Raw genomic sequence first — 144,179 nt, 5'->3', positions numbered from 1 at the left:
CTGGAATATGCTATATACAAAATTATCCTATAATAATTATAATACAATTGTAATGTAACATATTATAGTGAGATGAGATGGTTGGATGGCATCACCAGATGATAATATAACTATTATTTTATTTATATAAAATATATATTTTATATAAAATATAAATATAAATGTCCTTTAATGAATGATGCTTGTCTATGTGTTGAATAATGAAATTCTAATGTAATTGACATATTATCAAAGTGTCCCATGTATTCTAGTTTATTCTGTAATGATAATGAAATTCAGATAGCTGTGTTGATATAGAAATACATCACTTTCTAGGTGGAAGTTCACTTTATCCAGGTTTCCACATCTGACTACCTGTAATCAAACATTCCAAAGAAAGAATACAGAATGATTCCTATTGAAAACACAACATTCACAAAGAACAACAAGGAGGAGTAGGTGACCTTAGGCAGGGGCTTGGCAGGCTTGCAGTGGAGGCCTCCAACAAATTCAACATTTGGGAGTAGTGGACGAGGAAATGATAAGTCCCAGTAGGTTCGAATGAGCCACAGTTCAGCTTTCCCCATTGTCTCTGATAAGGTAGTAGGTCTTCCTGAAAGTAAAAAGAAAACCAACAAATGTTTGATCAAATGAGACTATTGTCATGTGTGTACATTAGATAATTTTTGTAAAACAACTTGGGATGTTGTGGCCAAAGATGTTTTAATGTGTCTGTTGTTTGATAAATATATAACAGCATAGTCTAGGATAATAAAGTAAATCCAGAACACATCTGTTTCTACACAAGTAGAAACAATATCTAAAAGCTAACTGGATATTTGTACTACAAATATGTGTATAACTCTCAATGTACATGTCTTCATTTATCAAGACAGTTTACGAGATTCCTAATGATTTTAAGTTAAAAAAAGAAATTTTGTAATTTGGATAGTCACTTGCAGAAGTCCTAGGTACTTCAATTTGTGGTAAATGACTTCCTGCTATCCAATACTAGTAATGGGCTTTACCCTACCCTACAATTGAAGTGTTTGCATAATATTGGTTAGATTGAGGGTCATTTTATATTTTTCTTTCACTGTTTCACTTATTTGAGATAAATTTTGTGAATTTATATTTATACAAACTCAACTTCCAAGGCACTAGGAAAAATAGGACTTAGTGATACCAACTAAAAGCATGACATACCTAGCTGTTTGGTTGCTAAGTTACCACTGACTCTTTTGAACATCATGGTATATAGCCCAACAGGCGTCTCTGTCCGTGGGATTTCCCAAGCAAAAACAGTGGAATTGTATGCCATTTCCTTTTCCAAGGGATCTTTCTGACCAAAGGATCGAACCTGTGTCTCCTGCATTGGCAGGTAGATTCTTTACCACTGAGCTATCAGGAAGCCCAACTTACCTAGTGCTTCACTGTAAAACTGATTCCACTTCTTCTCATAGTGTGTCTGGAAGAAAAAGTCAAAATAAAGTGTATATAACATATTTTTGATCCTCTTCATGAATGTCATGTGATCACTTAATTCTGAAAGCATAACAGGTACATAAGATGGTGGGAATGGAAGTCTTCCGCTATTTTTTTCAATTATATGGCCAGGTGAGGTGTAATGACTGTATATGAATGGTATTTTAAGTAATTCAGCCAGCAGTTCACCACAGGGTCCAACGGCATCTGCAATAAGGATATCAAACCTTGATTCCTCTAGTTTTGTCATTAATTTCTTGTTGGAAACAGCATCTTTACACATAGTTATAGCAGTATCAAAAAATCCCCAAAATAAACTTTTCACTGTTGAAAAATAGGACCAAAAGGAATCTTTCGCCACATTCATCCATTTCTCAAGAAGACGTTCTATAAAATTCTCATAATCACTTTTTGTGAAAGATACAGGGAAAGTCTCAAAGTTCATAGTCGATGGTTTGCTGGAATTAGTAATAGTGGAAGCTGAAGATATCAGAACAGTCACTTCATGACCCCTTGTGACAAGTTCATCCAGAATTGTCTTTATGTTCAGCCAGTGACTAAATTCCACTGGCCACACCAGCACCTTTCCACAACTCCCAACGCTAAAGTAGCAAGTCAGCTGTAGCAGCAGCAGAAGTGAGAGCCTTTTCATAGACATCTTGTTCATATGTAGTACTTTTTAAATAATTACTGTAAACTTTTGCTATTGCTCAGGCTTATATCCAGAAGAAATCAACCAGAAGTTAAATTATAACCCCTATTCCTTAAAAAAGTAGATTACATGAATAGTCAGCAGATGTGGAAATCCAATGAGAAGGCAAAGTGCAGAACATTTCGAGATGATACAGTGTGTTTAGTATTGATTTGTCAGTGCTGTCACCCATCTTGTACACACACATCAATTATATTTTGTGAGAAAGACGACTAGTGTAAAATAGCAAGCGAGAGACTCTTGTGTCACAGCAGTTGCTGTGACACAGAATTAGAGATAAGGTGACATCAACAAGATGGAGGGTTATGAGGTCACAACAATTGTGTCCCTCAGAGAAACAGCAAAAACAGTAAATGACCAACTGCAAACCAATGTAAATTATTTTGGGAAAGTTCTGGACTAAAATGAAAAAGCAGCAGAAATCCTGCAGTCTGCAAAGACTGAGGATGTGTGTTCTGATTTTTTGAGTGTAATGCATCAATACTAAAGATATCAATGAAATTTGACTGGTCAATTGTATAATTTATGATCACTATTGCCATATAGATTTTTTTTGTCTGAACGATCTGCCTACTGATGACAGTGAGGAGTTAAAGCAGAAGGAGACAACAGAGGATGAAATGGTTGGGTAGCATCACTGACTCAATGGACATGAGCTTGAGCAAACGCTGGGAGATGGTGAAGGACAGGGAAGCCTGGTGTGCTGTGGTCCATCAGGTGATGTTATCAGGTTGATCAGCAAATACCGGAAAGCCCACCATAGGAACCTCATGGTAGATGGCCTCATAAGTGCCGTTGGTTCCACCGTGAGTTATAAAGCCTTTGGTTTTTGGATGACCTAGCATTGAGTGACTTTCGGTAAAATTGTTAATTATAATTCAGAATAAAATGAGAAATGGCCATTATAAAGCACTGTAAAAAGCAGTGTATTTTAAAGATAACAGATGGTTACATACAGGAAACTGCATTTAAAGTGCTTTCAGACTCACAGCCAGAAAGTCCTGTCTGAGGAGAGATAAGTGAAGACTTCATGAAAGAAGTGCTTTGTCACTTGAACTTCACAAGTGAATTCAAGATTTGTAGATGAACTTCTTAAAGAACTCTCTGCATAAAGAAACTACATATGCATAAAAGGGGGCATTCAGAAATATACTCTATAAAGATTAAGGAAGTCATTTAATCTGATAAGAATGGTGTCAAGGTCACAGGAAGGGTAATGGTAGTGGCAGTGGAACCAAAGAAAGGAGAATGTTCATTTTATTAAGAAATATGCTACCAGTTCATGAAAATGATTGTGGATTTTTTTTTTTTTTTTGTAGAAAATGGAGAGTCACTGGTAATAAATAAGAAGCTGTTATTTATCAATAGCATTTAAAATACTCCTACACAGGAGAACCAATAGGTGTAAGGAAAGAATTCAGAGGTAGAACAATAACCCATTAAGCTATTCACTGTCAGAAGCAAATACAGGCAAAATGAAGATATTTTAATTCTGGGCATAAGGGACATGACCAGGTAGAATACAGTGCCAACTATGATATATTTTCCTTCTCCCCTCTATTGTTGGGAGTAAAAACACAGAAGTAAAGTTTTCTTTCTGAATATTTTAATAATAAACACTTGATAAGTTTGTTTCTTATTGAAGTACTATCATTCTGCTCAGCTGTTAATCATGTCTTAGGATTTACTCTGCCAATATTTACCAAGAAGTTCATTCTGGGTTATACAGACGAGTGTTGGGTCCTAAAGTGTCTGGTTTTTTGCCATCATATCTCCATAGAACCTGTTAAGGTAAGAAAAATACCTTATACTTGAGTTTAAAGTTATAGCATTAGAACTCAAGAGGTTGAAAGATAACTAATTAAATGTCTTTCGTATGGCTTGTAAGCAAAAAAGGATGCATGATCTTAAGCAAGGATAACTACTAACGCACTGACATCAAGAGGAATACTTACATTTTACATACTTATTACTATATTCAATCATCTATGGAATATAATCATGACTATTCACACATGATCGCATAGACAAATGATGTTTTCATTGTCAAATTCAGATATTTTAAACGTTATTACATGGTCTTTATTCTAAAGCAAAATGACATTGGGAAATTTCTAATAACTGACATACTTTATTTCTTTATTTTATTTTCTCTAATTTTCTTAACTTTTATACCCCTTCAATCCTCAACCCTCAGACGTTTAAAGATGTCATTGACAAAAATTCAGAATTCACAAGTTTTACAAAATTTAAGTTTATTATCTATTTTATAATTTTATTTTTTATACTAGTCCTAAATTTCAAAATTGATATTTACTGGCTTCTGTTATAGAAGAGAGTTATACATCCACTCATTAATATATATTTTGATATACATCTTTTACATCTTTTGATATACAAGATAAATACATGTGTAATCAGCCACTGTTTCCAAATTGGGAAAGGAGTACGTCAAGGCTGTATATTGTCAGCCTGCTTATTTAACATATATGCAGAGTTATTGCCAGGATAAATATCAATTACCTCAGATATGCAGATGACACCTCCCTTATGGCAGAAAGTGAGGAAGAACTCAAGAGCTTCTTGAAGAAAGTGAAAGAGATGAGTGAAAAAACTTGGCTTAAAACTCAACATTCAGAAAACTAAAATCATGGCATCCAGTCCCATCACTTCATGACAATTCGATGGGGAAACAGTGGAAACAGGGAGAGACGTTACATTTTTGGGCTCCAAAATCACTGCAGATGGTGATAACAGCCATGAAATTAAAAGACATTTGCTCCTTGAAAGAAAAACTATGACCAACTTAGACAGCATATCAAAAAGCAGAGACATGGTATATACCGTGTTCATGGATTGGAAGAATCAATGTTGTGAAAATGAGTATATTACCTAAAGCAATCTATAGATTCAATGCAATCCCTATCAAGCTACCAACGTTATTCTTCGCAGAGCTAGAATAAATAATTTCACAATTTGTATGGAAACACAAAAAACCTCGAATAGCCAAAGCAATCTTGAGAAAGCAGAATGGAACTGGAGGAATCAACCTGCCTGACTTCAGGCTCTACTACAAAGCCACAGTCATCAAGAAAGTATGGTACTGGCACAAAGACAGAAATATAAATCAATGGAACAGAATAGAAAGCCCAGAGATAAATCCACGAACCTATGGAAACCTTATCTTCTACAAAGGAGGCAAAGATATATAATGGAAAAAGACAACCTCTTTAACAAGTGGTGCTGGGAAAACTGGTCAACCACTTGTAAAAGAATGAAACTAGAACACTTTCTAACACGATGCACAAAAATAAACTCAAAATGGATTAAAGATCTAAATGTAAGACCAGAAACTATAAAACTCCTAGAGGAGAACATAGGCAAAACACTCTCCAACATAAATCACAACAGGATCCTCTATGACTCACCTCCCAGAATATTGGAAAAAAAGCAAAAATAAACAATTGGGACTTAGCTAAACTTGAAAGCTTTTGCACAGCAAAGGAAACTATAAACAAGGTGAAAAGACAGCCTTCAGAATGGGAAAAAATAATAGCAAATGAAGCAACAGACAAAGAATTAATCTCAAAAATATACAAGCAACTCTTGCAGCGCAATTCCAGAAAAATAAATGATCCAATCAAAAAATAGGCCAAAGAACTAAACAGACATTTCTCCAAAGAAGACATACATATGGCTAACAAACACTTGAATAGATGCTCAACATCACTCATTATTAGAGAAATGCAAATCAAAACCACAATGAGGTACCATCTCACTCTAGTCAGAATAGCTGCTATTCAAAAGTCTACAACAGTAAATGCTGGAGAGGGTGTGGAGAAAAGGGAAGCCTCTTACACTGTTGGTGGGAATGTAAACTAGTACAGCCACTATGGAGAACAGTGTGGAGATTCCTTAAAGAAACTGGAAATAGGACTGCCATATGACCCAGCAATCCCACCCCTGGACATACACACCGAGGAAGCCAGAAACAAAAGAGACACGTGTACCCCCAATGTTCATAACAGCACTGTTTATAATAGCCAGGACATGGAAGCAACCTAGATGCCCATTAATGGACGACTGGATAAGAAAGTTGTGGTATATATACAAAACGGAATATTCCTCAGCCATTAAAAAGGATACATTTGAATCAGTTCTAATGAGCTGGATGAAACTGGAGCCCATTCTACAGAGTGGAGTAAATCAGAAAGGAAAACACCAAAACAGTATACTAACATATACATATGGAATTTAGAAAGATGGTAATGGTAACCCTATATGCAAGACAGAAAAAGAGACACAGATATATAGAACAGACTTTTGGGACTCTGTGGGAGAAGGCGAGGGTTGGATGATCTGAGAGAATAGCATTGAAACATGTATATTATCAATTGTGAAACAGATCACCAGTCCAGGTTTGATGCATGAACAAGTGCTCAGGGCTGGTACACTAGGATGACCCAGAGGGATGGGATGGGGAGGTAGGTGGGAGGGGGATTCAGGATGGGGAACACATGTAAATCCATGGCTGATTCATATCAATGTATGGCAAAAACCTCTACAATATTGTAAAGTAATTAGCTTCCAACTAATATAAATAAATGAAAAAGAAATAAAATAAAAAGCAGGGACATTACTTTGCTGACAGAAGTCCGTTTAGTCAAAGCTATGGTTTTTCCAGTAGTCATGTATAGATGTGAGAGTTGAACTATAAAGAAAGCTGAACACCAAAGAACTGATGCTTTTGAACTGTGGTGTTGGAGAAGACTCTTGAGAGTCCCTTGGACTGCAAGGAGATCAAACCAGTCAATCCTAAAGGAAACCAGTCCTGAATATTCATTGGAAGGACTGATGTTGAAGCTGAAACTCCAATACTTTGGCCACCTGATGTGAAGAACTGGTTCATTGGAAAAGACCCTTATGCTATTGATGAAATGATTGAAGGCAGGAGGAGAAGGGGACAGCAGAAGATGAGATGGCTAGATGGCATCACTGACTTGATGGACATGAGTTTGAGCAAGCTCTGGGAGTTGATGATGGAGAAGGACGCCTGGCCTGCTGCAGTCCATGGAGTCACAAAGAGTGAGATATGACTGAGTTACAGAACTGAAATGAACTGAACTGAATCAGCCACTTAAAAGAAATCAATCTTATTTATAATTTATTAGTAATAAGTTAATTAAGGCTACTTGAAAAGTATAGCTTCTTAGATTAAAAATTGCAAAACATTACTTACAAGAAAAAAACAATTAGTAATTTTTGATATGAATCAATAGTGTTTCAACTTTCTTAGTTTGGAAATAGTTTACATTTAAAAGGAAGACTTTTTTCTTTTTTTGTAATTTATAATTATCAATAATGCTGTTGAGAAAGCTCCACCTTTGTGATAATAAAATTGATTGAGCTGACCATGAACTCATTAACAATGAACCACGAAGGAGTGACAGTGGCAATCATGTAGTTCCTATACCCAGTACAAAAGTAAGGTATGGATTTTGGAATTCCAATCAATTCTCATACATTGGATTATAATTTATAGTGTTTAACCTCTATTTGCTCTGGGAGTGTAAGGTAATTCTATCAGCAAAGAAACAACATAGGTTATTAGGAGAAGATTACAATATCAGATAGCAAATTATAAAAGTGTTTCAAAACATCCAAAGACTCCAGGGGAATTTTATGTATTAGAAAATAAGGTAACAATCTATTTGATGGAGAAAGAGGCTGCTGAATCTTTTCCATGCCAGTTTCCTTATGCTTGATTCCTTCTTACAGTCCCTCTCCCTCCTCAAGCAGGAGGAGCAATGTGACAGGATAGAAGCAGAGTACATTAAAGGCCAGACCTTCCAATGCACAGGGTTTACTTAAGGGCAGGACCCATTCTTCACTTTGATCTTCCTGATTCAGACTTTGGCAGGACCAAGTCACCAGGGAGGCTGATGTTTCTCTTTCTCTAAGTCACTGTGTCTGGATGGGATCTGGAGGTCTCCTGGGGAGCCCTGACCATCCTTTCTCTGAAGAGCACCCTGCAAAGCACACTGATAGGGCTACTTTAAAATTTAGGGGAAATGAAAGGGGCCAGGATTATCTAGCAAGCACAATCTGCATGATGCATTCCAGACTTTTATCACTATTGCATAATGTCCTTGTGCTACTGCACTTGCTGTTAAAATTTAACTCTTGAGATTATTTGTATGTTTACTGTGTCCTCAAGAGTCCTTCAATGAGAAGGAACAAATGACAAAGCAGAATTTGATGGTTTATCTTCCTGCCCACAATCCCATTATAATATCAAAATCATTGTGTTTCTCTTAAATATTTTCCATTTTGATAATGTTAGTCCAAAGTATTGTTAATTAAAGATACTCTAAACTACTGTAACACTTGCCATATATATTTTGGTTTTTATAAATATTTGAGATAAGCTGTATATTGTCACCAGCTTATTTAGCTTATATGCAGAGTACATCAGGAGAAACGCTGGGCTGGAAGAAGCAGAAGCTGGAATCAAGATTCCCTGGAGAAATGTCAGTAACCTCAGATATGCAGATGACACCACCATTATGGAAGAAAGTGAAGAGGAACTAAAAAGCCCTCTGATGAAAGTGAAAGAGGAGAGTGAAAAAGTTGGCTTTAAGCTCAACATTCAGAAGACTAAGATCATGGCATCTGGTCCCATCACTTCATGGCAGATAGATGGGGAAACAGTGGAAACAGTGGCTGACTTTATTTTGGGGGGCTCCAAAATCACTGCAGATGGTGGTTGCAGCCATGAAATTAAAAGCTGCTTTCTCCTTGCAAGGAAATTGATGACCAACCTAGACAGAATATTAAAAAGCAAATACATTACATGGCCAACAAACATCAATCTAGTCAAGGCTATGGTTTTTCCAGTGGTTATGTATGTATGTGAGAGTTGGAATGTGAAGAAAGCTGAGTGCTGAATAATCGAGGCTTTTGAACTGTGGTGTTGGAGAAGACTCTTGAGAGTTCCTTGGACTGCAAGGAGATTCAACCAGTCCATCCTAAAGGAGACCAGTCCTGGGTATTCATTGGTAGGACAGATGCTGAGGCTGAAACTCCAGTACTTTGGGCACCTCATGAGAAGAGTTGACTCATTGGAAAAGACCCTGATGCTGAGAGGGATTCGGGGCAGGAGGAGAAGGGAACAGCAGAGGATGAGATGGCTGAGTGGCATCACCTACTCGATGGACATGAGCTTGGATGAAGTCCGGGAGTTGGTGATTGATAGGGAGGCCTGGAGTGCTGCGATTCATGGGGTTGCAAAGAGTCGGACACGACTGAGCGACTGAACTGAACTGAGATAAGTTGGAGCTATCATAGTAGTTTACCTTTCTTGCAGAAATTGTAATCACACCTTTTATATTACTTAAGTGATTCATTAAATATTTTTCCACTATTAAATTACTTTACTTACCTTTTGTGAAATCTGGGCATGTTTGCTTCCTGTTGAAGTACTATCACTCTGCTCAGCTGTTAATCATGTTTTTAGCATTTGTTTTGTCAATATTTGCCAAGAAGGTAATTCTGGGGGTTCAGTGATACAGACGAGTATTGGCTCCTAAGGTGTCTAGTTTTTTTGCCATCGTATCTCCATAGAGCCTGTTAGGGTACCACAAATACCTTACTCAATGAGTTTAAAGTTATAGCATTAGAATTCAAAAGGGATTAAAAAATAACGAGTTAAATGTCTTCCACATGGCATGTAAGGAAGAAAGGATTAATGATCTTAAGCAATGATAACTACTAATGCATTGACATTAGTAGGAATACCTACATTTTACATACTTATTACTATATTCAATCAGCTATGGAGTATAATCATGACCATTCACACATAATGGCATAGACAAATGATGGTTTATTGCCAAATTCAGATATTTTAAAAAGTTTCTAGATGGTCTTTATTCCAAAGCAAAAAGACAGTGGGAAATTTCTAATAACTGACATACTTTATTTTTTTCTAATTTTTTAAAATTATACATCCCTTAAATCCTCAGCCCTCAGAGTTGTGTACACGTCACTGACAAAAATTCAGAATTCACAAGTTTTACAAAGCTTACGCTGATTATATATTTTACAATTTTATATTTTATACTAGTCCTCATTTTCAAAATTGACATTTACTGGCTTATGTTATAGAAGAGAGCTATATATATCCACTCATTAATATATATATATTTTGATATGCATCTTTTACATCTTTTGATATACAAGGAAAATACATGTGTAATCAGCCACTGTTTCCAAATCAGGAAAGGAGTACGGCAAGGCTGTATATTGTCACCCTGCTTATTTAACTTATATGCAGAGTACATCATGCAAAATGCCAGGCTGAATGAAGCACAAGCTGGAATCAAGATTGCCAGGAGAATATCAACAACCTCAAATATGCAGATGACACCTCCCTTATGACAGAAAGTGAAGAAGAACCAAAAAGCCTCTTGATGAGTGAAAGAGGTCAGTGAAAATTTGGCTTAAAACTCGACACTCAGAAAACTAAGATCATGTCATCCGGTTCCATCACTTCATGGCAAATAGATGGGGAAACAACGGAAACAAGGAGAGACTTTACTTTTTTGGTCTCCAAAATCACTGCAGATGGTGACTGAAGCCATGAAATTAAAAGACACTTGCCCCTTGGGAGAAAAGCTATGACCAACCTAGACAGCATATTAAAAAGCAGAGATGTTACTCTGCCAACAAAGGTCTATCTAGTCAAAGCTATTGTTTTTAGGAGTCATGATTGGATGTGAGAGTTGGACTGTAAGAAAGCTGAACACCAAAGAATTGATGCTTTTGAACTGTGGTGTTGGAGAAGAATCTTGAGAGTCCCTTGGACTGCAAGGAGATTCAACCAGTCCATCCTAAAGGAGATCAGTTCTGGGTGTTCATTGGAAGGACTGAAGTTCAAGCCGAAACTCCAATACTTTGGCCCCCTGATGTGAAGAACTGATTCATTGGAAAAGAACCTCATGCTAGAAACGATTGAAGACAGAAGAAGGGGATGGCAGAGGATGAGATGGTTAGATGGCATCACCGACTTGATGGACATGAATTTGAGCCAGCTCCGGGAGTTGGTGATGGAGAAGGAGCCTGGCATGCTGCAGTCATGGGGTCGCAAAGAGTCAGACATGACTGAGCGACTGAACTGAACTGAACTGAATCAGCCACTTAAGAGAAATAAATTTTATATATAACTTATTAGTAATAAATTAATAAAGGCTACCTGAAAAGTATGAGCTTCCCTGGTGGCTCAGAGGTTAAAGCGTTTGCCTCCAATGTGGGAGACCTGGGCTCGATCCCTGGGTTGGGAAGATCCCCTGGAGAAGGAAATGGTAACCCACTCCAGTATTCTTGCCTGGAGAATCCCATGGACAGAGGAGCCTGGTAGGCTACAGTCCACGGTGTTGCAAAGAGTCAGACATGACTGAGCGGCTTCACTTCACTTCACTTCACCTGAAAAGTATAGCTTCTTAGATTACAAATTGTAAAGCATTACCTACAAGAAAAAAAACAATTAGTAATTTTTGATATGAATCAATAGTGTTTCAACTTTCCTGGTTTGGATATAGTTCACATTTATAAAGGAAGACTTTTTTTTTTTTGTAATTTATAAGTGTCAATAAGGCTGTTGAGAAAGCTCCACCTTTGTGATAATAAAATTGATTGAGCTGACCATGAACTCATTAACAATGAACTACGAAGGAGTGACAGTGGCAATCATGTAGTTCCTATACCCAGTACAAAAGTAAGGTATGGATTTTGGAATTCCCAATCAATTCTCATACATTGGATTATAATTTATAGTGTTTAACCTCTATTTGCTCTGGGAGTGTAAGGTAATTCTATCAGCAAAGAAACAACATAGGTTATTAGGAGAAGATTACAATATCAGATAGCAAATTATAAAAGTGTTCCAAAATATCCAAAGACTCCAGGGGAATTTTATGTATTAGAAAATAAGGTAACAATCTATTTGATGGAGAAAGAGGCTGCTGAATCTTTTCCATGCCAGTTTCCTTATGCTTGATTCCTTCTTACAGTCCCTCTCCCTCCTCAAGCAGGAGGAGCAATGTGACAGGATAGAAGCAGAGTACATTAAAGGCCAGACCTTCCAATGCACAGGGTTTACTTAAGGGCAGGATCCCATCTTCACTTCGATCTTCCTGATTCAGACTTCGGCAGGACCAAGTCACCAGGGAGGCTGATGTTTCTCTTTCTCTAAGTCACTGTGTCTGGATGGGATCTGGAGGTCTCCTGGGGAGCCCTGACCATCCTTTCTCTGAAGAGCACCCTGCAAAGCACACTGATAGGGCAACTTTAAAATTTAGGGGAAATGAAAGGGGCCAGGATTATCTAGCAAGCGCAATCTGCATGATGCATTCCAGACTTTTATCACTATTGCATAATGTCCTTGTGCTACTGCACTTGCTGTTAAAATTTAACTCCTGAGAATATTTGTATGTTTACTGTGTCCTCAAGAGTCCTTCAATGAGAAGGAACAAATGACAAAGCAGAATTTGATGGTTTATCTTCCTGCCCACAATCCCAATATAATATGAAAATTCATACTGTTTCTCTTAAATATTTTCCATTTTGATAATGTTAATCCAAAGTATTGTTGATAAAAGATACTCTAAACTACTGTCAGTCAGTCAGTGTTGCGGTCCAGTTCAGTTCAGTTCGGTTCAGTCTCTCAGTCGTGTCTCTCTCAGTCTCTCAGTCATTGGAACCCCATGAATTGCAGCTCGCCAGTTGGTCCGTCACCAACTCCCAGAGTTTACCCAAAGTCATGTCCATCGAGTCTTTGATGCCATCCAGCCATCTCATCCTCTGTCATCCCCTTCTCTTCCTGCCCCCAATCCCTCCCAGCATCATGGTCTTTTCCGATGAGTCTATTCTTCGCATGAGGTGGCCAAAGTATTGGGGTTTCAGCCTCAGCATCAGTCCTTCCAATGAACACTCAGCACTGATCTCCTTTAAGATGAATTGATTGGATCTCCCTGCACTCCAGGGGACTCTCAAGAGTCTTCATCAACACCCCAGTTCAAAAGGATCAGTTCTTCGGTGCTCAGCTTTCTTCACATTCCAACTCTCACATCCATACATGACCCCTGGAAAAAACATAGCCTCGATTAGATGGACCTTTGTTGGCAAAGTAACATCTCTGCTTTTTAATATGATATCTAGGTTGGTCATAACTTTCCTTCCAAGGAGTAGGTGTCTTTTAATGACCATCTACAGTGATTTTGGAGCCCCCAAAAATAAAGTCAGCCACTGTTTCCACTGTTTCCCCATCTATTTCCCATGAAGTGATGGGACTGGATGCCATGATCTTAGTCTTCTGAATGTTGAGCTCTAAGCCAACTTTTTCACTCTCCTCTTTCACTTTCATCAAGAGACTCTTTAGTTCTTCTTCAGCTTCTGCTATAAGGGTGCTGTCATCTGCATATCTGAGGTTATTGGTAATTCTCCCAGCAATCTTGATTCCAGCTTGTGCTTCATTCAGCCCAGGGTTTCTCATGATGTACTCCTCTTATAAGTTATATAAGCAGGGTGACAATATACAGCCTTGACGTACTCCTTTTCCTATTTGGAACCAGTCTGTTGTTCCATGTCCAGTTCTAACTGTTGCTTTTTGACCCGCATACAAGTTTCTTAAGAGGCAGGTCAGGTGGTCTGGTGTTCCCATTTGTTGAAGAATTTCCCGTAGTTTATTGTGATCCACACAGTCAAAGGCCTTGGCATAGTCAATAAAGCAGAAATAGATGTTTTTCTGGAACTCTCTTGCTTTTTAATGATCCAGCAGGTGTTGGCAATTTGATCTCTGGTTCCTTTGCCTTTTCTAAAACCACCTTGAACATCCGGAAGTTATTGGATATTCAATGCATTCTAAAGATCGTTTCCTCTGTGGTGTACAAATTTACATTTATTTACACAACATATGTTTAATTTTATTTCCAAAGACGTGTCTCATGCTTATTTTTTTTAGAATTTCTCAAACTTTTTATTTGTTTGGTAATGTGACATGGAGAGTATTTAACAATATTGCCCATAATTACCTGTTTTCTTTCATGGCTGTATAACTCATACCTATGTTGTAGATAAATGTGTTCACAAATTGATAGCCATTTAAGTGCTAGTGGGAATATTCAGTATGTAATTATGAACATGTGCAAGTCTTTCTGCATGACAGATAATATAAAACAATGTGCATAAATTTTATTTAAATGGTATTTCCATATTATACTCCCTTAAAATTAGTCCTACCAGTTTACTTGTTCTACAAATTATTTGTAGGAGTATTACTTGTTGACAATTTCAATTTCCCAGAGTTTCCATGTCACCTTTTACATATCATTGGCCACTTCACTTCTGTGAATTTGCTGTTCATACTTTTCATTTATTTTCATATTGGACTGCTAGACTTTTCATTGGCGATTTGTAGTCTTTCTTATTGCACAGTGACTACCAACCCTTTGTCTATTAAAAGTGCCACCACGTAGATTTGAGGAAAACTGCGTAATCCTATACGTTTGATTTAAAAACATTTTCTACTATGGAAACATATGGTTCTACCTTCTTACTTTTCTGTTAGTTCTACTTTTCTTTAAGTATATGCCAATTACCTAGGTGTGTTCTATATGGTAAAATTTCCTATAATTCCCTGAACATCAATGTTTCTTTTTTAAAATAAATTATGCCTAAGGCTGATGAATGTTTTTTATATGTTGTGGATGATGATCCCGTTGACCAACAAGACAAGACTCATTCCATCACCTGGATATTTTGACTATAAACTGCTTTCCTAATGTATAGTTTTCATCAGTACCTTCAGATTGTTTCATTTGATTCACCAATTTTTTACAAAATTTATGTGATTTTTGTATTGTGCTCATTGTTTCTGATTATTTCAGTCATAGTGGACCTAGGTTAAAAGAAAATAGTATCTATAATATTTTCTGTCATGATAAAGGATTGAATGTTCACATGTAAGTGTTATGAGAAGGATGACCAGTAGCTTCCTGAGGAAAGAGACAAAAGAATGATAAATGCTGATCTAAAGTGTGGTTATGGTATAACATAATGTGAAAGTGAAAGTTGCTCAGTCATGTCCAACTCTTTTAGACCCCATGGACTGTAGCCTACCAGGCTCCTCTGTCCATGGAATTCTCCAGGCCAGAGTACTGGCCTGCTGGTGGCTGTTTCCTTCTCCAGGGGATCTTCCCAGTGTGGTATCGAACCCAGGTCTCCCTTGTTGCAGGCGGATTCTTTACCATCTGAGCCACCAGGGGAGCCCAAGAATACTGGAGTGGGTAGCCTATCCCTTCTCCAGGGGAATCTTCTCAATCCAGGAATCAAACTGGGACCTCCTGCATTGCAGGTGGTTTCTTTACCAGCTGAGCTACCAGGGAAGCCCATATTATAATATAATAGCAAATAATTCAGTCTATGTTCAAGAAACCCATTGAATTTTTCATCATATCTGCAAGTAAGTGGTGCTGTGTCTTGAATTGTAAAAATATACATAGATTTAGCTATGTATATCGATATAGATAAAATCATAAATATAATCAGGTAGCTTTGGAGAGAATGAAAATTCAAAAGTCCCTTTAGAGTTCAGGCTATAATTTTCCTAACATACAGTTGAGAACTTATATCCATTAGCAAAGGCTGATTATGGGAGTCAAAATAATAGGTGAATAAATGGTGGATGACAAAAAGAGAATTAGGTCATGAAATTAAAGATTTTTGCAAATATCTCAATTTTATAAAAGGAAGCATGTAGCAGTTGCTATACTTCTAATTCCACAAACACTCCAAAGGCAAATGAGTTTAACTGGATGAAGGCAAGTGTCTTGCCATGCCTTTAGGTAAAAAGTGATGTTGAGGCTAGATGCACAATAAAAATGAAGAACTATTAGTGGTCTCACAAATAAAAGTAAAGGGTGAATCTTGCAAAAGAATTCCAATTATTGAACAATTTCTATAGCAAGGAAAAGCTATAATTTATACAGAAATGAAGACAAAATTCTGAATATCTACAAAGTAATATTGATACTATGAATAGACTTTCATTGTTCTTGTTTCTACACTCAACATGTGAAAAACCGTTAAATTCAATCATATCTTTTTAGTACAACTTTTGCATTAAAATAATAAATTTCAATACATACCCACATAGTTTTATGGAGGAGTTCTATTTATGAGGCAGAACTGTTAGAGCAGCAGAACCAAACCTTTTAGGTCCCTGGTTTTGTGGAAGACAAATTTTCCATGGACTGGGGTAGGAAGCAATGGTTTTGGGACGATTCAAGCACATTACATTTATTGCTCACTTTATTTCTATTATTGCATCAGCTCGACCTCAGATCATCAGGCATTAGATCTCAGAGGTTGGGGACCCCTGCGCTGAGGTCTCAGATACAGTTAGTCTCTTTTCCCCTTCTTTCCTCTCTTAGTGAACTTCCAGCAACAAAACAGAAAACATTTTGTGATGACAAACATGGCAGTTGCCACACAGGCCAGCAGGAACCCGATGACATCCAAAGAGTGGTACTGGAACCAGGTGAGGTCATGGATAGCTGGCCTCAAGTGCTTGGCTCCTTTGTGGCGCATGACAAACTCGATCCAGAAGACTGCTCTGTCCAAGGGCTTCATCGGCTGATCATGTTGAATGGCTGATAATCTCATCACATTCTCTTTGTAGCTGAAGGAAAATCAAACAGTGATCATTTATGGAATGAACTATAATAGGTAAATATGTGAAATTTTCTTGCAGATGGTAACACAGAGTGCAACACAGAGTGGAAGAAAAATAGATAATTTTTTCCAAGGTGATTATTGAGATATTAGCTTAAGGGCTAGGATTTCTTAAATGCATAGCATTTCAAGCTACAAAGAAAAGAAAGAAAATGGGAGAGAACAAGATTGTACATTCTGAAGAATGGAATGAGCCATCCCAAAGGGAAATAAAAGAAAAGAAATTCGTAATATGTTTGTCCAAAATTTGAATTGTCTCATAAAGAATTGTTAATAGACCTGGTAGATGTATTTCAAAACGTTATAATCCAGATATAGCAGGTAAATCAGTGATGAGGTTTGGAGACATGTCCAGACAGGGCTGATCTTACATTAGTGAAGTGGTGGTTGAAAGTGTGGAAGTAGATTGAGTCAGTTTGATTCCTGACTCTTACTTTGTTGGCTGCTTTTTTATTCGTTCTGTTCCTCAGATTTAAAAAAAGAATTTTTTTATTAACGTTTTAAAACTTTTTTTATTTTTTAAACTTTTAATTTTACCTCGGAGTGCTCAATCATGATAGAACCTGTTTCTCAGTTTTTCATTGTTATATAAAATGGCTAGGGATAGTACCTTATCTAATTATTTTGAGAATATTTTACTGATTCTTAGAGGCATGCCTAGCATGCAGTAGACACTCAGTAAATATTTACTAGTATTGTTGTTCTGGTTCTTGTTCTAGAAACTCTGGAGAAGGCTCAACATTTCACTCTCAGGCATTGCAGACACACTTGTTTCTACTGTTGAAATGCTGGCAGACTAATAGACAAGAAAGAAGAATAAAGAGATATAGCTCATGAACTTTAAATCACAAAGTACTGTATCATGGCAATGTAGTAATAACAATGGAAGTAACTTTTCTCCCTTTTCTGTCAAAAACACAGGATGAGAACTGGGTTTTTGAGAAGACTACAGTAATCCTAGAAATATATTTTTAATACAATAGGAATAGACTACAATAAAGAAGTTACTTAATATGTGTAAAGTAACACTGTTTTACTAAATACAACATGTAGCATATCATGAACATTCAGTACATCTTCATTTTTGACACCAACACTACACTATTAAAAATTCAAAAGATATATAAATACTAGAGATATGTACATTTCCATAAAAACAGCAAATGATAGAGTTGTTTCTTTTAAAAAAAGAAAAAAAATTGCTTTTCATGCTGCTCACTTAGGACAATAGCTGTGCCAAAATTAAATTTAAATAACACTGCTTATGAAACACAAAATGCATTTTGCTGTCATTACTGACACACTCTCAAAATGTTTTATTTACAAAGTCATTATGATTAAAAAAAGGGGAATATATACATCATATTTGTGATATTAATATAATTGTGTCATTGAAATTCATGTATATCCTGAAGTGATTTGGAAATCAAATATTTCTGTTTTCAGAAAATGTGGCTTTGAAATAGGGATATCCCAACATAACTATCTATTCCAAATAAGACAAAAACAAGCACAAATAAAAAACTCTGAATAAACTTAAATTTATAAGCTGTATCTACATAGTTGTAGTTGAGTAAATTAGAGAATTCTAGTTGTTTACCATTTATCAATGATGGGATCAAAATATTATTACAGACTAGCAGATAGCGGAGAAGGCAATGGCAACCCAATCCAGGACTCTTGCCTGAAAAATCCCATGGATGGAGGAGCCCGGTAGGCTGCAGTCCATGGGGTCGCCAAGAGTCGGACACGATTGAGCGACCTTACTTTCACTTTTCACTTTCATGCATTGGAGAAGGAAATGGCAACCCACTTCAGTGTTCTTGCCTGGAGAATCCATGGACTGGGAAGCCTGGTGGGCTGCCGTCTGTGGAGTCCCACAGAGTCGGACACGACTGGAGCGACTCAGCAGCAGCAGCAACAGCAGCAGCAGATATAGAGAACAATCTATTGGTTACCAGATTTGGGGGAGTAGAATCACATGGGTGGGGGAGTAGGAGGCAAAACTACTGGGAATAATATAAGCTCAAGGAGGTGCTGCAAAACACCGGGAATTTAACCGCTATTTGCTAATTACTTTAAATGGAAAATAACCTTTAGAAATTGTGTAGCATTTTTTAAAAAAAGGAATATCCCAAATATGGGCTTCCCTGGTGGCTCAGATGTAAAGAATCTGCCTGCAATGCAGAGACCTGGTTTGATACCTGGGTCAGCAAGATCCTCTGGAGAAGGGAATGGCTGCCTACTCCCATGTTCTTGCCTGGAAAATTCCATGGACTGAGGAGTCTGATGGGATACAGTCCATGGGGTCCCAAAGAGTCGAACACAGCTGAGAAACCAACACTTTCACATTTTCACGTCAGCATACTCCTCCAAAGTCAATTACATTTAGATTTTATAATTCTTCCAAACAAGACAAAATGACCACAGTAAAAAAAAAAAAAAAAAACCCAAGAATATACCCACCTTTATAAATAGTATATACATAGTTGAAACTGGGTAATTAGAAAGTTATAGCTGTTTGTCATTTATCAGAGATGGAGTCAAAATATTAGCATAGAAAACTTGGAAAATATTAAATGTAATCAGAATTTGAAATGGATTAATGGATTATTTCATGGTACTTATGAAAATAAATCATATTTTAAGAGTTTAAAACCTTTGAGAAGTTCACATGCTGAAAGAGAGTAAAGTGGGCAGATGAGGATCCACAGCATTCATGGTTCCCTACAGTAACTGTTCTCAGTGCTTCCTAATCCTTCTATTACCATTTCAGTAGTTCTTCGCATTCTAATGATTAAGTTTTTCAAAATTTCTCCACTATCTTTAAACCACTGACAAACCTTTTCCATAAAACCATGAAAAAATCTTAATGTGACACTCACAACCTGTTATTATTGTCTGTTTTCAAAGCATTGAGCAAATCTTACACCTCATTGTGCTTATGTTAAGACTCATGGCTGCCTCCCTGATCTTCAGATGAGAAATTCTCTAGAAAGAGTAGCTAGTAAAAAAAAAAAAAAAAAATATATATATATATATATATGTATATATATATATACTGAACTGAACTGAACTGAACTATGTACTCACGAAGGATTATTAATGACTTCCTTCAATGCGTTGAGCAAATCACTTGTTGACAATGTTTCGAAATCCAACCTGACAGCTGTTCCCTTGACTTTCATTCGAGCGATGTTATCATCTTGATCAGCAAACAAAGGAGTGCCCACCATAGGGATCCCGTGATAGATGGCCTCATAAACGCCATTGTTTCCACCATGAGTTATAAAGGCTTTGGTTTTTGGATGGCCTAGGATTGAGTGGATTTTAGTAAAATTATTAATTATAACTCAGAATAAAATGAGAAGTGGTTATTATAAGGCACTGGAAGAAGCATTGTCTTTAAGATAACAGATTATTATGTATATGAAAGTGTTTTTAACTTGCTTTCAGAACTCAGAGAAGAAACGGCTATGTCTGCTGAAGGGGTAAATGAAGACTTTGTGAAAGAGGCACTGAGTCACTTGAACATCACAAATGAATCCAGGATTGGCAGGTGAACAACTTGAAAAAGCATTCTGGGTAAAAGAAACCACATGTGCAAAAAAAGAGGAGGGCATGCTGGAATTTATTCTCCTAAAGATAGAGTAAAGTCATTTATTTCTATAAGAATGGTGTCAGGGGAAGAGAAGGATAATGTTAGTGGCACTGGAACCAGAGGAAGGGAAAGCTAAATTTTATCTTGAAGTGTGTTATTGACTCACAGAAATGATTGTGAATTTTTTCTTACAGAAAATTGAGAGTCACTGGTAATGGCAGGAGAGTTCTCATTTTTAGTAGCATTTAATATACTTCTACAGAATGGAAAAGATAAGTATAAGGAAAGAATTCAGAGAGAGAACAACAATCCAGGAAGTTACTGAAAAGTTCACTGTGAGAAGCAATTACAGCTAAAGTAAAGATTCTGGCTGTAAGGGATGTGACTACATAGAATAAAATGACAACTTTTATATATTCTCCTTTTTTCCCATAGCAAAGAAAATTATAATAAAGTAGTAAAGTTTTCTTTTTCAGTGTTTTAATAATAGCTTTGTAAGTGTGTTTTCTGTTGAAGCATTCTCACTCTGCTCAGCTGTTTCATGTTTTCATTATTTGTTCTGACAAGTCTCACCAAGATCATTCTGGGGAAGCCATTTATACAACCGGGTGTTGGGTCCTAAGGTATCTGGTTTTTTGCCATCATATCTCCATAGAACCTGTTAAAGGTAAAGGAAATAACTTATTCTATGAGTTGAACATCAAAGTTATACTAATAATTTCTAAATTGACTCAAATACATAGAATTACATGTCCTACAAATGACATGTAAGGATATGAAGACATATTAAGTAATGGTAACTATTAATACCAAGACATACATAGGAATAGCTATGTTTGATGTGTTAATTATGTGCACATGATGGCACAGACAAGTGAGATTTTTCAATGACCAACTCAAATATTTAAAAAACTGTTTTGTTGTTGCTTTTCAGTTACTAAGTTGTGTCCAACTCTTTGCACCGCATGGACTGCAGCATGCTAGTCTTCCCTATCCTTCACTATCTCCCAGAATTTTCTCATATTCATATCCATTGATTTGGTGTTGCTATCTAACCAACTCATCCTCTATCACTTCCTTCTCCTCCTGCCCTTAATCTTCCTCAGCATCAGGATCTTTTTCAATGAGTCATCTCTTTGCATCAGGTGGCCAAGGTATTACAGCTTCAGCTTCAGCATCAGTCCTTCCAATGAATATTCAAGGCTAATTTCCATTGGTTTGACTAGTTTGATCCTGCACCCCATGGACTTTCAAGAGTCTTCTCCAGCACCACAATTCAAAAGCATCAATTCTTTGGCACTCAGCCTTCCTTAAGGTCCGACCCTCACATCCATACATGACTACTGAAAAACCATAGCTTTGACTATATGGACTTTTCTGGGCAAAGTGATGCCTTTGCTCTTTAATATGCTGTCTAAGTTTGTCATAACTTTTCTTCCATGGATAGCTGGTTTTGTTTCTATCACAATAAGTCGGTGGCAGATTACACATAACCTACACATTTATTTGCTTTCTTTATATGGAGTGCTCATTTTCAGATTCAATGGTCACTGATTTATTTATTTTTGACTGTTATAGAAGAGTTTAACTATATCAAGCAGTTAAAATGGGAAGTAATTTTATTAGAATTTTACATGTTTTGATTACAAAGAGAAAAATGTATGCAATCAATCTCTTAAGATTAATATTTTGGCTTATTTACAATTTATTACCCCCTTCATAGATCACATCCTTGTCATGGTAAAGGGGTTTGTGTAACTCAATGAAGCTATGAGCTATGCTATGCAGGGTAACCCAAGGGCAGACGGGTCATGGTGGGGTGTGCTGACAAGTGTGGTCCACTGGAGGAGAGAATGGCCCACCACTCCAGTATTTTTGCCATGAGAGCTGCATGAATAATATGAAAAGGCAAAAATATATGACACTGGAAGATGAGTTCTCCAGGTCAGAAGGTGTCCAATATGCTGCTGAGGAAGAGTGGAGGGCAATTACTAAGAGTTCCAGAAAGAATGAAGTGACTGAGCCAATGAAGAAAAGATGCTCAGTTGTAGATGTGTCTGGTGGTGAAAGTCTGATTCTGTAAAGAACATAGGATCCTGGAAGGTTAGGCCAATGAAATCAAGGTAATTGGACATGGTCAAGCAGGAGATGGCAAGAATGAACATTAATATCTCAGGAAACCAAGAACTAAAATGGACAAATTCAGTGAATTTATTTCAGATGACCATTATATCTACCACTGTGGTTAAGAATCCCTTAGAAGAAATGTAGTAGCCCTCACAGTCAACAAAAAGATCAGAAATGCAGTGCTTCGGTGCAATCTGAAAAACAACAGAATGATCTTATTTCATTTCCAAGGCAAACCATTGAACATCACCGCAATCCAGGTCTATGCCACAGCCAGTAAGGCTGAAGAAGCTGAAGTTGATTGATTCAGCAAGACCTACAAGACCTTCTAGAATTAACACTAAAAAAAAAAAAAAAAGAAGAAGAAGAAGAAGAAAGAAGAAGAGGAGGAGGAGGAGGAGGAGGAGGAGGAGGAGAAGTCTTTTCATCATAGGGATTGGAATTTAAAGAAGTCAAGAGATATCTAGGATAACAGGCAAGTTTGGCCTTGTAGTACTAAAAGGAGCAGGCAAAGGCTAACAGACTTCAGTCAAGAGAACACACTGGTCATAGTAAACATCGTTTTCCAACAACTGATGACTCTATACATGGACATCACCAGATGGTCAATATCAAAATCAGATTGATTATTTTCTTTACAGCTGAAAATGGAGACGCTCTATGCAGTCAGCAAAAGAAGACCTGGAGTTGAGTGTGGTTTAGATCATAAGCACCTTAGTGCATAATTCAGATTTGAATTGCAGAAAATCTTGAATTGAAAGTGGGGAAAACCGTTAGGCCATTGAGGTATAACAGAAATCAAATTCCATAAAATTACACAGTGGAGGTGATGAATAGATTCAAGGGATTATATCTGATATACAGAGTGCCTGAAGAACTGTGGATAGAGGTGTGTAACATTGTACAGGAGGCAGTGATCAAAACAATCCCAAAGAAAAGGAAAAGCCAGAAGGCAAAGTGGTTATCTGAGGAGGTTTATAATAGTTGAGAAAAAAAGGGAAGTCAAATCCAAGGGATAAAGGGAAAGAAAGATATACTCAACTGAATGCATAATTCCAGAGGATAGATAGGAGAGAAAAGAAGGCCTTCTTAAATGAACAATGCAAAGAAATAGAGAAATCAATGGGATATGAAAGACTAGAGATCTCTTCAAGTAAGTTAGAGGTACCAAGGGATCATTTCATGCCAAAATGGGCACAATAAAAGACAGAAATGGTATGGACTTAACAGAAGCAGAAGATGTTAAGAAGAGGTGGCAAGAATACACAGAAGAACTATACAAAAGAGGCCTGAATAACATGGATAACTGTGATGGTTCGTTCACTCAGCTAGAGCCAGACGTCTTGGAGTGTGATGAAAATGGGGCCTTAGGAAGTATTACTATGAAGAAAGCTAGTGGAATTTCAGCTGAGGTATTTCAAATCCTAGAAGATGATACTGTTAAAGTGCTGCACTCACTATGCCAGCCAATTTGAAAAACACAGCAGTAGCCACAGGACTGGAAATGGTCAGTTTTCATGCCAAACCCAAAAAAGGGTAATGCCAAAGAATGTTCAAACTACTGTAAAATTATTTTCCTTTCACAGGCTAGCAAGGTAATACTCAAAAATCATTTAGCTTGGCCTGAGCAGTACATGAACCAAGAACTTCCAGATATGCAATCTGGGTTTCAAAAAGGCAGTGGAACCAGAAATCAAATTGCCATCATTCATTAGATCATAGAAAAAGAAGAGAATTCCAGAAAACCATCTATTTTTGCTTCACTGACTACACTAAACCTTTGACTGTGTGGATCACAATAAAGTGTGGAAAATTCTTAAAGAGTTGGGAATACCAGACCAGCTTAACTGCCTCCTGAGAGACCTGTATGCAGGTCAAGAAGCAACAGTTAGAACCAGACATGAAACAATAAACTCGTTCAAAATAGGGAAAGGAGTACAAAAAAGCTGTATATTATCACTCTGCTTATTTAACTTATATATGCACAGTACATCATGTAAAATACTGGGCTAGGTGACTCATAAGCTGGAATCAGGATTGCTGGAAGAAATATTAACTACCTCAGATATGCAGATGATACCACTCTAATGGCAGAAAGTGAAGAGGAACTAAGAGACTCCTGATGTGGGTGAAAGAGGAGAGTGAAAAAGCTGTCTTAAAACCCAACATTCAAAACAATAAGTTCATGGCATCTGGTCCCATCACTTCATGGCAAATATATGGGGAAAATGTGGAAGCTGTGACATATTTTATCTTCTTGGTCTCCAAAATCATTGTGGATTGTGACTGCAGCCGTGAAATGAAAAGACACTTGCTTCTTGGAAGAAAAGCTAAGACAAATCTAGACAGAATATTAAAAGCAGAGACATCAATCTGCCAAAAAATGTCCATATATAATCAAAGCTATTTTTTTTTCCCAGTAATCATGTATGGATATGAGAGTTGGACATTAAAGAAGGGTAGGTAAGGTAAGATAAGGTGAAGTCACTCAGTCGTGTCCAACTCTTTGGGACTCCACGGACTGTAGCTTACTAGGCTCCTGTATCCATGGGAGTTTCCAGGCAAGAGTACTGGAGTGGGTTGCCATTTCCTTCTCCAGGGGATCTTGCTGATCTAGGGATAGAACCCAGGTCTCCCACATTGTAGGCATATGCTTTACCATCTGAGCCACCAGGGAAGTCCTTAAAGAAGGTTAAGCACCGAAGATTTGATGCCTTTCAATTGTGGTGCTGGAGAAGATTCTTGAGAATCCCATGGACTGCAAGGACATCAAACCAGTCAATCTTTAATGAACCCAATCTTGAATATTCATTGGAAGTGCTGATGCTGAAGCTCCAATACTCTGGCCACCTGATAACTCATTGCAAGAGACCCTGATCTGGGAAAGGTTGAAGGCAAAAGGAGAAGGGCTGGCAGAGGATGACATGGTTAGATAGCATCACTAAATCAATGGACATGAATCTGAGCAAACCCTGGGTAATAGTGAAGGACAGGGGAGCCTAGCATGCTATTGTCCATGGGATTGCAATGATTCAGATAGCTTAATGACCGAACAACAACAGCATAATGTTTTAATAATAAGCTAATCAGTGCTATGGAAGAAGTTTGTTCTTTTAAATTACAAATTATTAAGCCCTACTTCCAAATACAATGAACAGTGTAATTGTTTGACTTGAATCACTATTGCATAACTACATTTATTGTTAAAATTTAACTCCCAAGAGCATCTGTATGTCTGTTGTGTCCTCAGGAGTCCTTCAAGGAAAAGGAACAGGTGACAAAGCAAAATTTACTGGTTAATCTTCCTGCCCATGCTACCATTGTATTAATAACACCAAAAATCACACTGTGTCTCTTAAATATCATTCTTTTTGATTACTATGTTGAATAATTAAAATTATCATGGATCAAAGGCACTCCCTGTACTGCAGTAGCACCTGCCCTGTATATTTTGGTTTATATATACATATCTATGCATATGTATAGATATGAGATAAATTGCTGCTATCATATTATTTACCTTTCTGATAGTAAATGTCTAAAATCAGATCTTTACAGAGTTTAACAGACTCATTAAATAGTTGTCCGTGATTAAGTTATTGTATCTACCTTTTGTGGAATTTGAGCAAGGGCTGATGCAATCACCTTGGCTCTGTCTTCTGACATGTTACTGACCATTGACCCCAAAGAAAACACCACAATACCATTTTCTCCAGAGCTCTGCACAAACTCTTCCATTTCCTGTGAAAAAAGAATTTGCTCCATCACAAAAGAGCAGCAGCATAGCATACATTATTGAAGGAATTGCTACAAGCAACTAAAGAGAGAAAATCAGAAATTGCCTTGAGATATTAGAGTAGTGATTTCTTACAATAATGTTGTGGTAAGATACACATGGCATAAAATTTGCTTTCTTAATTGTTCCTAAGTGTATAATATAGTAGTGTTAAGTATACTCACATTGTGCAACCAATCTCCAGAACTTTTTCATTGGACAAAACTGGAAGTCTATGATGATTAAGAAACTCTACTTTCCTTTTTCTCCACTCTTTGGCAAGTTTCATTCTATTCTGTTTCTGCAAATGAGTTTAGTCTGGATAGTTTGTATAAGTTGAATTGTACAGTATTTGTCTTTTTCTGACTAGTTATTTTCCCTTAATGTAAGGTTCATTCATGTTGTTACACGTGTCAGAATTTCTTACAGTATTTGTCCTTCTGTGTCTTGTCAAAAAGATAAACAAAATTGAAAACCTTTAGTTAGACTAATCAAGAAAAAAAAAGTGACTCAAATAAATAAGATTAGAAATGAAATGGAGACATTACAACTGATACTGAAAAAATGCATAGGATCCTGAGACTACCATGAATAATTACAAGCTAAGAAATTATTAATACATATATGAGAAGAATGGAGCACTTCTTAAAAACAGAACCCACCAAAACTTAATCAGGAAGAAGTAGAAAATCTGTACAGTCCTAATAAGCAAAGAATTTGAATTGGTAATCAATAACCTATCAACACACAAAAGCCCAGGACCTGATGGCTTCACTGACATATTCTATGAAGTATCATAGAAAAATTAATGCCAGTTTTTAAAAAAATATTTAAAAATTTAAGAGAAGGGTAGGTACATTTCCAAAGTCATCCTACAAGATCATCATCATGATCATGGTACTGAATAGATAAGGGCATTACAAGAAGATAAAACTAAAGTCAATATCCAGATCGAGTATTGATGCAAAAATTCTCAACAAAAAATCAACAAGCCAAATTCAAGAACACATTAAAAGAATTATATACTAAGACCAAGTGAGATTTATCTCTGGGATGCAAGGATAAATAGAATGAACTATAAAATAACTTGATTATCTCAATAGATGTCCAAAATACATTTGACAAGGTATGACATTCTTTCATGATGAAACCCTCAACATATAGGGTATAGAAGGAAAATACCTCAATGTAATAAAGAACATATATGAGAAACCCAAAGCTAACGTTATTACTCAATAGTGAACACTTGAAAGCTTTTCCTTTAATCAGAAACAAAATAAGGATGTCTACTCCCACACTGATTCAATATAGTAATAGAAGCTCTAGCTAGAGCAACTAGGTGAGACAAAGAATTAAAAGACATCCTAAATAGAAAGGATGAAGTAAAATTTTTATTTTTTATAGAAGACATGACATTTTTTGTACAGAGAATCTCACAGATTCAACAAAAACAACAACAACAACAACAACAACAAGAAAATCCCTGAACTAGTCAACAAATTCAGTAAAGTTGCAAGGTATAAAATCACTATATAGAATTCAGTTCCATTTCTGTGTACTAATAATGAAACATCTGAAAAAAAAACTATCCTATTCACAATAGCATCAAAAGCAAGAAATTAACTAAAATAAATTTAATCAGTGAAGCAAAATATCTGTATAGTGATAAATATAAGAATTTGTAAGAATTAGAAGAAAACACAAATAGATGGAAAGTCATCATGTAACATGGACCAGAAGACTAATACTATTAAAATATTGACATTACCAAAAGCCAAAAGACTCACACTTTCAAATTTCATATTTACCACAACATTGCAATATTTCAAATAATAGTGTATTGGCCCCCAAATAGGCACAGAGATCATGGAACAGCATACAGGGTTCAACTAATATTCAGTAAAGGAGCAAGGGAGACAAGAATATCCATTGTGGAAATATTAGTCACTTCTTTCTTTTCTGAGGAAACTGGATAAATATATGAAAAAACAAAAAACGAGACCTCTATCTTATACCATCACCAAAACAACTCAAAATGAATCAATTACTTAAACACAAGACCAGATACCATAACATCTGTAAAAGAAAGTTTAATGATGATACTCCTAGGCACTGGTCTTGAAAATGATTTTTTTATATGACATCAAGACCACAACAAAAGAAAAAAAAATCACGAGTGCGACTACACTACATCAAGCTTAAAAGCTTCTGCACAGCAAAAGATCTCCAAGATGAAAATGCGATCTACAGAATGGAAGAAAAGTTTTATAACCACATATTGAGTGAGGGGTTAAGGTCCAGAATATATACACAACTCATACAACAAAATTCAGTTAAAGAATGGGCAGATGAACAAGATAGACACTTGACAAAGAAGATTTCTACATGATCACCGGGTATAGGGAAAGATACTCAACATCAGTAATCATCAGGGAAAAGTATTTCAAAATTACAATCAGATATTACCTCACCTCTATTAAAAGTCTATAACCAAGAAGAGAAAATTGTTGTCAGAATGTGGAGAAAAGTGAATGCTTGTACACTCTCAGTGGGAATGTAAATTGGTTTAGCCCTTAAGGAACATAAATTGAAGGTTTCTAAAACAATTAAAGATACATCTATTGTATGATCTGGCAATTCTACTTCCGGGTATATAGTCAAAGGAAATAAGAACAGGATAGTGAAGAGGTATATGTGCTCCCATGTTGACTGCAGCATTATTCACAATTAGCTAAGGGAAAAACCTTAAGTGCCCACCTATGGATGAATTATTTAAAGATGTTTCATAGATACACACCGACATACACTACAGACAGACATGCTCAGAATGGAATGTTATTCACCCATGAGAAAGAAGGAAATCCTGCCATTTTTGACAACATGGGTGGACCTTGAAGACATTATGCTAAAATTTGTGCTTTCATTTTAATCTCTACTCTATTCTTATAATCAAATATACACTATGATATACATCCTGAAAATTGTAATTCTAGCTTATGCCTTTTTAAACATCAAGAAAATTGTGATCTTATTATATTTCGTATTTTTCAAGTGAATATTTTATTACATCTGATTTAGTATAATTTAGCATTGTTTGGACTTTCCTAATGGCTCAGATGGTAAAGAATCTGCCTGGAGTGCAGGAAACCAGGATTTGATCCCTGGGTCAGGAAGATCTCCTGGAAAAGGGAATGGCTACCCACTCCAATACTCTTGCTGGAGAATCCTGTGGACAGAGGAGCCTGGAGGACTACAGTCTATAGTGTCACAAAAAGTCAGACATGACTGAAGTGACTTAGCAGCAGCAGCATTTAATGTCAACTTTTTTAATGTTAGGAATTTTTAAGGTTTTGGTGATCAGATGAAGAAGATGAAATACTAAAGTATTTTTGAAAGTTTTAAGGCTTTTCACCAGTGCACTAGCTAAAATAAATGCCTTTTCCCAACAATATAAATGACTGTATATATAAATGTATATATATACAGAGATTTATTTAAATTTATTTAAAGTAAATCATCCTGATTCATGACAATATATGACAAAACCCACTACAGTAATGTAAAGTAATTATCCTCCAATTAAAATAAATTAATTAATTTAAAATAAAGAAAAAAATGAGTTAATTTAATATCTCTGTGAACACTGTACTCTAGTTTTCACTCATTATTGTCTATATCTATCAAGAATCTGCTAAATGGTCTCTTCCTACTGTTAACCATTTACAATCCAACCCAGTGACTACGTCTTGCTTTTTATTTTGACATTATATATGACTATCTCTTTCTCAGGGCTTTTCTCATAGCTCACTTGGTAAAGAATCTGCCTGCAATGCAGGAGACCCAGGCTCAATTCCTGGGTTGGGAAGATCCTCTGGAGAAGGAAATGGCAACCTGCTTCAGTATTCACACTTGGAGAATCCCATGGACAGAGGAGCCTGGCAGCCTACAGTCCATGGGATTGCAAGAGTTGGACAAGACTTAGAGATTAAATCACCACCATCATCTCTTTCTTTCTTAATCCCTTCAATATTCTTCCCAATGCCCCTACTAGATGTTTAAAATCTTTATAATTATCTGTTTGCAACTTACCTCATCAGCATCATCTCCTTTTTATTCAGCCTTTTCCTATCTAGACTAAACTTGGACTTTTTGGCAACTGTCATAACTACTCCACTTACCTTTCTTTTATATCTTTTCCAACTGAGCTATGAGGGAAGCCCATATCTTCTTTCAACCCTGCCCTATTCCTTCTGTTTATTCCTGAGCAGCCTTCAGTTCTCATAGTTATCTATGATTCAGAGATAATTTCTATGATGCATGCTGAATATTTCTTTAACACTCTGGTCTTTCCATATTATAACATTTTTTACAACTTGATTGTGTTCTGTCATTCCAGGTGGACCGTCAGGTGGTAGAAACTGTGCCTACACCATTGCCTATTTAGCCCTCACTTCTGGAATATGCTATATACAAAATTATCTTATAATAATTATAGTACAATTATAATGTAACATATTATAGTGAGATGAGATGGTTGAATGGCATCACCAGATGATAATATAACTATTATTTTATTTATATAAAATATATATTTTTATATAAAATGTAATATAACTATAAATGTCCTTTAATGAATGATGCTTGTCTATGTGTTGAATAATGAAATTCTAATGTAATTGACATATTATCAAAGTGTCCCATGTATTCTAGTTTATTCTGTAATGATAATGAAATTCAGATAGTTGTGTTGATATAGAAATACATCACTTTCTAGGTGGAAGGTCACTTTATCCAGGTTCCCACATCTGACTACCTATAATCAAACATTCCAAAGAAAGAATACAGAATGATTCCTATTGAAAACACAACATTCACAAAGAACAACAAGGAGGAGTAGGTGACCTTGGGCAGGGGCTTGGCAGGCTTGCAGTGGAGGCCTCCAACAAATTCAACATTTGGGAGTAGTGGACGAGGAAATGAAAAGTCCCAGTAGGTTCGAATGAGCCACATTTCAGCTTTCCCCATTGTTTCTGATAAGGTAGTAGGTCTTCCTGAAAATAGAAAGAAAACCAACAAATGTTTGATGAAATGAGACTATTGTCATGTGTGTACATTAGATAATTTTTGTAAAACAACTTTGGATGTTGTGGCCAAAGTTGTTTTAATGTGTCTGTTGTTTGATAAATATATAACATAGCATAGTATAGGATAATAAAATAGATCTGGAATACATCTGTTTTTACACAAGAAGAAAGAATTTCTAAAAGCTAACTGGATATTTGTACTACAAATATGTGTATAACTCTCAATGTACATGTCTTCATTTATCAAGACAGTTTACGAGATTCCTAATGATTTTAAGTTAAAAAAAGAAATTTTGTAATTTGGATAGTCACTTGTAGAAGTCCTAGGTACTTCAATTTGTGGTAAATGACTTCCTGCTATCCAATACTAGTAATGGGCTTTACCCTACCCTATAATTGAAGTGTTTGCATAATATTTGTTAGATTGAGGGTCATTTTATATTTTTATTTCACTGTTTCACTTATTTGAGGTAAATTTTTGTGAATTTATGTTTATACATACTCAACTTCCAAGGCACTAGGAAAAATAGGACTTAATGAAACCAACTAAAAACATGACTTACCTCGTTGTTTGTTGCTAAGTGGTAACTGATTCTCTCCAACTCCATGGACGATAGCCCAAAAGGCTTCTCTGTCCATGGGATTTCCCAGGCAAAAACACTGGAATGGAATGCCATTTCCTTTTCCAAGGGATCTTCCTGACCAAATGATTGAACCTGTGTCTCCTGCATTGGCAGGTAGATTCTTTACCACTGAGCTATCAGGAAGCCCAACTTACCTAGTGCTTCACTGTAAAACTGATTCCACTCCTTCTCATAGTGTGTCTGGAAGAAAAAGTCAAAATAAAGTGTATATAACATATTTTTGATCCTCTCCATGAATGTCATGCGATCGCTTAATTCTGAAAGCATAACAGGTACATAAGATGGTGGGAATGGAAGTCTTCCACTATTCTTCTCAATTATATGGCCAGGTGAGGTGTAATGAATGTACACGAATGGTATTTTAAGTAATTCAGCCAGCCGTTCACCACAGGGTCCAACGGCATCTGCAATAAGGATATCAAACCTTGATTCCTCTAGTTTTGTCATTAATTTCTTGTTGGAAACAGCGTCTTTACACATAGTTATAGCAGCATTAACAAATTCCCAAAATAAACTTTTCACTGCTGAAAAATAGGTCCAATAGGAACCTTTCACTGTATATTTCCATTTCTCAAGAAGAAGTTCTATAAAATTCTCATAATCACTTTTCGTTAAAGATACAGGGAAAGTCTCAAATTTCATAGTCGATGGTTTGCTGGAATTAGTAATAGTGGAAGCCGAAGATATCAGAACAGTCACTTCATGACCCCTTGTGACAAGTTCATCCAGAATTGTCTTCATATTCAGCCAGTGACTAAATTCCACTGGCCACACCAGCACCTTTCCACAACTCCCAGCGCTAAAGTAACAAGTCAGCTGTAGCAGCAGCAGAAGCGAGAGCCTTTTCATAGACATCTTGCTCATATGTAGTACTTTTTAAATAATTACTGTAAACTTTTGCTATTGCTCAGGCTTATATCCAGAAGGAATCAACCAGAAGTTAAATTATAACTCCTATTCCTTAAAAAAATAGATTACATGAATAGTCAGCAGATGTGGAAATCCAATGAAAAGACAAAGTACAGAGCACTTCAAGATTATACAGTGTGTTTAGTATTGATTTGTCAGTGCTGTCACCCATCTTGTACACACACATCAATTATATTTTGTGAGAAAGATGACTAGTGTAAAACAATAACCAAGTGAGAGACTCTTGCGTCTGCAGTCGCTGTGACACAGAATTAGAGATAAGGTGACATCAACAAGATGGAGGGTTATGAGGTCACAACAATTGTGTCCCTCAGAGAAACAGCAAAAACAGTAAATGACCAACTGCAAACCAATGTAAATTATTTTGGGAAAGTTCTGGGCTAAAATGAAAAAGCAGCAGAAATCCTGCAGTCTGCAAAGACTGAGGATGTGTGTTCTGATTTTTTGAGTGTAATGCATCAATACTAAAGATATCAATGAAATTTGACTGGTCAGTTGTATAATTTATGATCACTATTGCCATATAGATTTTTTTGTCTGAACGATCTGCCTACTGATGACAGTGAGGAGTTAAAGCAGAAGGAGATGACAAAGGATGAGATGGTTGGGTAGCATCACTGACTCAATGGACATGAGTTTGAGCAAACTCTGGGAGATGGTGAAGGACAGGGAAGCCTGGTGTGCTGTGGTCCATCAGGTGATGTTATCAGGTTGATCAGCAAACACAGGAAAGCCCACCATAGGAACCTCATGGTAGATGGCCTTGTAAGTGCCGTTGGTTCCACTGTGAGTTATAAAGCCTTTGGTTTTTGGATGACCTAGCATTGAGTGACTCTCAGTAAAATTGTTAACTATAATTCAGAATACAATGAGAAATGGGCCCTATAAGGCACTGTAAAAAGGAGTCTGTTTTAGGATAACAGATGGTTACACACAGGAAACTGCATTTAAACTGCTTTCAGACTCACAGCCAGAAAGTCCTGTCTGCTGGAGAGATAAGTGAAGACTTCATGAAAGAAGTGCTTTGTCACTTGAACTTCACAAGTGAGTTCAAGATTGTCAGATGAACAACTTAAAGAACACTCTGGGTAAAATAAACCACATATGCATAAAAAGGGGGCATTCAGAAATATACTCTATAAAGATTAAGGAAGTCATTTAATCTGATGAGAATGGTGTCAAGGTTACAGAAAGGGTAATGGTAGTAGCAGTGGAACCAAAGAAAGGAGAATCTTCATTTTATTAAGAAATATGCTACCACTTCATGAAAATGATTGTGGATTTTTTTTCTGTAGAAAATAGAGAGTCACTGGTAATAAATAAGGCTGTTATTTATCAGTAGTATTTAAAATACTCCTACACAGGAGAAGCAATAGGAGTAAGGAAAGAATTCAGAGGTAGAACAATAACCCATTAAGCTATTCACTGTTAGAAGCAATTACAGGCAAAATGAAGATATTTTAATTCTGGGCATAAGGGACATGACCAGGTAGACTACAGTGCCAACTATGATACGTTTTCCTTCTCCCCGCCAGTGCTGGGAGTAAAAACACAGAAGTAAAGTTTTCTTTCTGAATGTTTTAATAATAAACACTTGATAAGTTTGTTTCTTATTGAAGTACTATCACTCTGTTAATCATGTTTTTAGCATTTGTTCTGCCAATATTTACCAAGAAGGTCATTCTGTTTTATACAGATGAGTATTGGGTCCTAAGGTGTTTGTTTTTTTGCCATCATATCTCCATAGAACCTGTTAGGGTAATGAAAATACCTTATTCAATGAGTTTAAAGTTATAGCATTAGAACTCAAGAGGTTGAAAGATAACTAATTAAATGTCTTCCATATGGCATGTAAGGAAGAAAGGATGTGTGATCTTAATCAAGGATAATTACTAATGACTGACATCAGTAGGAATACTTACATTTTACATACTTATTACTATATTCAATCAGCTATGGAATATAATCATGACCATTCACACATGATCGCATAGACGAGTGTAGTTTCATTGCCAAATTCAGATATTTTAAAATGGTAGTAGATGGTCTTTATTCTAAAGCAAAAAGACGGTGGGGAATTTCTAATAACCAACATACTTTATTTCTTTATTTTATTTTTTTCTAATTTTCTTAACTTTTATACCCCTTCAGCCCTCAACACTCAGAGGTTTAAACACATCATTGACAAAATGTCAGAATTCACAAGTTTTACAAAATTTAAGTTTATTATATATTTTATAATTTTATTTTTTATACTAGTCCTAAATTTCAAAATTGATATTTACTGGCTTCTGTTATAGAAGAGAGTTATACATCCACTCATTAATATATATTTTGATATACATCTTTTACATCTTTTGATATACAAGGAAAATACATGTGTAATCAGCCACTATTTCCAAATCGGGAAAGGAGTACATCAAGGCTGTATATTGTCACCCTGCTTATTTAACATATATGCAGAGTGATTGCCAGGAGAAATATCAACAACCTCACATATGCAGATGACACCTCCCTTATGGCAGAAAGTGGAGATGAACCAAACAGCCTCTTGATGAAAGTGAAAGAGAGGAGTGAAAAACTTGGCTTAAAACTCAACATTCAGAAAACCAAGATCATGGCATCTGGTCCCATCACTTCATGACAAATCAATGGGGAAACAGTGGAAACAGGGAGAGACTTTACTTTTTTGGGCTCCAAAATCACTGCAGATCGTGACTACAGTCATGAAATTAAAGGACATTTGCTCCTTGAAAGAAAAACTATAACCAACTTAGACAGGATATTAAAAAGCAGAGACATTACTTTGCCGACAAGGTCCATCTAGTCAAAGCTATGGTTTTTCCAGCAGACATGTATAGATGTGAGAGTTGGACTATAAGAAAGCTGAACACCAAAGAGTTGATGCTTTTGAACTGTGGTGTTGGAGAAGACTCTTGAGAGTCCCTTGGACTGCAAGGAGATCAAACCAGTCAATCCTAAAGGAAATCAGTCTTGAATATTCATTGGAAGGACTGATGTTGAAGCTGAAACTCCAATACTTTGGCCACTTGATGTGAAGAACTGACTCATTGGAAAAGAACCTGATGCCAGAAACAATTGAAGGTAGGAGGAGAATGGGACGGCAGAGGTGAGATGGCTAGACGGCATCACTGACTTGATGGACATGATTGTGAGCAAGCTCCGGGAGTTGGTGATGGACAGGGAAGCCTGGCATGCTGCAGTCCATGAGGTTGCAAAGAGTTGGACATGACTGAGTGACTGAACTGAACTGACCTGAACTTAAGAGAAATCAATCTTATTTATAATTTATTAGTAATAAGTTAATTGAGGTACCTGAAAAGTAAAAGTATAGCTGCTTAGATTACAAATTGTAAAACATTACCTACAAGAAAAAAATAATTAGTAATTTTTGACATGAATCAAGAGTGTTTCCAACTTTCCTGATTTGGAGATAGTTTACATTTGTAAAGGAAGGCTTATTATTATTATTATTTTTGTGTGATTTATAAGTATCAATAATGCTGTTGAAAAAGTTCCAACTTTGTGATAATAAAATTTATTGAGCTGACCATGAACACATTAACAATGAACCACAAAGGAGTGACAGTAACAATCATGTAGTCTCTATACCCAGTAGAAAAGTAAGGTATGGATTTTGGAATTCCCAATCAATTCTCATACATTGGATTATAATTTATAGTGTTTAACCTCTATTTGCTCTGGGAATGTTAAGTAACTCTATCAGCAAAGAAACAGCATAGGTCCTTAGGAGAAGATTAAATATCAGATAACAAATTATAAAAGTAGTTAAAAATATCCAAAGACCCCAGGGGAATTTTATGTATTAGAAAATAAGGTACCACTCTATTTAATGGAAAAAGAGGCTGCTGAATCTTTTCCACGCTGGTTTCCTTATGCTTGATTCCTTCTTACAGTCCCTCTCCCTCCTCAAGCAGGAGGAACAATGTGACAGGTTAGAAGCAGGGTCCATTAAAGGCCAGACCTTACCATGCACAGGGTTTACTTAAGGGCAGGACCCATTCTTCACTTTGATCTTCCTGATTCAGACTTTGGCAGGACCAAGTCACCAGGGAGGCTGATGTTTCTCTTTCTCTAAGTCACTGTGTCTGGATGGGATCTGGAGGTCTCTTGGGGAACACTGACCATCCTTTCTCTGAATAGTACCTTGCAAAGCCCACTGATAAGGCTACTTTAAAATTTAGGGGAAATGAAAGGGGCCAGGATTATCTGTCAAGCACAATCGTCATGATGCATTCCAGATTTTTATCACTGTTGCATAATGTCTTTGTGCTACTGCATTTACTGTTAAAATTTAACTCTTGAGAATATTTGTATGTTTACTGTGTCCTCAAGAGTCCTTCAATGAAAAGGACAAATGACAAAGCAGAATTTGATGGTTTATCTTCCTGCCCACAATCCCATTATAATATCAAAATTCATACTGGATCTGTTAATACTTTTCATTTTGATAATGTTAAACCAAAGTATTTTTTATAAAAGATACTCTAAACTATCGTCAGTCAGTAGTTCGCTCAGTCATGTCCGACTCTTTGCAACCCCATGAATCGCAGCACGCCAGGCCTCCCTGTCCATCACCAATCCCCGGAGATCACCCAAAATCATGTGCTTCAATTCGGTGATGCCATCCAGCCATCTCATCCTCTGTCATCCCCTTCTCCTCCTGCCCCCAATCCCTCCCAGCATCAGGGTCTTTTCCAATGAGTCAGCTCTTCCCATGAGGTGGCCAAAGTATTGGATTTTCAGCCTCAGCATTAGTCCTTCCAATGAACACCCAGGACTGGTCTGCTTTAGGATGGACTGGTTGGATCTCCTTGCAGTCCAAGGGACTCTCAAGAGTCTTCTCCAACACCCCAGTTCAAAAGCATCAATTCTTAGGTGCTCAACTTTCTTTATAGTCCAACTCTCACATCCATACATGACCACTGGAAAAAGCATAGCCTTGACTAGATGGACCTTTGTTGGCAAAGTTAACATCTCTACTTTGTAATATGCTATCTAGGTTGGTCATAACTTTCCTTCCAAGGAGTAAGTGTCTTTTAATTTCATGGCTGTAATCACCATTTGCAGTGATTTTGGAGCCCCCCAAAATAAAGTCTGAAACTTTTTCCACTGTTTCCCCATCTATTTCCCATGAAGTGATGGGACCAGATGCCATGATCTTAGTTTTTCTGAATGTTGAGCTTTAAGCCACGTGTTTCAGTCTCCTCTTTCACTTTCATCAAGAGGCTTTTTGTTCCTCTTCACTTTCTGCCATAAGGGTGGTGTCATCTGCATATCTGAGGTTATTGATATCTCTCCTGGAATTCTTGATTCCAGCTTGTACTTTCTCCAGCCCATCATTTCTCATGATGTACTCTGCATATAAGTTAAATAAGCTGGGTGACAATATACAGCCTTGACATCCTCCTTTTCCTATTTGGAACCAGTCTGTTGTTCCATGTCCAGTTCTAAGTGTTGCTTCCTGACCTGCATATAGGTTTCTCAAGAGACAGGTCAGGTGGTCTGGTATCCCCATCTCTTTCAGAATTTTCCACAGTTTATTGTGATCCATACAGTCAAAGGCTTTGCCATAGTCAATAAAGCAGAAATAGATATTTTTCTGGAACTCTCTTGCTTTTTTGATGATCCAGGGGATGTGGCAATTTGATCTCTGTTTCCTCTGCCTTTCCTAAAACCAGCTTGAACATCTGGAAGTTCATGGTTCATGTATTGCTGAAGTCTGGCCTGGAGAATTTTGAGTATTACTTTATTACCATGTGAGATGAGTGCAATTGTGCAGTAGTTTGAACATTCTTTGGATTGCCTTTCTTTGTTACTGGAATGAAAACTGACCTTTTCCAGTCCCTTGGCCACTGCTGAGTTTTCCAAATTTGCTGGCATATTGAGTGCAGCACTTTCACAGAATCATCTTTCAGGATTTGAAGTAGGTCAACTGGAATTCCATCACCTCCACTAGCTTTGTTCATAGTGATGCTTTCTAAGGCCCACTTGACTTCACATTCCAGGATCTGGCCCTAGGTGAGTGATTACACCACTGTAGACCTTGTCATATATATTATGGTTTGTATAAATATCTGAGATAAGTTGGAGCTATCATAGTAGTTGACCTTTGTTGCGGAAATTGTCTGTAATCACACCTTTTATATTATATAAGTGACTCATTAAATATTTTTCCACTCTTAAATTACTTTACCTACCTTTTGTGGAACCTGGGCAAGAGCTGATGCAATCATATTGGCCCTTTCTTCTGTTAATAACCATTGGCTCCAAAGAAAACACCACAATATCTTTTTCTCCAGAGCTCTGGGTAAACTCTTTCACTTCCTGTGGAAAAAAAATTTGCTTCCTGTGGGGAAATTAATAAGATGACTCTAGTCAGGCTCTCTCGCCCCATGGTCTCAGGCCCTCTCACCCATGTTCTGTAAACAATGAGTTTGCAAGGTTATGTAACAGATGGGAGCTGTAACAGATGTAGCAGTGCGCATGCACATCCCGAGGTACTTCCGGTCACGGGCTGCTTTGTGCAGAAGACCTGTAGGAGCTTCACCCTGGCTGCTGCTGCACTGGGGCTACAATGGCGTGACCCATGGTTATGTCACATGAGGTTATGTTATGGCTAGGTTATGGTTATGCTATGGCTGCTGGTACAGATGCTGCATCAACCAGGAGAGAAGCTGTTTCATGGCTGCCGTGCCAGTCAGGAGAGAATAACCTTGTCTGCAGTTCCTGTGGCTCCTTGAGCCTCCTACCAGCCTCTTAGCTTGTGCCTTGCCTACCCTGGGTTCAGCAAACACTGTGAACACTGTGAATGGCGAGAAAACTGGCGTCACAAACAAGATCAGCAAGACACCTCATCACAAAGGAGCGACAGCATAGCTAACATATTGAAAAGTTGCTCCAAACACCTAAAGAGAGAACATCGGATATATTCTGGAATTATTAGAATAGTAGCTTTTTAAAAGATGTTGCCATCTTAATCATTCCTAAAGGTATGTTTCAGTAGTGTTAAGTGTATTCATATAGTGCAACCAATCACCAGAACTTTTTCATCTGGCAAAAATGGAAGACTATATCATTAAGAAACTACATTTTCCTCTTTCCTCAGCCTCTGGCAGCCATCACTCTGTTTTATGTTTCTACAAATTTAACTAGACTGGATACTTTGGACTTTTATAGTACTTGTCTTTCTGGACTAGCTTATTTCACTTAGAGTAAAATTCATCACTATTGTGTCATGTGTCAGAATTTTCTTCTGAAAGCTAAGTAATACTTTATTACTTATCTAACTCAATGAAACTATGAGCCATGCTGTGTAGGGCCACCCAAGATGGATGAATCATGGTGGAGAGTTCTGACAAAATATGGTCCACTGGAGAAGGGAATGGAAAACCACTTCAGTATTCCTGCCTTGAGAATCCCATGAACAGTATGAAAAGGCAAAAAGATAGGACACTGAAAGACGAACTCCACAGGTTTGTAGGTGCCCAATATGCTACTGGAGATCAGTGGAGAAATAAATCCAGAAAGGAAGAGATTTGGCAGGTTTGCAGAGGAGGCTTCCAATAAATTTGAAATTTGGTAGCACTGAGACAGGAAATTCTAAATTCCAATAGATGTCATGATGAGTCATGTTTCAGCTTTCCCTATTATCTCAAATGTTGTACTGGGTCTTCCTGAAAGGAAAAACAAAAACAAATCTTTGATGAAGTGACTATCTTGTCACATGCATATATTAGGTAATTTTTGGAAAAAGCCTTGGAATGTTTTGGCCAAAGATGTTTCAAAGTGTCTGTTTTTTGATAAAGCAAATACGTATGTGCATGTATAAAATGCAATATGCATGCATGCATGCTAAATCACTTCTGTCATGTCTGACTCTCCGTGAGCTTGTGGACCTAGTAGTTCTCTAGGCTCCTCTGTCCATGGGATTCTCTAGACAAGAATATTGGAGTATTAGTAAGGTAGATGCTGAAGTTTAGTAAGGCAGATATATAATTGCTTGGAGAAGTCTTAATCCTTCAAATTGTGGTTTATGACTTCCTGGAATGCTCTATACTAGTAATGGAACACAGGGTTCTACTTTTAGTATTCCATAAATTTTTATGTAATATTAATGAGTTTGCTGAACCCTGCCATGCCCTCCTCCAGGGGATCTTCCTGACCTAGGGATTGAATCCATGTCTCTTAAGTCTCCTTCATTAAGGTTCTTTACCACTAGTACCATCTTGGGAGCCCATAATATATAATATAGTGTAATATAATAGGAAAACTGAGCTACACAAGTTGGAACAGTTTCTAAGCTACCTGGATACTATTGCTACAAATATGTGTGTAACTCTTCAATATACATGTCTTCATTAATCAAAAATTTTATGAGGTTTCTAGTGATGCTTTCTAAATTAAAAAAGGAAGTTTAGTAAGGTAGATATATAATCTTTTGGAGAAGTCTTAATCCTTAAAATTGTGGTTTATGAATTCCTGGAGTGTTCTATGCTAGAAATGGAACACAGAATTCTATTTGCAGTATTCCATAAAAGTTTCCATAATATTTATGAGTTTGCTGAATCATTTTATATTTTCATTTCCTCATTTCACTTAGAGGAGACAAATTCATGTGACTTTATGTGAATTCACCTTCAAACGAACTAGAAAAAATAAGATTTCATGCTGCCAACTAAAAACATGACTTACCTAGTATTTCACTGTAAAACTTACTCCATGTGTTCTCATTAGACATTTGGAACCAAAAGTCAAAATAAAGTACCTATATTTTTGACCCTCTCCATGAATGTCATATGATCACTTAATTCAAACAACATAACAGGTACATAGGATGGTAAGAATGGAAGTTTTCCACTAATCTTTTCAGTTGAATCACCAGGCAAGAAGCAGGGATTGTACAAATAAAGGTACTTTAGGTATCTCAGTGAGCAGCTCACCACAGGATCCAACGGCATCTGCAAGAACAACATCAAACCTGATTCCTGTGTTTTGTCATAAGTCACTTGTTAGAAACAACATCTTTACAGAGGTCCTTAAAAACATCAAAAAATTCCCAGTATAAACTTCTTACTAATGAAAAATGTGTCCAAAACAAATCTTTTGCCAGATATGTCCACATGCTGACCAAATGCTTGATAAAATTCTTACAATGTGCTGTGTACTGTGCTGTTACTCAGTCATGTCTGACTCTTTGGGACCCATGGACTGCAACCTGCCAGGCTTCTCTAGCCAAAGGAAAAGTCTCATATTTAATAGGAGATGTTTCATTGAGATCAACAAGAATGGAATTTGGAGGTGTCAGAACAGTCACCTCATGACCCCTCCTGACAAGTTCATCCAGAACTGTTTTCATATTCATTCAATGATTGTATTCCATTGGCCACACCAGCACCTTTCCACAACTTCTAGAGCTAAAGTAGCAAGTCATCTGTAGCAGTACCAGAAATGAGAGCCACTTCATAGGCATTTTGCTCCTGTAAATATTACTGCATCCATTCACCACTGCTCATGCATATATAAAAGGAGAAATCAATCAGGAAGTTAAATTATAACTCCTGATTTATAATATGGGACTTTATATATTTATAATATAATACAACTCAAATAAGGACATTATATTAATTATCAGCAGAAGTGGAAAGCAAGTGAGAGGGCAAAGAGTAAAACACTTCTAGGTTATACAGTGCGTTCAGTATTGTCAGTGCTGTCACTGATCTAAGAGTTGATGAGTTTACACATCAACTATGTTATGTAAGAGACAAGACTAGCCTGAAAACTGTAGCAGGTGAATGTCTGCAGTCTCCTTCAAGCAGAGTTAGAGTTAAGGTGACATCAATAAGATAGATGGGTTATGGTCCGTAGGGTTGCAAAGAGTCAAACGTGACTGAAGCAACTTAGCATGCACACACACAGCAAGATAGACAGTTTGAAGGTTTCAACACTTGTATCTCCCACAGAGAAATAGCAAAAACTATAAATAAACAACTACAAACCAGCGAATCATATGTTGGGAAAGCTCTGGACTATAATGAAGAAGCAACAGAAACCAGACATTATTGAAAACTGAGAATGGTCATATAGAAAGGGTGGGACTGATTTTACTTGCATTACCCCATCCTCCAGTTCAGAGATTCTGGGTCTTTTGGCTAAGATCAAGTGTAGAATTGGGACTTCCTACGTTGTTCAGTAAAGAATCCACCTGCAGTGTGGAAGACCTGGGTTCAATCCCTGAGTTGGGAAGATCCCTGGAGAAGGGAATGGCCAGAATAAGGTATTCTAGCCTGGAGAATTTCAGGGACTGTATAGTACATGAGGTCATAAATAGTTGGACATGACTGAGCTACTTTTATTTTCAAGTGGCTCAGTGGTATAAAGAACCCACCTGCCAACACAGGGGAACCAAGAGATGAGGGTTCGATCCCTGTTTGGGAAGATCCCCTGGAGTAGAAAATGGCAAACCACTCTAGTATTTTTGACTGGAAAAGTTCATGGGCAGAGGAGCCTTGTAGGCTATAGTCTGTGGGGTCGCACCAAGTTGTACATGACTGAGCGATTGAGGACACAGAGTTCAGAACAGCTTGGCACCAGCAGAGATTCTGTCAGAGTAAGTTCCCTCCATGGGGAAGAATAGGGCCAGAAAAGACCAGCAAGCCTCACTATCATAGGTGTTTACAGCCTTTGTTACTGAGGACTTCCACAGTCTTCACCAACTCTGATTCCAGCCACAGAGCTGCCAAGTCTGCTGTTGTGTCTTTCCTGAGACTGGAACGGTCCCTGTGGTGGGACCTGACCCTTGGGGCCCTGTCAATCCTGTGCCTGGCTTTCTCTGATTGGGATGCCACAAGCCTTGTGGTCTATGTGAGAGGAGCTGCTGAACTGCACCCTGCCCCCAGTTCCAAGTCAGTTCTTTTCCTGCTGTAACTGGGGTTGGGCTTCCCTGGCAGCTCAGTTGGTAAAGAATCCATCTGCAAAGTGGGAGACAGGATTGATCTCTGGGTTGGGAAGATCCCCTGGAGAGGGACATGGCAAAGTTCTTCACTATTCTTGCCTGGGAAATCCCATGGACAGAGGAGCCTGGCGGGCTATAATCCATGGAGTCACAAGAGTCGGACACAACAGGGTGACTAAACCACCACCACATAACTGGGGCCATGCTGCTACAGCTGTAGACCTCATCTTGTACTTGTGGTCATGTCTTTGGCCATTACCCAGGCTGTTCTAAACCCCCTTGTTGGGTTCTAAGTCAGGGCTTGACCGACTGTTACCGGGGCCACCCCACTGCTTTTCTGTACCACAGCCCTGGGTCCTGACATTGACTTTAACATGCCTTTAACTTTTAACAACTTTTAACATCACTGGATCATGCTGCTCTGAGACTTCCCCTGGGGTAAGTGTTGGAATTTTGATGCACCGTCCTCAGCCTGGGCTGCTATAACGTTCAGTCCCTTGGGCCTAAGCCACTACTGTGCTCTGTCACCTCAGGCTCTTTACCGCTGCTGCACCCACCCCTTCCCCTTGCAAGTCACTGAAGCAAACCAGCCACAGACCTAAGTTCTGTCACAAATCTGCACGTGCTTGTACCTTAGACTCTGACACCACTGCTCCAGCATGTACTCTGGCACGTCAGGGCCAAGGCAGTGTAGTAGTTACACAGGAACATAATTTCAGGAACTTTGCTTCACTGCCCCTCTCAGTCCCACTGCACTGTGCCTGGTGCCAAGAAGAATCCCCTCAGTTGTGACTACGTGTCATGGACCACGCTGGAGATCCCCAGCAGGAGGATGCCAGCAGACTTCACTGCCAAGGACCCCAATAGCTCTAGTTACTGCTGCAACCATCAAGAACTAGCTCTCTGGCCTTGGTCACTGAAGACCCATGCAGTTCTCACAGATGCTGATCTGTGTGATAGCCACACAGAGATTATGCAGCCATGTACTCCCAGGAACAAAGATATGACAACTTATTCATTCATTTTTCTCACAGCCAACTTCAGCTGAGAGACTTTTGCCAATAAAATGAGCCCCAAAAGGCTAGAAATGTGACAGTTCCCTCTGGGCACTGTGAGACAATTACTGTGTTACCAAAGGAACATAATAATTTTTTAGTAACTGACCCCCCAAAAATGAAAATCTATGAGTTGCCAGGAAGTAATTCAAAATAATTATTTTTAGAAAGTTCAGTGAGATTAAAGGGGACATACATAATTCAACAGTATCAGGAAAAACAACACCTGAACAAAACAAATAGTTGATAAGCAAAAAAGAAATTATAAAAGCAACTAAACAGTAATTCTGTAACTAAAAAATAAATGAATGAAATTAAAAATGCAATTGATATTCAAATTCAACAATAGGCTCAATCAAGCACAAGAAAGAATCTTCAAACTTGAAAACAGATGTCTTGGTATTATCCAGTTGATCGAAAGAAAAGGGCTTCCCTGGTAGCTTAGCTGGTAAAGAAGCTGCCTGCAATGCAGGAGACCTCAGTTCGATTCCTAGCTCAGGAAGATCTCCTGGAGGAGGGCATGGCAATCTACTCCAGTCTTGCCTGGAGAATTCCCATGGACAGAAGAGCCTGGGATGCTACAGTCCATGGGGTTGCAAAGAGTCAGACACAACTGAACAACTAGGCAGACATAAAGAGAAAAGAATGAAAAAAAAACCTCTCTGAACTGTGTCCTAGAAAGTCAAGAAATACTCATGAACCCTATGTTCATTTAACCTATGACAAAGGAGGCAAGAATATACAGTGGAGAAAAGACAGTCTCTTCAATAAGTGGTGCTGGGAAAACTGGACAGCTACACATGAAAAAAAAATGAAATTAGAACACTCTCTCACCATACACAAAAATAAACTCAAAATGAATTAAAGATCTAAATGTAAGACTGGACACTTAGAGGAAAATCTTAAAGGAAAACATAAGCAGAATACTCTTTGGCATAATTTATTCTTTGACATAACATCAACTTCAAAAAACATTCCTGCAAAAGAGTGTGAATTTTTCTGGGTTAGACTGGCAATTTAGGCTCCTAAACACCATCTTGAACTGGAACCTGTCTTTCTCCATACTCTGATTTCTTAAGGTATAAATTTAGGCTATTTGTAAGAGACAGGAAGAATAAAAGAAAAGCAGACCCTGGCAAGGGCCACAAAAGAAATTTATAATTATTGATGAACTGGATGCTCTAAGGTATGAGACTCTTGGAACAAGTCCAGAGGGAATAGTTCATAATCTTGAAAACAAGATATGATCCTGGGGTCGGAAAACCGACCACAGACTGTTTCTCAACTGGCATCTCAGAGTCACATGTTTTACGTATCTGGTGGAAAATCTGTAGATAAGAATATTATTAGTCTTACTTACTGATTTGTTATCGATTACTGTTTCCTAATTACTCAATGGTTAATGATCATTTTATTCTTTGGCCCTGAAGGCCACGTGAGTTATAGTTTAACTCCCTGCATATTCTTTCATTCACGGCTGAAAGTATAATAAAGCTGGCTTGGATTCAGTTTCGGCACCTTCACCTTGGAGTGGGGTTGGTCCCCTGATCCTCGCTTTTCTCTGAATTCTCCTGTCTCGTTTCTCATTCTCTCACAGTATTGCACTTTCAGAAACCCTGCTTGTCAAGCCAGTCTCGACAGTTATTGATTTGAAATATTTATTTTTTAATGTAGATGTTTAGGTTTTAAACAACCCTCTTAACAGTGTATTCTCATAATTTTTGTTTTTCACTTTCTTTCTTAAATTATTTTCTAATTTTTCTTTTGCTTTCATCTGTGATGTTTTTTTGAATAATTCTAAAGGAGATCAGTCCTGGGTGTTCATTGGAAGGACTGATGCTGAGGCTGAAACTCCAATACTTTGGCCACCTCATGCTAAGAGTTGACTCATTGGAAAAGACCTTGATGCTGGGAGGGATTGGGGGCAGGAGGAGAAGGGGACAACAGAGGATGAGATGGCTGGATGGCATCACCGACTTGATGCACATGAATTTGGGTAAACTCTGGGAGTTGGTGATGGACAGGGAGGCCTGGCATGCTGCGATTCATGGGGTCGCAAAGAGTCTGTCATGACTGAGCGACTGAACTGAACTGAACGAATTTCCATGTATTTGTGAATTTCTCAATTTATTTGTAAATTTTTAATTGTTATTGCATTGTGGCCAGAGGCCATTCATCTCATAATCTGAGTTTCTAAAATTTATTGAGACTTAAAAAATTCACTAGTGGTAGTGTATCTTGGGAAATATTTATGCGCACTTGAGTAGGTTGCATATTTTATTCTTTTTACAATGGGGTATTCTATAGATGTCTCTTAAAATCTAATTGGTTTATAGTGTTATGGAATTCTTCTGTTTCCTTTGTTGATCTTCTGCCTAGTTTTCTATCTATTATTAAATGTAAGTGAGTAAAATGTTCCAGTATTAATGTTGAATTGTTTCTCCTTTAATTTTTACCTGCTTTTGCTTCATGTGTTTTGGTCTTGATGTTAGGTAGATGTGTCTTTATAACTGATATATATTCACACTGATAGATTCTCACTTTTATAATAAAATATGTCTCTTCATCTATTGTAACATTTTTAAGTTTATGTGGCTGATATTAATATAGTCATTCCAGATTTTTTTAATGGTTGCTGTTCATATGATATATATCCTACTATATTCTTTTATTTCCACCTATTTGTATCTTTGAATTTATACTGTATCTTTAAGTAACATAGTTGAATATTTACATTACAATCTTTAATACATGTCTTTTGATTGAATTTTTAATTTATTTACATTTTGTGTTAATATTGTTACTGTTGGATTTATATCTGTCATTTTACTTTTATCTGCATGTCATTTTATTTGCTCAGGTTCTTTTTTTTATGTCTTTCTTTTGCATCAAATGAATACTTACTAGCACAACATCTCAATTCATTTAATGATTTTAAATTATTTTTGTATTGTTCTATGGTTTATTATATATACATGATAAACTATCAGAATTTTTATTAGTTTTATACTAACTTAATTCCTTTTCAATACTGAAAAAAATGCTCCTAAAAGCTCTATTCTACTGGAAACTTTTGTGCTGTCATTGTTATACATGCTATATTCATACATGTAATTATATACTAGTGTATGTACTGTATACTAGAATTTACATAATTTTACCCTTTTTTAAGGCAAAATGAGGTAAAATGAGAATAAGTATATGTTATTTCAGTGGTTATGATAGCCTTTTTAGTTACCTATTCTTATTTTCTGTTTGTTTCCATGTATTCATGTTATCATGTAGCATCATTCTTTTCTTTAATGCAGCTTGTTATCACCACCTACTTTATCTTGCTTTTGACAAATATATTAACTATATATCATATGTCTAACAATACAACTATGTACATGATTTACATGCTTGCTTTTTTATATTTGTTAAGAGAAGAAAGAGAAGAAATATGTGCTTGTACTGTCTTACAAAATTTCTTATCTTTACCAGTGCTCTTTGGTTTATCATGTGGATTAGAATTGCAGACTGGTTTTATCGTCTTTTACCAGGGCTTCCCTAGTGGCTCAGAGGGTAAAGCATCTGCCTGCAATGTGGGAGACCCAGGTTTGATCCCTGGGTCGGGAAGATCCTCTGGAGAAAATGGCAACCCACTCCAGTATTCTTGCCTGGAGAATCCCATGGACAGAGCACCCTGCTAGACTACAGTTCACGGGGTCGCAAAGAGTCAGACACGACTGAGCCACTTTACCATCACTTCACTTCACCTTACCATCCTCAGCCTGAAGAACTTCCTCAAGTTTTTCCTGTAAGGCGGATTTACACAGCAATGAAGTCTTTTTTATTTTTATTTTTTGTCGGGGGCAGGGGAAGGCATGAGGGCCAAAGGATTATCTGTATTTTGTCCTCATTTTTGAAAGATAGCTTTGTTGACATAGAATTTTCGACTGACAGTTCTGTCTTTCAGCACTTTGAATATGTCATCCCACTGCCATAGAGCATCCATCCTTTCTGATGAAATGTAAGTAATATCTTATTGCAGTTCACTTGTATGGATGTATTATTTTCTCTTAGCACTTTAAGATTTTCTGTATTTAGCTTTCAATATTTGACTAGTGTCTATGTATGGCTCTCCTATGTTTATCCTACTTTGAACTGATTGAAATACTGGGCTGTATAGATTAATATTTGCTATCATATTTAGGATATTTTCCAGTATTATATTTTTGAATATTTTGCTTTACTCAATTTTCTTTTTTTTTTTTTTTTTTTGAATTTGTTTTTATTTTTATTGGGCTCTAGGGGATGGGATGGGGAATACCTCTGTAAGTTATGTCCCACTAGGAAGATGTCCATTCTAACTTTCCTGGGAGAGCTTTCGGAGCTTTTTCTTTTTCTTGGAGCCACTGCTCTTGCTGGCAGCAGCCTCTTCAGGTCCACTGCTGAGTGGCTCCTCCTTGGACAATTTCCGTTTTTTCTTGGGGACCGTCTTGTTTTCTGACTCATCAGGGTCAGTAACTGTTTCCTCTTTGGGAAAAGATTTCTTCCTCTTGGGAAGACTTCCAGTACCGGCTGTCTCTTCAAGATCACTACTAACTAGCTCTTCCTTGGAAAAAGATTTCTTTTTTTTTGGGTTTGGAAAAAGAGACAGATGGGTCTTCCATTCCATTCTCCTGAAGAGCCTCCTGGGGCTTTTGCTTTTTCTTCTTTTTGGGTCTTTCACTTGTCTCCTCACACTCCTCCAGGGCACTGCTATTTTCTGAAGCCAGGGAAATTGCAGCCAGCCTTTTCTTTTCCTTCTTCAAGCGTTTCTTCTCCTGTTTCTCGAGCTTCCTAGTAATCTCGGCAGCCGCTTCCTCTGCCTGAACCATTGCCTCCTTCATGACATCCAGATTCTTTCGGGGAATCTCTCCAGTCTCATAGAAGGACAGCCGCTCCTCAACTTGTTCTCGAAGCTTCTCCCCAAAAACACTGGTGGGCACCTCAGAGAAGCAATCGATTCGTGAGGCAATACTGCATTTGTTTGCCAGGTATCGGGAGATGCGACCTTTGTTCTTGGCAGCTGCTCGGCCAATGAAGGTAGAGTGGAAAATGAGTCCATATTTTGGGGTGTTACCCCTTGTCTTCAAGGCTCTGGAAACTTGGTCCCTTTGCTGGGCCCAGGGAATCACTCAGACACCAGGACTGGCCATCACCCCCATAGCAGAGGCCTGTATAGGTCAGGGAGCCCTGGTCAACCATCACTGTGTCAATTTTCTTATGGCACCCCTATTTTGCATATGTTAGTGTGTTTAATTGTGTTTAATAGTGTGTTTAATTATATTCCACAACTTGCAATCCCTCTGTTCACTTTTCTATTCATTTTTATCTCTGTCCTTTTGATTATATTATCATACTACTCTATCTTAAGTTGGCTGAATTTTTCATCTGCTGCTACAAATCTACTACTGACTCCCTCTGGTGAATTTTTTCAATTATTTTAATTTTCAACTCAAATTTTCATTTGGTACTTTTGAAAAATATGATTTCTACCTCTTACTTGTAGACTGTGTCAATGGGACATTGTTTTTATAACTTTCTTTACTTCTTTAAGCTTGTTTTACAGAAGACGCATTGTATGTTTTTAGGAATTTACCCATTCCTTCTAAGTTCTACAGTTTTTTAGAATATAATGATTCACAATGTTCTTTTATGATTGTTTATATATGTGTATATATATATTTATACATAGATATATATTTAGCTTCTCATTTTATTTGACTGTTTTGTCTTTTTGATAATTCCCTTTGGGTCATTGAACACAATTTGTGATAGCTTGTATGAAGTTTTTACCTGTTAGAACTATTAGTCCCTCTCAGAGGCAGTTTCTATTGCTTTTCCCCCCATGTAGATCACATTTCCCTGTTTCTATATACTGTGAAATTTTTGTTAAGCTCTGACATTTAGATAATGAGTATAGCAACTCTGGATACTGGTCCTTTCCAGTTCCATTAATTATTACTATTATTTGTGCAATAACTAAATGGACTATTTTAGTGAAGTCTCTTTCTCCTACAGTGTGAAGCCTCTGTTGGGGGCTATTTGGGGGGGTGCAGTCTTGGGCATATTCACATTCCCTGGGCTGACAGTAGTTTTAGTAGGGGATTCCTTTTGACTGTTTCCTTTTTTTTTTTTTTACTGTTAACTTTCATCAACTGTTGACTGATTGTGCTATAGGTTATGTTAATATCTTGGGAGCATAAGTTGCTCCAGAATCTGACTTCCAGAAGTTCATTTTCATTTGCAAGGATGTTTTTGGACGTCAATGTTTGAGGTCTGTTGTGACCTCAGGAAGACTATTCTCAGCTGTGTCTTTCTTTGATTTTCTCTGATAACTAGCATGCCAGTGGTTTAGCTTGTGTCTGTCATGAAACAATTAGCTTCCTCTGAACTGTTTACCAATAAATCTTTCATAACTTGTGGGCAATCATAGGCTTGACCTTCCTGCCCACAATCTGATTCAAATAAAGTAAGTGTCTTGAGAATAGCTTGGAGCTCTGTGTTTTATGTTTTATATCTCCCTCTGGTCAAACTCCCTGAACACTGACTTCAGAACTGGGGATATGGATAGTGGCACACCTCTCTCTCTCTGTGGCATCCTTCTTTTAGGTGTAAACAGTAGTATCTATTTTTAGTCTGCCTCTTTTGTCCTGGAATCTCCATTCTATGAATGAGCTGAGGAAATGACTATTTGGGATTCTGTATTCTCAATATGTTTTGCCTAAAGAGAACCTTTGCCCTGTGAATCTGGCTGGGTGGAAGATGGGAGGACCTTGCTGACCACACTTGTCTGGAACTTTGCCTCTGTAAGATACAGCTGGGATGTGTATGTGTGAGAAATTCAAATGACTTGACTCTTCTAAGAAGATACCATAGCAGTCAAAAGAACTGTAGGGAGTGAGAGCTCTGTGTTCTTTCTGAACCTACTTAGGGTGGAATCTATTTTTCTGATGGACAGTGAGAGAGGGAGCAGTTTGGGGTTTAAATGGCATAGGCTTTCAGTGATTTTGCTGTTAGTATACTTTTCTGGAATAAATGTGTGTTTATTTATTGTGTCTTCGGGAAATCTCTATACCTTTTATTATTATTGGTCCTTTTTTTTTTTCAAACTTTAAACTTTTTATGTTGTATTGGGGGTATAGCCAATTAACAATGTTGTGGTAGTTTCAGATGAACAGCTATAGGACTCAGCCATACATATAGATGTATCCATCCTCCCCTAAATCCCCATCCCATCCAGGTTGCAACATTGAGTAGAGTTCCATGTACTATCCAATAGGTCCTTGTTACTTATTCACTCTGTATATAGCAGTGTGTACATGACCTTCCCAAACTCTCTAACTATCTCCTTCCCTCAGCAACCATAAGTTCATTTTCTGTCAGTCTCTTTCTATTTTGCAAGTTCATTTGTATAATTTCTTTTTATAATCCACGTATAAGAGATGTCATATGATATTTCTTCTTCTTGGTCTCACTTACTTCACTCAGTATGGCATTCTCTAGGTTCATTAATGTTGCTGCAAATGGAATCATATCATTCTTTTTTTTTTTTTTTTTCATATCATTCTTTTTAATGCCTGAATAATATTCCATTGAATATATGTATGTCTTCTTTATCTATTCCTCTGTTGATGGACTTTTAGGTTGCTTCCATGTCTTGGCTATTGTAAACAGTGCTGCAATGAACATTGGGGTGCATGCATTTTTTTTTTGGATCATGTTTTTCTTTGGATATATACCAGGAGTGGGATTGCAGAGTCATATGGCAAGTTTATTTTTAGTTCTTTAAGAAACCTCCATACTGTTTTCCATAGTGGCTGTGCCAATTTACATTCCCACCAACAGTGTAGCAGGGTTCCCTTCTTTCTGCACCCTCACCAGCATTTGTTATTTCTGATTCTTTTTGATGATAGTGATGAGTGTGAGGTGATATGTCATTGTAGTTTTGATTTGCATTTCTCTAATAACTAGCAATGTTGAAAATCTTTTCATATGTCTATTGGCCATCTGTATGTCTTTGGAGAAATTCAGATTTCTATTCTGAATCTATTCAGATCTTCTGACCATTTTTTGAGTGGGCTATTTGTTTTGATGCTGTTAAGTGAATTTCTAGACACTTTAGTTGCTTTAAAGCATAATTTCCACTAGTTATTCTTACTTCATATAAGAGCTTGATGAGTATGTAGTTTCTTTTGGGAGATGAAAATATTCTTCATCTAACTAGAGATGATAGTTGCATATCATGTAAACTTATTAACTGAACTATATAATTTATAATGGCTAAAAGGGCAAAAAAATTTGTGTTGTATACATTTAACTTCACCAGTAGAACCACGGATGGCTGCTGCCAAGATATGGCCCAGAGGCCATGGTTTAGAAGCCTTTGGTTTATAACATAAGTGTATCTATCTATCCTCTATCTATCTATCCATTGATCTGTCAATCTTTAAGTGTAGTTGATTTACAATTATGCATTAGTTTTAGATGTATAATATAACAAATCAGGATTTTTGTAGGTTATATTTCATTATTGTTGTTGTTGTCCAGTCACTAAGTTGTGTCCGAATCTTTGTAACCCTGTGAACTGCAGCACGCTAGGCTTCCCTGTCCTTCAGTGTCTCTTGGAATTTGCTCAAACTCACATCCATCAAGTCGGTGATGCCATCCAACCATCTCATCCTCTGTCGTGCCCTTCTCCTGCCCTCAGTCTTTTCCAGCATCAGTGTGTGTGTGTGTGTGTGTGTGTGTGTGTGTGCTCAGTCACTCAGTTGTGTCCAACTCTTTGCAACCTCTCAGACTATAGCCCACCAGGCTCTTCTGTCCATAGAATTTTCTAAGCAAGAATACTGGAGTGGGTTGCCATTTCCTTCTCCAGGCAATCCTCTGCACCCAGTGATCAAATCGCTGTCTCTTGGGTCTCCTGCCTTGGCAGGCAGATTCTTCACCACTTTGTTACCTGGAAGGTCCCAGTATCAGGTTTTTTTTTTTTTTTTTCCAATGAGTCAGTTCTTGGCATCAAATGGCTAAAGTATTGGAGCTTCAGCTTCAGCATTAGCCCTTCCAGTGAATATTCAGGGTTGATTTCATTTAGAATTGACTGATTTGATCTCCTTGCTGTCCAAAAGACTCAAGAGTCTTCTCCAGTACCACAATTCTAAAGTATCAGCTCTTTGCTGCTCAGCCTTCCTTATGCATGGTCCAACTCTCACATCCATACATGACTATAGGAAAAGTCATAGCTTTGATTATACAAACCTTTGTTGGCAAAGTGATGTCTCAATTTTAATACACAGTCTAGGTTTGTCATAGCTTTTCTTCCAAGAAATAAACATCTTTTAATTTCATGTCTGCAGTCACCGTATTGATTTTGGAGCTGAAGAAAAGAAAATCTGTCACTGTTTCTACTGTCCCTCCTTCTACTTGCCATGAAGTGATGGAGCCAGGTATCATGATCTTAGTTTTTTGAATGCTGAGTTTTAAGCCAGCTTTTTCACTCTCCTCTTTCACTTTCATCAAGATGCTCTTTAGTTTCTCTTTGCTTTCTGCTATTAAAGTGGTATCATTGCATATCTGAGGTTGTTGATATTTCTCCTGGCAATTTTGATTCCAGTTTGTAACTTATCTAGACTGGTAGTTCACATGATGTACTCTGCATATAAGTTAAATATGCAGGCTGACAACATACAGCCTTGTTATACTCCTTTCCTAATTTGAAACCAGTCAGTTGTTCCATATCTGGTTCTAACTCTTGCTTTTTGTCTGCACACAGGTTTCTCAGGAGACAGATAAGGTGGTCTGGTATTCCCATCACTTTAATTATTTTCCATGGTTTGTTGTGATCCACACAATCAAAGGCTTTAGCATAGTCAATAAAGCAGAAGTAGATTTTTTTTTAAGGTAATTATAAGATATTGGGTACTTCCTATGCTATCTAGTAGGTTGTCATTGCTTTTCTATTTTATGTATAGTAGTTTATATTTGTAACACTATACTCCTAATTTGTCCTTCTGCTTCTGCAGTTTGGTAAGCATAAGTTTATTTTTTATGTCTGTCAATCCAATTCTATTTTGTGAGTAGATTCATTTGTATTGCTTTTTATATTTCACATATAAGTGATATAATATTTTTCTCTGTTTGACATATTTCATTAAGAATAATATTCTCCAGATTCACCTATATTGCTACAAATGGCAATATTTTATTCTTTCTAATGGGGACTAATATTCGTTTGTACATCTACCCCACATCTTCTTAAGACAATTGTTGTTTTTGGACACTTAGGTGGATCCCATGTTTTGGCTATTGTAAATAATGCTGCTATGAGTACCTTGATTCATGTAGTAGTTTTTCAGTGACTTAAGGCCACACTGTGTTCAGAGTGCAACCTCTTAATTATTATGGTATGGTGGCTCCCTTTTCTGCGTTACAGTTACTTTCAAAATGGAACATTGATAATTTCCCATTATTAAGATATATCATAACTATAATATGATAAAAGCATAATTATTGTTTTAGTTGTGTATTAGTGCAAAATAAAACTTCTCTTTGATTTTTCTCTCTTATAGTTCTGAATATTGGTTAGGCTCATCCAGGTGATTCTTGTAACAGGTTTTTTAGTAGTTACAGTCTTGTGGTGGCTTTGGGGTTGAAATCATGTGAACGTCTGGTGATATGTTTTAAAAGACTCAAATTGCTGGAGGGCTGGAACTGCTGGGACTTCTTAGGCATATCTATGTGTGTCTTCACAAATGGTCATTTATCATGGAAACTTTGAGTATGTTATAGAACTCCTTGGTGAATAGGGAGAGAGAGAAGAAATGGAGATAGAGATATAGACAGATAGATGGATATATACCTATATGGAGAGAGAGAGACATAGATAGGCAGAAAGAGACAGAGAGGCAGAGACAGAATGTGCTGCATTTTGTAACTGAGACTTGGAGGTTAGGCTGAAACATTTGTGAGACAGCAGCAAGACTTACTAAAATTCAAGAGAGAGGAAATTACTTGATGGGAGAGCTGTCAAAGTATTTGTAGCCATGTCTCAAAAACACTATAAATATAATATAGAAGTAAGCCAGCAGAGGTCCCCAAACTATTGGAAAATTCATTTAATATTGACAATTGTAACCACAATAAAGTCAGCAGACATTTGTGGATTAAGCTTTTTTTTTAAAACTATTGAAATTATAAATATAAGGTGTCCTAAATAAAAGCCCTTGTTTTGACATATTGGATAATATGCCAGATTTCTAGTCAATTTAAGTGTCTTTTTAAAAATTTTAAAGTTTTACTTTTGGCGGTACCACGTAGGATGGGGGACCTTAGTTCTCAGACACAGATTGGACCTGTGCCCTCTTGAACCAGTGGAAGCCAGTGGAAGCATGGAAACTTAACCACTGTACCACCAGTGCAAGTGTGTGCTTAGTCAGTCGTGTCTGACTCTTTGTGACCCCATGGACTGAGCTCACCAGGGATTCTTTCTCTCCCAGGCAAGAATACTCAAGTAGGTTGCCATGCCCTCTTCCAGGGGATCTTTCTGACCCAGGAATGGAAGCTCCATCTACTCCGTCTCTTGCATTGGGAGGCAGATTCTTTACCACTGAGCCTCCTGGGACGCCTCTTGTACCACCAGGAAAGTCCTCAACTCAAGTGTTCTGAAGGAAATTAATACACTGATAACATGATATGAAAATCTTAACATTTGATATCTTCAGATATTAAGAACTTAATATCTTGAATCAATATGGTTATTTCACTAGTTATTTAAAATCATATAACTAACAATTAAAAATGTTATTGTGAAAGGTCAAGTAATGAAGAAGTGTATAGAATTCTCTTCATTGGAAAGTCAGTGTATTCTGAAGATCATTTCCTCTGTGGTACACAAATTTACTTATATTTATATATATTTCATTTTATTTTCAAAGAAGACTGTCATGCTTATTTTATGGAATTTCTGGAACTTGTTCTTTGTTTAGTAATGTGAAATGGAGAGTATTTAACAATATTGCCCATAATCTAACTGCTTATTTTCATGGTTATATAACCCATACCTAAGTTGTATGTAAGTGTGTTCACAAACTGATAGCCATTTAAGTGCTAGTGGGACTATTCACTATAATTATGAACATGCACAAGTCTTTCTGCATGACAGGTAATGAGATGTAGAATTTTAATTTGAAAAAGTGTATATAAATTTTATTTAAATGATATTTCCATATTATACTACCTCAAAATTAGTCCTACCAGATTACTTGTTCTGCAAATCATTTGTAGGAAAATTATTGTTGACAATTTTTATTTCCCAAATTTTCTGTGTCACCTTTTACATATCATTGGCCATTTCACTTTTGCGAATTTGTTGTTCATAATCTTCATTTATTTTCATATTGGACTGCTTAATGTTTCATTGAAGATTTGTAGTCCTTCTTACTATACGATGAGTACCAGCCCTTTGTCTATTACAAGTTTTTCCATATAGATTTGAGGAAAATTATGCTTGATTTAACAATGTTTTCTACTATGGCATAATATTGTTCTCCTTTCTTACTTTTCTGTTAGTTCTATTTTTCTTTAAATATGTGTCAGTTATTTAGAGGGGTTTGATGGAAAATTCTATGATAAATTTTCCTATAATCCCTAAGTAACAACATTTAAATTCATTTTTTTAAATCAATTATGCCTTAGGCTGAAGAATGTCATATGATGTGGATAGTGGTCCCCTTGACCAGAAAGACAAGTACTGTTTTCCTCATCTGGATCACACTGATCATAAACTGCTTTCCTGATTTGCAGTTTTCATGACCAGCCTTCAGACTGCTTCCATTTGATTCACCAGTTTTCCATAAAATTTATGTGATTTTTGTATTGTGTTCATTTTTTCTGATTATCTCAGTCATAGTGGACCTAGGTTTAAAGAAAATAATGTTTGTATTATTTTGTCATGATAAAGGATTATGGGAAGAACAAGGTAATAGCTTCCTTAGGAAAGAGACAAATGAATAATAAATGCTGATCTAAAGTGTAGTTACAATATATTATAATTTAATAGTAATTAATTCAATGTGTTCTACAAGTCAATTGAATTTCACATCGTATCTACAAGTAGCTAAGTGATATTGTGTCCTATTTTGTATGGTGGGCTTCCCTTGCGGCTCAGCTGGTAGAGAATCTGCTTGCAATTTGGGAGACTCTGGAAGACCTGGGTTTGATCCCTGGGTTGGGAAGATCCCCTGGAGAATGGAATGGTTACTCACTCCAGAATTCTGGGAGAATTCCATGGACTGTATATTCCATGGGGTTGCAAAGAATCAGACATGACTGAAAGACTTTCACTTTCACTTTGTAAGGATATATATAGATTTAGATATGTATATAGATATAGATAAGATCTATATATAAAGCTAGATCTATAGAGATGTTTATATGTAATAGATACAGGTATATTTATGGACATTTGGAGAGAGGGAGAATTCTGAAGTCCCTTCAGAGTATGGGTTATATATTTTCTTACTGTACAGTTGAGAACTTACATCCATTATCAAAGGCTGAATATAAGAGTAAAAATAATAGATGACTACAAGGTGGATGAGAAAAAGAGAATTAGATCATGAAATTAAAGATTTTTTGCAAATACCTCAGTTTCATAATAGGAAGCAGGTAGTAGTTGCTCTATTTCTGATTTCACAAACATTCCCCTGGATAATGAGCTACACTGGATGAAGGCAGATGTCTTGCCACGCCTTTAGGTAAGAAGCGATGTTGGAGTTGGATGCACAGTAAAAGTGAAGAACTGATAGTGGTTTCACAAATAAAGTTAAGGGTGGAATCTTTTGACAGAATTTCAATTATTGAGCAATTTCTATAGCAAGAAAACTATAAAATTTTACATCAAAGTGAAGTTAAAAGTTCTGAATATCTACAAATTAATATGGATGCCATAAGTTGACTTATTATTGTTCTTGTTTCTACATGCAAACTGTGAAAAATGATTACATTCAATAATTTCTTTTTAGTATAACTTTTGAATTGAAGTAATAAATTTCAATATATACCCATATACTTTTAGTTTTATTTAATTTTTCAGCAGTGTTTTTCCTTGGCATGCCATATTTCCTAACTCAGGTAGAAAATCCCTTGAAAGTGAAGTTTGTATTTTGTTACAAGAAAATGGAAAGCTTATCATAATTTCTCCTACTGGAATATTATGAAGGTGTGCTATCTATGGAGCAAACCTACTAGAGGTCTCAGAAACAGCTACTTTCTTTTCTCTTTCTTTCCTGCACTGGCAACAAAACAGAAAATATTTTGTGACAAAGACAGCAGTTGCCACACATGCTACCCAATCAAATCCAGACAGTGGTATTGGAACCAGGTGATGTCGTGGATAGCTGGTCTTAAGTGCTTGGCTCCTTTGTGGCGCATGACAAATTCGATCCAGAAAACTGCTCGGTTCAAGGGTTTCATAGGATGATCGTGTTAAATGGTTGATAACCTCATCACATTCTCTTTGTAGCTGAAGGAAAATCAAACAGACGTCAATTTATAGAATGAACTACAATAGAAAATTTGTGAAATTTTATTGCAACGGCAACAAAGAATGCATCACAGAACAGAAGAAAAATTATTTTCTTGTGAAGTGATTCTTGAGATCTTAACTTATGGGCTAAGATGTCTTAAATGCATAGGATTTCCAGCTACCAATAAAAGAAAGAAAATGAGAGGGACAAGATTTTGTAGTCTAAAGAATGAAATGCGTTGTCCCAAAGGGAAAGGAAAGAAATTCATGATCAGTGCATTCAAAGTTTGAATGATCTAGTAAAGAATTAATAGACCTTGTGGACATGCCTTAAAACATGTTATAATCCAGAGATAGCAGGTTTATCTATGAATAGGTTCACAGACACATCTAGGCAGGGCTGATTTTACTTTAATAAAGTAGTGGCTGAAAAAAAAAAAAAAGTAGTGGTTTAAAATGTGGAAGTAGATTGTCTGGGTTTAATTACTGATTCTGACACTTATCCTGTTAGCTGCTTTTTTATTCTTTCTATTCTTCAGGTTTTTTTTTTTTTTTTACATTTATTTTGATTAGTTGAAGGCTAATTCCTTTACAATATTGTAGTGGTTTTTGCTATACATTGACATGAATCAGCCATGGATTTACAAGTGTTCCCCATCCTGAACCCCCCTCCCACCCCCTTCCCCATCCCATCCCTCTGGGTCATCCCAGTACACCAGCCCCGAGCACTTGTCTCATGCATTCAACCTGGACTGGTGATCTGTTTCACATTTGATAGTATACATGTTTCGATGCTGTTTTCTCAGATCATCCCACCCTTGCCATCTCCCATAGAGTTCAAAAGTCTATTCTATACATCTGTGTCTCTTTTTCTGTCTTGCATATAAAATATTTTATTTAAAAAATTTTAATTTTATACTGAAGAGCCTAATCATAGTAGGATCTGTTTATCAGTTTTTCCTTGTTGTATAAAATTGATAAGAATAGTGCTTTATCTGACTATTTTGAGAATATTGCGTTGCTTCTTAGAGGCATTCCTGCTGCCACTGCTGCTGTTAAGTCGCGTCAGTAGTGTCCGACTCTGTGCGACCCCATGGACCGCAGCCTACCAGGCTCCTCCATCCGTGGGATTTTCCAGGCAAGAGTACTGAGGCGGGTTGCCATTGCCTTTTCCAAGAGGCATTCCTAGTGTGTAGTATACTCCCAGGAAATGTTTGCTAGTATTGTTCTTGTTGTTGTTCTAAAAGAAGATGGAGAAGGCTCAACATTTCACTTTGGGACACTGCAGTTGCATTTGCTTCCACTGTTGAAATGATGATGTACTAAAAGAAAAGAAAGAAGGAAGAATAAAGAGATATGGCTCACGAATGTTAAATCACAAAGTGTTATAACATGACGCCATAACAATAACAATGGAGGTAAGATCTCTCCCTTTTCTGTCAAAAAGACAGAGGGTATACTGGTTTTTTGAGAGGACTGTAGTAATTAGGAAACATTTTTGTAACACTGTAGGAATAGACTACAATAAAAAATCTACTTAATACGCATGAAGTAATACTATGAACAAAGCTAGTAGAAGTGATGGAATTCCAGTTGAGCTATTTCAAATCCTGAAAGATGATGCTGTGAAAGTGCTGAACTCAATATGCCAGCAAATTTGGAAAACTCAGCAGTGGCCACAGGGCTGGTAAAGGTCAGTTTTCATTCCAATCCCAAAGAAAGGCAATCCCAAAGAATTCTCAAACTACCACACAATTGCACTCATCTCACATGCTAGTAAAGTAATGTTCCAAATTCTTCAAACTAGGCTTCAGCAATATGTGAACCCTGAAATTCCAGATGTTCAGACTGGTTTTAGGAAAGGCAGAAGAACCAGAGATCAAATTGCCAACATCTGCTGGATCATCGAAAAAGCAAGAGAATTCCAGAAAAACATTTATTTCTGTTTTTTTTTTTTTTTTTTTTTTTTTTTTTTACTATGCCAAAGCCTTTGACTGTGTGGATCACAATAAACTGTGGAAAATTCCAAAAGAGATGGAAATACCAGACCACCTGACCTGCCTCTTGCGAAACCTATATGCAGGTCAGGAAGCAACACTTAGAACTGGACATGGAACAACAGACTGGTTCCAAATAGGAAAAGGAGAATGTCAAGGCTGTATATTGTCACCCAGCTTATTTAACTTATATGCAGAGTACATCATGAGAAACGATGGGCTGGAGGAAGCATAAGCTGGAATCAAGAGTGCCAGGAGAAATATCAATAACCTCAGATATGCAGATGACACCACCCTTATGGCAGAAAGTGAAGAGGAACTAAAGAGCCTCTTGATGAAAGTGAAAGAGGAGACAAAAAACGTGGCTTAAAGCTCAACATTCAGAAAACTAGGATCATGGCATCTGGTCCCATCACTTCATGGGAAATAGATGGGGAAACAGTGAAAACAGTTTCAGACTTTATTTTGGGGGGCTCCAAAATCACTGCAGATGGTGATTACAGCCATGAAATTAAAAGACACTTACTCCTTGGAAGGAAAGTTATGACCAACCTAGATAGCATACTAAAAAGCAGACACATTACTTTGCCAACAAAGGTCCGTCTAGTCAAGGCTATGCTTTTTCCAGTGGTCATGTATGGATGTGAGAGTTGGACTGTGAAGAAAGCTGAGCGCTGAAGAATTGATTCTTTTGAACTGTGGTGTTGGAGACAACTCTTGAGAGTCCCTTGGACTGCAAGGAGATCCAACCAGTCCATCCTAAAGGACATCAGTCCTGGGTGTTCACTGGAAGGACTGATGCTGAAGCTGAAAGTCCAATACTTTGGCCACCTCATGTGAAGAGTTGATTCATTGGAAAAGACCCTGATGCTGGGAGGGATTGGGAGCAAGAGGAGAAGGGGATGACAGAGGATGAGATGGCTGGATGGCATCACCGACTCAATGGGCATGAGTTTGAGTAAACTCCAGGAGTTTGTGATGGACAGGGAGGCCTGGCATGCTGCGGTTCATGGGGTCGCAAAGAGTCGGACATGACTGAGTGACTGAACTGAACTGAACTGAACATTTATTCGCTCTGTGAATGAATGTAAAATTAATGTCTCAACAAAATTTTGCATTGATTATTAGGTGAAGTTTATCATATAGCAAATTAAAAAGTTTGTTCACATATATCTGAAAACCCCAGGGTATTCTATATCAGAAAATAAGTTGCTGCTATATTTTATGGAGAAGGAAGTAGCTGAATCTTTTCCATTCCAGTCTTCCTTATACTTGACTGCTTCTTATAGTCCCTTCTCCCTCCTCAGTCAGGAGGAGTAATGTGATAGTTTAGAAGAAGAGTTCATTTAGGGCCAGACTTCAGAATGCAGAGGATTAACCCTAAAGGAAGGACCCCAGATTACCCTTTTGTTTTTATCTTCCGTTTCACACTTTGGCAGGGCCCAGTCAGCCAGGGAGGCTTATGTTTCTCTTTTCTAAATCACGGTGACTGATTCATGGTTGGATAACTGAAGGCAACTTGGGGAGCACTGCTCATCCTTTCTCTGGAAAACACATTGAACAGGTCTATTCCAAAATTTAGGGAATGTAAAACAAACCACAATTACATGCTAAGTACACACTGCAGGAAGTACAACAGACTTTTATCAATATTGCTTAACATTATTCTGTGATTATGTTTACTGTTAAAATTTAACTCCTGAGAACATTTGTATGTTATCATGCCTCAGAAGTCCTTCAAGGGAGATGGAAGATGGTGGAGGAGTAAGATGGGGAGATCACCAGCCTCCCCCCAAATACATCAAAAACTCATCAAGATATGGAACAACTCCTACAAAGCAACCTCTAGGCAATAGCAGAAGACCCCAGGCCTCCAGGGGGACAAGAGAAGCTCCCTGAATTGAGAACACAGGCGCAATTTACCCTCAACAAGAAATTAACACAAACCACCAAACCAACATTTCCCTCCAAGGGCAAAAATCAAAAGGAAGAAGTAGTAGAACCCTAAAGCCTGGGATAAGAAGACCTCAAGAGGAGCAAGTTAGAAAAAAAGATGAAAAGACAGAGAAATACAGCACAAATGAAAGAGCAAGGTAGAAACTCACAAGACCAAATAAACAGAGAGGAAATAACTAATCTCCCTGAAAGAGAATTCAGAATAATGAAGACTTGAAAATAGAATGGGAAAAATTCAAGAAGCACTTAACACAGTTAATACAATCACCAAGGGCATAGAAGAAGTAAAGAATAAGCAAACAGAGATGAATAACACAATTACTGAAATTAAAAATACTATAGAAGGAACCGAGAGCAGAATAACTGAGGTGAGGAACAGATAAGCGAGCTGGAGGACAGAATGGTGGAAATAATTGCTGAAGAGCAGAACAAAGGGAAGAGAAAGAAAAGAATTGAGGAAAGCCTCAGAGACCATTGGGACAATGTTAAACACACCAACCTTCGAGTTATAGGGGTCCCAGAGGAAGAAGAAAAAAGGAAAGGCACTGAGAAAATTTTTGAAGAACTTATAGTTGCAAACTTCCCCAACATGGGAAAGGAAATAGTCAATCAAGTCCAAGAAGCCAAGAGTGTCCCCTACAGGTTAAACCCAAGGAGAAACACATTGAGACACATATTAATCAAGCTAACAGAGATTAGGCACAAAGAAAGAATATTAAAAGCAGCAAGGGAAAAATAACAAGTAACATACAAGGGAAAAACCCATGTGATTAACAGCAGATCTTTCAGCAGAAACTCTACAGGTCAGAAGGGAATAGCAAGATATACTTAAAGTATTGAAAGAGAAAAACCTACAACCATGATTACTATACCCGGCAAAGATCTCATTCAAAATTGATGGAGAAATCAAAAGCTTTACAGACAAGCAGAAGTTAAGAGAATTCAGCACCATCAAACCCGCCTTGCAACAAATATTAAAGGGACTTACATAGCCAATGAACACAAGAGAAAGGAAATACCTACAAAAACAAACCCAAAACAATCAAGAAAATGCCAATAGGAACATATGTATCAATAATTACCTTAAATGTAAATGGATTAAATGCACCAACCAAAAGATGCAGGCTGACTGAATGGATACAAAAACAAGACCCATATATATGATGCCTACAGGAGACCTACTTCAGACCTAGAGACACATACAGACTGAAAGTAAAAGGATGGAAATAGATATTCCATGTGAATAGAAACCAAAAGAAAGCTGGAGTGGCAATCCTTATTTCAGACAAAATAGACTTTAAAATAAAGAATATCATAAGAGACAAAAAAGGGCACTACATAATGATCGAAGGATCAATCCAAGAAGAAGATATAACAATTGTAATTGTCTATTCATCCAACATAGGAGCACCTCAATACACAAGGCAAACACTAACAGGCATAAGAGGAGATATCTACAGCAACACAATAATAGTAGGGGACTTTAACACCCCAATTTCACCAATGGACAGATCTCAAAACAGAATCAATAAGGAAACACAAAGCTTAAATGAAACATTAGGCCAAATGGACCTAATTGATATCTTCAGGACTTTCCATCCGAATATAGAAAAATACACTTTCTTCTCAAGTGCACATAGAACATTCTCCAGGATAGACCACATCTTGGGCCACAAATCAAGCCTCAGTAAGTTTAAGAAAGCTGAAATTGTATCAAGTATCTTTTCTGACCACAATGCTATGAGACTAGATATCAACTACAGGAGAAAAAAAACAGCAAAAAACACAAACTTGTGGAAATTAAAAAATACATTACTAAATAACAAAGAGGGTACTGAAGAAATAAGAAAAGAAATAAAAAGATTCCTTGAAACAAATGGCAATGAATGATGACCCAAAACCTATGGGACTCAGCAAAAGCAGTTCTAAAATGGAAGTTTATAGCAATACAAGCACACCTCAAGAAGCAAGAAAAGCATTGAATAGACAGCCTAACTTTACTTCTAAAGCAGCTGGAAAAAGAACCAACCCCCCCAAAGTCAGCAGAAGGAAGGAGACTGTGAAAATCAGAGCAAAAATAAATGAAAAAGAAATGAAGGAAACAATAGCAAAGATTAATAAAACTAAAAGCTGGTTCTTTGAGAAGATAAACAAAATTGACAACCACTAGCTAGACTCATCAAGAAAAAAGAGAGAGAAAAATCAAATCAGTAAACTTAGAAATGAAAATGGAGAGGTTACAACAGACAACACAGAAATACAAAGGATCATTAGACAATATTATGAGCAACTATATGCTAATAAAATGGACAGCCTAAAGGAAATGGACAGATACTTAAGCCAAGATCAGCCTCCCAAGACTGAACCAGGAGGAAATAGAAATTATGAACAACCCAATTACAAACACTGAAATTGAAACAGTGATCAAAAATCTCAAAAGCCCAGGGCCAGATGGCTTCACAGGGGAATTCTATCAAACATTTAGAGAAGAGCTAATGCATATTTTTCTGAAACTCTTCCAAAAATTTGCAGAGGAAGGAACACTTCCAAACTCATTCTAAGAGGCCACAAGCACCCTAATACCAAAACCAGGAAAAGACAATATGATAAAAGAAAATTGCAGGCCAATGTCACCAATGAACAGAGGTGTAAAAATCCTCAACAAAATTCTAGCAAACAGAACCCAACAACACATTAAAAAGCTCATATACCATGATCAAATCGGGTTTATTCCAGGCATTCAAGGATTCTTCGATATATGCAAATCAATCAACATGATACACCATATTAACAAATTGAAAGATAAAAACCGTATGATCATCTCAATAGATGCAGAAAAAGCCTTTGACAAATCCAGCATCCATTTATGATAAAAACACTTCAAAAAATGGGCATAGAAGGAACCTACCTCAACATAATAAAGGCCACATATGAAAAACCCACAGCAAATATTATTCTCAATGGTGGAAAACTAAAAGCTTTCCCTGTAAGATCAGGAACAAGACAAGGATGTCCACTCTCACCACCATTATTTAACATAGTTTTGGAAGTCCAAGCTATGGCAATCAGAGAAGAAAATGAAATAAAAGGAATCCAGATTAGAAAAGAAGAAGTAAAGCTCTCACTGTTTGCAAATGACATGATATTATATATAGAAAACCCAAAAGAAACTATCAGAAAATTACTAGAGCTAATCAGCGAATTCAGAAAAGTTGTGGGATACAAGGTCAATACACAGTAATCAATTGCACTCCTATATACTAACAATGAAAACTCAGAAAGAGAAATTAAGGAATCAATCCCATTCACCATTGAAACAAAAAGAATAAAATATCCAGGTATAAACCTACCTATGGAAACAAAAGACCTGTATATGGGAAACTATAAGACACTGATGAAAGAAATCAAAGATGACTTAAACAGATGGAGAGATATTCTATGCTCCTGGGTAGGAAGAATCAATGTTGTGAAAATGACTATTATACCAAATGCAATCTACAGATTCAATGCAATCGCTACCAAATTACCAATGGCTTTTTCCACAGAAATAGAACAGAAAATTTCACAATTCATTGGAAACTTGAAAGACCCTGAGTAGCCAAAGCAGTCTTGAGAAAGAAGAATGGAGTTGGAGGAATCAACCTTCCTGACTTCAGACTATACTACAAAGCTACATTCATCAAGACAGTATGGTACTGGCACAAAAACAGAAATATAAACCAATGGAACAAGATAGAGAACCCAGAGATAAACCTGTGCACCAATGGGTAGCTTATTTTTGATAAAAGAGGCATAAATATACAATGCGGCAAAGAGAGCCTCTTCAATAAGTGATGCTGGGCAAACTGGACAGCTACGTGCAAAAGAATGAAATTAGATCACTACCTAATGACATACACAAAGATAAAATCAAAATGGGAAAAAAAATCAAAATGTATTAAAGACCTAAATGTAAGACCAGAAACTATTAAACTCTTAGAGGAGATCATAGGCAGAACACTTGATGGCATAAATCAAAGCAAGATCCTCTATGACCCACCTCCTAGAGTAATGCAAATAAAAGCAAAAATAAGCAAGTGGGACCTAATTAAACTTAAAAGCTTTTTCCCAGCAAAGGAAACTGCAAACAAGGTAAAAAGACAACCCTCAGAATGGGAGAAAATAATAGCAAGGGAAACAACTGATAAAGAATTAATTTCCAAAATATACAAGCAGCTTATACAACTCAATACCAGAAAAGCAAACAACCCAATCAAAAAGTGGGAAAGGGACCTGAAGAGACATTTCTCCAAAGAAGACATACGGATGGCTAACAAGCACATGAAAAGATGCTCAACATCACTCATTATTAGACAAATGCAAATCAAAACTACAATGAGATACTACCTCACACCAGTCAGAATGGCCATCATCAAAAAGTCTATGAACAATAAATGCTGGAGAGGGTGTGGAGAAAAGGGAACACTCTTGCACTGCTGGTGGGAATGTAAACTGATACAGCCACTATGCAAGGTGGCATGGGGACTCCTTAGAAAGCTAGGAATAAAACCACCAGATGACCCAGCAATCCCACTCCTAGGCATACCCCATGAGGAAATCAAAACTGAAAAAGACTCATGTAACCCAATGTTCACTGCAGCACTATTTACAATAGCTAGAACATGGAAGCAAACTAGATATCCATCAACAGATGAATATTTAAGAAACTGTGGTACCTATATACAATGGAACACTACTCAGCCATAAAAAGGAACACATTTGAATCTGTTCTAATGAGGTGGACGAAACTAGAGTCCATTATACGAGTGAAGTAAGTCAGAAAGAGAAATACAAATATATACTGACACATATGTATGGAATCTGAGAGATGGCACTGATGAATTTATTTTCAGGGAAACAATGGAGAAACAGACAGAGAGAACAGACCTATGGACATGGGGGGACTGGAGGAGGAATAAGAGGAAATGTATGGAGAGAGTAACATAGAAATTTATAATACCGTGTGTAATACATAGCCAATGGGAATTTGCTGCATGACTCAGGGAACTCAAACAGGGTTTCTGCGACAGGCTGAAGGGTGTGGTGGGGAGGGAGATGGGAGGGAGGTCTGGGAGGGAGGGGACATGGGTGTACAAGGCTGATTCTTGTTAATGTATGACAGAAAATCACAAAATTCTGTAAAGCAGTTGTCCTTCAATTAAAAAAAAAAAAAAAAAAAAAAAGAAGTCCTTCAAGGAAAAGGAACAAGTGACAAAGCAGAATATGGTGGTTTCTTTTCCTGTCCATGTTACCATTATAACTCCAAAATTTGCACTATGTTTCTTCAAATATCATTCTTTTTTGTTATAATCTTAATCTAAAATTATTATGGATCAAAGACACTCCTTATAATTCTAACTAGCCTGTCATTTATATTTGGTTTATGTCTGAGATAAGTGGTAACTATCATAATATTTCACCTTTCTGGTAGAAAATGTCTAAATTCAGATCTTTTATAGAGTTTAACAGACATTAAATAGTTGTCCACTATTAAGTTACTGTGTGTATCTTTTGTGGAATCTGGGCAAGGGCTGATGCAATCACATTGGCACTTTCTTCTGATATGTTACTGACCATTGACCCCAAAGAAAGCACCACAATACTATCTTCTCCAGAGCTCTGCACAAACTCTTCCATTTCCTGTGAAAAATTTTATTCCATCACGAAAGAGCAGAAGTGTAGCAAACATTACTGAAGGAATTTCTACAAGCAACTAAAGAGAGAAAATCGGATGGAATTCTTCAGTCAAGAATCCTGGAGTGGGTATCCATTCCCTTCTGGGGATCTTACCAACCCAGGGATTGAACCCAGGTTTCCCTCATTTCAGGAAGATTCTTTACTGTCTGAGCCACCCTGGAAGCCTCTTATTCTACTCTATGTTTCTACAAATGTGACTAGACTGGGTATTTCTTATAAGGTGAATTGTATAGTATTTGTCTTTTTCTGACTGGCTTATTTCACTTAACACAAGATTCATTCATGTTGTGACATGTGTCAGAATTTCTCTTTAGAGGTGAATAATATTTCATTGTTTGTGTATATGATATTTAGTTTATTGCTTTATCTGTTGATGGACACTTTTGTTGCTTCAATCTCTTAGCTCCTGTGAATAGAGCTTTTATGTACATGGTGTGCAAATATCTCACTGGGATCCTAATTTCAATTCTTTTGGATACATACCTAGAAAAGAAATTGCTGAGCCACATATGTAGACAAGTTTTATATTAGAAACTGTGCATTAGTCCTACAATGTGCTATATAGCTAGTTTATAGCTATATATATATATATATATATATATATATATATATATATATATATATATATTAACAAAGAAAAGAAAATAAAGCACTTTTTCAAACTTTAACCTAAAGGCTGTTTTTGATGAGTGTTCTTCAAAAGCATAATTTCATCTGTTGATATCAGTTTTAATATTAATGTCACTGAACTTTGTTAATGCTCAATTGGTATCCAGGTTATATTCTATTTCTAGTGACCTGTAGTAGAACTTAAAGTTACTTGTCTTCAATGCTTTGTCACATTGCCTTGCTACCCAATGCTGCTTCATCTATGCTGTGAAAAATGCATCCATTTGGGATTATTATAGTACATACTGTCTATGCAAATTAATTACTGATGCAGACTGATTCATTTCATACTCTGATATCTTTATGAAAATAATATAAAGATCATGGCAATAAAACATGCAAAGGTATGAAAATTTATATAAAGGGAAATAAGATTTATTAACGTTCTTCATACAAGGATAGTCTTAGTTTCAAATTTATATACTTTTAGAAAAGGGTGAAATATATTTAACATTTAAGATTAAGTTAAGATATATAACATGATGACTGATATGTATATATATTATAATATGATTTCCATTTTAATGATGGTTCATACCTCTATCATGCCATATAATTATAGTTTCTACTTTGTGGCCAGATAAGTTAACAAGTATGTGAGCTGAGAACTTCGAGATGTTCAAGCTGGATTTAGAAAAGGCAGAGGAACCAGAGATCAAGTTGCCAACATTGGTTGAATCAAAGAAAAAGCAAAGAGAATTCCAGAAAAATATCTACTGCTTTATTGATTACACCAAAGCCTTTGGCTGTGTAGATCACAACAAACTGTGGAATATTCTTAAAGAGATGGGAATACCAGACCACCTTACTTGCCTCTTGAGACATCTGTATGCAGGTAAAGAAGCAACACTTAGAACCGGACATGGAACAATAAACTGGTTACAAATTGGGAAAGAAGTACATCAAGTACAATGTATATTATCATGCTGCTTATTTAATTAATATGCAGAGTATATCATGAGAAATGTTAGACTGGATGAAGTACAAGCTAGAATCAAGATTGTGGGAGAAATATCAATAACCTCAGATACACAGATGATGCCACCCTTAAGGAAGAAAGTGAAGAAGAACTAAAGAGCCTCTTGATGGAAGTGAAAAAGAATGAATAAGTTGGCTTAAAACTCAACATTCAAAAAACTAAGATCATGGCATCGGGTCCCATCATGTCATGGCAAATAGATGGGGAAATAATGGAAACAGTGACAGACTTTATTTTCGTGGGCTCCAAAGTAACTACAGATGGTGACTCCAGCCATGAATAAAAGATGTTTGCTTCTTGGAAGGAGAGTTATGACCAACCTAGACAGCATATTGAAAAAAGAGAGACATTATTTTGCCAACAAAGGTCCATGTAATCAAAACTATGGTTTCTCCAGTAGTCATGTATGGATGTGAGAGTTGGATTATAAAGAAAGCTGAGCACTGAAGCATTGATGTTTTTGAACTATGGTGTTGGAGAAGAGTCTTGAGAGTCCCTTGGACTGCAAGGAGATCAAACCAGTCTATCCTGAAGGAAATCAGTCCTGAATATTCTTTGGAAGGGCTGATGTTGAAGCTGAAACTCCAATACTTTGGCCACCTGGTGCAAAGAACTGATTCATTGGAAAAGATCCTGATTTGGGAAAGATTGAAGGCAGGAGGAGAAGGGGACAACAGAGAATGAGATGGTTGGATGGCATCACTGAATCAATGGACATGGGTTTGAGTAAACTCCAGGGGTTGGTGATGGACAGGAGGCTGGCATGCTGCAGTCCATGGGGTCACAAAGAGTCAGATGTGACTGAGCCACTGAACTGAACTAGGTAAGCATGAACTTCTCTGGCATTCAGTGTTGAAGAATCCACCTGGAGATGTGAGTTTGATCCCTAGGTCAGGGGGATCCCCTGGAGAAGGAAATGGTATTCCATTCTAGTATTCTTTCCTGGAAAATCCCATAGAGAGAGAATTCTGGTGGGCTACAGTCCACGGGGCGGCAAAAGCCATAAAAGACTTAGTGACTAAAAAACAAGCAACAGGTAAATCATGTTTTTAGTTGGTAGCATAAAGTCTTATTTTTCCTAGTATCTAGGAGGGTGAGTTTGTATAAATATAAACTCACAGAAATTTGTTTTAAATAAGTGAAAGAGTGAAATAAAAATATAAAAATATTTTCTTGGGCTCCAAAATCAAGACTCTCAAGAGTCTTCTCCAACACCACAGTTCAAAAGCATCAATTCTTCAGAACTCAGCTTTCTTTATAGTCCAAATCTCACATCCATACATAACTACTGGAAAAACCATAGCCTTGACTATCTAGATCTTTGTTGACAAAATAATATCTCTACTTATTTTTTCCCCATTTATTTTTTTATTAGTTGGAGGCTAATTACTTTACAATATTGTAGTGGTTTTTGTCATACATTAACATGAATCAGCCATGGATTTACATGTATTCTCCATCCCGATCCCCCCTCCCACCTCGCTCTCTATCCGATCCCTCTGGGTCTTCCCGGTGATATACACCATGCAATATTACTCAGTCATTAAAAAGAATTCATTTGTCTCTGCTTTTTAATATGCTAAGTTGGTCATAACTTTTCTTTCAAGGAGTAAGCATCTTTTAGTTTCATGGGGGCAGTCACCATCAGTAGTGATTTTGGAGCCCCGCCAAAATAAAGTCTGCCACTGTTTCCACTGTTTCCCCATGTATTTGCCATAAAGTGATGGGACTGGATGCCATGACCTTAGTTTTCTGAATGTTCAGTATTAAGCCAACTTTTCCACTCTCCTCTTTCACTTTCATGAAGAGGCTGTTTATTTCTTTACTTTCTGCCATAAGGGTAGTGTCATCTGCATATCTGAGGTTACTGATATTTCTCCCGGCAATCTTGATTCCAGCTTGTGCTTCATCCAGCTCAGCCTTTCTCACGTTGTACTCTGCTGCTGCTGCTGCTGCTAAGTCACTTCAGTCCTGTCTGACTCTGTGCGACCCCATAGACAGCAGCCCACCAGGCTCCTCTGTCCCTGGGGTTCTCCAGGCAAGAATACTGGAGTGGGTTGCCATTTCCTTCTCCAATGCATGCATGCACGCTAAGTCACGTCAGTCGTGTCCAACTCTGTGCGACCCTATGGACAGCAACCCACCAGGTTCCTCTGTCCACAGGATTCTCTAGGCAAGAGTCTGCATGTAAGTTAAATAAACAGGGTCAAATATGGCCTTGATGTACTCCTTTTCCTATTTGGATCCAGTCTGTTGTTCCATGTCCAGTTCTAACTGTTGCTTCCTGACCTGCATACAGATTTCTCAAGAGGCAGGTCAGGTGGTCTGGTATTCCTATCTCTTGAAGAATTTTCCATAGTTTATTGTTATCCGCACAGTCAAAGGCTTTGGCATAGTCAATAAGGCAGAAATGGATGTTTTTCTGGAACTTTCTTGCTTTTTTGATGATCCAGCGGATGTTGGCAATTTGATCTCTGGTTCCTCTCCATTTTCTAAAATCAGTTTGAACATCTGGAAGTTTGCAGTTCTTATATTGCTGAAGCCTGGCAAATGAGCATTACTTTGCTAGCATGTGAGATGAATGCAACTGTGCGGTAGTTTGATCATTTTTTGACATTGCATTTTTTTGGGATTGGAATGCAAACTGTCCTTTTCCAGTCCTGTGGCCACTGCTGTGTTTTCCAAATTTGCTGGCATATTGAGTGCAACACTTTCATGGCATCATCTTTTAGGATTTGAAATAGCTCAACTGGAATTCCATCACCTCCATTAGCTTTGTTCTTAGTGATGATTCCTAAGGCCCACTTAACTTCATATTCCAGCATGTCTGGCTCTAGGTGAGTGATTACACCATTGTGATTATCTGGGTTGTGAGGATCTTTTTTTTGTACAGTTCTTCTGTGTATTCTTGCCACCTCTTAATATCTTCTGCTTCTGTTAGGTCCATATCATTTCTGTCCTTCACTGTGCCCATCTTTGTATAAAATGTTCCCTTGGTATCTCTAATTTTCTTGAAGAGATCTCTAGTGTTTCCCATTCTATTGTTTTTCTCTATTTCTTTGCACTGATCATTAAGGAAGGCTTTCTTATCTCTCCTTTCTATTCTTTGGAACTCTGCATTCAAATGGGTATACCTTTCCTTTTCTCCTTTGCTTTTCACTTGTCTTCTTTTCACAGGTATTTGTAAGTCCTCCTCAGACAGACATTTTGCTTTTTTGCATTCCTCTTTCTTGGGGATGGTCTTGTTCTCTGTCTCCTGTACAATGTCACAAACCTCCTTCCATAGTTCAGCAGGCACTCTATCTATGTGATCTAGTCCCACAAATCTATTTCTCATTTCCACTGGATAATAGTAAGGGATTAAATTTAGGTCATACCCGAATGGTTTAGTGGTTTTCGCTAGTTTCTTCAATTTAAGTCTGAATTTGGCAATAAGGTGTTCATGATCTGAGCCACAGTCAGCTCCTGATATTGTTTTTGCTGACTGTATAGAGCTTCTCCATCTTTGGCTGCAAAGAATACAATCAATCTGATTTCGGTGTTGGCCATCTGGTGAAGTCCATGTGTAGAGTCTTCTCTTGTGTTGTTGGAAGAGCGTCTGCTATGACCAGTGCATTCTCTTGGCAAAACTCCATTAGCCTTTGCCCTGCTTCATTCTGTACTCCAAGGCAAAATTTGCCTGTTATTTCAGGTGTTTCTTGACTTCCTACTTTTGCATTCCAGTCCCCTATAATGAAACGGACATTTTTTTTTTTTTTTTTTTTGGTCACCACTGTGGACATATTGCTCATCTTCTCTCACTTTCTTTGGGGCCAGAAGTGGAACTTTGAGCCACCATTCTCAGTGGGTGCCTTCCCAGGTACAGCACGCTACTGCAGTACTAAGCCACTGCGGAACACTGTCACCTTGGCCTTGTACCACTGTTCCACTATCTTGCCTGGAGAATTCCATGGACAGAGGAGCCTGGTAGGCTGTTGTCCATGGAGTTGCAAAGAGTTGGACATGATTGAGTGATTAACACTTTCACTTCACTTTTCTCCACTGCTGCATTCCTCCCACCTCTCAAATATATTACTAAATAGCTATATGTCATATGCTTGGAAATGCAATTGTATACATATTTTACATGCTTGCTTTTTATATTTGTTAAGAAAAGAAAGGAAAAGATACATGCACTTCTACTGTCTTATAAATTACTTATCTTTATCACTGCTTTTTGGTCTATCATGGGGATTAGAATTGTAGTCTGGGTTTACTTTCTTCAGCCATAGGACTTCTCTCAGTTTTTCCTGTAGAGCACATTTCCCAGCAATAAATTTTCTTTGGGAGTTAGAGGGCACAAGACTATATTTTTCACTCATATTTCAAAAATAATTTTGCTTGATAATGAATTTTAGGCCGAAAGTTTTGACTTTCAGCACTTTAAAAGGTCATCCCACTGCCATGGAGCATTCCTTATTTCTTATGAGAAATAAGCAATATCTTGGCATTCATTTGTAAGAAGGAATTATTTCTCTTTTAGTTCTTCAAGACTTTCTGCTTTAGCTTTCAACATTTCACTACTGTCTGTGTATGGCTCTCCAATATTTATCCTACTTGGAATTAGTTGGACAATTGGGATGTGTAGTTGGGAATTTGCATCATAATTGGAATGTTTTCAGGCATTTGTTTTTTTTTTTAATATTTTGCTCTGCACCTTTTCTCTTCTGGCTCTCTCCTTTTGTGTATGTTAGTGTGTTTTATTATGTATCACCATTCTCTAAACTTCTGTTCATTATACTTTTTTCCCTCTGTTCATTTGATTATGTTAACTTATTGATGTATAATACCATTAAGTTTCCTGGCTTTTTCATCTGCTTCTTCAAATCTACTCTTGACTCCCTCTAGTGAATTTTTTATTTCAGATGTAGTAGTTCTCAACTCCAAAATTTCCATTTGTTACTTTTGTAAAATATGATTTCTATCTTTTATTTATAGGCTGTAGTAGATGGACTATTATTATAATATGTTGTCATTATATTTTTCTTCTTTACACATAGTTGCCTGAAATAGGTTTCATGCTTACAATAACTTATCCATTTCTTCTAAGTTCTCCAGTTTGTAGGAATATCACAATAGAAGCCTATGATCTATTATATTCTTTATTTTAGTTTCTCATTTTATTTATTTGTGCTCTTTGTCTTTTTTCTAGACCTCAGGAAGGCTCTTCTTAGCTGTTTCTTTCTCTAGTTTTCTCTGATAAACTTGCTTACCAGTGGTTTAGCCTGTATCTGCTATGAATCAATCAGATTTCTCTTAACTGCTTACCAACATATCTTTCATAGTTTGTGAGTAATCTTAGGCTTGACTTTCCCACAGTTTGATTCAAATAAAGTGAGTGCTTTGAGAATGGCATTTATGTTCTAGGGCTTCCTTGATACGTCAATTAGTAAAGAATCCACCTGCAATGCTGGAGACCCCAGTTCGATTCCTGGGTCAGGAAGATCCCCTGGAGAAGGGAACACCTACCCACTCCAGTATTCTTGTGCTTACCTGTGGCTCAGCTGATAAAGAATCCGTCTGCAATGTGGGAGACCTAAGTTCTACCCCTGGGTTGGGAAGATCCTCTGGAGAAGGGAAAGGGTACCCACTCCAGTACTGTGGCCTGGAGAATTACATAGACTATACAGGCCATGGGGTCACAAAGAGTCAGGCAAGATTGAGCAACTTTCACTTTACGTCCTAAGTCTCCCTATCATGAAACTGTGCACCTTGGCTTCCAGAGCTGGGGATAGGGACTGTGGCACACTTCTCTCTCTGTGACATCCCTCTTTTAAGTGTAAACAGTAGGGTTTATTTTTAGCTTGCCTTTTCCATCACACAGCCTCCATTCTATGAATGAATTGAGCAAACAACTGCCCTATGACTGGGGCTGTGTGGAAGAAGGGAGAACTTTGTTGGCCATACCTGTCTGAAGCTTAGCTACTGTAGCACACAGCTAGGGTGTGTGTGTGACAGAGAAATTCAAGTGGCTTGATCCTTTAAGAAGATACCATAACACTCAAATGGGAGGTGCAGGTAGTGAGAGCCAGGTGTTCTTTCTGAACCTACTTAGAGTGGAATCTATTTTTCTGCTAATGGATAGTATGAGAGGGAGAAGTTTGGGTTTAAACATCACAGGCTTTCAGCGATTTTACTGTTAATGTATTTTTGGGGAACAAATGTGTCTTTATTTGCTGTATGTCTTTTTAGGGCATTTTCTAGACACTAAATAGTTGTTTTAATGTATCATTTTCAGTGGTTATTCTTACAAAAGTTTGTCCATGGAATATGTCACATTGCCATTTAAGATGTGGGAGGTTGGGGGTTTCCCTGGTGGCCCAGTGCTAAAGAATCTGCCTGGCAATGTAGGAGACACAAGGTTTGATCCTTGGTCCAGGAGGATCCCATATGTCATGGGATGAATTAAGCTGGTGCACCACAACTATTGAGCCTGTGCTTTAGGGCCTGGGAACCACAAATGCTGAGCCCATACATAGCAATACTGCAGCCCTCATGCCCTAGAACCTGTGCTCCCCAACAAGAAAAGCCACATCAATGGGAAACTTGTGCATTGCAACTAGAGAGCAGCCCCCATTCCCTGCAACTACAAGAAAGGCCACATAGCAACAAAGCCACAGTATAGCCAAAAAAGAGTCAGTTCCAGGAGTAAAATTTTCTATCTACCTATCTGTTTCTCCCTATCTATCTACCTTGAAGTGTAGTTGATTTACAATTTCATTTTAGTTTCAGGAATATAGCTTAATGATTCAGTGTTTTTGTAGATTATATTCCATTCCATCCACGTTGTTGCAAATTGCAATATTTTATACTTTCTAAGGGTGAGTAATATTCTTTGTACATATATCTTACATCTTCTTAAGATAGTTATCTGTTGATGGGCACTATTCTATTTCTTGGATGACTTATTTTTTCTTCTGTGTCATTTAGTTAGCTATTCATTGCTTATAAATTGCTTTTTATCTCAAGTTGAATTCTTATTTTCATTGGTTTATCTTTATAATTTCTAACTACATGTTATAGTGATCAGTGTTTTTCTCTATAACTTTTTATTAATTTAATTAATACTTTTATTACCTCTTTTTAAAGCTCAGTATCTGGTAGACTGGTGATGCCTGTTTGATCACTTCATCATTTCATCACGGGATTTGTCTTGCTCTTTTAATGGGAGTGTTTCCTTTTCTTTTTCATTTCACTTAACTTTGTCTCTCTGAATTTAGGAGAAACAGTTCTGTATTGTGGTCTTGAAGGGGTGTTTTTATGTGTGAGTATCCCTGTGTAGACTGCATGTTTTCAACGTCTTTGATAGGCAGACTGATTTAGAAATGGATGCCCATCATATCTTCCATCAGGGTGTGTGTGCTGGCTGTTATCACCTTGATGGGGGGGGCATTGTTGCTGCTTAAGTGTCTAAAAGCCAGAAGGATGTAAGGTGGGATTCCCTTTCTGCTCCAAGCTGTTGCCACCCTATCACAGGCAGGGTCTAGTCACTGCTTGCTGGAGTAGAAGCCCTGAGAGTTAGGCTTGATCAGGCTATTTTCACAGTAGTTATTTTCCTTTCACCATGGAAAGGAAAGTCAGTGAGGTGTGTGTGCTCACAGAGGTACTGAAGTCAGTGAGGTGTGTGTGCTCACAGAGGTCCTATACACCACCTGTGTAGGCATGCTCATGTGCAGCCTAAGCTTTTATCCCCCCCTTTGTGTGGTTGTCCCAGATATAATGTAAGTTTGTCGTGTGGAGTAGGTGGGGCCAGAGTACTTGGCCAGCTGGGAGAGGAACTATGGCACACTCATCATGCTGACATTTGAGACAATGCCTAAGTGTCAACATTGGTGGTGGTCACCTCTTCCAAACCACACTCACGGTCTCAAGCGTTCTCATCATAGCTATGGAGAAACCATAGCCTTGACTATACAGATCTTTGTTAGCAAAGTGATGGTTCTGCTTTTGAATACACTGTAGGTTTCTCATAGCTTTCTTTCCAATGAGCAAGCATCTTTTAACTTCATGGCTGTAGTCACCATCCAAGAGAAAATAAATTCTGTCACTGCTTCCACTTTTTCCCTTCTATTTGCCATGATCTGATGAGACTGGATGCCAAGATCTTAGGATTTTTAAACTTGAGTTTCAAGCTACTTTTTACTTTCCTCTTTCACCCTCATCAAAAGATTCTTTAATTCCTCTTCACTTCCTGCCATTAGAGCAGTATCATCTGCATCATTGAGGTTATTGATATTTCTCCCAGCAATCTTGATTCCAGCTTGGGATTTATCCAGCCTGGTATGTCACAAGTTGTACTCTGCTTATAAGTTGAATAAGCAGGTTGACACCATACAGCTTTGTTACACTTCTTTACCAAATTTGAATCAATCAGTTGTTCCATGTCTGGTTCTAACTGTTGCTTCTTGACCTGCATGCAGATTTCTCAGGAGGCAGGTAAGGTGGTCTGTTACTCCCATCTTTTTAATAATTTTCCACAGTGTGTTGTGATTCACACAATAAAAGGCTTTTGCATAGTCAATGAAGCAAAAGTTTTTTTTCCTGGAATTCCCTTGCTTTGTCTATTATCCAATGAATATTGGCAGTTTGACCTCTGGTTTCTCTACCTCTTCAAACCCCAGGTGTACATCTGGAAGTTCCTGGTTCATGTACTGCTGAAGCTTAGCTTGAAGGATTTTGAGCATAACCTTACTAGCATGTGAAATGAGTGCAATTGTGCAGTAGTTTAAACATTCTTTGGCATTGTCTTTCTTTGGGATTGGAATGAAAACTGACATCTTTCAGTACTGTGGTCACTGCTGAGTTTTCCAAATTTGCTGATGTATTGAGTGCAACACTTTAACAGCATCATCTTTTCGAATTTTAAATAGCTCAGCTGGAATTCCATCACCTCCACTAGCTTTGTTCACAGTAATGCTTTTTAAGGCCCATTTGACTTCACAGTCTAGAATGTCCAGCTCTAGGTGAGAGACCACACCTTCATGGTTACCCAGATGTCTGTGACCTTTTCTGTATAGTCTTCTGTGTAATCTTGCCACTTCTTCATCTCTTCTGCTTCTGTTAGGTCCTTACCATTTCTGTCTTTTATCATGCCCATCCTGGTGTGAAATGTTCCCTTGATATCTTCAATTTTCCTGAAGAGCTCCCTAGTCTTTCCCATTCTATTGTTTTCCTCTACTTCTTTGCATTGTTCAATTAAGAAGGCCTTCTTTTCTCTCCTTGCTATTCTCTGGCACTCTGCATTCAGTTGGGTTTATCTTTCCCTTTCTCCCTTGCCTTTTGCTTCTCTTGTTTCCTCAACTATTTGTAAAGCCTCCTCAGACAACACCTTGCCTTTTTGAATTTCTTCTTCTTTTTGCTGACTGTATAGAGCTTATTCATCTTTGGCTGCAAAGAACATAATCAACTTGATTTCAGTATTGACCATCCGGCAATGTCCTTGTGTAGAGTCGTCTCTTGGGTTGTTGGAAAGGGGTGTTTACTATGACCAGCTTGTTCTCTTGACAAAACTCTGTTAGCCTTTGCCTGCTTCATTTTGTACTCCAAGTTCAAACTTGTATGTTAGTCCAGAATACTCTTTTGAGTTTCTACTTTTGCATTCTAATCCCCTATGATAAAAAGGACATCTCTTTTTGGTGTTTGTTATAGAATTGGTTGTAGGTCTTCATAGAATCAGCCAACTTCAGCTTCTTTGGCATCAGTGTTTGGGGCATAGACTTGGATTATCTGAAGTTGAGTAGTTTGCCTTGGAAGCAAATTGAGATTATTCTTCATTTTTGAGGTTGCATCCAAGTACTGCACTTTGAACTCTTGTTGATTATGAGGGCTACTTTGTTCCTTCTAGGGAGGGGTTTTTGCCCACATAAGTAGATATAATGGTCATCTGAATTAAATTCACCAAACCCATTAATTTTAGCTCACTAGTTCCTAAGATGGTGATGTTCAGTCTTTCTATCTTTAGCTTGACCATATCCCATTTGTCTTGATTCATGGACCTAACTTTCCGGGTTCCCTTGCAATATTATTCTTTAGAGCATCAGACTTTACTTTCACCACCAGAAACATCCACAACTGAGTGTTGCTTCTGCTTTGGCCCAGCCATCCATTCTTTCTGCAGCTGTTAGTAATAGCTCTCTTCTCTTCCCCAGCAGCATATTGGACACCTTCTGACCTGTGGGGCTCATCTCCTAGTGTCACATCTTTTTGCCTTTTCATACTGTTTATGGAATTCTCTTGGGAAGAATACTGGAGTGGATTGCCATTTCCTCCTCTAGCAGACCTTATTTTGTCAGAACTCTTCACCGTGAGCCATACATCTTGGGTGGTCCTACATGACATGGCTTATAGCTTCATTTAGTTATGCAAGCCCCTTTGTGGCAAAAAGACTGTGATCCAGGAAAGGGATATTAATTCTATTTTTCTTAAACAATGTGTCAACTATCTAAACAGGTTCTGTCAAAAATTCTACAGTAAATTTTCCTATAATTTCCAAAGTCTCAATGTTTCAATTTATTTTTAATATCAATTGTGCCTTAGGCTAAAGAATATCATATAATGTGAATTATGGTCTTCTTGATTAATAAGACAAGAATGTGTTTCCTCACCTGTACCACTTTAATCATAAACTGTTTTCCTGGTGCACATTTTTCATAAGTGCTCTCAGATTGCTTTCATTGGATTCACTGATTTTTCCTAAAATTTGTAATTTTTGTATTGTGCTCATTGTTTCTGATTATGTCAGTCATAGTGGACCTAGGTTTAAATAAAATGGTTTTTTCTTTTCCTATATTATTTCCTGTCATGATAAAGGATTGCTTATGTATAAGTGTTGTGGGAGGGACAACGCAATAGTGCCTTGATGAAAGAGACAAAAGAATGATAAATACTGATCTAAAGTGTAGTTCAAAATATATTATAATGTAGTAGTATTTAACTCACTCTGTGTTCAACAAACCCAAGGAATATCACATCATATCTGCAAGTAGCTAAGTGGTGGTGTGTCCAGTTTCATAAGAATATATATAGATTTAGATATGTATATAGATACAATCTGTAGATATATTCAGGTTCATTAGGAGAGAATGAAAATTCAATAAGTCCCTTTATATAGTCCCTATATATAGTACAGGTTATATATTTTCTTAGTATACACTTGAGAACTTACATTCATTATCAAAGGAGTGAAAATAATAGGTGACTAAAAAGTTAATGAGAAAAGAGAATTAGGTCATGAAATTAAAGATTTTTGCAAATATCTCCATTTTATAATAGGAAGTAGGTAGCAGCTGCTGTATTTCTAATTCCACAAACACTCTTCTGGGAAATGAGTTAAATTGGATGAAGTCAAATGTCTTGCCATAACTTTAAGAAGTGATACTGAGGCTGGATGTGCAGTAAAATGAAGAACTGTTAATGGCCTCTCAAATAAAACTAAAAGATATATCTTTTTACAGAATTCCAATTATTGAGCAATTTCTATAGCAAGGAGAAACTAAAAATTCTACATCAAAATGAAGTTAAGAATTCTGAATATCTACAAAATAATGTGGATGCTATGAGTAGACTTGCTCTTGTCCTTGTTTTTACTCTCGGTATGTTAAACAATTACATTTGTTAACTTCTTTTTAGTACAACTTTAGAATTAAAGTAATAAATTTCAATATATAAGCTTATAGTTTTATTTTCATTTAATTTTTTGCCAGTGTTTTTCCTTGGCAAGCCATATATCTAACTCAAGTAGAAAATCCCTTGAAAGTGCAGTTTGTATTTTGTCACAAGAGGATGGGAAATTTATCATAATTTCTCCTACTAGAATAAACTGGAGGAGTGCTATCTACGGGGCAAACTTGCTTGAGGTCTCAGAAACAGCTAGTCTCTTTTCCCTTTCTTTCCTTTGCCAGCAAACTTCTGGTAACACAACGGGCAACACTTTGTGATGACAAATGCAGCAGTTGCCACACAGGCCAGCAGGAACCCGATCACGTCCAGAGAGTGGTACTGGAACCAGGTGAGGTCATGGATAGCTGGCCTCAGGTGCTTGGCTCCTTTGTGGCGCATGACAAACTCAATCCAGAAGACTGCTCGGTCCAGGGGCTTTACAGGCTGATCATGCTGAATGGCTGATAACCTCATCACATTCTCTTTGTAGCTGAAGGAAAATCAGACATCGATATATAGAATGAGCTATAATTGAAAATTTGTGAAATTTTCTTGCAGATGGAAACAAAGAATGCATCACTGACTTAAAGAAAAATAGGTAATTTTCCTGTGAAGTGATTCTTGAGATCTTAGCTTAAGAGCTAAGACTTCTTAAATGTATAGCATTTCAAGCTACAAAGGAAAGAAAGAAAATGGGAGGGGTTTGTGTAGTCTAAAGAATGGAATGAATTAAGTACTCAAAGGAAAGAAAACAACAACAACAAAAATCAAGATTTGTTGTTCAAAGTTTGAATTATCTAGTAAAGACCTGATAGAAATGTGTTAAAATGCTGTCATAATCCAGAGATAGCAGAAAAGTCTATGATGAGGTTCCAAGACATGTCTAGGCAGGGCTGATCTTACTTTAGTGGAGTAGTATTCCAAAGTGTTGAAGTGGATTGTCTGTGCTTGATTCCTGATTCTGACATTTATCTTGTTGGCTGCTTTTTAAATTCTTTTTGTCCCACAGTTTTATTTGATTTAAGTTTATTAAATTTTAAAAGCTTTGTTATTTTTAAAACTTTTATTTTTATATTGGAGGGGCCATTCATGATATAATCTATTCCTCAGTTTTTCATTTTTCTATGGAATGGATAGGAATAGTACCCTATCTAATTATTTTGAGATAATTTTTTTAAGATATTTTGAGAATATTGTATTGATTCTTGGAGGCATTCCTAGTATACTTGCAGTAAATACTTGCTAGCATTGTTGTTGTGGTTCTTGTTCTAAAAGACTCTGGAGAAGGCTCAACGTTTTACTTCCAGGCACTGCAATTACATTCATTTCTACTGTTGAAATGATAATAGACTAATAGACAAGAAAGAAGGGAGAATAAAGAGATATAGCTCAAGAACTCTAAATCACAAAGTGTTACAAGATGACACTGTAAGCAATAACAACGGAGGCAACGTCTCTCCCTTTTCTGTCAAAACACAGGAGGAGTGCTGTGTTTTTGAGAGGACTGCAGTAATCTGGAGACAGTTTTGTAATATGATAGGAATAGGCTCCAATAAGGAAGTTACTTAATATGTGTTAAGTAACAGTATGTTTGACTTTTCATTCTGTTCATGGAGTTCTTCAGGCAAGAATACTGGAGTGGTTTGCCATTCTCTTCTCCAGCGTACCATTTTTTGTTATAACTCTCTGCCACAACCTGTCTGTCTTGGGTGGCCTTACACAGCATGGCTCAGAGCTTCATTGAGTTCACTAGCCCCTTCACCACAGCAGAATGTGATCATTTTTGTTAGCTTTCTGTGATTGTGGTTCTGTTTCTGGAAGCTGTGGGGTTGTAGATGTCCTTTTCATGATAGGGAATTGAAATGCTAAGTAGGAAGTCAAGAGATACCTGGAGTATCAGGCAAGTTTGGTCTTGGAGTGCAAAATGAAGCAGGGCAAAGGCTAACAGAGTTTTGTCAAGAGAACACACTGGTCATAGCAAAAACGTTTATCCAACAACACAAGAGACAACTCTACATATGGAAATCACCAAATGGTCAGAATAAAAATCAGACTGATTATATTCTTTGCACCGAAAATGGAGAAGTTCTGTACTCTCAAGGGGAAAAAAAAAAAAAAGAGAGAAAAAATACAAGAAGGCAATGCGGTTGTCTGAGAAGTCTTTATAAATAGCTGAGAAAAGAAGAAAAGCAAAAGGCAAGGAAGAAAGGGAAAGATATACCCAACTGAATGCAGTGTTCCAGAGAATGCAAAGTTCCAGGCCGTTTAAGTGAACAAAGCAAAGAATCAGAAGAAAACAATAGAATGGGAAAGACTAGAAATCTCTTTACAAAAAATTTGGAGATATCAAGGGAACATTTCATGCTAGGATGGGTACAATAAAGGATAGAAATGGTAAGGACCTAACAGAAGCAGAAGAGATTAAGAAGGGGTAGTAAGAATACACAGAAGAACTATACAAAAAATATTAATATGACCTGGATAACCACAATGGTATAGTCACTTACCTAGAGCTTAAAAATCAACATTCAGAAAACTAAGATCGTGGCATCCTGTCCCATTACTTCAGGGTAATTAGAAAGGAAAAAAGTTGAAATGGAAACAGATATTATTTTCTTAGGCTCCAAAATCACTGGGGATGGTGACTGCAGCCATGAAATTAAGAGATGCTTGCTCCTTGGAAGGAAAGGTATAGCAAACATAGACAGCATATTAAAAAGCAGAGACATCACTTTGCTGACAAAGGCCCATATAGCCAAAGTATGGTTTTTCCAGTAGTCATGTACAGATGTGAGAGTTGAACCATGAAGAAGGCAGAACGCTGAAAAATTGATACTTTTGAATTGGAGAAGACTCTTGAGAGTCACTTGAGGAGACTCAAGTGAGGAGACTCACTTGAGGAGACCAAACTTGCAAGGAGATAAAACCAGTCGATGAGTTTGGGTAGGCTCTGGGAGTTGGTGACGAACAGGGAGGCCTGGCGTGCTGCAGTTCATGGGGTCGCAAAGAACTGGACATGCCTGAGCGACTGAACTGAACTGAATGTAATATCTTTGCTGTTCATTTAGGACAATAGCTGTGCTAAGATTAAATTTACATAACACTGCTTATAATACACAGATACACACTGTGTTACTATTACTGACAAATTCTCAAAATGTTTTCTTTATAAAGGCATTATGAATAAAGGGGAAACATATATATCACAGTTGTGATATTAATTTAATTGTGTTACTGAAATTCGTGTATATTCTGAAGTGATTTGGAAATCAAATATTTTTGGCTTCATAAATTTTTTAAACAGTAATATCTCAAAATACCTCTTCAAATAAGACAAAAACAAGGACAATGAAAGGCACTCAGAATATACCTACCTTTGTAAATAGTATCTACATAGCTGTAATTGAATAAATTAGTATGTTTTCATTGTTTACCATTTATCAGTGATAGAATCAAAATATTATCACAGACTTGCAGACATAGAGAACAATTCATTGGTTACCATATTTGGGGCAGTAGAAATGTATGGGTGGACTCTCCGACATAAATCACAGCAAGATCCTCTATGACCCACCTCCCAGAATATTGGAAATAAAAGCAAAACTAAACAAATGGGACCTAATGAAACTTAAAAGCTTTTGCACTACAAAGGAAACTATAAGTAAGGTGAAAAGACAGTCCTCAGATTGGGAGAAAATAATAGCAAATGAAGAAACAGACAAAGGATTAATCTCAAAAATATACAAGCAACTCCTGCAGCTCAATTCCAGAAAAATAAATGACCCAATAAAAAAAATGGGCCAAAGAACTAAACAGACATTTCTCCAAAGAAGACATACAGATGGCTAACAAACACATGAAAAGATGCTCCACATCACTCATTATTAGAGAAATGCAAATCAAAACCACAATGAGGTACCATTACATGCCAGTCAGGATGGCTGCTATCCAAAAGTCTACAAGCAATAAATGCTGGAGAGGGTGTGGAGAAAAGGGAACCCTCTTACACTGTTGGTGGGAATGCAAACTAGTACAGCCACTATGGAGAACAGTGTGGAGATTTCTTAAAAAACTGGAAATAGAACTGCCATATGACCCAGCAATCCCACTCCTGGGCATACACACTGAGGAAACCAGATCTGAAAGAGACACATGCACCCCAATGTTCATTGCAGCACTGTTTATAATAGCCAGGACATGGAAGCAACCTAGATGCCCATCAGCAGACGAATGGATAAGGAAGCTGTGGTACATATACACCATGGAATATTACTCAGTCGTTAAAAAGAATACATGTGAATCAGTTCTAATGAGATGGATGAAACTGGAGCCCATTATACAGAGTGAAGTAAGCCAGAAAGATAAAGAACATTACAGCATACTAACACATATATAAGGAATTTAGAAAGATGGTAACGATAACCCTATATGCAAAACGGAAAAAGAGACACAGAAATACAGAACAGACTTTTGAACTCTGTGGGAGAATGTGAGGGTGGGATATTTCAAAAGAACAGCATGTATACTATTTATGGTGAAACAGATCACCAGCCCAGGTGGGATGCATGAGACAAGTGCTTGGGCCTGGTGCACTGGGAAGACCCAGAGGAATCGGGTGGAGAGGGAGGTGGGAGGGGGGATCGGGATGGGGAATACGTGTAAATCTATGGCTGATTCATATCAATGTATGACAAAAAATAAATAAATAAATAAATAAATAAATTTAAAAAAAAGAAAAAAAAAACTGGAAATAGAACTGCCATATGACCCAGCAATCCCACTTCTGGGCATACATACTGAGGAAACCAGATCTGAAAGAGACACGTGCACCCCAATGTTCATCGCAGCACTGTTTATAATAGCCAGGACATGGAAGCAACCTAGATGCCCATCAGCAGATGAATGGATAAGGAAGCTGTGGTACATATACACCATGGAATATTACTCAGCCAATAAAAAGAATTCATTTGAACCAGTCCTAATGAGATGGATGAAGCTGGAGCCCATTATACAGAGTGAAGTAAGCCAGAAAGATAAAGAACATTACAGCATACTAACACATATATATGGAATTTAGAAAGATGGTAATGATAACCCTATATGCAAAACAGAAAAAGAGACACAGAAATACAGAACAGACTTTTGAACTCTGTGGAAGAATGTGAGGGTGGGATATTTCAAAAGAACAGCATGTATACTATCTATGGTGAAACAGATCACCAGCCCAGGTGGGATGCATGAGACAAGTGCTCGGGCCTGGTGCACTGGGAAGACCCAGAGGAATCGGGTGGAGAGGGAGGTGGGAGGGGGGATCGGGATTGGGAATACATGTAAATCCATGGCTGATTCATATCAATGTATGACAAAACCCACTGGAAAAAATAATAATAAAAAAAAAAAAAAAAAAAAAAACCCAACATTCAAAACAATAACTCCATGTCATCTGGTCCCATCACTTCATGGCAAATATATGGGGAAAATGTGGAAGCTGTGACATATTTTATCTTCTTGCTCTCCAAAATCATTGTGGATTGTGACTGCAGCCATGAAATGAAAAGACACTTGCTTCTTGGAAGAAAAGCTAAGACAAATCTAGACAGAGTATTAGAAGCAGAGACATCACTCTGCCAAAAAAGGTCCATATAATCAAAGCCATTTTTTTTTTTTTCCAGTAATCATGTATGGATACGAGAGTTGGGCAGTAAAGAAGGGTAGGTAAGGTAAGATAAGGTGAAGTCACTCAGTCGTGTCTGACTCTTTGGGACTCCACGGACTGCAGCTTACCAGGCTCCTGTATCCATGGGAGTTTCCAGGCAAGAGTACTGGAGTGGGTTGCCATTTCCTTCTCCAGGGGATCTTGCTGATCTAGGGATAGAACCCAGGTCTCCCACATTGTAGGCATACCCTTTACAGCTTTAAGCACTGAAGAACTGATGCCTTTGAATTATGGTGCTGGAGAAGATTCTTGAGAATCCCTTGGACTGCAAGGACATCAAACCAGTCAATCTTTAATGAACCCAATCTTGAATATTCATTGGAAGTGCTGATGCTGAAGCTCCAATACTCTGGCCACCTGATAACTCATTGGAAGAGACCCTGATCTGGGAAAGGTTGAAGGCAAAAGGAGAAGGGCTGGCAGAGGATGACATGGTTAGATAGCATCACTAAATCAATGGACATGAATCTGAGCAAACCCTGGGTAATAGTGAAGGACAGGGGAGCCTAGCATGCTGAGGTCCATGGGATTGCAATGATTCAGATAACTTAATGACTGAACAACAGTAAATATTTTTAATAATAAGTTAATTAGTGCTGTCAAAGAAGTTTGTTCTTTTAAATTACAAATTATTAAGCACTACTTTGAAAAACAATGAACAGTGTAATTGTTTGACTTGAATCAATATCGCATGACTACATTTATTGTTAAAATTTAACTCCTGAGAGCATCTGTGTTTGTTGTGTCCTCAGGAGTCCTTCAAGGAAAAGGAACAAGTGACAAAGCAGAATTTACTGGTTAATCTTCCTGCCCATGCTACCATTGTATTAATAACACCAAAATTCACACTGTGTCTCTTAAATATCATTCTTTTTGATTACTATGTTGAATAATTAAAATTATCATGGATCAAAGGCACTCCCTGTACTGCAGTAGCACCTGCCCTGTATATTTTGGTTTATATATACATATCTATGCATATGTATAGATATGAGATAAATTGCTGCTATCATATTATTTACCTTTCTGATAGTAAATGTCTAAAATCAGATCTTTACAGAGTTTAACAGACTCATTAAATAGTTTTCCATGACTAAGTTATTGTATCTACCTTTTGTGGAATTTGAGCGAGGGCTGATGCAATCACCTTGGCTCTGTCTTCTGACATGTTACTGACCATTGACCCCAAAAAAACACCACAATACCATCTGCACAAACTCTTCCATTTCCTGTGAAAAAAGAATTTGCTTCATCACAAAAGAGCAGCAGCATAGCATACATTATTGAAGGAATTGCTACAAGCAACTAAAGAGAGAAAATCAGAAATTGCTCAAGATACTAGAGTAGTGATTTCCTACAAGTATATTGTGGTAAGATACACATGGCATAAAATTTGCTTTCTTAATTGTTCCTAAGTGTATAGTATATTAGTGTTAAGTATATTCACATGGTGCAACCAATCTCCAGAACTTTTTCATCGGACAAGACTGGAAGTCTATGATCATTAAGAAACTCTACTTTCCTCTTTCTCCAGCCTTTGGCAAATTTCATTCTACCCTATTTCTACAAGTGAGATTAGTCTGGATACTTCTTATAAGTTGCATTATACAGTATTTGTCTTTTTTCTGACTAATTATTTTCCCTTAATGTAAGGTTCATTGATGTTGTGACATGTGTAAGAATTTCCTTTTAAAGGTGAGTAATATTCCATTATTTGTATATATGACATTTTGTTTATTGCTTCCTCTGTTGATGGACATTTGGGTTGCTTCAACCTCTTGGCTCCTTTGAATAGAGCTTTTATGCATATGTTGTACAGATATCTCATTGAGATCCCAATTTCAATTATTTTGGATATAAACCCAGGAAAGGAATTGCTGACCTCTATGCATAGACAGGTTTTATGTTAGAATGTGCACATTATTCTTATGACATACTATACAGTTAGCTAATAGAGTGATTTCCCTCCCTCACCCACCCCACTCTCCCAATTCTCTTGAACATGTTAACTTCACCTCTTGGACTTTGGTCAGTTGTGTTAATAAATATTCAGCAATAAAAAAATCATTAAAAAAATTTTTTGGGGGAACTTCATATTATTTTTTAAAATGTTCCCTTTTTTTTTTTAAAAAAAGTATTTTTCGTCCTTGAGATCCTGGGAAAGGAATGGGTGATATGAGGTCAAATTCTTCCATTATATGTATTTGTGCAAATGTGTTTCTGTATAAGCAGGAAATAAGATAGAGCCAGTACTCAGTAGTGACAAGAAGATACTATTAAGCTATATTATCCTCAGGCTCTTCATTAATCATGATGTTAATTACTAACATAGATTCTTGGAAGGAAGTTACTTGCAGGATTCAACTCCCTTTGGTTCTTTGTTGTTATAATTCTACTAAATCATTTATTTATTCCAGACAGGCTTTTTGAGAATTAGTTTAGGTTATTCATCAATATTTCATTTCCTGACTATGAGCACTATGAAAAAAAAAATATGATCCTAATCACTTTATGTCATTCATTCAGCTCTGTAATCCTATCCTTCACCTTAAACTTTGTCATGATTTCCAAACTCTCCGTCTAAATTACTAACTACTGACTTGAGGAGTCAATTATTATAGCTTGGATGTTCTATGAAATAGTTCTGTGAGTTCTGTTTATAATCCAAAGTTACTCTTGTATAGTTACTTATTTGAGCTACCATACTGCTGTGTGTCTTTACATATCATACCTTTGTCCTGAACTTATATAATGAATGTCACAGATGGATGTGCTATGTCTAACTGCAGTGAAGGACCTTCAGCATGACTTCAATCAGTCCTGCTGGGGGCACCTGCTCCACAGAGGAAGAGGTGTCCAGGGCTTCCTGCAGCACAGGTCTGGTCAGCCTTTGAGTAATTCACTTCTACCTAAATAAAGCTCCTGGTGAATCCATATTTGCCTGGAATTGTTTCTGAATTATTTTGCTTTGTAGTCCTTGAGCCTTTCTGATTAAAGAGAAGTTACTTTCTATACTAGAATAATTCCAAATTTCAAATGGCATCCCACCCCAATATTCCTGCCTGGGAAATCCCATCAACAGACGAGACTGGCTGGCTATAGTTCACAGGGTCGCAAAGAGTCAGACATGACTGGGCATGTATGCATATTCACTACTCTGTACCTTAGATCTCTAGTACTTATTTACTAAGAAATGCAAATTTGTATCCTTAAACAACATTTCTCCTGTTCTCCCCCCTCTCAGTCCTGGCAACCACCATATTACTCTCTGTTTTTACAAGTTCAGCATTTTTAGATTTCATATACAAGTGACATCTTACAGTATTTGTTCTTCTGTGTCTTGTCAAAAAGATAAACAAAATTGAAAACCTTTAGTTGGACTAATCAAGAAAAAAAGTGACTCAAATAAATAAGATTAGAAATGAAATGGAGACATTACAACTGATACTGAAAAAATACATAGGTTTCTGAGACTACCATTAATAATTACAAGCTAAGAAATTATTAATACATATATGAGAAGAGTGGAGAACTTCTTAAAAACAAAACCTACCAAGACTGAATCAGGAAGAAGTAGAAAATCTGAACACTCCTAATAAGTAAAGAAATTGAATTGGTAATCAATAACCTATCAACACACAAAAGCCCAGGACCTGATGGCTTCACTGACATATTCTATGATATATTATAGAAAAATTCATGCCAGTTCTTAAAAAAAAATCTTTAAAAATTAAAGAGGAAGGTAGGAACATTTCCAAACTCATCCTACAAGGCCATCATCATGATCATGATACCAAATAGATACGGACATTACAAGAAGATAAAACTAAAGTCAATATCCAGATTGAGGAGTGATGCAAAAATTCTCAACAAAATATCAACAAGCCAAATTCAAGAACACATTAAAAGAATTATATACTAAGACCAAGTGAGATTTATCTCTGGGTTGCAAGGATAAATAGAATGAACTATAAAATAGCTTGATTATCTCAATAGATGTCCAAAAAACATTTGACAGGGTATGACATTCTTTCATGCTGAAACCCTCAACATATAGGGTATAGAAGGAAAATACCTCAATGTAATAAAGAACATATATGAGAAACCCAAAGCTAACGTTATACTCAACAGTGAACACTTGAAAGCCTTTTCTCTAATCAGAAAGAAAATAAGGATGCCTACTCCCACACTGATTCAATATAGTAGTAGAAGTTCTTGCTAGAGCAACTAGGTGAGACAAAGAAATAAAAGACATCCTAAATGGAAAGGAAGAAGTAAAATTTTTATTTTTCACAGAGAACATGATTTTTTTTTTTTTGTACAGAAAATCTCACAGATTCAACAACAACAAAAAAACCTGAACTAATTAACAAATTCAGTAAATTTGTAAGATATAAAATCACTATATAGAATTCTACTTCATTTCTGTGTACTATTAATGAAACATCTGAAAAAAAACTATCCAATTTACAATAGCATCAAAAGCAAGAAAATAACTAGAAATAAATTTAATCAGTGAAGTGATACTCCTGATACTCAACATCAGTAATCATCCGGGAAATGTATTTCAAAATCACAATCAGAAATCATCAAATATTACCTCACCCCTATTAGAAAGTCTATAACCAAGAAGAAAAAAGTGTTGTGAGAATGTGGAGAAAAGTGAAAGCTTGTACACTCTCAGTGGGAATGTAAATTGGTTTAGCCCTTATGGAACATAAATTGAAGGATCTTAAAACAATTAAAGATACATCTATTGTATGATCTGGCAATTGTACTTCCGGGTATATAGTCAAAGAAATAAGAACAGGATAGTGAAGAGGTATATGTGCTCCCATATTGACTGCAGCATTATTCACAATTAGCTAAGGGAAAAAAAACTTAAGTGCCCACCTATGGATGAATTATTTAAAGATGTTTCATAGATACACACAGACATACACACACACAGACAGACAGGCATGCTCAGAATGGAATGTTATTCACCCATGAGAAAGAAGGAAATCCTTCCATTTTTGACAACATGGGTGGACCTTGAAGACATTATGCTAAAATCTGTGCTTTCATTTTAAACTTTACTCTATTCCTATAATCAAATATACACTATGATATACATCCTGAAAATTGTAATTCTAGCTTATACTTTTTTAACCTTCAAGAAAACTGTGATCTTATTATGTTTGTTTTTTTCCAAGTAAACATTTTAGTATATCTGATTTAGTATAATCTAACATTGTTTGGGCTTTCCTAGTGGCTCAGATGGTAAAGAATCTGCCTGGCGTGCAGGAAACCAGGATTTGATCCCTGGGTCAGGAAGACCTCCTGGAAAAGGGAATAGCTACCCACTCCAGTATTCTTGCCTGGAGAATCCTGTGGACAGAGGAGCCTGGAGGACTACAGTCTATAGTGTCACAAAAAGTCAGAGATGACTGAAGTGACTTAGCAGCAGCAGCATTTAATGTAAGCTTTTTAATGTTAGGAAGTTTTACGGTTTTGATGATCAGATGAAGAAGATGAAATACTAAAGTATTTTTGTAAGTTTTAAGGCTTTTCACCAGTGCACTAGTTAAAATAAATGCCTTTTTCCAACAATATAAATGAGTATATATATATAAATACATGTTTTTATCCCCAACCTAGAGATTTATTTAAATTTATTTAAAGTAAATCATCCGGATTCATGTCAATATATGGCAAAACCCACTACAGTAATGTAAAGTAATTATCCTCCAATTAATATAAATTAATTAATTTAAAATAAAGAAAAAAATGAGTTAATTTAATATCTCTGGGAACACCGTACTCTAGTTTTCACTCATTATTGTCTGTATCTAGCAACAATCTGTTAAATGGTCTCTTCCTACTGTTAACCATTTACAATCCAACCCAGTGACTACGTCTTGCTTTTTATTTTTACATTATATATGACTATCTCTTTCTCAGGACTTTTGTCATAGCTCAGTCAGTAAAGAATCTGCCTGCAATGCAGGAGACCCGGGCTCGATTCTTGGGTTGGGAAGATCCTCTGGAGAAGGAAATGGCAACCTGCTCCAGTATTCACACTTGGAGAATCCCATGGAGAGAGGAGCCTGGCAGTCGATAGTCCATGGGATTGCAAGAGTCTGACACGATTTAGAGACTAAACCACCACCACCATCTCTTTCTTTCTTAATCCTTTCAATATTCTTCCCAATGCCCCTACTAGATGTTTCAAATCTTTATAATTATCTGTTTGCAACTTACCTCATCAGCATCATCTTATTCTTTATTCAGCCTTTTCCTATCTAGACTAAACTTGGACTTCTTGGCAACTGTCATTACTACTCCACCTAATTTCTTTTACATCTTCTTTAAACTGAGCTATGAGGGAAGCCCATTATCTTCTTCCACCCCTGCCCTATTCCTTCTGTTTATTTCTGAGCATCCTTCATATCTCATAATTTTCTATGAATCAGAGATAATTTCTATGATTCATGCTGAATATTTCTTTAACACTCTGGTCTTTGCATATTATAACATTTTTTACAATTTGATTGTGTTCTGTCATTCCAGGTGGACTGTCAGGTGGTAGAAACTGTGCCTACACCATTTGTCTATGTTCATACTCACTTATGGAATATGCTATATACAAAATTATCCTATAATAATTATAATACAATAGTAATGTAACATATTATAGTGAGATGAGATGGTTGGATGGCATCACCAGATTATAATAAAACTATTATTTTAAATATATAAAATATATATTTTTATGTAAAAGTATAATATAAGTGTTCTTTAATGAATGATGCTTCTCTATGTGTTGAATAATGAAGTTGTATTTAATTGATGTATTATTAAAGTGTCCAATGTACTCTAGGGAGTTTATTCTGTAATGATAATGAAATTCAGATAGCTGTGTTGATATAGAAATACATCACTTTCTAGGTGGAAGGTCACTTTATCCAGGTTCCCACATCTGACTACCTGTAATCAAACATTCCAAAGAAAGAATACAGAATGATTCCTATTGAAAACACAACATTCACAAAGAACAACAAGGAGGAGTAGGTGACCTTGGGCAGGGGCTTGGCAGGCTTGCAGTGGAGGCCTCCAACAAATTCAACATTTGGGAGTAGTGGACGAGGAAATGAAAAGTCCCAGTAAGTTCGAATGAGCCACATTTCAGCTTTCCCCATTGTTTCTGATAAGGTAATAGGTCTTCCTGAAAGTAAAATGGAAACCAACAAATATTTGATCAAATGAGACTATTGTCATGTGTGTATATCAGATAATTTTTGTAAAGCAACTTGAGATGCTGTGGCTAAAGATGTTTGAATGTGTCTGTTGTTTGATAAATATATAACATAGCATAGTATAGGATAATAAAATAGATCTGGAAAACATCTTTTTCTACACAAGTAGAAACAATTTCTAAAAGCTAACAGGATATTTGTACCACAAATATGTGTATAACTCTCAATGTACATGTCTTCATTTATCAAGACAGTTTATGAGATTCCTAATGATTTTAAGTTAAAAAAAGAAGAATTTTGTAAGTTGGATAGTCACTTGCAGAAATCCTAGGTACTTCAATTTGTGGTAAATGACTTCCTGGTATCTGATACTAGTAATGGGCTTTACCCTACCCTATAATTTAAGTGTTTTCATAATATTTGTTAGATTGAGGGTCATTTAATATTTTTATTTCACTGTTTCACTTATTTGAGATAAAGTTTTGTGAATTTATATTTATACAAACTCAACTTCCAAGGCACTAGGAAAAATAGGACTTAATGAAACCAACTAAAAACATGACTTACCTAGTTGTTTGGTTGCTAAGTTACCACTGACTCTTTTCAACACCGTGGGATATAGCCCAACAGGCTTCTCTGTCCATGGGATTTCCCAGGCAAAAACACTGGAATGGAATGCCATTTCCTTTTCCAAGGGATCTTCCTGACCAAAGGATCGAACTGGTGTCTCCTGCATTGGCAGTAGATTCTTTACCACTGAGCTATCAGGAAGCCCAACTTACCTAGTGCTTCACTGTAAAACTGATTCCACTTCTTCTCATTGTATGTCTGGAAGAAAAAGTCAAAATAAAGTGTACATAACATATTTTTGATCCTCCCCATGAATGTCATGCGATCACTTAATTCTGAAAACATAACAGGTACATAAGATGGTGGGAATGGAAGTCTTCCGCTATTCTTTTCAATTATATGGCCAGGTGAGGTGTGATGACTGTACACGAATGGTATTTTAAGTAATTCAGCCAGCAGTTCACCACAGGGTCCAACGGCATCTGCAATAAGGATATCAAACCTTGATTCCTCTAGTTTTGTCATTAATTTCTTGTTGGAAACAGCGTCTTTACACATAGTTATAGCAGCATCATAAAATTCCGAAAATGACATTTTCACTGCTGAAAGATAGGTCCAAAAGGAACCTTTCGCCACATACGTCAATTTCTCAAGAAGAAACTCCATCAAATTCTCATAATCGTTTTTTGTTAAAGATACAGGGAAAGTCTCAAATTTCACGGTCGATGGTTTGCTGGAATTAGTAATAGTGGAAGCTGAAGATATCAGAACAGTCACTTCATGACCCCCTGTGACAAGTTCATCCAGAATTGTCTTTATATTCAGCCAGTGACTAAATTTCACTGGCCACACCAGCACCTTTCCACAGCTCCCAGTGCTAAAGTAGCAAGTCAGCTGTAGCAGCAGCAGAAGCGAGAGCCTTTTCATAGACATCTTGCTCGTATGTAGTACTTTTAAATAATTACTGTAAACTTTTGCTATTGCTCAGGCTTATATCCAGAAGAAATGAACCAGAAGTTAAATGATAACTTCTATTCCTTAAAAAAGTAGATTACATGAATAGTCAGCAGATGTGGAAATCCAACGAAAAGACAAAGTGCAGAACACTTCGAGATGATACAGTGTGTTTAGTATTGATTTTTCAGTGCTGTCACCCATCTTGTACACACACATCAATTATATTTTGTGAGAAAGAAGACTAGTGTAAAACAATAGCAAGTGAGAGGCTCTTGCATCTGCAGTCGCTGTGACACAGAATTAGAGATAAGGTGACATCAACAAGATGGAGGGTTATGAGGTCACAACAATTGTGTCCCTCAGAGAAACAGCAAAAACAGTAAATGACCAACTGCAAACCAATGTAAACTATTTTGGGAAAGTTCTGGACTAAAATGAAAAAGCAGCAGAAATCCTGCAGTCTGCAAAGACTGAGGATGTGTGTTATGATTTTTGAGTGTAATGCATTAATACTAAAGATATCAATGAAATTTGACTGGTCAATTGTATAATTTATGATCACTATTGCCATATTGATTTTTTTGTGTGAACGATCTGCCTACTGATGACAGTGAGCAGTTAAAGCAGAAGGCAAAGACAGAGGATGAGATGGTTTGGTAGGATCACTGACTCAATGGAGATGAGCTTGAGCAAACTCTGGGAGATGGTGAAGGACAGGGAAGCCTGGTGTGCTGTGGTCCATCAGGCGATGTTATCAGATTCATCAGCAAACACAGGGATATCCACCATAGGGATCTCATGGTAGATGTCCTTGTAAGTGCCGATGTTTCCACCATGAGTTATAAAGCCTTTGGCTTTTGGATGACCTAGTATTAAGTGACTCTCAGTAAAATTGTTAATTATAATTCAGAATAAAATGTGAAATGGCATTATTAAGCACTGTAAAAAGCAGTGTGCTTTTAAGATAACAGATGGTTACATACAGGAAACTGCAATTAAATTGCTTTCAGAACTCACAGCCAGAAACTCCTGTCTGAGGAGTGTTAAGTGAAGACTTCATGAAAGAAGTGCTTTGTCACTTGAACTTCACAAGTGAATTCAAGATTGGCAGATGAACAACTTAAAGAACACTCTGGGTAAAAGAAACCACATATGCATAAAAAAGGGGGCATTCAGAAATATACTCTATAAAGATTAAGGAAGTCATTTAATCTGATGAGAATGGTGTCAAGGTCACAGAAAGGGTAATGGTAGTGGCAGTGGAACCAAAGAAAGGAGAATCTTCATTTTATTAAGAAATATGCTACCAGTTCACGAAAATGATTGTGGATTTTTTCTGTAGAAAATGGAGAGTCACTGGTAATAAAGAAGGAGCTGTTATTTATCAGTAGTATTTAAAATACTCCTACACAGGAGAAGCAATAGGAGTAAGGAAAGAATTCAGAAGTAGAACAATAACCCATTAAGCTATTCACTGTTAGAAGCAATTACAGGCAAAATGAAGATATTTTAATTCTGGGCATAAGGGACATGACCAGGTAGAATACAGTGCCAATTATGATACGTTTTCCTTCTCCCCTCTATTGTTGGGAGTAAAAACACAGAAGTAAAGTTTTCTTTCTGAATGTTTTAATAATAAACACTTGATAAGTTTGTTTCTTATTGAAGTACTATCATTCTGCTCAGCTGTTAATCATGTTTTTAGCATTTGTTCTGCCAATATTTACCAAGAAGGTCACTCTGGGTTATACAGACGAGTGTTGGGTCCTAAGGTATCTGGTTTTTTGCCATGATATCTCCATAGAACCTGTTAGGGTAAGAAAAATACCTTATTCTTGAGTTTAAAGTTATAGCATTAGAATTCAAGAGATTAATAGATAACTAGTTGAATATCTTCTATATGGCATGTAAGGAAGAAAGTATGTGTGATCTTAAGCAAGGATAACTACTAACACACTGACATCAGTAGGAATACTTACATTTTACGTACTTATTACTGTATTCAATCAGCTATGGAGTATAATCAAGACCATTTACACACAATGGCATAGAAGAATGTTGTTTTACTTGCCAAATTCAGATATTTTAAAAAGTTGCTAAATGGTCTTTATTCTAAATAAAAAAGAGAGTGGGAAATTTCTAATAACTGAGATACTTTATCTCTCTATTTTATTTTTTCTAATTTTCTTAACTTTTATACCCCTTCGATCCTCATCCCTCAGAGGTTTAAACATACCACTGACAAAAATTCATAATTTACAAGTTTTACAAAGCTTTAGTTTATTATATATTTTACAATTTCATTTTTTATGCTAGTCCTAATTTTCAAAATTGATATTTACTGGCTTATGTTATAGAAGACAGTTATATATCCACTCATTAATACATATTTTGATATAAATCTTTTACATCTTTTGATACACAAGGTAAATACATGTGTCATCAGCCACTGTTTCCAAATTGGGAAAGGAGTACATCAAGGTGGTATATTGTCACCCTGCTTATTTGACATATATGCAGAGTGATTGCTGGGAGAAATACCAATTACCTCAGATATGCAGATGACACCTAGTTTATGACCGAGAGTGAAGAAGAATTAAAGAGCCTCCTGATGAAAGTGAAAGAGCTGAGTGAAAATCTTTGCTTAAAAATCAACATTCAGAAAACTAAAATCATGGCATCCGGTCCCATCACGTCATGACAAATTGATGGGGAAACAGTGGAAACAGGGAGAGACATTACTTTTTTGGGCTCTGAAATCACTGCAGATGGTGACTACAGCCATGAAATTAAAAGACATTTGCTCCTTGAAAGAAAAACCATGATCAACCTAGACAGCACATTAAAAAGCAGAGACACTGTATATACCATGTTAATGGATTGGAAGAATCAATATTGTGGAAATGAGTATACTGCCCAAAGCAATCTATAGATTCAATGCAATCCCTATCAAGCTACCAATGGTATTTTTCACAGAACTAGAACAAATAATTTCAGAATTTGTATGGAAATACAAAAAGCCTCAAACAGCCAAAGCAATCTTAAGAAAGAAGAATGGAACTGGAGGAATTAACCTGCCTTTCTTCAGGCTCTACTACAAAGCCACAGTATTCAAGACAGTATGGTACTGGCACAAAGACAGAAATATAGGTCAATGTAACAAAATAGAAAGCCCAGAGATAAATCCACATACGTATTGACACCTTATCTTCTACAAAGGAGGCAAGAATATACAAAGAAGAAAAGACAACCTCTTTAACAAGTGGTGCTGGGAAAACTGGTCAACCACTTGTAAAAGAATGAAACTAGAACACCTTCTAACACGATACACAAAAATAAACTCAAAATGGATCAAAGATCTAGATGTAAGACCAGAAACTATAAAACTCCTAGAGGAGAACTTAGGCAAAACACTCTCCAACATAAATCACAGCAGGATCCTCTATGACCCACCTCTCAGAATATGGGAAATAAAAGCAAAAATAAACAAATGGGACCTAGTGAAACTTAAAAGCTTTTGCACAACAAAGGAAACTATAAACAAGGTGAAAAGACAGCACTCAGATTGGGAGAAAATAATAGCAAATGAAGCAACTGACAAAGAATTAATCTCAAAATCATACAAAAAACCCCTACAGCTCAATTCCAGAAAAATAAATGACCCAATCAAAAAATGGGCCAAAGAACTAAACAGACATTTCTCCAAAGAAGACATAAAGACGGCTAACAAACACATGAAAAGATACTCAAGTCACTCATTATTAGAGAAATGCAAATCAAAACCACAATGAGGTACCATCCCACTCCAGTCAGAATGGCTGCTATCCAAAAGTCTGCAAGCAATAAATGCTGGAGAGGGTGTGGAGAAAAGGGAACCCTCTTACACTGTTGGTGGGAATGCAAACTAGTACAGCCACTCTGGAGAACAGTGTGGAGATTCCTTAAAAAAACTGGAAATAGAACTTCCATATGACCCAGCAATCCCACTCCTGGGCATACACACTGAAGAAACCAAAAGTGAAAGAGACACGTGTACCCCAATGTTCATCGCAGCACTGTTTATAATAGCCAGGACATGGAAGCAACCTAGATGCCCATCAGTGGATGACTGGATAAGAAAGCTGTGGTACATATACAAAATGGAATATTGCTAGTCAATAAAAAGGATACATTTGAATCAGTTCTAATGAGGTGGATGAAACTGGAACCCATTCTACAGAGTGAAGTAAGTCAGAAAGATAAACACCAATACAGTATACTAACGTTTATATGTGGAATTTAGAAAAATGGTAACAATAACCCTATATGCAAAACAGAAAAAGAGACACAGATGTATAGAACAGACTTTTGGACTCTGTGGGAGAAGGAAAGGGTGGGATGATCTGAGAGAATAGCACTGAAACATGTTAATAGCCACTGTGAAACAGATCACCAGTCCAGGTTTGATGCATGAGACAAGTGCTCAGGGCTGGTGCACTAGGATGACTCAGAGGGATGGGATGGGGAAGGAGGTGGGAGGGGGGCTCAGCATGGGGAACACATGTAAACCCATGGCTGATTCATATCAATGTATAGCAAGAACCTCTAGAATATTGTAAAGTAATTAGCTTCCAACTAATATAAATTAAAAAAATAAAATACACATTACTTTGCTGACAAAGGTCCATCTAGTCAAGGCTATGGTTTTTCCAGTGGTCATGTGTAGATGTGAGAGTTGAACTATAAAGAAAGCTGAACACCGAAGAATTGATGCTTTTGAACTGTGGTGTTGGAGAAGACTCTTGAGAGTCCCTTGGACAGCAAGGAGATCAAATCAGTCCATCCTAAAGGAAATCAGTCCTGAATATTCATTGGAAGGACTGATGTTGAAGCTGAAACTCCAATACTTTGGCCACCTGATGTGAAGAATTGACTCATTGGAAAAGAACCTGATGCCAGAAACGATTGAAGGCAGGAGGAGAAGGGGATGACAGAAGATGAGATGGTTAGATGGTGTCACTGACTTCGGCATGAGTTTGAACAAGCTCCGGGAACTGGTGATGGGGAGGGAAGCCTGGCATGCTGCAGTCCATGGGGTCACAAAGAGTCGGACATGACTGAGTGACTGAACTCAGTCAGCCACTTAAGAGAAATCAATCTTATTTATAATTTATTAGTAATAAATTAATTAAGGCTACCTGAAAAGCATAGCTTCTTAGATTACAAATTGTAAAGCATTACTTACAAGAAAAAAACAATTAGTAATTTTTGACGTGAATCAAGAGTGTTTCAACTTTCCTGGTTTGGAAAGAGTTTACATTTATAAAGGAAGGCTTTTTTTTTTTTTTTTTTTTTTTTGTATTTTATAAGTATCAATAAGGCCGCTGAAAAAGTTCCACCTTTGTGATAATAAAATTTATTGAGCTGACCATGAACACATTAACAATGAACCACAAAGGAATGAAAGTGGCAATCATGTAGTTCCTATGCCCAGTACAAAAGTAAGGTACTGATTTTGGAATTCCTAATCAATTTTCATAAACTGGATTATAATTTATAGTGTTTAACCTCTATTTGCTCTGGGAATGTAAAGTAACTCTATGAGCAAAGAAACAGCATAGGTCATTAGGGGAAGATTACCATATCAGATAGCAAATTATAAAAGTAGTTCAAAATATCCAAAGACCGCAGGAGAATTTTATGTATTAGCAAATAAGGTACCATTCTATTTGATGGAGAAAGAGGCTGCTGAATCTTTTCCATGCCAGTTTCCTTATGCTTGATTCTTTCTTACAGTCCCTCTCCCTCCTCAAGCAGGAGAAGCAATGTGACAGATTAGAAGCAGAGTACATTAAGGGCCAGACCTTACAATGCACAGGGTTTACTTAAGGGCAGGACCCATTCTTCTCTTTGATCTTCCTGATTCAGACTTTGGCAGGACCAAGTCACCAGGGAGGCTGATGTTTCTCTTTCTCTAAGTCACTGTGTCTGGATGGGATCTGGAGGTCTCCTGGGGAGCCCTGACCATCCTTTCTCTGAATAGCACCCTGCAAAGCACTCTGACAGGGTGCTTTAAAATTTAGGGGAAGTGAAAGGGGCCAGGAATATCGGGCAAGTAAAACCTGCATGATGCATTCCAGACTTTTGTCAGTATTGCATAATGTCTTTGTACTAATGCACTTACTGTTAAAATGTAACTCCTGAGAATATTTGTATGTTTACTGTGTCCTCAAGGGTCCTAAATGAGAAGGAACAAATGACAAAGCAGAATTTGTTGGTTCATCTTCCTGCCCACAATCCCATTATAATATAAAAATTCATGCTGGATCTCTTCAATATTTTTCATTTTGACAATGTTAATCCAAAGTATTGTTAATAAAAGATACTCTAAACTACTGTAGCACTTGCCAAATATATTTTGGTTTTTATAAATATCTGATGTAAACTGTATATTGTCACCCTGCTTATTTAACTTATATGCAGAGTACATCATGAAATGCTGGACTGGAAGAAGCACAAGTTGGAATCAAGATTGCCTGGGGAAATATCAGTAACCTTAGATATGCAGATGACACCACCCTTATGGCAGAAAGTGAAGAGGAACTAAAAAACCTCTTGATGAAAATACATGTAAATCCATGGCTGATTCATATCAATGTATGACAAACCCACTGGAAAAAAAAAATAATAATAATAAAAAAAAAAAGAAAGTGAATGAGGAGAGTGAAAAAGTTGGCTTAAAGCTCAACACTCAGAAGACTAAGATCATGGCATCTGGTCCCGTCATTTCATGGGAAATAAATGGGAAACAGTGGAAACAGTGTCAGACTTTATTTTTTGGTGCTCCAAAATCACTGCAAATGGTGATTGCAGCAATGAAATTAAAAGGTGCTTACTCCTTACAAGGAAAGTTATGACCAGCCTAGACAGCATATTAGAAAGCAGAGACCTTACTTTGCCAACAAAGGTCCATCTAGTCAAGGCTATTGTTTTTCCAGTGGTCATGTATGGATGTGAGAGTTGGACTATAGAGAAAGCTGAGCACTGAAGAATTGATTCTTTTGAACTGTGGTGTTGCAGAAGACTGTTGAAACTCCCTTGGACTGCAAGGAGATCCAACTAGTCCATTGTAAAGGAGATCAGTCCTGGGTATTCATTGGAAGGACTGATGCTGAGGCTGAAACTCCAATACTTTGGCCATGTCATGCAAAGAGTTGACTCATTGGAAAAGACCCCGATGCTGGGAGGGACTGGGGGCAGGAGGAGAAGGGAACGACAGAGGATGAGATGGCTGGATGTCATCACTGACTCGATGGGCATGATTTTGAGTAAACTTTGGGAGTTGGTGATGGACAGGGAGGCCTGGCGTGCTGTGGTTCATGGGGTCGCAGAGTCGGACACGACTGAGCAACTAAACTGAACTGAACTGAACTAAGTTGGAGCTATCATAGAAGTTTACCTTTCTTGCAGAAATTATAACCACACATTTTATATTATTTAAGTGACTCATTAAATATTTTTCCACTATTAAATTACTTTACCTACCTTTTGTGACATCTGGGCAAATTTGCTTCCTGTTGAAGTACTATCACTCTGCTCAGCTGTTAATCATGTTTTTAGCATTTGTCTTGCCAATATTTACCAAGAAGGTCATTCTGGGGGATTCAGTTACACAGACAAGTATTGGCTCCTAAGGTGTCTAGTTTTTTGCCATCGTATCTCCATAGAACCTGTTCAGCTCAGCTCAGTTCAGTTCAGTCGCTCAGTCGTGTCCGACTCTTTGTGACTCCATGAATTGGAGCACGCCAGGCCTCCCTGTCCATCACCAAGTCCCGGAGTTTACTCAAACTCATGCCCATCGAGTTGGTGATGCCATCCAGCCATCTCATCCTCTGTCATCCCCTCCTCCTCCTGCCCCCAATCCCTCCCAGCATCAGGGTCTTTTCCAATGAGTCAACTATTTACATGAGGCGGCCAAAGTATTGGAGTTTCAGCCTCAGCATCTGTCCTTCTAACGAACACCCAGGACTGATCTCCTTCAGGACGGACTGGTTGGATCTCCTTGCAGTCCAAGGGACTCTCAAGAGTCTTCTCCAACACCACAGTTCAAAAGAATCAATTTTTTGGCACTCAACTTTCTTCACAGTCCAATTCTCACATAAATAGTGTAACACAAATACCTTATTCAATGAGTTTAAAGTTATAGCATTAGAATTCAAAAGAGATTAAAAAATAACTAGTTAAATGTCTTCCATATGGCATGTAAGGAAGAAAGGATTAATGATCTTAAGGAACATAACTACTAATGCACTGACATTATTAGAAATACCTACATTTTACATACTTATTACTATATTCAGCTATGGAGTATAAACATGAACATTCACACATGATGGCATAGACAAATGATGTTTTCATTGCCAAATTCAGATATTTTTAAAAAGTTGCTCGACTGTCTTTATTCTAAAGCAAAATGACAGTGGGAAATTTCTAATAACTGACATACTTTATTTTTTTTTTCTAATTTTCTTAAGTTTTATGCCGCTTCAATCATCAACCCTCGAGTTTTGTACACGTCATTGACAAAAATTCAGAATTCACAGGTTTTACAAAGCATAAGTTTATTATATGTTTTACAATTTTATATTTTATACCAGTCCTCATTTTCAAATTGATATTTACTGGATTATGTTATAGAAGAGAGCTATATATCCACTCATTAATATATATATTGATATATATCTTTTACATCTTTTGATATACAAGGAAAATACATGTGTAATCAGCCACTGTTTCCAAATTGGGAAAGGAGTAGGTCAAGGCTGTATATTGTCACTCTGCTTATTTAACTTATATGCAGAGTACATCATGTAAAATGCCAGGCTGGATGAAGCACAAGCTGGAATCAAGATTGCCAGGAGAAATATCAACAACCTCACATATGCAGATGACACCTCCCTTATGACAGAAAGTGAAGAAGAACTGAAGAGCCCCTTGATGAGTGAAAGAGGGGAGTGAAAACTTAAAACTCAGCTTTCAGACAACTAAGATCATGTCATCCGGTTCCATCACTTCATGGCAAATAGATGGGGAAACAATGGAAACAGGGAGAAACTTTACTCTTTTGGTCTCCAAAATCACTGCAGATGGTGACTGCAGCCATGAAATTAAAAGACACTTGCTCCTTGGAAGGAAAGCTATGACCTACCCAGACAGCATATTAAAAAGAAGAGACATTACTTTACAGACAAAGGTCTATTTAGTCAAAGCTATTGTTTTTAGTCATGTATGGATGTGAGAGTTGGACAATAAGAAAGCTGAACACCAAAGAATTGATACTTTTGAACTGTGCTGTTGAAGAATCTTGAGAGTCCCTTGGACTGCAAGGAGATCAAACCAGTCATTCCTAAAGGAAATCAGTCCTGACTATTCATTGGAAGGATTGATGTTGAAGCTGAAACTCCAATACTTTGGCCACCTGATGTGAAGAACTGATTCACTAGAAAAACCCTGATGCTAGAAATGATTGAAGGCAGGCGGAGAAGGGGACGGCCGAGGATGTCATGGTTAGATGGCATCACCAACTTGATGGACATGAGTTTGAGCAAGCTCCGGGAGTTGGTGATGGAGATGGAAGCCAGCCATGCTGCAGTCCATGGGGCCGCAAAGAGTCAGACATGACTGAATGATTGAACTGAACTGAACTGAATCAGACACTTAAGAGAAATAAATCTTATTTATAATTTATTAGTAATAAATTCATTAATGCAACATGAAAAGTATAGCTTCTTAGATTACAAATTGTAAAGCATTACTTACAAGAAAAAAACAATTAGTAATTTTTGACGTGAATCAAAAGTGTTTCCAACTCTCCTGGTTTGGAGATAGTTTACATTTATAAAGGAAGACTTTTTTTTTTTTTTTTTGTAATTTATAAGTATCAATAAGGCTGTTGAAAAAGTTCCAGCTTTGTGATAATAAAATTTATTTATTTTTATTTTTTTTCATTTATTTTTATTAGTTGGGGGCTAACTACTTTATAATATTATAGTGGTTTTTGTCATACATTAACATGAATCAGTCATGGATTTACATGTGTTACCTATCCCATTCCCCCTCCCACCTCCCTCCCCATCCCATCCCTCTGGGTCTTCCCAGTGCACCAGCTCTGAGCACTTGTCTCATACATCCAACCTGGGCTGGTGATCTGTTTCACCCTTGATAGTATACTTGTTTCAATGCTATTCTCTCAGAACATCCCACCCTCGCCTTCTCCCACAGAGTCCCAAAATCTATTCTGTACATCTGTGTCTCTTTTTCTGTTTTGCATATAGGGTTATTGTTACCATCTTTTTAAATTCCATATGTATGCATTAGTATACTATATTGGTCTTTATCTTTCTGGCTTACTTCACTCTGTATAATGAATGGGCTCCAGTTTCATCCATCTCATTAGAACTGATTCAAATGAATTATTTTTAATGGCTGAGTAATATTCCATTGTGTATATGCACCACAGCTTCCTTATACATTCATCTGCTGATGCGCATCTGGGTTGCTTCTATGTCCTGGCAATTGTAAACAGAGCTGCGATGAACATTGGGGTGCACATGTCTCTTTCAGATCTAGTTTCCTCAGTGTGTATGCCCAGGAGTGGGATTGCTGGGTCATATGGCAGTTCTATTTCCAGCTTTTTAAGGAATCTCCACACTGTTCTCCATAGTGGCTGTACTAGTTTGCATTCCCACCAACAGTGTAAGAGGGTTCCCTTTTCTCCACACCCTCTCCAGCATTTATTGCTTGCAGACTTTTGGATAGCAGACATCCTGACTGGAGTGGGATGGTACCTCATTGTGGTTTTGATTTACATTTCTCTGATAATGAGTTATGTTGAGCATCTTTTCACGTGTTTGTGAGCCATCTGTATGTCTTCTTTGGAGAAATGTCTGTTTAGTTGTTTGGCCCATTTTTTGATTGGGTCATTTATTTTTCTGGAATTGAGCTGCACGAGATACTTGCATAAATTTGAGATTAATCCTTTGTCTGTTGCTTTGTTTGCTATTATTTTCTCCCAATCTGAGTGCTGTCTTTTCACCTTGTTTATAGTTTCCTTTGTTGTGCAAAAGCTTTTAAGTTTAATTAGATCCCATTTGTTTATTTTTGCTTTATTTCCCATATTCTGGGAGGTGGGTCATAGAGGATCCTGCTGTGATTTATGTCAGAGAGTGTTTTGCCTATGTTCTCCTCTAGGGGTTTTATAGTTTCTGGTCTTACATTTAGATCTTTAATCCATTTTGAGTTTATTTTTGTGTACAGTGTTAGAAGGTGTTCTAGTTTCATTCTTTTACAAGTGGTTGACCAGTTTTCCCAGCACCACTTGTTAAAGAGGTTGTCTTTTTCCATTATATATCTTTGCCTCCTTTGTAGAAGATAAGGTTTCCATAGGTTCGTGGATTTATCTCTGGGCTTTCTATTCTGTTCCATTGATCTATATTTCTGTCTTTGTGTCAGTACCATACTGTCTTGATGACTGTGGCTTTGTAGTATAGTTTGAAGTCAGGCAGGTTGATTACTCCAGTTCCATTCTTCTTTCGTAAGATTGCTTTGGCTATTCAAGGTTTTTTGTATTTCCATACAAATTGCAATTATTTGTTCTAGTTCTATGAAAAATACCGTTGGTAGCTTGATAGGGATTACATTGAACCTATAGATTGCTTTGGGTAGTATAGACATTTTCACAATATTGATTCTTCCAATCCATGAACACGGTATATTTCTCCATCTATTTGTGTCCTCTTGATTGCTTTCATCAAAGTTTTATAGTTTTCTATGTATAGGTCTTTCTTTTCTTTAGGTAGATGCACTCCTAAGTATTTTATTCTTTTTGTTGCAATGGTGAATGATATTGTTTCCTTAATTTCTCTTTCTGTTTTCTCATTGTTAGCATATAGGGATGCAAGGGATTTCTGTGTGTTAATTTTATATCCTGCAACATTTCTGTATTCATTGATTAGCCCTTGTAATTTTCTGGTAGAGTCTTTAGGGTTTTCTATGTAGAGGATCATGTCATCTGCAAACAGCGAGAGTTTCACTTCTTCTTTTCCTATCTGGATTCCTTTTATTTCTTTTTCTGCTTTGATTGATGTGGCCCACACTTCCAAAACTATATTGAATAATGGTGGTGAGATTGGACACCCTTGTTCCTGACTTTAAGGGAAATGCTTTCAATTTTTCACCATTGAGGATAATGTTTGTTGTGGGTTTGTCATATATAGCTTTTATTATGTTGAGGTATGTTCCTTCTATGCCTGCTTTCTGGAGAGTTTTCATCATAAATGGATGTTGAATTTTGTCAAAGGCTTTGTCTGCATCTATTGAGATAGTCATATGGTTTTTATCTTTCAATTTGTTAATGTGGTGTATTACATTGATTGATTTGCAGATATTAAAGAATCCTTGCATTCCTGGGATAAAGCCCACTTGGTCATGATGTATGATCTTTTTAATATGTTATTGGATTTTGTTTGCTAGAATTTTGTTAAGGATCTTTGCATCTATGTTCATCAGTGATATTGGCCTGTAGTTTTGTTTTTGTGGCATCCTTGTCTTGTTTTGGTACTAGGGTGATGGTGGCTTCATAGAATGACTTTGGAAGGTTGCCTTCTTCTGCAATATTCTGAAGGAGTTTGAGTAAGATAGGTGTTAGCTCTTCTCTAAATTTTTGGTAGAATTCAGCTGTGAAGCCATCTGGTCCTGGGCTTTTGTTTCCTGGAAGATTTCTGATTACAGTTTCGATTTCCTTGCTTCTGATGGGTCTGTTAAGATCCTCTATTTATTTCTGGTTCAGTTTTGGAAAGTTATACTTATCTAAGAATTTGTCCATTTCATCCAAGTTGTCCATTTTATTGGCATAGAGCTGCTGGTAGTACTCTCTTATGATCCTTTGTATTTCAGTGTTGTCTGTTGTGATCTCTCCATTTTCATTTCTAATTTTGTTAATTTGGTTCTTCTCCCTTTGTATCTTGATGAGTCTGGCTAACGGTTTGTCAATTTTGTTTATTTTTTTCAAAAAACCAGCTTTTAGCTTTGTTGATTTTTGCTATGGTCTCTAGTTTCTTTTGCATTTATTTCTGCCCTAATTTTTAAGATTTCTTTCCTTCTACTAACCCTGGGGTTCTTCATTTCTTCCTTCTCTAGTTGCTTTAGGTGTAGAGGTAGGTTATTTATTTGACTTTTTTCTTGTTTCTTGAGGTAAGCCTGTATTGCTATGAACCTTCCCCTTAGCACTGCTTTTACAGCGTCCTGTAGGTTTGGGGTTGTTTTGTTTTCATTTTCATTCATTTCTATGCATCTTTTTATTTCTTTTTTGATTTCTTCTATGATTTGTTGGTTATTCAGAAGCGTGTTATTAGCCTCCATATGTTTGAATTTTTAATAGTTTTTTTTTTTTTCATGTAATTGAGATCTAATCTTACTGCATTATGGTCAGAAAAGATGACTGGAATGATTTCAATTTTTTTGAATTTATCAAGGCTAGATTTATGGCCCAGGATGTGATCTATTCTGGAGAAGATTCCGTGTGCACTTGAGAAAAAGGTGAAGTTGACTGTTTTGTGGTGAAATGTCCTGTAGATAACAATTAGGTCTAGCTGGTCCACTGTGTCATTTAATGTTTGTGTTTCCTTGTTAATTTTCTGTTTAGTTGATCTGTCCATCGGTGTGAGTGGGGTATTAAAGTCTCCCACTATTATTGTGTTACTATTAATTTTCTCTTTCATAGTCATTAGCATTTGCCTTACATATCGTGGTGCTTTTAAGTTAGGTGCATATATATTTATAATTATTACTTCTTCTTCTTGAATTGATCCTTTGATCATTATGTAGTGTCCTTCTTTGTCTCTTTTCACAGCTTTTATTTTGAAGTTTCTTTTATCTGATATGAGTATTGCGACTCCTGCTTTCTTTTGGTCTCCATTTGCGTGAAATATTTTTTCCAGCCCTTCACTTTCAGTCTGTATGTGTCCCTTATTTTGAGGTGGGTCTCTTGTAGACAACATATGTAGGGATCTTGTTTTTGTATCCATTCAGCCAGTCTTTGTCTTTTGGTTGGGGCATTCAACCCATTTATATTTAAGGTAATTATTGATAGGTATGGTTCCGTTGCCATTTGGTTTGTTGTTTTGGGTTCACGTTCATACAACCTTTCTGTGTTTCCAGTCTAGAGAAGATCCTTTAGCATTTGTTGAAGAGCTGGTTTGGTGGTGTTGAATTCTCTCAACTTTTGCTTGTCTGTAAAGCTTTTGAATTTTCCTTCATATCTGAATGAGATCCTTTCTGGGTACAGTAATCTGGGTTGTAGGTTATTCTCTTTCATTACTTTAAGAGATGATAAAATTTATTGAGCTGACCATGAACACATTAACACTGAATCACATAGGAGTGAAAGTGGCAATCTTGTAGTTCCTATGCCCAGTACCAAAGTAGGTTATGGATTTTGGAATTTCCAATCAATTCTAATACACTGGATTGTAATTTATAGTGTTTAACCTCTATTTGCTCTGGGAACGTAAAATAACTCTATCAGCAAAGAAACAGCATAGGTCATTAGGAGAAGATTACCATATCAGATAGCAAATTATAAAAGTAGTTCAAAATATCCAAAGACTCCAGGGGAATTTTATGTATTAGAAAATAAGGTACCATTCTACTTGACGGAGAATGAGGCTGCTGAATCTTATCCATGCCGGTTTCCTTATGCTTGATTCCTTCTTAAAGTCGCTCTCCCTCCTCAAGCAGGAGGAGCAATGTGACAGGATAGAAGCAGAGTACATTAAAGACCAGACCTTACAATGCACAGGGTTTACTTAAGGGCAGGACCCATTCTTCACTTTGATCTTCCTGATTCAGACTTTGGCAGGACCAAGTCACCAGGGAGGCTGATGTTTCTCTTTCTCTAAGTCACTGTGTCTGGATGGGATCTGGAGGTCTCCTGGGGAGCCCTGACCATCCTTTCTCTGAATAGCACCCTGCAAAGCACACTGACAGGGTGCTTTAAAATTTAGGGGAAGTGAAAGGGGCCAGGAATATCGGGCAAGTAAAACCTGCATGATGCATTCCAGACTTTTGTCAGTATTGCATAATGTCTTTGTGCTAATGCACTTACTGTTACAATTTAACTCCTGAGAATATTTGTATGTTTACTGTGTCCTCAAGAGTCCTAAATGAGAAGGAACAAATGACAAAGCAGAATTTGATGGTTTATCTTCCTGCGCACAATCCCATTATAATATGAAAATTCATGCTGGATCTCTTAAATATTTTCCATTTTGATAATGTTAATCCAAAGTATTGTTAATAAAAGATACTCTAAACTACTGTCAGTCAGTCAGTGTCGCGGTCCAGTTCAGTTCAGTCACTCAGCCATGCCCGGCTCTTTGTGACCCCATGAATTGCAGCACGCCAGGCCTCCCTGTCCATCACCAACTCCCAGAGTTTACAGATACTCGTATCCTTCGAGTCAGTGATGCCATCCCGCCGTCTCATCCTCTGTCGTCCACTTTTCCTCCTGAACCCAATTCCACCCAGCATCAGGGTCATTTCCCAATGAGTCAACTCTTTGCATGAGGTGCCCAAGTATTGGAGTTTCCCATCAGTCCTTCCCATGAACACCCAGGACTGATCTCCTTCAGGATGGACTGGTTGGATCTCCTTCCAGTCCAAGGGACTCTCAAGAGTCTTCTCCAACACCACAGTTCAAAAGCATGAATTCAGCAGTGCTCAGCTTTCTTCACATTCCAACTCTCACATCCATACATGACCACTGGAAAAACCATAGCCTTGACTAGATGAACCTTTGTTGGCAAAGTAATGTCTCTGCTTTTTATTATGCTATCTAGGTTGGTCATAACTTTCCTTTTAAGGAGTAAGCTTCTTTTAATTTCATGGCTGCAATCACCATCTGCAGTGATTTTGGAGCCCAAAAAAATAAAGTCAGCCATTATTTCTACTGTTTCCCCATCCCCATCTATTTCCCATAAAGTGATGGAACTGGATGCCATGATCTTTGTTTCTGGATGCTGAGCTTTAATCAACTTTTTCACTCTCCTCTTTCACTTTCCTCAAGAGACTTTTTAGTTCCTCTTCACTTTCTGCATTAAGGGTGGTGTCATCTGCATATTTGAGATTATTGATATTTCTCCTGGCAATCTTGATTCCAGCTTGTGCTTAATCCAGCCCAGCGTTTCTCATGATGTACTCCACATGTAAGTTATATAAGCAGGGTGACAATATACAGCCTTGACATACTCCTTTTCCTATTTGGAACCAGTCTGTTGTTCCATGTCCAGTTCTAACTGTTGCTTCATGACCTGCATACAGGTTACTTAAGCGGCAGGTTGGTGGTCTGGTATTCCCATCTCTTGAAGACTTTCCCATAGTTTATTATGATCCTCAGAGTCAAAGGCTTTGGCATAATCAATAAAGCAGAAATAGATGTTTTTCTGGAACTCTCTTGCTTTTTCAATGATCCAGAGGATGTTGGCAATTATTCTCTGGTTCCTTTGCCTTTTCTAAAGCCACCTTGAACATCTGGAAGTTGTCAGAAATTCAATGCATTCTAAAGATCGTTTCCTCTGTGGTCTACAAATTTACATATATTTACACAAAATATGTTTAATTTTATTTCCAAAGATGAGTGTAATACTTATTTTTTTTTTTTTAGAAGTTCTGGATCTTCTTATCTGTTTAGTAATGTGACATGGAGTGTATTTAATAACAATATTGAACATAATTACCTGTTTTCTTTCATGGCTGTATAACTCACACCTATATTGTAGATAAGTGTGTTCACAAATTGATTGCCATTTAAGTGCTAGTGGGAATATTCAGTATGTAATTATGAACATGTGCAAGTCTTTCTGCATGACAGATAATGTAAAACAGTGTGCATAAATTTTATTTAAATGGTATTTCCATAATATACTCCCTTAAAATTAGTCCTACCAGTTTACTTGTTCTACAAATCATTTGTAGGAATATTACTTGTTGACAATTTCAATTTCCCAGATTTTCCCTGTCACCTTTTATATGTCATTGGCCATTTCACTTCTGTGAATTTGCTGTTCATACTTTTCATTTATTTTCACATTGGACTGCTAGAATTTTCATTGGCGATTTGTAGTCTTTCTTATTGCACAGTGAATACCAACTCTTTGTCTATTAAAAGTGCCATCATGTAGATTTGAGGAAAATTTTGTAAGTCTATATGCTTGATTTAAAAACATTTTCTCCTATGGAAACATATGGTTCTACCTTCTTACTTTTCTGTTAGTTCTACTTTTCTTCAAGTATATGTCAATTACTCAGGTGGGTTCTATGGAAAATTCTATGGTAAATTTTCCTATAATTCCCTGAACATCAATGTTTCTTTTTTAAAATAAACTATGCCTAAGGCTGATGAATGTTTTTTATATGTTGTGGATGGTGATCCCGTTGACCAACAAGACAAGCTTCATTCCCTCACCTGGACATTTTGATTATAACTGCTTTCCTGATGTACAGTTTTCATCAGTACCTTCAGATTGTCTTCATTTGGTTCACCAATTTTTTAACAAATATGTGATTTTTGTACTGTGCTCATTGTTTCTGATTATTTCAGTCATAGTGGACCTAGGTTTAAAGAAAATAATATCTATAATATTTTCTGTCATGATAAAAGATTGAGTGTTCACATGTAAGTGTTATGGGAGGGACGACATAATAGCTTCCTGAGGAAAGAGACAAAAGAATGATAAACGCTGATCTAAAGTGTGGTTACAGTATAATATAATATGAAAGTGAAAGTTGCTCAGTCATGTCCAAGTCTTTGGGACCCCATGGGCTGTAACATGCCAGGCTCCTCTGTCCATGGAATTCTCCACGCCAGAGTACTGGCCTGCTGGTAGCTGTTTCCTTCTCCAGGGGATCTTCCCAATGTGGTATTGAACCCAGGTCTCCCTTGTTGCAGGCAGATTCTTAACCATCTGAACCACCAGGGGAGCCCAAGGAAACTGGAGTGGCTAGCCTATCCCTTTTCCAGGAAAATCTTCTCAACCCAGGAATCAACCCAAGATCTCCTGCATTGCAGGTGGTTTCTTTACCAGCTGAGCTACCAGAGAAGCCCATATTATGATATAATAGTAAATAATTCAGTCTGTGTTCAACAAACCCATTGAATTTTTCATCATATCTACAAGTAGCTAAGTGGTGCTGTGTCCTGAATTGTAAAAATATACATAGATTTATCTATGCATATAGATATAGGTAAGACCATAGATATATTCAGGTAGCTTTGGAGAGAATGAAAATTCAAAAGTCCCTTTAGAGTTCAGGTTATAATTTTCTAAACATACAGTTGAGAACTTGTATCCGTTAGTGAAGGCTGATGGGAGTGAAAATAATAGGTGAATAAAAGGTGGATGACAAAAAGAGAATTAGGTCATGAAATTAAAGATTTTTGCAAATATCTCAATTTTATAAAAGGAGGCAAGTAGCAGTTGCTATATTTCTAATTCCACAAACTCTCCAAAGGCAAATGAGTTTAACTGGATGAAGGCAAGTGTCTTGCCATGGCTTTAGGTAAAAAGTGATGTTGACGCTGGATGCATAGTAAAAATGAAGAACTATTAGTGGTCTCACAAATAAAATTGAAGGGTGAATTTTTCAAAAGAATTCCCATTATTGAACAATTTCTATAACAAGGAAAAGCTACAAAATTCTATACAAAAATGAAGGTAAAATTCTGAATATCTACACAGTAATATGGATACTATGAATAGACTTTTATTGTTCTTGTTTCTACACCCAACATGTGAAAAACCGTTAAATTCAATCATATCTTTTTAGTACAACTTTTGCATTAAAATAATAAATTTCAATACATACCCACATTGTTTTATGGAGGAGTCCTATTTATGAGGCAGAGCTGCTAGAACACCAGTACCCAAACTTTTAGGCCCCAGGAACCAGTTTCGTGGAAGACAATTTTTCCATGGACTGGGGTAGGAAGCAATGGTTTTGGGACGATTCAAGCATATTGCATTTATTGCTCACTTTATCTCTATTACTGCATCAGCTCGACCTCAGATCATCAGGCATTAGATCTCAGAGGTTGGGGACCATTGTACTAGGTCTCAGATACAGTTAGTCTCTTTTCCCCTTCTTTCCTCTCTTAGTGAACTTCCAGCAACAAAACAGAAAACATTTTGCGATGACAAACATGGCAGTTGCCACACAGGCCAGCAGGAACCCGATGACATCCAAAGAGTGGTACTGGAACCAGGTGAGGTCATGGATAGCTGGCCTCAAGTGCTTGGCTCCTTTGTGGCGCATGACAAACTCGATCCAGAAGACTGCTCTGTCCAAGGGCTTCATCGGCTGATCATGCTGAATGGCTGATAATCTCATCACATTCTCTTTGTAGCTGAAGGAAAATCAGAGTGATCATTTATGGAATGAGCTATAATAGGCAAATATGTGAAATTTTCTTGCAGATGGTTACAACGAGTGCAACACAGAGTGGAAGAAAAATAGATAATTTTTTCCAAGGTGATTATTGAGATATTATCTTAAGGGCTAGGATTTCTTAAATGCATAGCATTTCAAGCTACAAAGAAAAGAAAGAAAATGGGAGAGAACAAGATTGTACATTCTGAAGAATGGAATGAGCCATCCCAAAGGGAAATAAAAGAAAAGAAATTCGTAATATGTTTGTCCAAAGTTTGAATTGTCTCATAAAGAATTGTTAATAGACCTGGTAGATGTATTTCAAAATGTTATAATCCAGATATAGCAGGTAAATCAGTGATGAGGTTTGGAGACATGTCCAGACAGGGCTGATCTTACATTAGTGAAGTGGTGGTTGAAAGTTTGGAAGTAGATTGACAGTTTGATTCCTGACTCTTACTTTGTTGGCTGCTTTTTTATTCTTTCTGTTACTCAGATTTAAAAAAAAAAAAAATTTTATTAACGTTTTAAAACTTTTTTTATTTTTTAAACTCTTAATTTTGCTTAGGAGTGCTCAATCATGATAGAACCTGTTTCTCAGGTTTTCATTGTTGTATAAAATGGCTAGGAATAGTACCTTATCTAATTATTTTGAGAATATTTTACTGATTCTTAGAGGCATTCCTAGCATGCAGTAGACACTCAGTAAATATTTACTAGTATTGTTGTTCTGGTTTTTGTTCTATAAATTCCGGAGAAGCTTCAACATTTCACTCTCAGGCATTGCAGACACACTTGTTTCTACTGTTGAAATGCTGGCAGACTAATAGACAAGAAAAAAGAATAAAGAGCTATAGCTCATGAACTTTAAATCACAAAGTGTTATTACATGGCAATGTAGTAATAACAATGGAAGTAACTTTTCTCCCTTTTCTGTCAAAAACACAGGTTGAGAACTGGGTTTTTGAGAAGACTGCAGTAATCCTAGAAATATATTTTTAATACAATAGGAATAGACTACAATAAAGAAGTTACTTAATATGTGTAAAGTAACACTGTTTTACTGAATACAACATGCAGCATATCATGAACATTCAGTATATCTTCATTTTTAACACCAACATTACATTATTAAAAATTAAAAAGACATACAAATATACCAGAGATATGTACATTTACATAAAAACAGCAGATGAAAGATTTTTTTCTTTTAAAAAAAGAGAAAAAAGGAGGAGCTAAGATGGCGGAGGAATAGGACGGGGAGACCACTTTCTCCCCTACAAATTCTTCGAAAGAACATTTGAACGCTGAGCAAACTCCTCAAAACAACTTCTGATCGCTAGCAGAGGACATCATGTGCCCAGAAAAGCAGCCCATTGTCTTTGAAAGGAGGTAGGACAAAATAGAAAACATAAAAAGAGAGACAAAAGAGCTAGGGATGGAGACCCGTCCCGGGAAGGGAGTCGTAATAGAGAAAGTTTCCAAACACCAGGAAACCCTCTCACTGCCGGGTCTGGGGGAAGTTTTTGAATCTTGGAGGACAACCTAACTGGGAAGAAAAATAAATAAAACCCACAGATTTCATGCCTAAAAGCAACTCCTAGGAGAAAAGTACCCCAGACGCTCGCATCTGCCACCAGCAACTGGGGGCTGAACAGAGAGGAGCGGGAGGCATTGCTTAGGGTAAGGACCGGGCCTGAATGTCCTGAGGGCAATCGGATGGAGCTAACGTGAGATAGCAACTTAAACTATGGGATAGCAAGAGAGAGAGAGAAAATTAACCGGTGAAAAGCGCTAACCGAACACACTGCTGGCCTGTTCACAGAACAAAGGAAAGACTGAGGAATTTCAGAGAAAGCTAGCCGGTGGCGGACTGGCCCATCCCATGCCAGAGGCAGGAGGCAGAGGGGAGGGGAAAGGGGCAAACTCGGCCCCAGAGACAGCATCCCCTACCAAACTGCAAAGAGGTTTCCAATTTCTAACCAAAGATTTCCTGAGATTCTGGATGGTTGACATCCAGTGGGAGGGTCTCAGCTAGAGGCCAGCTCTCCAGAACAGACACAAGGCGCACCGGAGCGGTGTGCGCGAAACCTAGGCTGGGACCTTGGAGGGGAGAAGGCGCACCGCGCCCGGGGAGAGTGCGCTCATCAAGCTCCTGGCTGCCTGAGCTGCTCGGGTGGGGAAGGCACAAAATGCAGGCCCAACCGAGTCTGAGCTTTTGTGGAGAACCAGAAAACTGGAACCGCAGGCAACTCAGGGCCCGCTCCCTATAGAGCAGCCTGGAGCCTGAGTAGTGTAGACGGGGAAAGCACAGGCGCCGTGAGTGGGGAAACCCAGTGTGGCCAGAACACTGAGAGTGCTCCCCACACAGGCAGTGACATTTGTCTGCAGCTCCCCGCCCTCCCCACAGCACGACTGAACAAGCGAACCTAAACAAGAGACCACTTCCACCCGCTTGTGTTAAGGCAGAAATTAGACACTGAAGAGACCTGTAAACAGAAGCCAAATAAACAAAGGGAACTGCTTCAGAAGCGACAGGTGCAATAGATTAAAATCTCTGTAGTTAACACCAACTACACTGGAAGGGCCCTATAGATATTGAGAAGTGTAAGCTGGAACAAGGAGCTATCTGAAACTGAACCAAACTCACACTGCCCACAACAGCTCCAGAGAAATTCCTAGATATATTTTAACTATTTTTTTAATTAAAAAATTTTTTTTGTCTTTTTCTTAAATTTTTTCTCTTTTATTTTCTTTTAAATTACCTATTACTCCTCTATTACTCCTTAATTTTCATTTTCTTTTATTTTCTTTTAAAGTCTGCTATTACTCCTCTATTACTCCTTAATTTTCATTTTCATTTCACTATAACCTTGCAAAAAAAAAAAACCTTATTTTTAAAGTGAACTTCATATATATATTTCTTAAATTTTTTGTGTTTTTGTTTTTAATATTGTAATTTTAAGAGCCTAACCTCTACTCTAGATTTTTAATATTTGCTTTTCAGTATTTGATATAAATTTTGGACATTTAAGAATCCAATATTCAGTACCCATTTTTACTCAGAAGTGTGATGAATACTCTTTCCCCCTTTTGACTCTCCTTTTTCTCTCCCAGATCACCTCTGTTTCCTCCCTCCCCCTTCTCTCCTAAATCTAATTCTGTGAATCTCTATGGGTGTTCTGGGCTGCAGAGAACACTTAGGGAACAGAGCACTGCATAGATCTGTCTCTCTCCTCTTGAGTCCCCCCTTTTCTCCTCCTGCTCATCTCTATCTCCCTCCTCCTTCTCCTCTTCTTCATGTAACTCTGTGAACCTCTCTGGGTGTCCCTCACTGTGGAGAATCTTTTCACCATTTACCTAGAAGTTTTATTATCAGTGCTGTATAGTTGGAGAAGTCTTGAGGCTACTGGAAGAATAAGACTGAAATCCAGAGGCAGGAGACTTAAGCCCAAAATCTGAGAACACCAGAAAACTCCTGGCTACAGGGAACATTAAGTAATAAGAGATCATCTCAAAGCCTCCACACTTACACTGACAACCACCACCCAAAAGCCAATAAGTTCCAGAGGAAGACATACCAGGCAAATTCTCCAGCAACGCAGGAACATAGCACTGAGCCTCAACATACAGGCTGCCCAAAGTCACACCAAACACATAGACCCACCTCAAAACTCACTACTGGACACTCCATTGCACTGCAGAGAGAAATCCAGTTCCAAGCACCAGAACACTGACGCAAGCTTCCCTAACCAGGAAACCTTGACAAGCCGATTGTCCAAACCCATCCACTGGGAGAAACCTCCACATTAAAAAGGAACCACAGACCACCAGAATACAGAAAGGCCACTCCAAACACAGCAATCTAAACAAGATGAAAAGGCAGAGAAATACCCAGCAGGTAAAGGAACATGAAAAATGCCCACCAAGCCAAACAAAATAGGAGAAGATAGGGAATCTACCTGAAAACGAATTTAGAATAATGATAGTAAAAAATAATCCAAAATCTTGAAAACAAAATGGAGTTACAGATAAATATCCTGGAGACAAGGATTGAGACGATGCAAGAAATGTTTAACAAGTACCTAGAAGAAATTAAAAAAAGTCAATTAAAAATGAATAATGCAATAAGTCAGATCAAAACACTTTGGAGGGAACTAACAGTAGAATAACGGAGGCAGAAGATAGGATAAGTGAGGTAGAAGATAAAATGGTGGAAATAAATGAAGCAGAGAGGAAAAAAGAAAAAAAAAATCAAAAGAAATGAGGACAACCTCAGGGACCTCTGGGACAATGTGAAACGCCCCAACATTCGAATCATAGGAGTCCCAGAAGAAGAAGACAGAAAGAAAGGCCATGAGAAAATACTCGAGGAGATAATAGCTGAAAACGTCCCTAAAATGGAGAAGGAAATAGTTACACAAGTCCAAGAAACCCAGAGAGTCCCAAACAGGATAAACCCAAGGTGAAACACCCCAAGACACATATTAATCAAATTAACAAAGATCAAACACAAAGAACAAATATTAAAAGCAGCAAGGGAGAAACAACAAATAACACACAAAGGGATTCCCATAAGGATAACAGCTGATCTATCAATAGAAACTCTTCAGGCCAGAAGGGAATGGCAGGACATACTTAAAGTAATGAAAGAGAATAACCAACAACCCAGATTACTGTACCCAGCAAGGATCTCATTCAGATATGAAGGAGAATTCAAAAGCTTTACAGACAAGCAAAAGCTGAGAGAATTCAGCATCACAAAACCAGCTCTTCAACAAATGCTAAAGGATATGCTCTAGACGGAAACAAGAAAGGTTGTAGAAACGTGAATCCAAAACAAAAAAAACAAATGGCAACGGGACCATACCTATCAAAATTACCTTAAAATTTCTGGCTTACATCACTCTGTATAATGGGCTCCAGTTGCATCCATCTCATTAGAACTGATTCAAGTAAGCCAGAAAGATAAAGACCAATAGAATATACTAACACATATATATGGAATTTAGAAAGATGGTAACAATAACCCTATATGCAAAACAGAAAAAGAGACACAGATGTACAGAACAGACTTTGGGACTCTGTGGGAGAAGGCGAGGGTGGGATGTTTTGAGAGAACAGCATCGAAACATGTATATTATTTAGGGTGCAACAGATCACCAGCCCAGGTTGGATGGATGAGACAAGTGCTCAGGCCTGGTGCACTGGGAAGACCCAGAGGGACTGGGTGGAGAGGGAGGTGGGAGGGGGGATTGGGATGGGAAATACATGTAAATCCATGGCTGATTCATGTCAGTGTATGACAAAAACCACTACAATATTGTAAAGTAATTAGCCTCCAACTAATAAAAATATATGGAAAAAAAATTAATTACCTTAAATGTAAATGGGTTGAATGGCCCAACCAAAAGACAAAGACTGGCTGAATGGATACAAAAACAAGACCGCTATATATGTTGTCTACAAGAGACCCACCTCAAAACAAGGGACACATACAGACCGAAAGTGAAGGGCTGGAAAAAAATATTTCACACAAATGGAGACCAAAAGAAAGCAGGAGTCGCAATACTCATATCAGATAAAATAGACTTTCAAATAAAGGATGTGAAAAGAGACAAAGAAGGACACTACATAATGATCAAGGGATCAATCCAAGAAGAAGAGATAACAATTATAAATATATATGCACCCAACATAGGAGCACTGCAATATGTAAGGCAAATGCTAACGAGTATGAAAGGGGAAATTAACAATAACACAATAATAGTGGGAGACTTTAATACCCCACTCACACCGATGGACAGATCAACTAAACAGAATATTAACAAGGAAACACAAACTTTAAATGACACAATGGACCAGCTAGACCCATTTGATATCTATAGGACATTTCATCCCAAAACAATCAACTTCACCTTTTTCTCAAGTGCACATGGAACCTTCTTCAGAATAGATCACATCCTGGGCCATAAATCTAGCCTTGGTAAATTAAAAAAAACAAATCATTCCAGTCATCTTTTCTGACCACAATGCAGTAAGATTAGATCTCAATTACATGAAAAAAAAACTATTAAAAATTCAAACATATGGAGGCTAATAACACGCTTCTGAATAACCAACAAATCATAGAAGAAATCAAAAAAGAAATAAAAAGATGCATAGTAACGAATGAAAATGAAAACAAAACAACCCCAAACCTATGGGACACTGTAAAAGCAGTGCTAAGGGGAAGGTTCATAGCAATACAGGCTTACCTCAAGAAACAAGAAAAAAGTCAAATAAATAACCTACCTCTACACCTAAAGCAACTAGAGAAGGAAGAAATGAAGAACCCCAGGGTTAGTAGAAGGAAAGAAATCTTAAAAATTAGGGCAGAAATAAACGCAAAAGAAACTAAAGAGACCATAGCAAAAATCAACAAAGCTACAAGCTGGTTTTTTGAAAAGATAAACAAAATTGACAAACCGTTAGCAAGACTCATTAAGATACAAAGGGAGAAGAACCAAATTAACAAAATTAGAAATGAAAATGGAGAGATCACAACAGACAACTCTGAAATACAAAGGATCATAAGAGAGTACTACCAGCAGCTCTATGCCAATAAAATGGACAACTTGGAAGAAATGGACAAATTCTTGGAAAATATAACTTTCCAAAACTGAACCAGGAAGAAATAGAAGACCTTAACAGTCCCATCACAAGCAAGGAAATCGAAACTGCAATTAGAAATCTTCCAGGAAACAAAAGCCCAGGACCAGATGGCTTCACAGCTGAATTCTACCAAAAATTTAGAGAAGAGCTAACACCTATCTTACTCAAACTCCTCCAGAAAATTGCAGAAGAAGGTAAACTTCCAACTCATTCTATGAGGCCACCGTCACCCTAATTCCAAAACCAGAAATAGATACCACAAAAAAAGAAGAAAACCACAGGCCAATATCACTAATTAACATAGATGCAAAGATCCTTAACAAAATTCTAGCAAACAAAATCCAATAACATATTAAAAAGATCATACATCATGACCAAGTGGGCTTTATCCCAGGAATGCAAGGATTCTTTAATATCTGCAAATCAATCAATGTAATATACCACATTCACAAATTGAAAGATAAAAACCATATGACTATCTCAATAGATGCAGACAAAGCCTTTGACAAAATTCAACATCCATTTATGATGAAAACTCTCCAGAAAGCAGGCATAGAAGGAACATACCTCAACATAAAAAAGCTGTATATGACAAACCCACAGCAAACATGATCCTCAATGGTGAAAAATTGAAAGCATTTTCCCTAAAATCAGGAATAAGACAAGGGTGTCCACTCTCACCACTACTATTCAACGTAGTTTTGGAAGTGTTGGCCACAGCAATCAGAGCAGAAAAAGAAATAAAAGGAATCCAGATAGGAAAAGAAGTGAAAGTCTCGCTGTTTGCAGATGACATGATCCTCTATATATAAAACCCTAAAGACTCTACCAGAAAATTACTAGAGCTAATCAAAGAATATAGTAAAGTTGCAGGATATAAAATTAACACACAGAAATCCCTTGCATCCCTATATACTAACAATGAGAAAACAGAAAGAGAAATTAAGGAAACAATACCATTCACCAATGCAACAAAAAGAATAAAATACTTAGAAGTATATCTACCTAAAGAAACAAAAGACCTTTATAGAAAACTATAAAACACTGATGAAAGCAATCAAGAGGACACAAATAGATGGAGAAATAGACTGTGTTCATGGATTGAAAGAATCAATATTGTGAAAATGAGTATACTACCCAAGCAATCTATAGATTCAGTGCAATCCTTATCAAGCTACCAACGATATTCTTCACAGAACTAGAACAAATAATTTAACAATTTGTATGGAAATACAGAAAACCTTGAATAGCCAAAGCAATCTTGAGAAAGAAGAATGGAACTGTAGGAATCAACCTGCCTGACTTCAGGTTCTACTACAAAGCCACAGTCATCAAGACAGCATGGTACTGTCACAAAGATAGAAATATAGATCAATGGATCAAAATAGAAAGCCCAGAGATAAATCCACATACCGATGAACACCTTATCTTTGACAAAGGAGGCAAGGATATACAATGGAAAAAAGACAATCTCTTTAACAAGTGGTGCTGGGAAAACTGGTCAACCACTTGTAAAAGAATGAAACTAGAACACTTTCAAGTATGATATACAAAAATAAACTCAAAATGGATTAAAGATCTAAATGTAAGACCAGAAACTATAAAACTCCTAGAGGAGAACATAGGCAAAACACTCTCCGACATAAATCACAGCAGGATCCTCTATGACCCACCTCCAAGAATATTGGAAATAAAAGAAAAAATAAACAAATGGGACCTAATGAAACTTCAAAGCTTTTGCACAACAAAGGAAACTATATGCAAGGTGAAAAGACAACCTTCAGAATGGGACAAAATAATAGCAAATGAAACAACAGGCAAAGGATTAATCTCAAAATTATACAAGCAACTCCTGCATCTCAATTCCAGAAAAATAAATGACCCAATAAAAAAAATGGGCCAAAGATCTAAACAGACATTTCTCCAAAGAAGACCTACAGATGGCTAACAAACACCTGAAAAGATGCTCAACATCACTCATTATCAGAGAAATGCGAATCAAATCCCCAATGAGATACCATTACACGCCAGTCAGAATGGTTGCTATCCCAAAGTCTACAAGCAATAAATGCTGGAGAGGGTGTGGAGAAAAGGGAACCCTCTTACACTGTTGGTGGGAATGCAAACTAGTACAGCCACTATGGAGAACAGTGTGGAGATTCCTTAAAAAACTGGAAAGAGAACTGCCATATGACCCAGCAATCCCACTCCTGGGCATACACACTGAGGAAACCAGATCTGAAAGAGACACGTGTACCCCAATGTTCATCACAGCTCTGTTTATAATAGCCAGGACATGGAAGCACCCTAGATGACCATCAGCAGATGAATGGATAAGAAAGCTATGGTACATATACACGATGGAATATTACTCAGCCACTGAAATGAACACATTTGAATCAGTACTAATGAGGTGGATAAAACGAGCCCATTATACAGAGTGAAGTAAGCCAGAAAGACAAACACCAAAACAGTACACTAATGCATATATATAGAATTTAGAAAGATGGTAACGATAACCCTATATGCAAGACAGAAAAAGAGATACAGATGTATAGAGCAGACTTTTGAACTCTATGGGTGAAGGCGAGGGTGGGATGATCTGAGAGAACAGCATCGAAACATGTATATTATCAAGTGTGAAACAGATCGCCAGTCCAGGTAGGACGCATGAGACAAGTGCTCGGGCTGGTTCACTGGGATGACCCAGAGAGATGGGATGGGGATGGAGGTGGGAGGGGGGTTTCAGGATGGGGAACACATGTAAATCTATGGCTGATTCATGTCAATGTATGGCAAAAACCACTACAATATTGTAAAGTAATTAGCCTCCAACTAATAAAAAAAACTGGGAAAAAATAAAATAAGGAAATTTAAAAAAAAAAAAAGAAAGAAAAAAAAGTGCTTTTTATGCTGGTCACTTAGGGCAAGAGCTGTGCTAAAATTAAATTTAAATAACACTGCTTATGAAACACAAAATGCATTTTGCTGCCATTACTGACACATTCTCAATACATTTTCTTTACAAAGTCATTATGATTAAAAAAAAGGGGGAATATATACATCATATTTGTGATATTAATATAATTGTGTGATTGAAATTCATGTATATCCTGAAGTGATTTGGAAATCAAATATTTCTGTTTTCAGAAAATGTGGCTTTGAAATAAGGATATCCCAACATAACTATCTATTCCAAATAAGACAAAAACAAGCACAAGTAAAAGAACTCTAAATAAACTTAAATTAATAGGCTGTATCTACATAGTTGTAATTGAGTAAAAAGAAAATTCTAGTTGTTTACCATTTATCAATGATGGGATCAAAATATTATTACAGACTAGCTGATAGCGGAGAAGGCAATGGCAACCCACTCCAGGACTCTTGCCTGGAAAATCCCATGGATGGAGGAGCCTGGTAGGCTGCAGTCCATGGGGTTGTGAAGAGTTGGACACGACTGAGAAACCTTACTTTCACTTTTCACTTTCATGCATTGGAGAAGGAAATGGCAACCCACTCCAGTGTCCTTGCCTAGAGTCTCCCAGGGACGGCAGAGCCTGGTGGGCTGCCGTCTATGGGATTACACAGAGTCGGACACGACCGAAGTGACTTAGCAGCAGCAGCAGCAGATACAGAGAACAGTCTATTGGTTACCAGATCTGGGGGAGTAGAAACACACAGGTGGGGGAGTTGGAGGCAAAATTATTGGGAATGATATAAGCTCAAGGAGGTGTTGTACCACACTGGAAATTTAACCACTATTTGGTAATTACTTTAAATGGAAAATAATCTTTAAAAATTGTGTAGCATTTTTAAAAAAAGAAATATCCCAACATATGGGCTTCCCTGGTGGCTCAGATGTAAAGAATCTGCCTGCAATGCAGAGACCTGCTTTGATACCTGGGTCAGCAAGATCCTCTGGAGAAGGGAATGGCTGCCTACTCCCATGTTCTTGCCTGGAAAATTCCACGGACTGAGGAGTCTGGTGGGATAGAGTCCATGGGGTCCCAAGGAGTCGAACACAACTGAGAAACCAACACTTCCACTTTTTCACGTCAACATACTCCTCCCAAGTCAATTATGTTTAGATTTTATAATTCTTCCAAACAAGACAAAATGACCACAGTAAAAAACCCCAAGAATATACCCACATTTATAAATAGAATATATATAATTGAAACTGGGTAATTAGAAAGTTATAGCTGTTTATCCTTTATCAGAGATGGAGTCAAAATATTAGCATAGAAAACTTGGAAAATATTAAATGTAATCAGAATTTGAAATAGATTATGTCATGGTGGTTTACTGAAAATAAACCATATTTTAAGAGTTTAAAACCTTTGAGAAGTTCACATGCTGAAAGAGAGTAGAGTGGGCAGATGAGGATCCACAGCATTCATGGTTCTGAGAGGGTAACAGGCAGGAAGGCCAAGGGTCTCCAAACGGAGGAAATAGGCTGCAAGTGTTAGACATTTTTATCTCTCTTAAGAGAGAGCGGCAGGAGGAACAAACCAGCGATATTTTTTTTTCTTCTCTATACAAATTTAAAAGGAGGTTTCTCTTAAAATGCTGTGTTGCCATGACACCTGGTTTCACCTGAAGCTAACTATTCTCAAACCTTGAGTTAACCAATACATTTTTTTCTTATTGAAATGTTTGTCTTAAGATATGTTAATTTACCCCAGACTCTGTAAGTTCCGCCAAATGGCCCAACCTACTTACTCAGATATTGTTCCCCTAATCCATGTAAACGAAACAATTTGTTTGGGAATCTGCCCTTCTACAAGATTCAAGTCAACCATTTTATGGCCGGGGATGAATTACCTGGTGCCATTCTAAATTTTAAGACATTTCTTTCTTTTTATTAACAGACTGTGGGTGACTATGTAACTTACAGCTAAAGACTAGGAGGGGGATACTCTTTCTGCCCCCTTCTGATGCCTATGTCAGAAGCTTTCTCTATCTCCTTTATACTTTAATAAAACTTTATTACACAAAAGCTCTGAGCGATCCAGCCTGGTCTCTGGCCCTGGATTGAATTCGTCTCCTCCGGAGGCCAAGAATCCCGCGTCTTATCATTCAGCAACAACCTTTCAGTTCCCTACAGTAACTGTTCTCAGTGCTTCTTAATCCTTCTATTACCATTTCAGTGGTTCTTCACATTCTAATGATTAAGTTTTCAAAATTTCTCCACTATCTTTAAACCACTGAAAAAACTTTTCCATAAAACCATGAATAAATCTTAATATGACACTCACAACCCATTATTATTGTCTGTTTTCAAAGCGCTGAGCAAACCTTACACCTCATTGTGCTTATGTGAAGACTCATGGCTGCCTCCCCGATCTTCAGATGAGAACTTCTCTAGAAGGATTAGCTGGTAAAAAAAAAAAAAAAAAAAGAACAAAACAACAACAACAAAAAACATATGTATATATATATATATATATATACTGAACCGAACTGAACTGATATATGTACTCACGAAGGATTATTAATGACTTCCTTCAATGCGTTGAGCAAATCTCTTGATGACATTGTTTCCAAGTCCAACCTGACAGCTGTTCCCTTGGCTTTCATTCGAGCGATGTTATCAGCTTGATCAGCAAACAAAGGAGTGCCCACCATAGGGATCCCATGATAGATGGCCTCATAAACGCCATTGCTTCCACCATGAGTTATAAAGGCTTTGGTTTTTGGATGGCCTAGGATTGAGTCGATTTCAGTAAAATTATTAACTATAACTCAGAATAAAGTCAGAAATGAGTATTATGAGGCACTGGAAGAAACAGTATCTTTAAGATAACAGATTATTATGTATATGAAAGTGTTTTTAACTTGCTTTCAGAACTCAGAGAAGAAATGGCTATGTCTGCTGAAGGGGTAAATGAAGACTTTGTGAAAGAAGCACTGAGTCACTTGAACATTACAAATGAATCCAGGATTGGCAGGTGAACAACTTGAAAGAACATTCTGGGTAAAAGAAACCACATGTTCAAACAAGGAGGAAGGCATGCAGGAATTTATTCTCCTAAAGATATAGTGAAGTCATTTAGTTTGATAGGAATGGTGTCAGGGGAAGAGAATGATAATGTTAGTGGCACTGGAACCAGAGGAAGGAAAAGCTAAATTTTATCTTGAAGTGTGCTATTGACTCACAGAAATGATTGTGAATTATTTCTTACAGAAAATTGAGAGTCACTGGTAATGGCAGGAGAGTTCTTATTTTTAGTAGCTTTTAACATACTTCCACAGATGGAAAAGATAAGTATAAGGAAAGAATTCAGAGACAGAACAACAATCCAGGAAGTTACTGAAAAGTTCACTGTGAGAAGCAATTACAGCTAAAGTAAAGATTCTGGCTGTAAGGGATGTGACTACGTAGAAGAAAATGACAACTTTTATATATTCTCCTTTTTTACCATAGCAAAGAAAATTATAAAAATTAGTAAAGTTTTCTTTTTCAGCGTTTCAATAATAGCTTTGTAAGTGTGTTTCCTGTTGAAGCATTGTCACTCTGCTCAGCTGTTACTCATGTTTTCATTATTTGTTCTAACAAGTCTCACCAAGAAGGTCATTCTGGGGAAGCCATTTATACAACCGGGTGTTGGGTCCTAAGGTATCTGGTTTTTTGCCATCATGTCTCCACAGAACCTGTTAAAAGTAAAGGAAATAACTTATTCTATGAGTTGAACTTCAAAGTTGTACTAATAATTTCTAAATTGACTCAAATACATAGAATTACATGTCCTCCACATGACATGAAAGGCTATGAAGACATATTAAGAAATGGTAATTATTAATACAAAGACATAAATAGGAATACCTATGTTTGATGTGTTAATTATGTGCACATGATGGCACAGACAAGTGAGATTTTCAATGACCAACTCAAATATTTAAAAAACTGTTTTGTTGTTGCTTTTCAGTCACTAAGTTGTATCCAACTCCTTGCACTGAATGGACTGCAGCATGCTAGGCTTCCCTGTCCATCCCTATCTCCCAGAATTTTCTCATATTCAGATCCATTGATTCGGTGTTGCTATCTACCCAACTCATCCTCTGTCACTCCCTTCTCCTCCTGCCCTTAATCTTTCTCAGCATCAGGATCTTTTTCAATGAGTCATCTCTTTGCATCAGGTGGCCAAGGTATTGGAGCTTCAGCATCAGCATTAGTCCTTCCAATGAATATTCAAGGTTAATTTCCATTGGTTTGACTGGTTTGATCCTGCACTCCATGGGACTCTCAAGAGTCTTCTCTAGCACCACAATTCAAAAGCATCAATTCTTTGGCACTCAGCCTTCCTTATGGTCCGACCCTCACATCCACACATGACTACTGAAAAACCATAGCTTTGACTATATGGACTTTTCTGGGCAAAGTGATGTCTTTGCTTTTTAATACACTGTCGAAGTTTGTCATAACTTTTCTTCCATGGATAGCTGGTTTTGTTTCTATCACAATAAGTCAGTGGTAGATTACACATAACCTATACATTTATTTGCTTTCTTTTTATATGGAGTGCTCATTTTCAGATTCAATGGTCACTGATTTATTTATTTTTGACTGTTATAAAAGGGTTTAATTATATCAAGTAGATAAAATGGGAAGTTATTTTATTAGAATTTTACATGTTTTGATTACAAAGAGGAAAATGTATATAATCAATCTCTTAAGATTAATATTTTGGCTTATTTATAATTTATTAGCCCCTTCATAGATCACATCCTTGTCATGGTAAAGGGGTTTGTGTAACTCAATAAAACTATAAGCTATGCACCCCAAGGGCAGATGGGTCATAGTGGAGTGTGCTGACAAGTGTGGTCCACTGGAGGAGAGAATGGCCAACCACTCCAGTATTTTTGCCATGAGAACCACATGAACAATATGAAAAGGCAAAAATATATGACACTGGAAGATGAGTTTTCCAGGTCAGAAGGTGTCCAATATGCTGCTGAGAAAGAGTGGAGGGCAATTACTAAGAGTTCTAGAAAGAATGAAGTGACTGGGCCAATGAAGAAATGATGCTCAGTTGTAGATGTGTCTGGTGGTGAAAGTCTGATGCTGTAAAGAACATAGGATCCTGGAATGTTAGACCAATGAAATCAAGGTAATTGGACAAGGTCAAGCAGGAGATGGCAAGAGTGAACATCAATATCTCAGGAATCCATGAACTAAAATGGACAAGTTCAGTGAATTTAATTCAGATGACAATTATATCTACTACTGTGTTTAAGAATCCCTTAGAAGAAATGGAGTATCCCTCACAGTCAACAAAAAGATCAGAAATGGAGTGCTTGGGTGCAGTCTCAAACACAACAGAATGATCTTGTTTCATTTCCAAGGCAAAGCATTGAACATCACAGCAATCCAGGTCTGTGCCACAGCCACTAAGGCTGAAGAAGCTGAAGTTGATTGATTCAGCAGGACCTACAAGACCTTCTAGAATTAACCCTAAAAAGAAGAAGAAGAAGAAGAAGAAGAAGAAAAAGTCTTTTCATCATAGGGATTGGAATGTAAAGAAGTCAAGAGATATCAAGGATAACAGGCAAGTTTGGCCTTGTAGTCCTAAAAGGAGCAGGCAAAGGCTAACAGACTTTAGTCAAGAGAACACACTGGTCATAGTAAACATCGTTTTCCAACAACTGATGACTCTATACATGGACATCGCCAGATGCTCAATATCGAAACCAGATTGATTATATTCTTTACAGATGAAAATGGAGACGCTCTATGCAGTCAGCAAAAGAAGACCTGTAGTTGACTCTGGTTTAGATCATGAGCACCTTAGTGCATAATTCAGATTTGAATTGAAGAAAGACTTAAATTGAAAGTGGGGAAAACCGCTAGGCCATTGAGGTATGACTGAAATCAAATCCCATAAAATTACACAGTGGAGGTGATGAATAGATTCAAGGGATTATATCTGATATACAGAGTGCCTGTGGAATATACAGAACTGTGGATAGAGGTGTGTGACATTGTACAGAAGGCAGCGATCAAAACAATCCCAAAGAAAAGGACATGCCAGATGGCAAAGTGGTTATCTGAGGAGGCTTTATAAATAGTTGAGAAAAGAAGGGAAGTGAAGGCCAAGGGAAAAAGGGAAAGAAAGATATACTCAACTGAATGCAGAATTCCAGGCATTAGATAGGGGAGATAAGAAGGACTTCTTAAATGAGCAATGCAAAGAAAGAGAAATCAATGGGATATGAAAGACTAGAGATCTCTTCAAGTAAGTTAGAGGTACCAAGGGATCATTTCATGCAAAGATGGGCACAATAAAGGACTTACATTGTATGGACCTAACAGAAGCAGAAGGTATTAAGAAGAGGTGGCAAGAATACACAGAAGAACTATTCAAAAGAGGTCTTAATAATGTGGATAACCATGATGGTGCCGTCACTCACCTAGAGCCAAACATCTTGGAGTGTGAAGAAAATGGGGCCTTAGGAAGTATTACTATGAAGAAAGCTAGTGGAATTTCAGCTGAGGTATTTCAAATCTATGGCTGATTGATGTCAATGTATGGCAAAAACCACTACAATATTGTAAAGTAATTAGCCTCCAACTAATAAAAACAAATGGAAAAAAAAAAAAAAAAAAAGATGTTGCTGTGAATGTGCTGCACTCAATATGCCAGCAAATTTGGAAAACACAGCAGTGGCCACAGGACTGGAAAAGGCAAGTATTCATTCCAAAACCAGAGAAAGATAATGCCAAAAAATGTTCAAAGTACTGGAAAACTATGTTCTTTTCACATGCTAGCAAGGTTATATTCAAAAATTATTTAACTCGGCCTGAGCAGTACACGAACCAAGAACTTCCAGATGTACAATCTAGGTTTAGAAGAGGCAGAGGAACCAGAGATCAAATTGCCATCATTCATTAGGTCATAGATAAAGCAAGAGAATTCCAGAAAAACATCTATTTTTGCTTCATTGAATACGCTAAAGCTTTGACTGTGTGGATCACAATAAAGTGTGGAAAATTCTTAAAGAGTTGGGAATACCAGACCAGCTTAACTGCCTCCAGAGAAACCTGTATGCAGGTCAAGAAGCAACAGTTAGAATCAGACGTGAAACAACAGACTGGTTCAAAATAGGGAAAGAAGTACAGAAAAGCTGTATATTGTCACTCTGGTTATTTAACCTACATATGCACAGTTCATCATGTAAACTACTGGGCTGGGTGACTCACATCTGGAATCAGGATTGCTGGAAGAAATATTAACTACCTCAGATATGCAGATGATACCACGCCAATAGGAGAAAGTGAAGAGGAACTAAGAGACTTTGATGTGGATGAAAGAGGAGAGTGAAAAAGCTGTCTTAAAACCCAACATTCAAAACAATAACTCCATGGCATCTGGACCCATCACTTCATGGCAAATATATGGGGAAAATGTGGAAGCTGTGACATATTTTATCTTCTTGTTCTCCAAAATCATTGTGGATTGTGACTGCAGCCATGAAATGAAAAGACACTTGCTTCTTGGAAGAAAAGCTAAGACAATTCTAGACAGAGTATTAAAAGCAGAGACATCACTCTGCCAAAAAAAAGTCCATGTAATCAAAGCTAAATTTTTTCCCAATAAGCATGTATGGATATCAGAGTTGGACAGTAAAGAAGGGTAGGTAAAGTAAGATAAGTTGAAGTCACTCAGTCGTGTCCAACTCTTTGCGACTCCACGGACTGTAGCTTCCAGCCTCCTGTATCCATGGGATTTTCCAGGTAAGAGTACTAGAGTGGGTTCCCATTTCCTTCTCCAGAAGATCTTGCTGACCCAGGGATAGAACCCAGGTCTCCCACATTGTAGGCATATGCTTTACCATCTGAGCCACCAGGGAAGTCCTTAAAGAAGGTTAAATGCTGAAGATTTGATGCCTTTGAATTGTGGTGCTGGAGAAGATTCTTGAGAATCCCTTGGACTGCAAGGACATCAAACCAGTCAGTCTTTAATGAACCCAACCTTGAATATTCATTGGAAGTACTGATGCTGAAGCTCCAATACTCTGCCCACCTGATAACTCATTGGAAGAGACCCTGATCTGGGGAAGGTTGAAGGCAAAAGGAGAAGGGCTGGCAGAGGATGACATGGTTAGATAGCATCACTAAATCAATGGACATGAATCTGAGCAAACCCTGGGTAATAGTGAAGGACAGGGGAGCCTAGCATGCTGAGGTCCATGGGATTGCAATGATTCAGATAACCTAATGACCGAACAACAATAGCATAATTTTTTAATAATAAGTTAATTAGTGCTGTCAAATAAGTATGTTCTTTTAAATTACAAATTATTAAGCACTACTTTAAAAAACAATGAACAGTGTAATTGTTTGACTTGAATCAATATTGCTTAGCTACATTTATTGTTAAAATTTAACTCCTGAGAGCATCTGTATGTGTGTTTTGTCCTCAGGAGTCCTTCAAGGAAAAGGGACAAGTGACAAAGCAGAATTTACTGGTTAATCTTCCTGCCCATGCTACCATTGTATTAATAACACCAAAAGTCACACTGTGTCTCTTATATATCATTCTTTTTGATTACTATGTTGAATAATTAAAATTATCATGGATCAAAGGCACTCCCTGTACTGCAGTAGCACCTGCCGTGTATATTTTGGTTTATATACACATACATATATATATATATATGTATGTATAGATATGAGATAAATTGCTGCTATCATATTATTTACCTTTCTGATAGTAAATGTCTAAAATCAGATCTTTACAGAGTTTAACAGACTCATTAAATAGTTGTCCGTGATTAAGTTATTGTATCTACCTTTTGTGGAATTTGAGCGAGGGCTGATGCAATCACCTTGGCTCTGTCTTCTGACATGTTACTGACCATTGACCCCAAAGAAAACACCACAATACCATTTTCTCCAGAGCTCTGCACAAAGTCTTCCATTTCCTGTGAAAAAAGAATTTGCTTCATCACAAAAGAGCAGCAGCATAGCATACATTATTGAAGGAATTGCTACAAGCAACTAAAGAGAGAGAATCAGAAATTGTCTCAAGATACTAGAGTAGTCATTTCTTACAAATATATTGTGGTAAGATACACATGGCATAAAATTTGCTTTCTTAATTGTTCCTAAGTGTATAGTATGTTAGTGTTAAGTATATTCACATTGTGCAACCAATCTCCAGAACTGTTTCATCAGACAAGACTGGAAGTCTGTGATCATTAAGAAACTCTACTTTCCTCTTTCTCCAGCCTTTGGCAAATTTCATTCTCCTCTGTTTATGTAAGTGAGATTAGTCTGGATACTTCTTATAAGTTGAATTGTACAGTATTTGTCTTTTTTCTGACTAGTTATTTTCCCTTAATGTAAGGTTCATCGATGTTGTGACATGTGTCAGAATTTCCTTTTAAAGGTGAGTAATATTCCATTGTTTGTATATATGACATTTTGTTTATTGCTTCCTATGTTGATGGACATTTGGGTTGCTTCAACCTCTTGGCTCCTTTGACTACAGCTTTTATGCATATGTTGTACAGATATCTCATTGAGATCCCAATTTCAATTATTTTGGATATAAACCCAGGAAAGGAACTGCTGAGCTCTATGCATAGACAGGTTTTATGTTAGAATGTGCACATTATTCTTATGACATACTATACAGTTAGCTAATAGAGTGATTTCCCTCCCTCACCCACCCCACTCCCCCAATTCTCTTGAACATGTTAACTTCACCTCTTGGACTTTGGTCAGTTGTGTTAATAAATATTCAGCAATAAAAAATCATTAAAAATTTTTTTGGGGGGAACTTCATATTATTTTTTAAAATGTTCCCTTTTTTTTTTTTTAAAAAAAAAAGTATTTTTCATCCTTGAGATCCTGGGAAAGGAATGGGTGATATGAGGTCAAATTCTTCCATTATATGTATTTGTGCAAATGTGTTTCTGTATAAGCAGGAAATAAGATAGAGCCAGTACTCAGTAGTGACAAGAAGATACTATTAAGCTATATTATCCTCAGGCTCTTCATTAATCATGATGTTAATTACTAACATAGATTCTTGGAAGGAAGTTACTTGCAGGATTCAACTCCCTTTGGTTCTTTGTTGTTATAATTCTACTAAATCATTTATTTATTCCAGACAGGCTTTTTGAGAATTAGTTTAGGTTATTCATTAATATTTCATTTCCTGACTATGAGCACTATGAAAAAAAAAATATGATCCTAATCACTTTATGTCATTCATTTAGCTCTGTAATGCTATCCTTCACCTTAAACTTTGTCATGATTTCCAAACTCTCCGTCTAAATTACTAACTACTGACTTGAGGAGTCAATTATTATAGCTTGGATGTTCTATGAAATAGTTCTGTGAGTTCTGTTTATAATCCAAAGTTACTCTTGTATAGTTACTTATTTGAGCTACCATACTGCTGTGTCTCTTTACATATCATACCTTTGTCCTGAACTTATATAATGAATGTCACAGATGCATGTGCTATGTCTAACTGCAGTGAAGGACCTTCAGCATGACTTCAATGAGTCCCGCTGGAGGCACCTGCTCCACAGAGGAAGAGGTGTCCAGGGCTTTCTGCAGCACAGGTCTGGTCAGCTTTTGAGTAATTCACTTCTACCTAAATAAAGCTCCTGGTGAACCCGTATTTTCCTGGAATTGTGTCTGAATTATTTTGCTTTGTTGTTCTTGATCCTATCTGATTAAAAAGAAGTTACTTTCTATACTAGAATAATTCCACATTTCAAATGGCAATCCACCCCAATATTCCTGCCTGGGAAATCCCATCGACAGAGGAGACTGGCTGGCTATAGTTCACAGGGTCGCAAAGTGTCAGACATGACTGGGCATGTATGCATATTCACTACTCTGTACCTTAGATCTCTAGTACTTATTTACTAAGAAGTGCAAATTTGTATCCTTAAACAACATTTCTCCTCTTCTCCCCCCTCTCAGTCCTGGCAACCACCATATTGCTCTCTGTTATTACAAGTTCAGCATTTTTAGATTTCATATACAAGTGATATCTTACAGTATTTGTCCTTCTGTGTCTTGTCAAAAAGATAAACAAAATTGAAAACCTTTAGTTGGACTAATCAAGAAAAAAAGTGACTCAAATAAATAAGATTAGAAATGAAATGGGGACATCACAACTGATACTGAAAAAATACATAGGATTCTGAGACTACCATGAATAATTATAAGCTAAGAAATTATTAATACATATATGAGAAGAGTGGAGAACTTCTTAGAAACAAAACCTACCAAGACTGAATCAGGAAGAAGTAGAAAATCTGAACACTCCTAATAAGTAAAGAAATTGAATTGGTAATCAATAACCTATCAACACACAAAAGCCCAGGACCTGATGGCTTCACTGACATATTCTATGAAATATTATAGAAAAATTCATGCCAGTTCTTCCAAAAAAAATCTTTAAAAATTAAAGAGGAATGTAGGAACATTTCCAAGCCCATCCTACAAGGCCATCATCATGATCATGATACCAAATAGATAAGGAAATTACAAGAAGATAAAACCAAGGTCAATATCCAGACTGAGTATTGATGCAAAAATTCTTAACAAATATCAACAAGCCAATTCAAGAACACATTAAAAGAATTATATACTAATATCAAGTGAGATTTATTTCTGTGATGCAAGGATAAATAGAATGAAGTATGAAATAACATGATTATCTCAATAGATGTTCATAAAACATTTGACAGGGTATGACATTCTTTCATGATGAAACCCTCAACATATAGGGTATAGAAGGAAAATACCTCAGTGTAATAAAGAACATATATGACAAACCCAACGCTAACGTTATACTCAACAGTGAACACTTGAAAGCTTTTGCTCTAATCAGAAACAAAATAAGGATGCCTACTCCCACACTGATTCAATATATTAGTAGAAGCTTTAGCTAGAACAACTAGGTGAGACAAAGAAATAAAAGACATCCTAAATAGAAAGGAAGAATTAAGATTTTTATTTTTCGCAGAAGACATGATTTTTTTTGTACACAGAATCTCACAGATTCAAAAACAACAACAAAAAAAACCTGAACTAATCAACAAATTCAGTAAAGTTGCAAGACATAAAATCACTACATAGAATTCAACTTCATTACTGTGTACTAATAATGAAACACCTGAAAAAAAACTGTCCCATTTCCAATAGCATCAAAAGCAAGAAAATGACTAAAAATGAATTTAATCAGTGAAGTGAAAGATCTGTACAGTGATAACTATAAGAAGTTTTAAGAAATTGAGGAAAACACAAATAAATGGAAAGTCATCTTGTGATGTGGACCAGAAGACTAATACTGTTAAAATGTTGACATTAGCAAAAGCCAAAAGAATTACACCTTGAAATTTCATATTTAATATAAAGTTTCAATATTTCAAATAATAGTGTACTGGCCCCAAAATAGATACATAGACCATGGAACAGCATACAGCGTTCAACCACGATACAACATGGGAGCAAGGGATACAACAATATCCATTGTGGAAATATAGGTCACTTCTTTCTTTTCTGAGAAAACTGGATAAACATATATATGTGTGTGTGTGTATATATATATATATATATATATATATATATATATATATATAAAGAGACCTCTATCTTATACCATCACAAAAACAACTCAAAATGAATCAATGAATTAAACATAAGACCAGATACCATAACATCCCTAAAAGACAATATAAGGATGAAACTCCTTGGCACTGATCTTGAAAATGATGTTTTCTATATGACATCAAGACAACAACAACAACAACAAAAAATCACAAGTGGGACTACATCAAGCTTAAAAGCTTCTGCACAGCCAAAGAAATAATCTACAAGATGAAAATGTGATCTACAGAATGGAAGAAAAGTTTTGTAACCACATATTGAATGAGGGGTTAAGATCCAGAATATATACACAACTCATACAGCAAAATTCAATGAAAGAATGGGCAGATGAACAAATAGACACTTTAAAAAGAAGATTTCCAAATGATCACCAGGTATAGGAGAAGATACTCAACATCAGTAATCATCAGGGAAAGTATTTCAAAATCACAATCAGATATTATCAGATATTACCTCACCCCTGTTAGAAAGTCTATAACCAAGAAGAAAAAAGTGTTGTGAGAATGTGGAGAAAAGTGAAAGCTTGTACACTCTCAGTGGGAATGTAAATTGGTTTAGCCCTTATGGAACATAAATTGAAGGATCTTAAAACAATTAAAGATACATCTATTGTATGATATGGCAATTCTACTTCCAGGTATATGGTCAAAGGAAAGAAAAACAGGACAGTGAGAGGTATATGTGCTCCCATGTTGACTGCAACATTATTCACAATTAGCTAGGGAAAAAACTTAAGTGCCCACCAATGGATGAATTATTTAAAGATGTTTCATAGATACACACAGACATACACACACACAGACAGACAGACATGCTCAGAATGGAATGTTATTCACCCACGAGAAAGAAGGAAATCCTTCCGTTTTTGACAACATGGGTGGACCTTGAAGACATTATGCTAAAATTTGTGTTTTCATTTTAATCTTTACTCTATTCCTATAATCAAACATACACTATGATATACATCCTGAACATTGTAAATCTAGTTTATGCTTTTTTAACCTTCAAGAAAACTGTGAAAATATTATATTTGGTATTTTCCAAGTAAATATTTTATTACATCTGATTTGGTATAATTTAGCATTGTTTGGGCTTTCCTAGTGGCTCAGATGGTAAAGAATCTGCCTGGAGTGCAGGAAAGCAGGATTTGATCCCTGGGTCGGGAAGATCTCCTGGAAAAGGGAATAACTACCCACTCCAGTATTCTTGCCTGGAGAATCCTGTGGACAGAGGAGCCTGGAGGACTACAGTTCATAGTGTCACAAAAAGTCAGACATGACTGAAGTGAGTTAGCAGCAGCAGCATTTAATATCAACTTTTTTAATGTTAGGAACTTTTAAGGTTTTGGAGATCAGATGAAGAAGATGAAATACTAAAGTATTTTTGAAAGTTTTAAGGCTTTTCACCAGTGCACTAGCTAAAATAAATGCCTTTTCCCAGCAATATAAATGTATATGAATGTATATATAAATATACGTTTTTGTTCCCAACCCAGAGATTTATTTAAATTTGTTTAAAGTAAACCATCCTGATTCATGTCAATATATGGCAAAACCCACTACAGTAATGTAAAGTAATTATCCTCCAATTAATATAAATTAATTAATTTAAAATAAAGAAAAAATGAGTTAATTTAATATCTCTGTGAACACTGTACTCTAGTTTTCACTCATTATTGTCTGTATCTAGCAACAATCTGTTAAATGGTCTCTTCCTACTGTTAACCATTTACAATCCAACCCAGTGACTACGTCTTGCTTTTTATTTTTACGTTATATATGACTATCTCTTTCTCAGGGCTCTTGTCATAGCTCAGTCAGTAAAGAATCTGCCTGCAATGCAGGAGACCCGGGCTTGATTCTTGGGTTGGAAAGATCCTCTGGAGAAGGAAATGGCAACCTGCTCCAGTATTCACACTTGGAGAATCCCATGGAGAGAGGAGCCTGGCAGTCTACAGTCCATGGAATTGAAAGAGTCAGACACGACTTAAAGACTAAACCACCACCACCATCTCTTTCTTTCTTAATCCTTTCAATATTCTTCCCAATGCCCCTACTAGATGTTTCAAATCTTTATAATTATCTGTTTGCAACTTACCTCATCAGCATCATCTTCTTTTTATTCAGCCTTTTCCTATCTAGACTAAACTTGGACTTTTTGGCAACTGTCATAACTACTCCACCTACCTTTCTTTTATATCTTTTCCAACTGAGCTATGAGGGAAGCCTGTATCTTCTTTCAACCCTGCCCTAATCCTTCTGTTTATCCCTGAGCATCCTTCATATCTCATAATTTTCTATGAATCAGAGATAATTTCTATGATTCATGCTGAATATTTCTTTAACACTCTGGTCTTTGCATATTATAACATTTTTTACAATTTGATTGTGTTCTGTCATTCCAGGTGGACTGTCAGGTGGTAGAAACTGTGCCTACACCATTTGTCTATGTTCATACTCACTTATGGAATATGCTATATACAAAATTATCCTATAATAATTATAATACAATAGTAATGTAACATATTATAGTGAGATGAGATGGTTGGATGGCATCACCAGATTATAATAAAACTATTATTTTATTTATATAAAATATAATTTTTATGTAAAAGTATAATATGTGTTGTTTAATGAATGATGCTTCTCTATGTGTTGAATAATGAAGTTGTATTTAATTGATGTATTATTAAAGTGTCCAATGTACTCTAGGGAGCTTATTCTGTAATGATAATGAAATTCAGATAGCTGTGTTGATATAGAAATACATCACTTTCTAGGTGGAAGGTCACTTTATCCAGGTTCCCACATCTGACTACCTGTAATCAAACATTCCAAAGAAAGAATACAGAATGATTCCTATTGAAAACACAACATTCACAAAGAGCAACAAGGAGGAGTAGGTGACCTTGGGCAGGGGCTTGGCAGGCTTGCAGTGGAGGCCTCCAACAAATTCAACATTTGGGAGTAGTGGACGAGGAAATGAAAAGTCCCAGTAGGTTCGAATGAGCCACATTTCAGCTTTCCCCATTGTTTCTGATAAGGTAGTAGGTCTTCCTGAAAATAGAAAGAAAACCAACAAATGTTTGATCAAATGAGACTATTGTCATGTGTGTACATTAGATAATTTTTGTAAAACAACTTTGGATGTTGTGGCCAAAGTTGTTTTAATGTGTCTGTTGTTTGATAAATATATAACATAGCATAGTATAGGATAATAAAGTAGATCTGGAATACATCTGTTTTTACACAAGAAGAAAGAATTTCTAAAAGGTAACTGGATATTTGTACTACAAATATGTGTATAACTCTCAATGTACATGTCTTCATTTATCAAGACAGTTTATGAGATTCCTAAAGACTTTAAATTAAAAGAAGAATTTTGTAAGTTGGATAGTCACTTGTAGAAGTCCTAGGTACTTCAATTTGTGGTAAGTGACTTCCTGGTATCCGATACTAGTAATGCGCTTTACCCTACCCTATAATTGAAGTGTTTGCATAATATTGGTTAGATTGAGGGTCATTTTATATTTTTATTTCACTGTTTCACTTATTTGAGGTAAATTTTTGTGAATTTATGTTTATACATACTCAACTTCCAAGGCATTAGGAAAAATAGGACTTAATGAAACCAACTAAAAACATGACTTACCTCGTTGTTTGTTGCTAAGTGGTAACTGATTCTCTCCAACTCCATGGACGATAGCCCAAAAGGCTTCTCTGTCCATGGGATTTCCCAGGCAAAAACACTGGAATGGAATGCCATTTCCTTTTCCAAGGGATCTTCCTGACCAAAGGATTGAACCTGTGTCTCCTGCATTGGCAGGTAGATTCTTTACCACTGAGCTATCAGGAAGCCCAACTTACCTAGTGCTTCACTGTAAAACTGATTCCACTCCTTCTCATAGTGTGTCTGGAAGAAAAAGTCAAAATAAAGTGTATATAACATATTTTTGATCCTCTCCATGAATGTCATGCGATCGCTTAATTCTGAAAACATAACAGGTACATAAGATGGTGGGAATGGAAGTCTTCCACTATTCTTTTCAATTATATGGCCAGGTGAGGTGTGATGACTGTACACGAATGGTATTTTAAGTAATTCAGCCAGCAGTTCACCACAGGGTCCAACGGCATCTGCAATAAGGATATCAAACCTTGATTCCTCTAGTTTTGTCATTAATTTCTTGTTGGAAACAGCGTCTTTACACATAGTTATAGCAATATCAAAAAATTCCCCAAATAAACTTTTCACTGTTGAAAAATAGGACCAAAAGTAATCTTTTTCCGCATACATCCATTTCTCAAGAAGAAGTTCTATAAAATTCTCATAATCACTTTTTGTTAAAGATACAGGGAAAGTCTCAAAGTTCATAGTCGATGGTTTGCTGGAATTAGTAATAGTGGAAGCTGAAGATATCAGAACAGTCACTTCATGACCCCTTGTGACAAGTTCATCCAGAATTGTCTTTATATTCAGCCAGTGACTAAATTCCACTGGCCACACCAGCACCTTTCCACAATTCCCAGTGCTAAAATAGGAAGTCAGCTGTAGCAGCAGCAGAAGTGAGAGCCTTTTCATAGACATCTTGTTCATATGTAGTACTTTTTAAATAATTACTGTAAACTTTTGCTATTGCTCAGGCTTATATCCAGAAGAAATCAACCAGAAGTTAAATTATAACCCGTATTCCTTAAAAAAATAGATTACATGAATAGTCAGCAGATGTGGAAATCCAATGAAAAGACAAAGTACAGAGCACTTCGAGATGATACAGTGTGTTTAGTATTGATTTGTCAGTGCTGTCACCCATCTTGTACACACACATCAATTATATTTTGTGAGAAAGACTACTAGTGTAAAATAGCAAGTGTGAGACTCTTGTGTCTGCAGTCGCTGTGACACAGAGAGATAAGGTGACATCAACAAGATGGAGGGTTATGAGGTCACAACAATTGTGTCCCTCAGAGAAACAGCAAAAACAGTAAATGACCAACTGCAAACCAATGTAAATTATTTTGGGAAAGTTCTGGATTAAAATGAAAAAGCAGCAGAAATCCTGCAGTCTGCAAAGACTGAGGATGTGTGTTCTGATTTTTTGAGTGTAATGCATCAATACTAAACATATCAATGAAATTTGACTGGTCAATTGTATAATTTATGATCACTATTGCCATATA

General features: G+C 37.1%; 4 protein-coding genes, 1 non-coding gene and 1 pseudogene across 11 annotated transcripts in view; all 6 read right to left on the bottom strand.

Moving 5' to 3' along the window:
* The window catches only part of LOC122696519 (UDP-glucuronosyltransferase 2B18-like), a 46,851-nt gene extending 14,359 nt beyond the window's left edge, over window positions 1-32,492 (bottom strand). For 2 of the 6 annotated variants that reach the window (XM_043906594.1, XM_043906596.1), the window contains exons 1-2: window positions 1,402-2,163; window positions 444-592 (exon numbers count right to left, since the gene is read on the bottom strand). In XM_043906594.1, coding sequence (XP_043762529.1) covers window positions 444-592; window positions 1,402-2,131 — 879 coding nt within the window. In that variant the 5' untranslated portion in view covers window positions 2,132-2,163. Of the gene's footprint in view, window positions 1-443; window positions 593-1,401; window positions 2,164-7,879; window positions 7,935-12,314; window positions 12,513-32,473 lie in introns of those variants that run through there. The other 4 variants (XM_043906600.1, XM_043906598.1, XM_043906599.1 and 1 more) reach the window with 4 other exon arrangements.
* LOC122696521 (UDP-glucuronosyltransferase 2B4-like) lies at window positions 16,516-33,069 on the bottom strand. Its single transcript, XM_043906603.1, has 6 exons — window positions 32,332-33,069; window positions 31,372-31,520; window positions 26,304-26,435; window positions 21,141-21,225; window positions 20,060-20,279; window positions 16,516-16,913 (listed from the first exon to the last, which is right to left on the bottom strand). The coding sequence occupies exons 1-6, from the start codon at window positions 33,059-33,061 to the stop codon at window positions 16,634-16,636; spliced, it is 1,596 nt and encodes a 531-aa protein (XP_043762538.1). The 5' UTR covers window positions 33,062-33,069; the 3' UTR covers window positions 16,516-16,633.
* A 751-nt stretch (window positions 33,070-33,820) lies between these two features.
* Window positions 33,821-42,293, bottom strand: LOC122696642 (annotated as a pseudogene).
* A 7,233-nt stretch (window positions 42,294-49,526) lies between these two features.
* LOC122696641 (UDP-glucuronosyltransferase 2B4-like) lies at window positions 49,527-97,220 on the bottom strand. Its single transcript, XM_043906894.1, has 6 exons — window positions 96,500-97,220; window positions 95,538-95,686; window positions 69,221-69,361; window positions 59,553-59,726; window positions 49,819-50,322; window positions 49,527-49,775 (listed from the first exon to the last, which is right to left on the bottom strand). Exons 1-6 carry the CDS (start codon window positions 97,218-97,220, stop codon window positions 49,527-49,529), a joined length of 1,938 nt encoding a protein of 645 aa, XP_043762829.1.
* LOC122696677 lies at window positions 50,335-50,420 on the bottom strand. The gene has a single exon (XR_006341811.1). It is a non-coding gene; the product is annotated as a small nucleolar RNA SNORD86 (small nucleolar RNA).
* Window positions 97,221-116,020: 18,800 nt separating the features above from the next.
* Window positions 116,021-143,610, bottom strand: LOC122696518 (UDP-glucuronosyltransferase 2B18-like). 2 transcript variants are annotated; one of them, XM_043906592.1, is made up of 6 exons: window positions 142,866-143,610; window positions 141,907-142,055; window positions 135,153-135,284; window positions 129,926-130,013; window positions 128,845-129,064; window positions 116,021-116,682 (listed from the first exon to the last, which is right to left on the bottom strand). In XM_043906592.1, the coding sequence occupies exons 1-6, from the start codon at window positions 143,593-143,595 to the stop codon at window positions 116,403-116,405; spliced, it is 1,599 nt and encodes a 532-aa protein (XP_043762527.1). In that variant the 5' UTR covers window positions 143,596-143,610; the 3' UTR covers window positions 116,021-116,402. The 2 variants fall into 2 exon arrangements, with proteins under 2 accessions (XP_043762527.1, XP_043762528.1); XM_043906593.1 differs by lacking the exon at window positions 142,866-143,610 and adding an exon at window positions 142,651-142,741.
* Window positions 143,611-144,179: the final 569 nt, after the last annotated feature.

Source organism: Cervus elaphus, chromosome 6, assembly GCF_910594005.1.
Source record: "Cervus elaphus chromosome 6, mCerEla1.1, whole genome shotgun sequence".
Taxonomy (NCBI): Eukaryota; Metazoa; Chordata; class Mammalia; order Artiodactyla; family Cervidae; genus Cervus; species Cervus elaphus.
The sequence above is the reverse complement of the archived record's forward strand: the minus strand, read 5'-3'. Positions and strand labels throughout refer to the sequence as shown.

Coding starts and splice junctions, on each gene's coding strand:
- LOC122696521 (XM_043906603.1), bottom strand. CDS start 33,061: ATGAGCAAGATGTCTATGAAAAGGCTCTCGCTTCTGCTGCTGCTACAG. Junction 20,280..21,140: donor GCTTCCCCAGAATGATCTTG/GTGAGACTTGTC, acceptor ACTCAATCCTAG/GCCATCCAAAAACCAAAGCC. Junction 16,914..20,059: donor GAAGTCATTAATAATCCTTC/GTGAGTACATAG, acceptor ATTTTCCTTCAG/CTACAAAGAGAATGTGATGA.
- LOC122696641 (XM_043906894.1), bottom strand. CDS start 97,220: ATGTCTATGAAAAGGCTCTCGCTTCTGCTGCTGCTACAGCTGACTTGC. Junction 95,687..96,499: donor GTTTTACAGTGAAGCACTAG/GTAAGTTGGGCT, acceptor TTTTACTTTCAG/GAAGACCTATTACCTTATCA. Junction 50,323..59,552: donor CACTGTCTGGATTTGATTGG/GTAGCATGTGTG, acceptor CCCTGGGCCCAG/CAAAGGGACCAAGTTTCCAG.
- LOC122696518 (XM_043906592.1), bottom strand. CDS start 143,595: ATGAACAAGATGTCTATGAAAAGGCTCTCACTTCTGCTGCTGCTACAG. Junction 135,285..141,906: donor CTGCCAAGCCCCTGCCCAAG/GTCACCTACTCC, acceptor CTTTTTTCACAG/GAAATGGAAGACTTTGTGCA. Junction 129,065..129,925: donor TCCCCAGAATGACCTTCTTG/GTGAGACTTGTT, acceptor ACTCAATCCTAG/GCCATCCAAAAACCAAAGCC.